The sequence below is a fragment of the Rana temporaria genome, chromosome 1 (genome assembly GCF_905171775.1).
Source record: "Rana temporaria chromosome 1, aRanTem1.1, whole genome shotgun sequence".
Taxonomy (NCBI): domain Eukaryota; kingdom Metazoa; phylum Chordata; class Amphibia; order Anura; family Ranidae; genus Rana; species Rana temporaria.
Genome location: NC_053489.1, coordinates 216,206,802 through 216,350,980, shown reverse-complemented (window position 1 = coordinate 216,350,980; position 144,179 = coordinate 216,206,802). Strand labels below are relative to the sequence as shown.

The 144,179-nt window shown below is 45.5% G+C and overlaps 3 protein-coding genes, 3 non-coding genes and 1 pseudogene across 6 annotated transcripts; 4 read left to right on the top strand and 3 right to left on the bottom strand.

Annotated features, from left to right (window-relative positions):
- Positions 1-6,488: 6,488 nt before the first annotated feature.
- Positions 6,489-6,659, bottom strand: LOC120925634. Its single transcript, XR_005746860.1, has one exon. It is a non-coding gene; the product is annotated as a U1 spliceosomal RNA (small nuclear RNA).
- Positions 6,660-12,151: 5,492 nt separating this feature from the next.
- On the top strand, positions 12,152-18,090 carry POP5 (POP5 homolog, ribonuclease P/MRP subunit). The gene is made up of 5 exons (XM_040350220.1): positions 12,152-12,257; positions 12,339-12,481; positions 16,033-16,182; positions 17,643-17,726; positions 17,812-18,090. Exons 1-5 carry the CDS (start codon positions 12,241-12,243, stop codon positions 17,892-17,894), a joined length of 477 nt encoding a protein of 158 aa, XP_040206154.1. The 5' UTR covers positions 12,152-12,240; the 3' UTR covers positions 17,895-18,090.
- A 9,815-nt stretch (positions 18,091-27,905) lies between these two features.
- Positions 27,906-54,475, bottom strand: RNF10 (ring finger protein 10). The gene is made up of 17 exons (XM_040350208.1): positions 53,949-54,475; positions 47,869-48,050; positions 47,584-47,780; positions 47,397-47,487; positions 44,628-44,812; positions 42,286-42,422; positions 40,430-40,590; positions 37,197-37,316; positions 35,972-36,182; positions 35,758-35,891; positions 31,920-32,037; positions 30,214-30,315; positions 29,944-30,105; positions 29,772-29,857; positions 28,726-28,783; positions 28,490-28,645; positions 27,906-28,399 (listed from the first exon to the last, which is right to left on the bottom strand). Exons 1-17 carry the CDS (start codon positions 54,055-54,057, stop codon positions 28,326-28,328), a joined length of 2,283 nt encoding a protein of 760 aa, XP_040206142.1. The 5' UTR covers positions 54,058-54,475; the 3' UTR covers positions 27,906-28,325.
- A 9,829-nt stretch (positions 54,476-64,304) lies between these two features.
- LOC120925329 lies at positions 64,305-64,445 on the top strand. The gene has a single exon (XR_005746614.1). It is a non-coding gene; the product is annotated as a U4 spliceosomal RNA (small nuclear RNA).
- Positions 64,446-78,990: 14,545 nt separating this feature from the next.
- COQ5 (coenzyme Q5, methyltransferase) lies at positions 78,991-117,692 on the top strand. The gene is made up of 7 exons (XM_040350196.1): positions 78,991-79,196; positions 86,996-87,145; positions 90,152-90,376; positions 96,496-96,602; positions 108,706-108,794; positions 111,029-111,140; positions 117,427-117,692. Exons 1-7 carry the CDS (start codon positions 79,043-79,045, stop codon positions 117,526-117,528), a joined length of 939 nt encoding a protein of 312 aa, XP_040206130.1. The 5' UTR covers positions 78,991-79,042; the 3' UTR covers positions 117,529-117,692.
- On the top strand, positions 90,688-90,846 carry LOC120925662. The gene has a single exon (XR_005746879.1). It is a non-coding gene; the product is annotated as a U1 spliceosomal RNA (small nuclear RNA).
- Positions 117,693-123,966: 6,274 nt separating the features above from the next.
- Positions 123,967-124,095, bottom strand: LOC120925167 (annotated as a pseudogene).
- Positions 124,096-144,179: the final 20,084 nt, after the last annotated feature.

Sequence of the window (144,179 nt, the reverse complement as noted above, 5' to 3'; positions counted from 1 at the left end):
TATCAACGTGCAACAGAACAGTGAACAGTAACAATTTGCATGTTGCATTTTAAAATGCAGCAAGAAATATGGGCAAGAGAAATTGGAAAGAGGCCTGTGACAGTATGTATTTTTTTTTTTTAGATTTGAGAGGTGACATCTAGTGGTGTACATAAGAACTGCCATAAACATGTATGCTCTGACCAAATATGTTAAAGTATATAAGATACAAATGTCAGGCGTTATCTGCAAAGTGAAGTCATTTTCTTTCATCCGACTTTACTTCATTTTCAAATCACCTCAGTTTTGTTTTTTGGGGTCATTTAAAAAAAAAGCAAAAGCAAAGCCTTTATAGCTAAAGTGGACCTGACCTTGAAGAGTGAAGATTTGCTTTTATATAGGGAACATATAGAAATGTTATTTGTGCCTAAGTATTAATCTGTAGAGGACACTAGATTTTTCTATGTACAGGCACAGCTGGAAGGTTGGAAACTATACAAAGCAGAAGGGGCACAGCGCCATCTAGTGGCTATGCCCCTTCATGTGCAGCACAAGCTCAGGAGAAGAAATAGTGAGCAAACAACTAAACCACTAAACTTCCAGGAAAAAAATCCTTAAAGGCTAAGCGATTTACTGTTTTTTTTTTTGGGGTGTTTTCAAAAAAAATAATTCAATTTTTTACAAGCTTTTTAAAAACGTTTTAGAAGTGTATTACAAGCGTTTTACAGCTTCAGGCGTTTTGCTTGTTGGCCGTTTTGGAGCTTCAGAGCAGAGCATTTTACAAGTTGAAAAACGCCAGATTCCACATAAGCCAACCACATAAGGGGAAAAAAATGTGTCCCTCAGTGAACTGCTAAAGAAAATGATTTTACAGTGAATTAAAAAAAAATCTTATTTTCTCCCAGCAACCACTGAGAGGCACATGGCTTCATACCTTTTTGTACGGGATCTGCAAAAGAATAGACTAGTGGTGTGACTGCTACACCACATAAAGGGGCAGATCCTCAAAGAAATTACACCGACGTATCTGTTGATACGCCGTGTAATTTCAAATTTTGCGCATCGTATCTTTGTTTTGGTATCCACCAAACAAGATACAACGGCATCTGTGTTAGATCCGACAGGCGTACGCCTTAGTACGCAGTCGGATCTAAGATGCAATTTTCCGGCGGCCGCTGGGTGGCGTTTCGGTCGTATTCCGCGTCGAGTATGCAAATTAGCTATTTCCGACGATCCACGAACGTACGAGCGGCCGTCGCATTAATTTACGTAGTTTCCGTTCGGCTTTTTCCGGCGTATAGTTAAAGCTGCTATCTGGTGGCGTACTGAATGTTAAGTATGGGCGTCGTTCCCGCGTATAATTTTGAAAATTTAAATTCGTTTGCGTAAGTCGTCCATGAATGGGGCTGGACGCCATTTACGTTCACATTGAAAACAATGACGTCCTTGCGACGTCATTTGGAGCAATGCACCCTGGGAGTTTTGACGGACGGGGCATGCACAGTTCGTTCGGTGCGGGGACGCACTTAATTTAAATGAAACACGCCCCCTACTCGCCGTATTTGAATTCCGCGCCCTTACGCCGCGAGAGATACACTACGCCGCCGTAACTTACGGCGCAAATTCTTTCAGGATTCAAACCAAAGCCAAGTAAGTTACGGCGGCGTAGCGTATCTCAGATACGCTGCGCCGGTGCAGATCTTTGTGGATCTGCCCCAATGTGTTTTACTAGCGTACATATATATAAACACTTTTTGGGAAGGTATCTCTATTACAGTAGGAATTATGGGAGTTGAATGGCGTTTGACTGTGGAAGTTCAGTTATAGGTCAAAAGCCCACGTCTTATAGATGTGTTTTCCTAAACTGCACACTGAACCATTTATGATGTGACATTTTACGACATTACCATTTATGACAGGGCCTCATAAGAAGTCCTTTAGAGACCCATGGCTAGTTAAGCTTTAGTTTATGATGCTTCTGCATGCCTTTCAAGTAGCTGATCTTTGTCAAATGTGTTGATTCCATGAATGCTTAAACACGGTGGCCCATATTCTGAGTAAATTTCCGCCAGCTGCGCTTAAGGCACTTACACTCCGCTGTCCCAACTTACAGGAGCAGGTGTTGTATTCCTCAAACACTTGCTCCATAAGTTGGGACAGCGGAGTGTAAGTGTCCCGGCGTAGCCTGGCGGATCTCCAAGGGGGCGGCTTCTATTCAAATGAAGCTCGCCCCCGATGCGAAAGAACTGGGCATGCGCCGGGCTTCAAAAAGCCCAGTGCGCATGCTCCAGTTCTCGGCGGAAAACGTCAATGACGCCGACGTGTGCGTCATTGACGTAAAGTCGTATTCAAGAACGACTTACGTAAACGACGTACCCGACGAAAAAACACGACGGGGACCCGACGCCATCCGTAACATGGCCTACGCGAGACTTGCGGAAACTTACCCCTCATATAGCAGGAGTAAGTTTCCGCTTACGCAAACGACGTTAGCGACGGTTACGCGACGCAAACTCGTTCGGGAATCGGCGTAGAAGGATCATTTGCATACGCAAATGACTCCTTCACTTAAATGCCATCTAGCGGCGGCCGGCGTCATTGCATTTAAGATCCGCCAGTGTAAGTGACTTACAGATGGCGGATCTTAAGTGTATCTATGCAAAAATGATTCTAAGAATCAGGAGCATAGATACACGAGCCAAAAAAGGGAGTTACGATGGAGTATCCTGAGTTACTCCATCGTAACTTCACTGAGAATATGGGCCAGTCAGAAGATCTCAATCTGATTGTCTTGTTCTGACTTCTAAAATGTTGAAAAATGAGGATGGCCTGGTATTAAACGCCACTTCTCCTTTCTCTCCATCAGGGCTTTTTTTCAGGGGGAACTTGGGGGAACTCAGGGGGTAATCCACAAAAAGGATACGCTGGCGTATCTACTGATACGCCGTCGTATCCCTGTTTCTATCTGTGCGGCTGATTCATAGAATCAGTTACGCATAGATATTCCTAAGAACCGGCAGGTGTAATAGTTTTACACTGTCGGATCTTAGGATGCAGTACCTCGGCCGCCGCTGGGGGCAATTCTCGTTGAAATGCCGCTTCGGGTATGCAAATTAGCACTTACGGAGATCCACGAAGCTTTTAAGCTTCGTTTTTTCTCCGTAAGTATTAGTTTGCCGTCGCAATATTAGGGCTGCTTTTACAAGGCCTAAACTGTTTACACTTTGTAAAAGTAGACCCTTCTATCCCGCGTCGCTGTCATTTTTTTTTTTTCCGCCGCAACTTGTTTTTTTTTTACGCCCGTCGCGATTCTCAAAACCCGGCGCAACGTAAAACCGTGCAAAGCACGTCGGGAAAATGACGTCGGGAGCATGCGCAGTACGTCCGGCGTGGGAGCGCGCCTAATTTAAATGGGACTCGCCCCATTAAATTAGGAACGCCTTGCGCCGGACGGATTTAAGTTACACCGCTCAAAATTTCTAGGTAAGTGCTTTGTGGATCGGGCACTTAGGTAGAGATTTTGCGGCGGTGTAACTTAAATGGCAAAAGTTACGTTGCGCCGGGTTTTTGAGGATTAGGCCCTCAGTTCCACCACCTCTGGCTCAGACCCTTTGGTGCCTGCTCTCCACAATCACTTGTAAACACAGAAGTCTGGTTTCTGTGTTTATAAGTGACAGCTCTGCACTCTGTGTGTAACCACCTGAACTCTGCATTCTGTATGTAATGCAATCCTGGTATTTAATGCCCCTTTAAGACCCTTCTACTGTTTGTGAAATCTGAACGGGGTCGTGGTTGAGTTCCTGCACCTATTTTCTGAGAAAAAAAGCTTTGCTCTCCATACTGTTTGGGGTTCATCAGACACAAGGCTTTTTTTTTCTCAAACAATAGGTGCTGGAACTCAACCCCCCAAAACCCCTCCACCCGCACACACCCTCCAAATCACATTAAATAGTGGGTGTGGTCAGTCAAATTTCACAAACAGTAGGAGGGGCTTAAAGGGGCATTAAATACCAGGATTGCATTATATACAGAGTGCAGAGTTCAGGGGGTTACACACAGAGGGCCATATTCTGAGTAAAGTTACGATGGAGTAACTCAGGATACTCCATCGTAACTCCCTTTTTTGACCCGTGTATCTATGCTCCTGATTCTCAGAATCAGTTTTGCATAGATACACTTAAGATCCGCCATCTGTAAGTCACTTACACTGGCGGATCTTAAATGCAATGACGCCGGCCGCCGCTAGATGGCATTTAAGTGAAGGAGTCATTTGCGTATGCAAATGATCCTTCTACGCCGATTCACGAACGAGTTCGCGTCGCGTAACCGTCGCTAACGTCGTTTGCGTAAGCGGAAACTTACCCCTGCTATATGAGGGGTAAGTTTCCGCAAGTCTCGCGTAGGCCATGTTACGGATGGCGTCGGGTCCCCGTCGTGTTTTTTCGTCGGATACGTCGTTTACGTAAGTCGTTCTTGAATACGACTTTACGTCAATGACGCACACGTCGGCGTCATTGACGTTTTCCGCCGAGAACTGGAGCATGCGCACTGGGCTTTTTGCAGCCCGGCGCATGCCCAGTTCTTTTGTATCGGGGGCGCGCTTCATTTGAATAGAAGCCGCCCCCTTGGAGATCCGCCAGGCTACGCCGGGACACTTACACTCCGCTGTCCCAACTTATGGAGCAAGTGGTTGGGGAATACAACACCTGCTCCAGTAAGTTGGGACAGCGGAGTGTAAGTGCCCTAAGCGAAGCTGGCGGAGATTTACTCAGAATATGGCCCAGAGTGCAGAGCTGTCACTTGTAAGCACAGAAACCAGACTTCTGTGTTTACAAGTGATTGTGGTGAGCAGGCACCAAAGGGTCTGAGCCAGAGGTGGTGGAACTGAGTTCCACCAAGTTCCCCTGAAAAAAAGCCCTGATCAGACATCTGTCAGTAGGTCCTAGTTCTGGAGATGAACCTTGTGTTGTGATAGGACTCCATTAGATCCAGTTCACTCCACAGACCACATATAGGGGAGAATCTGATCCTCCTCCAAGGAAAGCTGATTTTGGTAGTCAAATAAAATCAGTGTCAAAAATAAACTTAATAAATAAATAAGTGTCAAAATTAAACTTAACCACCTGCACAATCTGACCTATGTTTTTCTATGTGCTCTGGCATAAAGTGATATTAAACCCTCAGTTTTTGTAAGTACTTTCAGCAGATGATGTAATCACTTACTGAGCATGCAGCTTCTTTATCTTTTAATCCTTGCCTAAATTCCAGGTTTGTCTGGTGCCACGATCACTGCCCCGGGTTTCCTGTTTCCTCCACCCTCCAAGCTAGCATACTGGAGACTGCACTGTCCACTGTTAAAGCAGAATTTAAAGTAATTGTAAACGATCACCTTGTAAAATGATCCATTCAGTTTAAAATAAATGTTTTTTTTTAAAAGCCTATGGCGTGTGAACACCCAAAAAAACTCCACCCGGTGCAGAAAAAATGTGCACACACATAAAGAGTGTTCACAAAAACGTGCAGACGGGTGCAACGTCAAGTGGTCCTCCTGTGAAGAAAGGACCCAAAACCCTGATCCCCCGACACGGACACAACTTCCTCGGAGGGACTGCCGAAACAGAACCCTCCCAGTACTAGGTGGGGCTCCCCCGAAGGGAGACCCCATAAGAGCAAGTGAACTAAGCCAGAAGGCCATGTCCACCCACTCCCAAGACGTTCAGGGCTGGCCCGAGGACCGGCACCCTACTAATCACACAGTGACAAAACGTGCACAACAAAAAAAGACAAAAAAGTGACAAACACAGGCTTAAATAAAATAAAGTGGGGGAAGGGATAGTGGAGAGGAGAGTGAAAGAAGTGGCCATTGTGGTGAAACAATGACCAGGCCCTCCGGCCAGGAATAAAAAATTCTCCTCCCGGCCAAAAGGCCCGGCCCAGGAGGCAGGTGCTAAAAAAAGCGTGTATCTGGTGCAGTGACCGTGGTATCTTAAATCAAAGTGTCCCTCACACACAGTGATCTTCAGATACCCCTGGACTGCCACTCCAGGGGCACATGCACCATAGGCTTTTCGTTCCATATCCGACCCCCCGACCGGCCAGTGCAGCCCTCCACCCCTGCCAGCTAGAGAGCCCTTCAAGGTTTTCTTGGGGAGAACTGCCACTCAGATAACAGCCTCCACCAATACTAGCCTTTCCAGACCCCCCGTCAACCCGGCGGATTTGCATGGCCTTACCCCGTCTACTCTCAGGGCAGTACCAGCTTCTCCTACCGGATCGCCGACAGAGATAGCACTTACACCAGCCAGCCAGAAGGCCAGACTAAAACTCGGCAAAAAGACCAGACTAAGTGCAGCACCCATCCTCACCAAGAGCACCCTTCCAGATGGCTCAGACTCGACTAGTGGCCTTCCCCCAGTACTGTCGGGTAGCCCGGCATAGCCCCTGCTGAAACCACCCTTCCAGGTGCTATTACGTTATTGGATTGCATCCACCCTCCCAACGGAGGTGCTTCAGCGCTCCTCTAACAACTGATAAGAACAGATACTACACTTGATCTTAGCCAAAAGGCCGAAAAGCGGCAGGGAAGACACCACGATCAGCACGGCCAGAGTGCAATGGCCGAGCCTCGCCCTGGGAGAACCACCTTCATGATCATGGTGTCTCCCCTGCCAGGTAAGTTTAAAATAGAAATGAAAGGCAAAAAACATTTTGTATAGATATCAAAAATAAAATGTCCCCCTTTGTTATAAGTGATCACATCCCCTTTATTCTCAGTGGCTTATGAGCTGGGGGGAGAAGCAGCAGCACACTGAGCTTCCCAGTGAATTTCTGTGCAGTGGGGGCGTGTCAGGACAAGTCTGATCATTGGAGGAGAGCAGGCTGAGTTCCGAGCATAGCTAGAGAACTGACTATGATGTGCTCTCCTGCTCAGTGTGGTCAGGTTTTAATAGGAAAGCAAGGGGACTAGCAGGAACACCAGGGGTTTCACACAAAGGAAGTACTACAAAGAGAACAGGATACTTTCTCATATAGGTACATGGCACAGCAGGAACATACAAGGAATATAAAGTGTTGGGGTAACAATTGCTTTAACTGCTGCATTTGTTCCCTCCCCCGTCCCTCCCTCTGGGACCTGGGAGAGACTGGAATGCTGTCACTTCTAATGTATGGGAACCCTGCCAGTGTCCACAATGTTCAAACATTGGCATCCCCCGCGGCAGCACCCCCCCCCCCTCAACAACTTCAATGTTCGTTAACCCCCCCCGCTCAAGAACTTTAATGTCCCACCCACAGTACAATGTTGAAAAGTTGGGAGGTATGCTTTCAGTTTCTGCATGTGTTAGCAAAGGAAATAGTTTGTTTGGACCAGTGTTCTAAAAAAATCCTGGACTCATGAAAAGTCTCGACCACGTCACTTCCGGTGTGGCTACATCATGAAATGGCTGTTCTCGGGGCTTTACGCGCATGCGTGACTTCACCACTGCTTTATCGCGCAAATGCGTTGATGTAATTTTCGAGACCATAAAAATTATAGACTTGAACGGGTGGGCAGATCGGATCGGCAGATTTGTTTAAACTCGTCATCGGCAGCTCCGCCCCTGTCCCTAGGCTGTTCCTTACTAACCCGTACGGAAGGAAAGTGGGAGAGGGAGATAGAGCGGTGCTTGCATAGCACTGTGTGCGGCCCGCCCCCCTTTACAAGCACCGCTCTATCTCCCACTTTCCTTTCGTACGGGTTAGTAGAAAAAACAGCCTAGGGGCTGGGGGTGCGGCTGGACGCGGTGATGCCGATGACGAGTTTAAACAAACTCGCCGCTCCACCCACCCGCTCGGGTCTATAATTTTTCTGGACCTGAAAATTGCATCCGCTCATGCGCGATAAAACAGCAGTAAAGTCACGCATGCACGGTAAAGACCCGGGAACAACTGCTTGCTGACTTAGTCTCACTGGAAGTGACGCGATCAAGGAATTTTATAGGTCGAGATTTTTTTTTACACTGGCTTGGTCCACTTGGATCACTAAAATCTGCAGTTGGGGCCTGTTCACACCAGAACACAGTGTGGGAAACGTTTGCCTGCACTGGATCGCATGGTACCGCAGTACCATGTGATCTGTTTACAGTGTGTTTTTAAAAGTAGCACATGCACTACTTTTAGAGCAATCCAGTGTGATTTCAGCCCATTCAATTCACCCAGCTGACTGTGTTTCTGTGCGATTCCAGTGTGAACTGACCCTTAAGCCCTGTACACACGATCAGATATCTGATGGAATCTAGTCCGATGGATTTTTTCATCGGATATCCGATGAAGCTGACTTTGATCAGTCTTGCCTACACAACATTGGTCAAAAATCCGACCGTGTCCAAACGTGGTGATGTAAAACACTACAACGTACTGAGAAAAATGAAGTTCAATGCTTCCGAGCATGCGTCGACTTGATTCTGAGCATGCATGGATTTTTGACCGATGGACTTCCACACAGACGATCGTTTTTTTCTATCGTTTTTTTATCCATAGAAAAAAATGTTTTCACAGATTTTTTCATCATTGGACAAACTGATCGTGTGTACAGGGCTTCAGGCTTTAGGGTAGAACTAAAGGCAAAACTTTTTTTTTTCATTTTGGATAGAGTAAAGGAAGGTTATAGCTCCTGTCATGTTTTTTTTTTTATTATTGAGGAGATTTTCCTTCACTTCCTGCTCTATAGCCAATACAGGAAGTGAGAGGAAATCCCTCTGAAGTGAGGGAACCCCTGGTTTTCACCAAAACTAACGTCCCTATTGGAAGATTTCCCTTCTATTCCTTTTCTGGTAACAAATCAAAATTGGGAACTTTCTTTTACTTTCTCTCTCAGTGCTAAAGGTAAGCAGGACAAATTGATAGGGGGATCTCCCTAAGGCCTTGTATACGCTTACAGTATACATCACAGTACTGCCCACTGAACAAGACTCATTCACCTAAATAGGGCCGTGCCACAGCTGCAGTGGTGTGGGTATTTAGGGGCTAAAAAAGGCAGTGAGGAGGCAACATAACACCTCATTACTGCCTGTTAAATGCCCTCTTAAGAATATCTCCCAACTTTTTGAGATGGTAATGAGGGACACCTATTAGCAAGGGATGCAGGTATAGGACACACCCCCTGCCATGCCCCCTTAACCACTTAAGGACCGCCTCCTGCACATATACGTCGGCAGAATGGCATGGCTGGGCACAAGCACGTACCTGTACATCCTCTTTAAGTGCCCAGTCCGAAGCTCCGTGACCGCGGCTGCGGGACCCGCGGACCCGATCACCGCTGGAGTCCCGCGATAAGTCCCCAGATCTGAAGAACGAGGAGAGCTGTGTGTAAACACAGCTTCCCCATTCTTCAGTGTGGCGCTGTCATTGATCGTGAGTTCCCTGATATAGGGAAACACAATCAATGACGTCACATGTCCAGCCCCGCCCCCCTACAGTTAAAAACACATATGAGGTCACACTTAACCCCTTCAGCGCCCCCTAGTGGTTAACTCCCAAACTGCAATTGTCATTTTCACAGTAAACAATGCATTTATATTGCATTTTTTGCTGTGAAAATGACACTTGTCCCAAAAATGTGTCAAAATTGTCCGATGGGTCTGCCATAATGTCACGGTCACGAAAAAAATTGCTGATCGCCGCCATTAGTAGTAAAAAAAATTTTTTTTTAATAAAAAAGCAATAAAACTACCCACTATTTTGTAAACAGTATACATTTTGGGCAAACCAATTGATAAACGCTTATTGTGATTTTTTTTACAAAAATAGGTAGAAGAATACGTATCGGCCTAAACTGAGGAAAAAAAATCGTTTTTTTATATATTTTTGGGGGATATTTATTATAGCAAAAAGGAAAAAATATTGTTTTTATTTTTTTCAAAATTGTCGCTCTATTTTTGTTTATAGCGCAAAAAATAAAAACCGCAGAGGTGATCAAATACCACCAAAAGAAAGCTCTATTTGTGGGAAAAAAAGGACGCCAATTTTGTTTGGCAGCCACGTCGCACGACCGCGCAATTGTCAGTTAAAGCGACGCAGTGCCGAATCGCAAAAACTGGCCAGGTCCTTTACCTGCATTTTGGTCCGGGTCTTAAGTGGTTAAAAGAGAATTATACAAAAAAATGATTGATTAAACCCATAAATATATATATATATATATATATATATATATATATTGGCTTTTGACATTTACAAATGCAGCAATTTAGAAATTGGATGAAAGGTTTAGCACCGGGTAACAGTTTTTGAAAGATGAAAAGTGCATTTTATATACAACTATATAGATCAGACCAAATTAAGGGACAAATGAGGAGGAAAGAGGGACAGAGGGACTTTGTTTCTAATCAGGGACAGTCCCTCGAAATCAGGGACAGTTGGGATATCTTAAAGTGGTTGTAAACTCTCCAAAGCAACTTTAGCACGTTGCACTCTTCATAAACAAACCTATTGATTGCTGCCTGTGAAATTATTTTCAATTACTTGTTTCAATTGCTTGCAATCCATCCTGTGAAGTTTGATTAAGTCCCTGGCGCATGCGCTTTCCGTCCTGCGATTCACGGCACACTCAGTGTGCCATTACTTTATCCACAGCATAACGTTAACGAGTGTACCGCTGTCTGTGGCACAGCTTTGCAGACTCGCAAGACTGGCCGTTCACCTTCCTGATTCTTCCCTCGTGACTGTGTGACGTCATAGGGGGAGTAACTGCCATGGTAAACTGACTCCTATAGCGGCAATTATCTTGAGAAAGAGAATTGGATAATAAATGATCGCACATGCGCAAGATTATAGCAGGGGAATTAAGGAAGGGTGGAAATCACATTCAAAGATCAGTCAGAAACAATACTCAAGATGGCGCTTGCCGAATCCCTGAATTTAATTTTTTTTTACAAACTACTAAAAAACAGTAAGTAAACAGTGATTATATATACATTATACTATGCAATGATTGCAAATTTGTTTTCATATCACATGAGATGAAAATCGCAATAAGGAGTGCAGAGTTTACTTCCTTTTTAAGAGCAATCCATGAAGGATTGCTCTTCAGAGGGTTGGCGCCCTGAAGGTTGCCTCGAGTCTAACAGGACAGGTGTTCTAATCCCTTGCCACTCTATTTAAAAAACAAAAACAAAAAAAACACATCTTTGCCATTCTGAAGCTTCCCTCCAACCACTTTGCAGATTATTTTTTATATACTGTGATTCTGTACTTGCCAAATATGTTGCAGAAATGTCCCTCCACTGAGTCTGACTGCAACCATTTTAACTGTGGGCAGCTGAAGCTGCTGCATGTTCACTTCCTGGATTTACACAGAGGCACACCTCCAACTCTGCAGCTCTCATTGGCCCTCTTATGACTCTTCCCTCTCCCCTTCCTGGCAAACGTTGAGGAGAGTGAGAGCTGTTAATGGTGTCATAAGCCTAGGCTTTTTACTAGACAAGAAAGGAGAAGTGGGCTGTATAAGGTATTTACTGGCAGAAAGAAAATGTTTTACTATACAACGTTAAAACAACAAGGGCAGAAGATTTAATAAGATTTAAAGAGGAAGTTAACCTATAGCATAGCATACTATCTTATTATGAAGTACTTAACTGAGATAGATTGAAGCCCCCGCAGCCGACCACGTTCGCCTCCTCCATCACCACCATGTCTACTGGAGTAACTTTCGGGTATCGCGGCTCCAGAGCCGCGATGACGTCACTCCCGCGCATGCACCGCCACTTACAGCATGATAGCCGTTAGCAGGGGCACGCTCAGTGCGCCTGCGCGCCGTAGACATCGGTGCAGTCTTTTGCAAATATCTCCTAAACCATGTAGGTTTAGGAGATATTTCTTGTACCTACAGGTAAGCCTTAATCTAGGCTTATATGTAGGTAAACGTGGTCTGTAAGTGTTTACAACCACTTTAATAGATGGAATGTTGAAGAAATGACTGAAGGTCTGCTTTAAATCTTTCCAAATATAAAGCAAAAATTTTGCTTTTTTACACCCGCATTTTCAGCTCCTCGTTTATTCTTCTTAATTAGTTATTTTATTATTTAATTTAAAGTGTAACAAGCTAAATGTAAGCATAGTGTTTACAAGTGAAATTCTCTAGCAGAGCATCTAATGAATGGCAGAGTCTTATTTTTCCCACAAGCAGCATGGCCGCCTCTCACTGCTGCCACTTACCGGAAGTGACGTCCTTCCGACGTCTATATACAGCACGTCTATGGTAAACGGGCTTGTTTATAGGAGGTTGCCATGCGGTTTAAGTCTCGGTAAGTGAATGGTACCGGTAGTGCGCCCCAGCCTGCAGTAATAGTTTGTATTCGGTGCTCTGACTTCTGTGCTGTGTGCAGGTACTTCCTGTGTGAGCTGGTGCTGGAGGACCCCCGCCGGAGGCAGAACCTGTCGCAGGGCACGGTGCTGTACAATGTGAAGGAGGCAGTGGCTCGCCTGCATGGCGACTTCGGGGCTGCGGCTGCATCTATAGCCCTCACAGGTGAGCACACCATTTATCAATGGCATTAACATGGGCACAAGGCTGCTTCTATGTACTGGCAGTCTATACAGTAGAAGGTGGCTATATAGATTGTCCCCTGTAAATCACTGTCAGCATATCCTACTGACCATTCTGGTGCTACTGAATAAAGAGCTCAGATTAACCACTTGACCTCTGGAGGATTTACCTTATTGCGGGACTGCGCTTTTGCAACAGACTTTGACACTAACTGACACTTGACACTCTTTGGGGACAAGTGTCACTAATACAGTGCTAAAAAATATTCACTGACACTGGCTGAGAAGGGGTTATCGGGAGCGATCAAAGGGTTACCTGTGTGCCTAGTCAGTGTTTATGTATACTGTGGGAGCTGCTTTTACTAGTGGAAGAGATGGACTTTTATTCCCTTTGCAGCAACACAAATTCCATCCCTTCCCTCATGTCAACGGCGATCTGCCTTTTTTTTTTTTTACATAGGCAGATCACTGTTCTGCCTAATGATCAGTGGGTACAGTGTACCCCCTCTCTCCCTTTAACTTTAAAAAACTTGCAATAAAAGTAGACATACGGTATTTTTATGCCTACTTGCAGTTCTCAAATACATTAATTATTGTGATTCGCCGCTTGCTAGAACTATTGATTATTCTAGGAAGAGATGGTTCCCTACCACAGCCCCCTCCCCTCATTGCACATCATAAATGTCCCCCACTTTTGGGAGTGTTTTAAAGGGGTTATAAAGGTACTTTTTTTTTTTTCCTTTCCCTAAATAGCTTCCTTTACCTCAGTGCAGTCCTCCTTCACTTACCTCATCCTTCGATTTTTGCTTTTAAATGTCCTTATTTCTTCTGAGAAACCCTCACTTCCTGTTCTTCTGTCTGTAACTCCACACAGTAATGCGAGGCTTTCTCCCTGGTGTGGAGTGTCGTGCTCGCCCCTCCCTTGGACTACAGGATGCTCTACGTTGCAGATAAAGTAGCTGTGTGTTAGTGGGCGTCCTGACTCTCCTGTAACCCCCCCCCATCAACTCCCAGAACTGCTACAAGTCGCTCCCATAGCCTGCTCTAAAACTACAGAGGCTCAAAGGATCATGGTACATATCAGGGCTCAAAAAATCCAGGCGCCTGATCGCAACTGCGACCAAAAATTGGGCCGCAAAGCCGCGGGCTCAATTGCTGGCGGGGCCCGCCGCGATCGCGCGACAGGGGAGGTAATTGAGGCTACGGCTTTGCGGCCTTCTGTGATCTGGCACCATCTTGTGGTGGCCGTTGGCATTACAAGTAAAACAGCAGTTCTAGTGTGTTTTTCACTGCCATCTCCTTTCCTCTAATTGGAACACCCAAACATTATATATATTTTTTATTCTAACACCCTAGAGAATAAAATGGTGGTCGTTGCAATACTTTCTGTCACACCGTATTTGTGCAGCGGTCTTGCAAGCGCACTTTTTTGGGGGGGAAACACTTATTTAACCACTTCCCGCCCAAGGACGTCATATACGACATATGACGTCCTGGACTTTCAGTGGGGATATCTGAATGATGCCTGCAGCTACAGGCATCATTCAGATATCCATCTCTTCAGCCAGCGAATCCCTGCACCATAAGATCGATCGTTCTTATAGACGGCGGGAGGGGACGCCGCCCTCCCGCCGCCATCCGGTGCTTCTCCGGGCTCTCCTTTGCCATCGGAGACCCGGAGAAACGATCCGCCGGCGTCCAATGGAAACCATAGAGTAGACTGTGATCAGATGGTCACCAGTCATCTCTATGATCGTCGGAGGCCCGGGCGCGATGTTATGACATCACGCCCGGGTCCTGGAATGTAAACACAGCCGCAATCGCGGCTGAAAGCATTAGATCGGTGAATTTTTTTTCCACAATCTAATGCTTTCCAGCCTGGAGGAGAGATGTGGGGTCTTATTGACCCCGCATCTCTCCATAAAGAGTACCTGTCACAAACATTCCTATTGCAAGGGATGTTTACATTCCTTGTAATAGGAATAAAAGTGATAAAAAAAAAAAAAATGACAAAAAGTGTGAAAATAAAAGAAATCGAGTAAAATGAAAAATAACATAATACATTTTTTTTTTTTAACGCCCCTGTCCCCGGTAGCTTGCGTTTAGAAGCGAACACACACGTAAGTCCCGCCCACATATGTAAACGCCGTTCAAACCACACATGTGAGGTATCGCCGTGTGCGTTAGAGCGCCAGCAACACTTCTAGCACTAGACCTCCTCTGTAACTCTAAATTTGTAACTTGTAAAAAAAAAAATAAGCGACGCCTATGGAGATTTTTAAGTACTGACGTTTGGCGCCATTCCATGAGTGTGCGCAATTTTAAAGCGTGACATGTTAGATATCTATTTACTCGGCGTAACTTCATCTTTCACATTATACAAAACAATTGGGCTAACTTTACTGTTTTGTTATTTTTTAATTCACAAAACTGTTTTTTCCCCAAAAAAAGGCGTTTGAAAAATGATTGCGCAAATACTGTGCGAGATAAAAAGTTTCAATGGCCAGCATTTTATTCCCTAGGGTGTCTGCTAAAAAAACATATATAGTGTTTGGGGGTTCTGAGTAATTTTCTAACAAAAAAATTATGATTTATGCATGTAGGAGAGAAGTGCCAAAATAGGCCCGGTATGGGAGTGGTTAAAAAAATTAGCCCAATTTCTTTTTATATTGTGAAAGATAATGTTGCGCCGAGTAAATTGATACCCAACATGTCAAGCTTCAAAATTGCGTCCGCTCGTGGAATGGCTACAAACTTTTACCCTTTAAAATCTCCATAGGCGACGTTTAAAAAATTCTACAGGTTGCATGTTTAGAGTTACAGAGGAGGTCTAGGACTAGAATTATTGCTCTCACTCTACCAATCGCGGCGATACCTCACATGTGTGGTTTGAATACCGTTTACATATGCGGGCGCTGCTCACCTATGCGTTCGCTTTTGCGCACGAGCTTGGCGGGACGGGGTCCGTTTTCTGGCTCCTAACTTTTTTAGCTGGCTCCTAGATTCCAAGAAAATTTGTCAAACCCTGGGACATGTAGTATCAGGACCAAGGATGAGCTCCTGCGTGTTCGCACAGTCCACATGCAGAGCCCGCCAGGAAGTCGGCACCATGCTGCGCTAATTACAGGCAAGGAGACATCGTCCCGATGCATGGCTGTAGAGATCGGGAAATGTCTCCCTGCCTGTGATTAGCGCAGCGCGGTGCTGACTTCCTGGCGGGCTCTGCACGTGGACTGTGCGAACACACCTGAGCTCATCCCTAATCTGGACTGGCAAAGGAAGGAAACAGGAAGTCAGAACTTTGAAATTCAGCCAGGTGGAGGCGTGACAGACATAGAAACCTGCTTTATACAGCTAAAGTAGGTAAGTTGGACACGGGTTGTGATTCATTTACATTCACAATGCATCTGTTTTGGGGAGCAAAAGCTGGAGTTCTTCTTTAAAGTTGCTTTGGTAAACTTTCTGACTTTAGCACAGTATATTGATACTGATGTACTCTTATCATAAACTATTCTCCTATGATTTATGTTGTAGTGAAATACCTTAATGCATACACTGGCATAATCCTCCTTCGATGCCGGAAAGATTACCACCAGTTCCTATGGTCATCCCTTCCTTTTATCACCAGCCTAGAGAACAGAGGTCAGCGGTATCCTTGTTTAATAAACACATTACATGTTGCAGGTAAGAAAACTGTCCATTTCGTGCTGATCCACAAAGATAAAGGGGAGGGGGTGGATTTACTAAAATTGGAGCGTTCAGAATCTGGTGCCTCTGTGCATGGTAGCCAATCGGCTTTTATCTTTAGCTTGTTTAGGCTTTGACCATAAAACATGGACGCTGGTTTCTATGCAGAGTTGCACCAGCTTTTGCACTCTAGTTTTAGTAAATAACCCCCAATGTCTCAAGTATATTAAACTGTGAGAAGTCTCGGATGTAAGTTGTCAATTCTGTATTTGCAACCTGAGTGTTTGTTTAGGTCAGGGGTCTTCAAACTACGGCCCTCCAGTTGTTCAGGAACTACAATTCCCATCACGCCTAGTCATGTCTGTAAATGTCAGTGTGTTACAATGCCTCATGGGATGTATAGTTCTATAACAGCTGGGGGGCCGTAGTTTAAGGATCCCTGGTTTAGGGTATACAGCTTTAGGGCATTGTTACTGGCCATTGAGAAATGTGTAATGCAGGAATTGAAACAAGATGTGACTTTATCTTATTACCGTGTCAGTTGGAGACTCATTCTATGAGTTGCCTTCCTAATGATTACATTTAATGGCGCAATATTATAATTTTGACTGCCTCCATGCTGCTGTCGCCCTCTCTTCAAATACGGCAGCTGCTGACTTTTAAAAAATGGACACTTACCTGTCCAGCGTGCCCGCGATGTCAGCAGCCGAGGCTGAGCAATCGATAGGTCCTCGGCGACTTCCGCCGCCATCCTCGGTGAGGGAATCAGGAAGTGAAGCCTTGCGGCTTCACTGCCCGATTCCCTACTGCGCATGAGGGGACATTTTGCACCGGACATGTGTGAACCTAGTCTTAAAGGGTCTCCTTTTGAAATGTTGCCTTTTGCATATAGGCACTTACTGCTGTGGGGCTCAGTCATCTTGGTCTGCTTTTTATGCACTAACAATATAGCCTCACTGCGCTTCTGTAGTTCACCAGGCAGCACTATCTGCAGTAGGAGAGTGAGGTTTCAGATGCTTTTGGGATTTGCTCAGCACCACCATGACCCTTTCCACTGTTCAGTGCCCTGCTGCCTTGGAGCTCAGAATCGTAGAGAGGCTGTTCTCTGCCACATAGGACCACCACTGCCTGCATGTAGGTAGTTCATGGAATCTGAAGTGCAATAGGTTGTGCCTATCGGTCCAAAAAGACGCAGAGAGCCCTGCAAACGCCTTCAACTGGTGATGGCTCTTTTGAAGTGCCTGTGATGACATCATGGGGAACAAAGGTTTTACATTTTTTTGCTCCTAACCCAGGGAATAAAATAGAAAAAAAAAATAACCCCTTAAAACCTGATCAGATATATGCTAGTGGAAAGTGAGTTTATTTGTATGAAACGTGTTGCTCCATGATCAGATTTAACCCCACGTATACCTATAGTGTACAAGGATAGTACTGACTGCGTTCTATTTTTACAGGCACTATACGTTCATGTCAGAAATTCCTTATCCAATACAACAGACAACAGTTGAATAGATTATTAAAAAACTGTACCACTCCTAGTAAGTATACCTTGTCATTTTTTAAATGGCAGTTCGGAAATGTTTGCAACTGATTGACTTTTTTTTTTTCTTTCTCCCAAACCAGGTGAGAAGGAAGCGATCCGTAAGTCTATAGCCAGCTGTTCCTTACAAAATGTGGAAGAGCCAGAGTATGAAGAGATGGAGTAACTGATTGATTTGCCAAATGACAATGCAGGTGGATACTAAGGTTCAGTTAGGTTTTCTATGGTGTGTTAACAGGCTGCTTATTCACAGTACAAATGTTGGACATTAAGTTTATTGTAGCAAACAGATTACTTGTTTTATATACTTATGAAATATATTTTGTATACAAGAATAAACCTTTTGAATGGATCACTATTCATTAACATATCTGTGGAATTTCTATCGGATGCAATTTTCTGTGTAAAGTATGGAACAATGCCATGGACTGTGCTATAGAAACTAAAATCTACAAACGCTACTGCTCAAAAAAAAATGACCTCTGCTCAGCTATATGCCACATCCAGATTGCTGCATTGTACTAAACATAGAACAAAAAATAGGTGTGCTAAGAGGACCTTACCCCAATCGGGCTATAACCCCAGTATAGCCAGGATGTGTGTAAAGACGAAGAAAGCCACCTTTACCAAATACTCAGGCTTTTGTGCAGGGCTCAAAATGTCAAGTCCTGAGCTACTAGCCAAGCCTCAAGGGTTAGTTGCCACGCCCTTAAACCATGCTCTCATAAATTATCTCATGAAATGAGTTAAATATTTTATGCAGAATTAAGTTATAAAAATTAACAACTTTATCTGTGCCCTTCAGTGCGGCCTACCTGTACCAGTCAATGCAGCCTGCCCATGTCATCATGCTGGGGGAGAGGAAGTGGATGGATGAGGGTTCCGAGAACCATCACAGCTTTTGTTTCAATTGCAGTGTGTTGCCGCCTCTTGGCGTCGCATACAGCACTGGCCGGAGAACTTTGATACACGTCACTCGTGACTGGGATGGGTGATCTGTCAAAGTCATGGTACCAGGAGGCGGGGCTGTGGGGAGCACACGGCAATTGAAATTAAAGCTGCCAGTGATGTTCCCTGTGCTCTGATCCGGCTGCCTGCTCTCCTCTTCCCCTGAGTGCTGGGAGAAGGACTCCCATACAACCCTGCATGCCAGTAGTGTTGTCGCCCCCCCCTGCAGACAAAACTAATCTCTGAAAACCTCCAAGTGAAGGGCCCAGATTCAGCTGCTGACTGTTAAGGGCTGGAATGTGACTTTTTTTTGCCTGATAAAAATCTTTTTAAACACAACTTTTTGTTCCTCCTTGATGGCTACCGTATACCACAGCTGTGCACTGCCCCCCCAAAGGCAGACAGACTAGATCAGGAGCACCAGCTGAATCACCTGAAAATCCAAGATGTTGGTTGACCACTTTTGCTCCTTTGACAAGGTTCCCGGAACTGAGAGATTCTCTAGACTTTCTCCCCAGCCTAGTGGGCTGGCATCTACCATCAAGACCTTGAAAACGGAAGGAAGCCAACCTGCATGGATATCTGCCATTCCATAGCTGATCCCATCTGGAGAGTCGGATACATTGACAGATCAAATGACTCCTGCCGTTTGTCCTATAGAAATAGAATTCTGAGTTGAAGCGCTTTGGAATGAAACTGGATATAAGCACTGCAATGAATAGTAGCTATGATCTTGCACAGCATCTTCATGCAAGGATGAATCAAGATATGCCAACAGGGACTGCCCCTGGGATCAGAAATACAGGTATTTCTCATGCTAGAGCAAAATCTTCCTGAGCCGTATTGAAAACTAAGCCTAAGTACTTCAGGCATTGAGTATGAACCAAGGCTTGCTTCTAAAGGTTGAGCACCCAACCAACCATTTCCAGGACCTGTACTGTCTTGCTGGATTATCAATGCCACCTGAGTCAATCGATTTCCCAAGAAGCAGCTTGTTGAGGTACCCCACACAATGGGGAAATCACAGGATTCCCCATTCCAGAACCAAAGCCAGCAACCCTGGCCTGGCTGAACAGTAATGCGACATACTAAGTAACAATCGTCCACCGTGAATTGCAGAAACTGTTGGATCAGGATGTGTAGGTAGACATCCTTTTTATCCACCAATCAAGTGAACATCCACCTCAATTTCTGGTCTTTCAGGAACTTGAAAGCCTTGGGTTTCAGAATAGACCAGAAGTCTCCGTTTGGCTTGGGAACCTTAAACAAGTTAAAATACAAGCCATGGAATCCATTCTCCCTCTAGTATATATGTAATGACCCCTTGGAACAGCAGTTTTTTCATGGTGCAAAGAAAACTTTTTTTCTTTTAATCCAAAGATGCCCTTGAGCACAAAGCACAGAAGGAACTGCAGCTTGTAACCTATGGGCAAAATACCCAGTCATCTACAACTTGTTGAGTTCAGTCAGCCACCAAGGCGATGCACTTCTCCCAGAGTGGAAGGTCTGCCTCTGGGAACCTAAAGGCCTGAGGTCCAGCTCTTCTTACAATACTGGGATGTAGAATTTTGCTTAGAGCCCTTGGCTTGCTGCTTACAAAAGGAACCTTCTTGGGTTCTGAAGTATCACATTTTTGCTTTTTTCTTTAGGGGTATTAAAGGGGTTGTAAAGGTAAAGTTTTTTTCACCTTACTGCATTCTATGCATTAAGGTGAAAAAACATCTGACAGTACCGAACCCCCGTTTTACTTACCTGACCCCTCGAAAGTCCCGTGCGCGTCCACGTGATCCTCTTCGGTTCCCAGCCTGGATGTCGATTGGCTAGGCTGGACGGATTGATAGCAGCACAGCCATTGGCTGGCGCTGCTGTCAATCACAGCGGATGACGTGGCGCTCCGGGTCCGAGTGATACAGTCGGCAGCTATGCCCGCCGCTGTATCACGGGAGCGCGCTCGCAAAAGCTTTTCACCATGCAAGTTCGCTCGCATGAATGTGGAAAGCTTTTGCGAGGAGGAGCCCAGACAGCCGCCAAGGGACCCCAGAAGACAGGGTTAGGGGACACTGTGCAAAACGAGCTGCACAGTTGAGGTAAGTATAACATGTTTGTTATTTAAAAAAAAAAAAAAAAAAAAATTGCCTTTAGTGCTCCTTTAAACATACCTTTACCTATAATCACCTCTGGATGATTGTTACTTATGTGGACAGACATGGTGCCATCCTTGAAGGAAGCTGTATTGAATGTTCCAAGGCAGCCACCAAGAAAACTCGATGCTCAGGGAAAATATTCTAGGAACTGCCAGATGTCAGGATCCTCAGTGTCTAATTCTCTGGAATAGAGCATACGCTTCGCCTAGACTAAGGGCTTAGCAAACTCCCATCAGAGGGGAAAACACCTTATCTGGGGCCACATCTAGCAGGACCATATGGGTCTTATGCCAAATAGAAAATGGTCAGGTTACCAGCTGCAAACCCCCATTTATTGTAGAATTTCTCCCACAAACAAAATACTTCAATGAAATCACATTCTTCGCACTTTTTTGTGGCTTCCAGGACCCCCAAACCAGTGACTTTACTCATATCCAGGGGATCTGGACCCAAAGCACCCTGCCAGCAAGGTCTCTTGATACATTGTACCCTGGAGATTGGATCCTGCTGGCAACAGTGCAGATTGGCAACATTACAGGCAATACCCCCCCCCCCTCTTTGGGTACAGTCCCCTCTTGGCCATCAGGCTGTAGCAGCAGATCTAGATAAAGCATAGTCCAGGAAATCAAAAACTAAGCCCTTGATGAAAACAACCAAACACATCCATAACATAAAAGTACACTTAGATGAGCTAGGAGGGGTTATGCCTGGCTGGGGTTTCCTGCTTTTTGGCCACTGTTTATTCACCTGAAGGTGGCAGCATAACCCAAGTCGTCATGAATATGTAATCCTGTGTCATGTGATGTACAATTTAGACATTTTGTACGGTGGAACCTCAGATTGCGAGTAACGCGGTTAACAAGCTTTTCGCAAAACGAGCAGGATTCAAGCCTCTGCTGTGTTCAGTACCGCATTTGGACAGAGATGCGGGGGTGGCGATGACACTCTCTGAGCCGTTCAGAAATATTTGGAAATACTCCATTCCCAAGTGCAGCTGAGCTGTCTCCAAGCCCCCCGCCTCTGGCTACATGCGGTATTGCATGCCATAGAAGTCAATGTGGAACAAATTATTTTTGTTTCCATTGACTTCTATGGGGAAACTCGCTTTGATATGTGAATGCTTTGGAATGCAAGCATTCTCCTGGAATGGATTATCCTCATAATCCAAGGTTCCACTGTATTTTCTTTACACTAATGCCTTAATCTTAGTGTATGTCCAGAATTTTATGTGTGCTGGAGAGAGAATGAGCAAATGATTAAAACCAGTGGAGGTTTCTACTGCTATCACGGGTGCTTTTGTGCAATTTGTCCTCACATTGTCCCAGTAACCATGGTTTTAGACAAACAGATTTCTCTTCTGTTCATGGACGGACACAGCAGCATCTTGAACTTAGGGTATTATCCTCCTTTCTAGGAGATTGACTAGGCAGAAAAACAGTATGTTAAGTGTTAAACACTCCACACAGTACAGTACCTCCCAGGGGGGGTGGTTCCTCCGGGTACATCCCCCACTCTCTGCTCTGCAGCCCCAGTTTTTTTTTCTGCCTAGCAAGGAGAATGACATGGCTTCTATGGGCCCATGTGCTCTGGGGATTATTTTGCAATTTTCTTGCTTTTCTTTTTGTTTCCTGCATTTTTGGATCCTGAGATCTACAATCAACTGCCGACTGGGCTTCGATCCTTGTATCCTCCCCAAGTTCGGCCATCGAGAGTGTGCCGGCCTTTAGCTACGCGCTGGGCCGTCCACGACATGGCCCGTTGCTCCAGGGGTGGCCGGTGAGCTATACGCTCCAGGGCACACATATGACCGGGCTCTATGTCTGTGTCACAGTGTGCCGGGCCGACAGCCATGCAGTAACTGCGCGGACGTTGGTTCTGTCCGGGATGCCTCCAGCCGTTGGTTGCAGGATGTGTAAGTAGCAGTTCCCTTGCTTTGGCAGGGTGCTGCGGTTGGTGCAATCCTAGGGAGGTCAATTGGGTATCCGCCCTGCTTTCCTTTCCCCACGTTCTGAGTGGCGGGGTTGGCCGTGAGGTGGGGGGCTCCATCCAGTGGCTGGGGGCTGTGTCTGCTTAGGGGGTGCTGTCTTGTTTCCGTGTGTGCAGGGGGGGAGCCTGCCTGTTTTTGCTAGTGTGTATTTTTTTTCTTACAATCGCGGCCGCCATTTTGGCGGCACCGGGCGCCTTTATTGGAGATCAGCGGCCATTTTCTTGTAGCCCACATGCTCTTTTGCATGTCTGCGGCCATTTTGGAATGGGTTTTTACTTCTAGTGGCTGAAAAAACAGCGCGACGGGCTCCAGCACACTTCCTGAGGGACGGCACAGCACAGAGCAGCGTTCTGGGGCAAACGGCAGTACAGGCCTGGTCGGGTGGTGAGTCCTCTGGGGGGGGGGTCCCCTGTTCTCTGCTGCGGCCGGGAGGGTGGCCTGTAGGTCTTGCCTTGCATTCCAAGGGTGGGTCAGCATGCCGTCCGAACCGGATGCTTCTCCCCCAGACATGCCAGAGTTAACCCTTAGTGCCCCTGTACCTGCAGCCTTTTCTGTGGATGCTATGACGTCAGTCCTAGAGGCGTTTGTTGCCAGGATTGAAGCAGCGCGTGGCCGGGGGGGAGGGGTAAAAAGCGCTGCCTTCTTCTGGGGATGCTTCGGACATGGAATCGGGCCCAGCTACTGCTCCTGGCCCTGGTTCCGATGTGTCAGAGGATGCAGGCCTGGTCCACACGGACAGTAAGGATGACTCTGCATCAGGGTCAGCACACAATAAGGGCGCTAGTGGGAGCTCTTATCACTGCGGTGCAGGATACTCAGAAAATGGAGGATTCGGCGGAGACATCAAAGACGTCGGTCCCTTTTGGGTTCCGCAAGCCGGCCCACACTGCAAAAGTGTTTTCTTGTGTTCCTTATCTGGAAAAGTTTTTGTACAAGGAATGGGATCAGCCACAAAAGTTTTTTTCTGTTCCAAAATGCTTTGCGACCTGTTATCCTTTTGAGGAGGACTTCCTGAAGGAGTGGACCTCTTCTCTGTCAGTGGACCCCCCCTGTGTCCAGACTGAACAAAGCTACCACGTTGCCTGTGGAATGGGGCTCCTGCTTTCAGGGACCCCCGCAGATAGGAGCTGAGGCTGTGGCCCGCTCCATGTTCACAGTGGTGGGGTCGGCCTTGCTCTAATGTCACAGACACTTAAACGGGCAAAGTTGTTGCTTCAGGAGTTGGAGGAGCATCATGCCCCTCTGGACTGTGTGGCGCTGGCTGACCAGTTGGTGCAGGGCCTACAATTTGTCTGTGAGTCAGCCCTGGATACGCTTCCCTTGCTCTCCAGGGCCTCAGCGGTGGTGTTGCGCCACCTTGTCTGGCTGAAGTGTTGGTCTGCGGACCAGTCTTCTAAGAAGGCCTTGGTGGACTTGCCCTTTAAGGGTGAAAGGCTTTTTGGGGCTTCTCTAGATGACATCATAAAAGATGCCACGGGAGGCAAGAGCACTCTGCTCCCACAATCTGGTAAAGTAAGGAGCCTCGCCGTAGGCAGGGGCCTTCCTTTACCGCCCCCAAGCGTTTTTTTTGTGCGGTAGGTAAACATTCCCAGGGCGCTAAGGTGCCCGCTGAAGGGCAGAAGCGCCCCTGGTTCCACAAGCCTGCAGAAAAACCTGCTTCCGCATGAAGGTCTGCCCCGGCCCGTCTCTCGGGTGAGGGGCCAGCTTTGCGACTCGGTGGATGTCTCTTCTTTCCGACCAGTGGGTTTGCAAAGTCGTTTCCTCGGGGTGCAAGATAGAGTTTCTCTCTTGTCTGCCAAACAGATTTTTTTCCTTCCAACCTCCGGGTCATCGGGAGGCCCTGTTTGGGGCTGTTCAGGATCTGCTGGTCAGGGGGGTGATCGTGCCGGTTTCTTTACTGGAACGGTTTCAGGGGTTTTACTCTTGTTTGTAGTCCCCAAGAAGGAAGGGGTCCATCCAATCCTGGATCTCAAGGCCCACAACTGTTTTGTCAAAGTGCGAAAGTTCAGGATGGAGTCGGTTTGCTCTGTAATAGCAGCACTCCATCAAGGGGATTTCCTGGTGTCCTTGGATATCAAGGATGCGTACTTGCATATCCCCATATGCGAAAAGCACCAGAGATTTCTGCGATTTGCGGTCGGGGAGGACCACTTTCAATTTGTGCCCCTCCCTTTCGGCGCCAAGGATTTTCACCAAGGTACTCGCTCCGATTCTGGCCCTGCTGAGGCAGCGCGGGATCGCTATTGTAGGATACCTGGAGGATCTTCTGCAAGCTTCTTCAGCTCAGAGTTAGAGGTGGATGTGTCCATCACCTGCCAGACCCTCCGGGAATTCGGTTGGCTGCTAAATGTTCAGCAGTCGGTGTTGGTACAGTCTCAGCACCTGGAATACCTGGGGTTAGTTCTGGATTCCTCGGGAGGTGAGAGTTTTTCTTCCCACGGAGAAACTACAGACACTGCAAACTGCGGTGCGGAGGTTGGCGACCCAAAAGTCGCTTCGCTTTTGCATGCGAGTTTTGGGTCTGATGGTGGCCTTCTTCGAGGTTCCGTATGCTCAATATCACACTTGTGTGTTACAGAGAGAAATTCTGTCGCGTTGGGACAAGCACCCTTCGTCTCTGGATGTTCGGGTGAGTCGCCTGGTCAGGTCCTCCCTACTGTGGTGGCCGATGTGTCTAGTGCTTTGGGCCAGGAAGTCGTTCCTGCTGTGCCATTGGACGGTGGTCATGACGGATGCCAGTCTCTCCGGCTGGGGGGAGTCTGGGGTGTTTAGTCAGCCCAGGGGTGCTGGACTCGGGAAGAATCCCGCCTGCCAATCAATGTCCTGGAACTCCGGGCGATCAGGCTGTGCCTCTCCAAGTGGTCTCTGAGACTGCAGGGCCTGCCTGGTCAGAATTCAGTCGGACAACGCCACGGCTGTGGCGCATGTCAATCAAGGGGGCACAAAGAGCTCGGCTGCAGCGGCGGAAGTCGCTCACATCCTCCGGTGGGCCAAACAGAATGTTCCGGCTCTTTCGGCCGTTTACATTCCGCCGGGCGTAAAGAACTGGCAGGCGGACTACCTAAGTCGCCAAACGCTAGAACAAGGAGAATGGTCGCTACACCCGGATGTGTTTCAGAGTCTGTGTCTGAAATGGGGCATACCAGACGTGGATCTTCTGGCATCCCGACTCACTCAGGTGTCACGGTTCGTGGCCAGGTCAAGAGACCCGTGGGCAGATGAGTTGGTGGCACCGTGGGGGTCACTATCGCCTAATCTATGCCTTCCCTCCTCTAAAGCCTCTTCCTCGTCTGTTACGCAGAGTGGAAGTCGAGGGGATACCAACAATCCTAATTGATCCGGATTGGCCTTGCCGTCCTTGGTACGCAGATCTGGTGCGTCTGGTGGCAGATGTTCCGTGGTGCTTGCCACTGCGAGAGGATCTCCTTTTGAATGGTCCTATCTTTCATCCTGCTTTAATGGCGTGGCTATTGAAAGCCAGGTGCTGAGGGACCGAGGTCTGTCAGATTCGGTAATCTCTACCATGCTGCGGGCACGGAAGTCTACCTCCCGGAAGATTTAACATCGTACGTGGAAGGCTTACATCTCTGTGTGAGGAGATGAATTGGCACCACCGGGCATACGTGATGTCCCGGATTCTGCGGTTTTTACAGCGTGGAGTAGATCAGGCTCTCGCCTTAAGTACAATTTAAGGGGCAGATTTCGGCCTTGGCTGTTTTCTTTCAGTGACCCTTGGCGGCGCACTCTCAGGTGCATACGTTTGTGCAGGGGGTTCAGCATGTGGCCCCTCTTGTGCGTCTTCCACTGCCTCCGTGGGACTTGAATTTAGTTTTCTCTGTGCTTCAAAAGTCTCAGTTTCAGGACATTAGGGGTGTCTGAGTTGGCGGCCTTGTCTTGCAAGGTTCCTTACTTGGTCATCCACAGAGATAAGGTGGTGCTGCAGCCGTTGTTCCTTCCTAAGGTTGTTTCAGCCTTTTTTCATTAATGAGGACATTGTTCTTCCATCTCGGTGTGTTCTTCCATCTCTGTGTCCTTGGCCGGCGAACCCAAAAGAGGCTGCGTTGCATTCCTTGGACGTGGTTCGAGCCCTACGGGTGTACCTATCTGCTACGGCTCAGTTTCGGAAGTCGGATTCACTGTGCGTGTCGGTGACTGGTCCTAAGAAGGGTTTGGCGATCTCGTCGGCCACCATTTCTAGGTGGATCGTGCTTCAGGCCTATGCCCTAAAGGGGTGGTCACCGGCGCATTCGACCAGGGCAAAATGGTGCCTCTTGGGCTTTCCGCTGTCTGTTTTACAGGTGTGTAAGGCAGCGACCTGGTCGTCAGTTCACACCTTCTCAAAGTTTTACAAGGTGGATGGGAGGTACTGTACTGTGGAGTGTTTAACACTTAACATGCTGTTTTTCTGCCTAGTCAATCTCCTAGAAAGGAGGATAATACCCTAAGGTCAAGATGCTGCTGTGTTCGTCCATGAACTCAGAAAAATTGATTTTTACGGTGAGTACAAAAATCCAATTTTTTTGAACGGGGGGAAAATAAAAATCCCACATGAACACTGCAGAGGTTACAATCCCTCCCCCTCCCTTTCAGAAACGAAAGATCACAAAGTGTAATTTTAAGCCTAAAACTCTTTAAAATCAGAACTCCTAGGCAACGAGAGTAAATACATTTCCAACAGTGGTCTTGCTAGTACAACTTCCGTTTCCCTAAACCAGAAACCCGACATGTACTTTGTTTAGATATTGCACCATCTTGTAAGCCACAGGTTTTTAATCACTGGTAGCCTTAGTGGACATCAACTGGCAGCACACATAAAAAATCTCACTATTAATATTTATTGAAGGCGCTGATGTGAGCTACAATTGAAAGGATTGTGGTGTCATGAGAGAGAATGCATTCATATTCATGAATATTTTGTAGGCAAATCACATATGTTTAACTGTATTTTGAGTACTGCTTTAACTAGAACCTAGGTTTTTGAAGTTGACCTTAGCTTTGAACTGTTCGTGCAGTACGAGACCCCACAATACAGAAATGAAAAATGAACAAAACCCAGACTTAATTTACAAGAAATTTATTGTTTAAATCTACAATTTGAGAAAAAAAAAAAAACTCCTTCGACATGATAGCCACAACCAGAGTAATGATGCCTGTCTTCAAAGAAAAAGCTTACTACAGAACATGGGCCTCCATTTAATACACAGGCCTACAGCCATTAGTTTCATATCATACTTTTCCAATGGCAAGAAGCCCTTCAGGTCTGCCAAGCATTGCAACTTGCTCGTCCTCAATTGCTCCATAGCAACACATGCTACTCTAGAGTTATACACTGCATCCAGCACCATATTCTGCCCTACAACCCTGGAGCTTTAAATTCGCATTGTGTAAGCAAATTATGGCTCACACACCCATCCAACCAGTGGAAAATAAAAGAAGGAAAATATTAATCAAATACTGCAGATAGTGATACCAAGCAATGAGTGCAGAGAAGATGAAGATCAGAGCAAATGTGCTCCGTTTATTTTGTGTGAACCATAGAGGTACTAAACAGAAGTTTCTTTTGCTTCTTCTTTCTCTTCCCTCCTTTCTCAACTGAAAAAAAATAAACAAAAAAATGTTAAAAAACATAAGGGTCTTGAAGCAGAATTACTTTTAATACCATTTTCAGAAGCACGCTCTTACTTGAAAGAGGAGGAGTAGGAAGCGCAGAGTCCAGCTTCAGAAAAGCTGCTTCCATGGCCTCACTAAATGAATTCTGGAAGCTTGGTACTGGGACTCTCTCAGAGCAGTCACTCTCCCCATCACTGTCTGCAGGTCCTGTGCTCACCGCTGGACTTTCTAAACATGAACAAGGGACAAAATCGGTAAGATGCTTGTTTAAAATAATTGGGGGGGGGGGGGTTGGTAGACATGCTGACCTTTCTTTATTGCAGCTTTGGGCCATGATTCTGATTTTGCTTTTCCAACCCTTAACATCTACAAGAAATTAACACAGTTAAGATACAAAAAAATAATAATTCCATAAATTAGAAAGTATTTTTGGCCTATTTAACAGGACCTCTAACAAAAAAAATATATATATTTATATTTATAAAAAAAAAAAAAGATTGCAGGGAAGGTCAATGACAGCTTAATATACAACATTAGAGAAAAATAAAAGCGGTAGTTCACCTTTAAATTACATTAAAAGGGCAGAAGTTATTAGTTTTAAATGGAGTGGGGGATACAGGCAAGTTTTTTTTGGTCATCTGTGTCCTCACTGGGGAGATTAACTCTCCATTTGTCCATGTCCACCATTATCAAGATGAACATTTTTGAGTTGGTACCAGAAGAGAATAGAGGGGAAATCTTGTAATGGGGACACTTGTTTCTGTCATAGCTAAAAGGAGGCAAATTCCTTCCCCCCCCATTTTGCAAGTAGTACAGGAAAAGCTGAAAAAAAAAATTGGCCGTAGATATGCTTTCTCCCAGTAAAACCCACTTCACTACAGAGTTCAACATAGAATACAGTTTTGAGAAATTCAGTCCATGCCAAGCTTTGCTTCAATACAGGGGAAACCGTGTAACAAAGCAAGGTGACAAAAGTCTATTAAAACTCAAGCTATTGTGAATTACAATGCCTTTGTTTCATAGAAAAAAATTATTCAATGAGGCTACTGAACATGTATCTTTACAATAAGGGAATAGCAACCTGACCCCAAGACTGGCAGCTAGATTAATAGCCTAGTTTAATCAACAGCCAGCTACAACAACTAACTAGACATGGAATTTCCAAGACAAATGGTAACCAGGGTATTAACCTTTATTTTTACTACATAAAGAGCCTTGCAGCAAAGAAGCCCATCTAAGCTTTGCATGGACGATTAACAAGACATTCCTGCACTTTAAAATGACCTGAGAAAAAGAAAAGCCTTTAAAAAGTTTTAGTATTTTCTAGTCCAAGCAATGAAAGCCTATGACTTACCTGAGCAAAGGAAGGACACTGGGCACTGTCCTCTGGGATTACAGGATAATCAATGGGACTTTCAGCACCTTGGCAAAACATATGACCTACAAAAATAAATGTATTAGCCCAGAAGTAATTTAACATTTTCAAGTCAAAAACATTACTTGTCTTAAGGTTAACAAATACTCACCACTCTGTGAAGCTGGGCTGCAGCTTAGAGGTGAGAGCGACATAGAGCTTTGTGAATCTGCAGTGGACAGTGCAGAAAATGAACCAGGGAATGTGAACTCGGCAGAGGAACTCACTGCAGGAAACTGTTGCAAGTTTTCCAGGGCAATATGCATTTCAGGATCTGAACAATAAAAAAAGAATGTAGCATGAAAATATTGCAGAGTGGTTAATGGAGTAGCATAGACTAGCAAACTGACCAGTCCTGACCCAAGTCTGTGTGGGGGCTTACATTTTCCTTGCTTCTGGTTTTCTTCAATCTCAATTCTTTTCTCTCTGCGACGTTCATCACGTGCCTTTCTCTGACGCTGCTTTTTTCTCTTCTCTACTTCATCTAAAAGGAGAAATGTTAAAGCATTAAGCATTTTTACAGATATTATGTTGAGCATGCTAGACACTTTGCTTTACATACTGAAGTATACTTGCATCCAAAAACAGTTGGTGCTGATCCAGAGGGTACTAGAGAATGGATTTACACAAACACTGTCACTTATGACATTTCTGCATCACAGATTAGAAGACTAAAGGACACATTAATTAGGGTGCTATGTACTTGTGACGGTATCGGTATGATATCCCCGTCAAGCATTCCCTCCTCTCCATACAAGAACATCACAGGATTCCCCACACATGAGTCAAGACTGGATGCTGGAACCAAGACACTTTATTGACACAAAAACTCAGCTTATATGTGGTTACAGCCTGTTAGGAACGCCCCCCTCACACAGTGGGGTTTCCCATACAGATTATAGGAGACAAGTCGGAGCCGACCATGCAGACACGTTTCTTTAGATAAAGACATCAGGGGAGTTAATTAATACACTGAAGCAATCAGAATAATTAACATACTACTTCTCTAATCATTTAGCCTGATGATACAATACACATCTTTTAAAGGGTAAACACAGATCTTCTTTACACAACACAATAGATCAATTAACCTTTAGAATAGTGAGGGGACATTAGCACGTCAATAACCGGTCAGAGGAATGAATCACACATGAAATTCCATTCTACCTCTACCCATGGCTAGCAGGGAGCAGTATACTGAGACATATAGGCAAATGTATCACAGTACTCTTCCAATACTGGGTCTAAAGGGGTGTACCTAGCTGATAAAAGCACAAAATGATGTCAGACCACACAGACCTGTTAAACTTTGCTTCCCAGATGGGCTGCCCCTTAGAAGAATGCAGCCAAGAATATAGCAACAGCTATAGGTCTAACAGAGGAGGAGGAAAAACGTTCTCTCCACAGACCAATGGTCAGCAACTACAGACATGGTTTAACTGATCAAATGCTTAAAATCTATTTACAAGTGGTATGTCACAATCCTATACCATAGGTATAGGATTCCATGATTCATTCTTTGATTTTTCACATCTGCAGGCATATATTCAAAATTGTATTTATTAATTTAGTCAATCTACATAGGAGTTAGGTCCGATTTCCTTAGTCCACTTTGCTTTTAGCACAGAAATCTCAAAAGATATAAGTTACACCTTTTCACCATCTATATACAAAACTTGTTTTACCAATAAAAACATCTTAACTATCATTTTAAAGTGAACTTCTAAGGACAAGTTGATGGGATTGAAAATTCTTGGCATCATTTTTAAAAACTGGACTTGAACTACCAGTTATAGCAATGACTACAGCAAGCATGCAGGGTAGCAGTTCAGAGGTTACAGGTTGCATTCTTGCTTCACATCTGGCCCTTGGCAGTGAAGTCAAGGAAGAGGATGACAGCTCCTAAACCTGACAAAATAAAATATACACACACTTTTTTCTAAATATAGAATATATGTGAATTAACACCATACAAACTGAAACATATCCTGTATTGGCAAATACAAGTGCTCAGTGGGTAAGAAAAGCTAAAAAAGTATGACATGTTATTTACATTTCCCATAGAATATCAAGCAGTTTTCCACTCACCAGCGAAGTAAGCCAAAGTTTGCTCTGAAACAGCAGGTGGCCCAAGTGCCATCTCGCAAATACTGAATTCACAGGTAAGAGGTAGATGGCAGAGATAACGGTGACGTCTTCGCACCTCCTGAAAGTAACAGACAAAATATGCCAGGATCTTAATTCATGCATTTGTACTTTTTGCAGCCGAATTACTGTAATGATTTGTACAGAACCACAGAATGACCTGCGATTACTGCATTTAAAGTGACTACAAAGAAGCATCATGCAGATTCTTAAACAAGAAGCTGAGACCAGTAAACCCACAGTAAATATATACATTTGGTGGAACACCGACTAGGACAGAGGCGGCTTGCAGAGTATTCCTGGCAATTAAATCTCCAGGTTTGGCAACTTAGTGTTATGCTGCTGAGAGCCAGAAGAAGCACTCCAAAGATGGGCCAGAAGGCACAGAAGCTCCAAATTGAAAGTGAAAATAAAATTTCCTGAAGGCGGAAAAAATCTTTTACTCTCTTCTATGATACCAACCTCAAACTGAGCTCTCACTCACTCTGCAGTCATACAACCTCCCCTGCGGTCAGGATACAGTCATCAGAGCTGCAGCCAATTGGCTGCATGTGCCAATTGAAACAACATTTTCCAACAAGCCGGTTTATCAGACTTCTTATGAATGAGAAAGTCATAGATGGATAAAAATTGAGCTGTCTCCTTGAACGTCGACCCTGCTTTGCCCAGCTTTACTCGCCCCCTACAATCAAAACTACTTCATAATCCTGGAAAAATTAACAGATTAGTGGACCTGCGCGTTTATTAAATCCTATAGTTCTCACTAAACTTTCACAGTATTCTTCGCCATTTCCAGCACACTTTGAAATCATGCACCGCTTCCTCAAAATCAGGTCACTCAATAATACGAAGTCAAAGCTCTGGCCTTTTGAGAAGTTAGGTCTTGTGTTAATGTTCATGTTCAGGGAGCATAAAGACTGCCTTTTACTGCCATTCTTTGTTGAGCACCCATGGTTTTAGGGTTTCTGGGACACATGTAAAAGGTACATGGGGGTTTTACCCCCACCAGTAGTTTATAACTTTTAAACTTTAGCACAACTTCACCTAAAGTGATACTAAATATCCTTATTCTCCAAAAGTAATCCATAAGCATCCACCACCTAAAAAGATCCTGTAATCCATTTTACATGAAATGGTTACCATGTTTTTCTGCCTCCTTGCAACATTCCCCACAAGCTCCCACCCACTTCCATTTGTTTGGAATAAGCAGTGCATGCTAGTTGTGGTCATGTGCACTGTAACATAAATGTAAGCGTAGGATAGTTTTGCCTTAATGAGATGTGATCTGTAGAAGTAGTGCAATTGTAGATATAGTTTAATTCTGGGTTAATAAAGATATAGTATTCAATATCAGTCATGCACATATGTTTCATTAGCATTTGAAAAGGACAGAGACAGTTTCTAGGATCAAAGTGACACCTAGATGCCAATAAAAGTAAACAGATTGCCACCTTCCTGAGGCCTCAAAGAAAACTGCTAGTCATCTTGGCTACACTGATCCGCAGGGGGCATTCGCAAGGCCCCGGCCGGTCTGCAAACTTTGAATATCAACAGATCTAAGGAACCTATTTTATCTCTCATAAAAGCTAAAATATTAGCAGCAGAGAGATGAAAATAATTCCTTTTGATCTTACACATGATGTTATAAATAAAACTGTTATAAGGCGCCTGATTGCAGCACACAGGCAGTGATTGGTACTGTCGCGATCGGACTGATGCGCGGTATTGGAAATCCTATCCGTGACCCAGCAATCAGCGCCGTTCTGGGCCAATTAGACTCTGGTAATTTCAGAACACAAAACATCCACGCCAGTGACGTCACCACGCTCGGGAGGAGGGCTCCTGCATGCCGGCCGGCATTTACATTTTAACACACGCTGTTTTTTACTTCTACTTGCTGTAAGTACATTACTTTAATAAAATCTGTTACCCAGCGGTATTACGCTATATGCGTCCTTTCTTTTATATACTCCCTGCATTGGAACGATCGATTCAGAAACGGTCGTGACGCTGTTAGTCTTGTCCTGTGACTTCTGGGGAACCCAAAGGCCGTGGCTGGGCTATAGCCAATTGCTCTGGTTACTTGCCATCTGGTAAGAGGCTCATTATTCTCGGTGGAGGGACCTCACGATTTGTATAATATGTCACCGGGTGATTGAAAGATCCATTATTACAGCACGAGCAACTTTCTAAGGAATTATATTTTTTTGAACATCATATTAGAAGCTTCTGCTTATAAGTACAAGGACTCTCTTTGGACTTTCTGTTAACCTCTCTTCCTAAAGGAGAGTTTTTTTCACTTATACTAACTTGGCGCGGCTTTTTGTTTATTTACAAAACATCCTGTGGGCAGAGACAGAAACACCAGCCAGTGTTGATTGGCCAAGGGCTAAAGTCCAGCCCACATCCATATTTCAATAAATTGTGTAGCCTGCAATATGTACATCGTTCTTCCACAAAGCCAGTTCGAAACTGGGGAGTTCCCACATGTTCCAGTATGCTTCTACTAAACGGATAGACTTCGGTAAAGTTTATTTACTTTTTTTCCCCTTTTTTTTCCACAGCAAATTGTGTGTTTTTGTATCTTTTTTGACAACTCTTTTCTTTGTATATCTTTTAAGCACTGCCCACTTTCAGGGTATTAAAAAGGGGTTGTAAAAAAGGTAACAATTCCCTAAATAGCTTCCTTTACCTTATAGTGCAGTCCTCCTTCACTTACCACATCCTTCCATTTTGCTTTTAAAATGTCCTCATTTCTTCTGAGAAATCCTTACTTCCTGTTCTTCTGTCTGTAACTCCACACAGTAATGTGAGGCTTTCTCCCTGGTGTGGAGTGTCCCTTGAGGGGGCGAACAGGACGCCCACTAACACACAGCTCAGGTAAAGCAAGCCATTTAGGGGAAAAACATTTTTTGTACCTTTACAACCCCTTTAAATTTTAAAATAAGCGACTTCTGTGTACTAAGCTAGGACTCATATTTCTGGAGAGATTGTTGTATGTTAGTGCCCAAGTACTCTGTCTAAGTTACGTGCCAATCTGTATGCAATTGCACTGCGTGTTGGCAGATTGTAAGCCAACAGATCTGCCAGACGGAGATCTGTGTGTGTGGTGGCTCAGCAGACCAGTCTGCAGACAAACTGATGGTGGCAAGCTATTGTTTGTGTGTCTCGTGTGTGGGGACAGTGGGAAGAGTGATCAATACCAGGGTTCAAGCTTGCAGGATAGCTGGAGGAACCCTAGAAGTGTGCCAATTGCTCCAACCCGTAGAGCGCACCAGATTGTAAGATTTGTATCTGCCTGTGTGTGGTCAGCTAGCTGGAGTGGAGTTTCCCTCTAGCGGTGGCCAAAGGTAGTACGGGCTGTAAATCATAGCCAGTCTTGCTTGGTATAAGTTCCCTCTTTATTCCCCATATACCCCAGTCACAGAACGCACGTCGCGGTTAGCTAGTCGCCATGGCCATGTGTATCCGTGACATGCGCTGCTTTATGTGAACAAGAGGGCGACTACATTTCTGTAGACCATGGAGAATGTAGCCACCCTCAAAAGAGAAATTAGCTTTTTTTGGGTGTCCCGATAGCAAACTGCTTGCTATGGGAGCACTAGGCATGAGGGAGGAACCTGAAGCAGATACCAGAGAAGAGAAGGATTGGGCTGCTCTGTGCAAAACAATTACACAAAGAAATGTTTATTTTTTTTTATTTTTTTTAACAAAATCACAAAAAAAAAAAAACAGAACAGAAACAGCAATCACCAGATTGTCCTGCAAATAAATATCTTACCTCTGTCACAGTGAAGCCATCAATTTCTACCACTGTAGCAGTGATTGTTTCAGGGCATTGCTCCAGGCTTCCATATTGATGGACAAGGCAGCGCACGTTCACTGGATGCAGATATATGTGCTGACCATCTACAGCTGTAGAGCAAAGGCTATGTTATTAGTTAGAAATATAAACCGTTGAACTCAGATGGCAGTAACTTGCTACACACACACACCTTGATAAAAGTAATAGTGGTGAGGTGGTCCAGAGCAGGATGGAACAGCTGCCGGCTTATTCTTTTGAGCAAAAGTATTTTCATGTGTGGGTACCAGATCACTGCCCTCAGCAGAGACCGGTTCCAAGCTTGCAGACGCTAAAGACTCACACAAGTCTTCACATAATGGATCCTGAACCTCCTCATCAAAAGCAGATGCATAATGCGCTACCTGTTAGGAAAAGAAGAAAAGCATGCTAAGCGGACAGCGACACCTCCCATCTGTGTTTATTTTCATGTTAACATACTAGTTAAGCGTTTCCTATACTATGCGCATGCCTATTTTTATCAGTTAAAAAAAATTAAAAATAAATGGCCGGAGCATGCGCGCGGGAGTCGCAGTAATGGCACAGTAACTTTTTTTTTGAAAAGCCTATGGCGTGTGTAACACACCCAAAAACTCCACCCGGTGCAGAAAAAAATGTGCACACACATAAAGAGTGGTCACAAAAACATGCAGACGGGTGCAACGTCAAGTGGTCCTCCTGTGTAGAAGGGACCCAAACCCTGATCCCCCAGGGCGTTAGGCTCCAGACAGGGACTGAGGTACTGTGGTCCGAGCAACCGAAGCCGACACGGACCCAACTTCCTTGGAGGGACTGCCGAAACAGAACCCTCCCAGTACTAGGTGGGGCTCCCCCAAAGGGAGACCCCATGAGAGCAAGTGAACTAAGCCAGAAGGCCATGTCCACCCACTCCCAAGACGTTCAGGGCTGGCCCGAGGACCGGCACCCTAATAATCACACAGTGAACAAATAACGTGCAATGGCACGGCATTGCTTCAGTGCACATGTGCCGATGACTTTGGCACATGCAGATACAGGGGGATATCTCCTAAACCGTGCAGGTTAAGGAGATATGCAGGCTAGCTACAGGTAAGCCTTATTATAGGCTTACCTGTAGCAAAAAGTGGTTTGTAAGGGTTTACAACCACTTTAAGCATTAGCAATGTAGTAATGGAATAAAAAATTTCCTTATTAAACCACTGCATTATGCAAATTCCACAAGTTGCAAGAGCTAAATATACATCTCAAGTTTGATTGTTTAGCTGAATGAGAGAGAGAGATTGTATTCAACAGCTGCCATTTTACCATTCTAAAAGAACAAAACCTCTTAATGGCTTTGCTTACATTTATAGATGACCTAGTTTCTGTGTAAGATGGATATAAAGGGTTTTGGTACTAACACTATAGTCAGAGTCAGACTTTTTCTCTTGAGTGTGTGTCTCCACCTCCAAAACCTCTGCATGAGCTTCAGTGGACCCAACATCCTGTTTATAGAGTGCCTGAAGGAGGTCCTGACGATCCTGTAAAGGAATATCAAAAGTACACCTATCAGTGATGCAGAAGGTGAAAAACACACACACACAAACGGAAGTTAAATACAGTGTAAAAGGAAAAATAAATAACTATTTTGTATAAAAGATACACATATTAAACACCTACATGTCTCAAGATACAATATCCAGTGGTGTTATAACAATATCCAGTGTTATTATAATAAAGATTAAGGACTAATATATATGGGATATATAAAGAAAAATTGATTATTAAGAGTCTTTTCCCAGGGAGCGCGACATTGTGGCTTTTAGGCTTAGAGCACGATGTTACAAATCTCGGGATATAGAGAGCCACTGACATGATCTCTACGAGATAGGAGTGATCTTTTGGTAAATGCCCAACGAGGGAAAAATAAATATAAAAAAAGGGGATGGAATTTACAACTTTTGTGACCACTTATTCACAGGAATTCAATCAGATCAAAGACATCTTTGCAAGTAAATACTGGTAAGTATTTTATTAGATAGAGAACTTAATAAGGTCATGAAAACCAGTTGCTGTTTTTTTTTTTTTCAGTCAGGCTACTAACTCTGGGGAGGTACACTTTCCCCTAGTCTGTTTCATTCAAGCACTAACATCAGGACATGGCTTCATACTAGGGATCGACCGATATAGTATTTTTGGTGCCGATACAATACTGATATTTTTACACTGTCCTTTTACATTTTTTCTTCTATTTAATCAATGTTATTGCTGTCACAAGGGAGGTTAACATCCCTTGCAACAGTAATACGAAGTGACAGGTACTTTTATGGAGGGATCGGGGGCTTATAAGACCCCAAACCTCTCCACTGCACTTCAAAGTATTTAAAGCGGTTGTAAACCCGCATCAAAAAAAAAAAAAAATTGCAAGGCAAAAGTCATAATGAGCTAATATACACCGCATATTAGCTCATTATGAAATACTTACCTCGGAACGAGGTGAGTAGAACTTACCTGGTCCACGCAGAGCGAGATATCATCTCGACTCGGCGTGTCTTCCGGGTATTGCCGCTCCAGTGCTGTGATTGGCTGGAGCGGCGATGACGTCACTCCCACGCATGCGCGCGGGAGATTTAAATTCAGCAAGGTCCGGCTATGACTAAGCATTGAAATCCAATGCGAAACGCATCAGCTGTTTTCCCCACTGTATGCTGATTGTATGCTGTGCATTTTTCCTATATGAATAAAGAGCACGTCTTTAAGACTTTTTTGGAGTGCGGCTGTCCATCAATTTCCCTATCTGCATAAGGTCCGGCGGCGGCGGCGGGTCCTTTCGCCGTAGATCCCCCCTGCGCATGCGCCGCTGCAATCAGCGGCGCATTGCGAGGGGAATATCTCCTAAACCGTGCAGGTTTAGGAGATATTCTTTATACCTACAGGTAAGCCTTATTATAGGCTTACCTGTAGGTAAAAGTCAAAAAGGTGGGTTTACAACCACTTTAAAAATGTCAAGATCTGAATAATTTCAATTATTTTTTTTTTTTAATCTGGCACCTTTAAGATGCCATTAATCTGGGAAGAGATGTCATAACATCACATCCAGGTTACCAAATTCAAGACCAGAACGAAGCATTTGCTTTGGTTTGGGTCTTCAGCATGCCGGCGGACGTGCTGGCTGGTTGCTCGGGCCACCCGGTGGGACGGGCAAACGTGGAGGGGAATGTCCCCCACCCACTGCTTGTAATAACAAATGAGCAGCTGCTGAGCTGCATCAGGTATTACAATAAAGCCGACTGTCCGCTCTAAAGAATGGTACCGGTGTTATGCATGCATCACCCCAGTAAAACCACTTGACGCAATATCAGTAATATCGGGTACTTTTGTGACGATACTTCCAAAAAAAAAGTGAATATCGGCCACCAATAATCGGTCAATCCCCACAGTATCATAAGCGTGGGGGGTAATACCTACAGATTTTGTACTAAAATATTCCATGTGGTAAAATCATGCTCTAATGGTAAGATTTGAGATCTTAATAACTGGAGCCAATGTAATTTATGCCGTGGAATGCACTTTTTGTAAACTTCAGTATATAGGTTGCACTATGCGACCACTTGGAAAACGCAATAGTGAGCCTTACCATGGATGTCCTATTCAAATGAGGAACGACTCTCCATTGTATGAAAGCATTTCAAGCATGTACATTCGGGTGACATATCTGCATTTGTTTTCTACGGCTTGGAGAAAATTAAGACCCCCCCCCCCCCCCTCCTAGAGAGGGAAGTCTGGTGCATATTTATTCTCCAAACCAGGATACCATCAGGAATGAATTTTAGATACGCTGTGGATCTGTTTCTTCATTAAATCTATTTACTCATCTATTGAATATATAATCCTTTTTTCTTTATATATCCTACTGATTTTTAAACTATTGTGATATATTCAGAGAAAAACTTCCCACCCAGAATCTACACATTCACAGCAGTGTTTCCAATTTACTTTAATGGAATGATGTCAATTGAGTAATGGGAGGGGAACTCTCTGATCACTTGCATTCTCTCTCTCAAAATATATATATTATATATATATATATATATATATATATATATTATACACACACATGGTTTTTCTGTCTTAAATGTGCTGTGAGCAAGGCTAGAGTTGCCAAAACACGTTAGCCGTTTGCTTTAACTGAACAATATTTCAATAAGCTTCTGAAGGTATTCCAGAGTGGCCGGCTCTGTTTGCTTTAGCTATGCTACATGGATGTGTGGGAGGACATCTGAGCACCTGGGAAGAAACAGCCAACTTTTACTGAATATCATTTTGCCTCATTGATCAGAGCGGTGTTTTTTTCGTGTTGTATCTCATTTTATAAACTGCTGTATTTATTGGCGTATAACACTCACTTTTTTACTCTGAAAATAGAGGATAAACTGTGTCTGCGTGTTATACGCAGGGGGCTGTGGAAAGTTATTTTCCTGAAACGTTCCTCTTAAAGTTAGGGTGCGTGTTATACGTTTGTGCGCGTTATACGCCGGTATATGCTTTATGTACTCAATCTTTGTCACCTTAGGCCACAATCACTACACAACATCAATTATCACCCAATAAGTATTTCCCGTGTGTTAGGCAAACCTCCCAACATGGAACTAACCTTTAAATCCTGAATGGCAGCTTCTATAAAACAGGCTTCAGGGGTTTCCCCCTCAACGCTGTACTGTTCCAGGAGTGCTGCCTTCTCTTCATTTATGACCTGCTTCAAGATCTGTTCTTGGGAAGCCAAAAGAAGCTTGGAGAACAAACTATGTTCCTCATCTGGAAAAGAATGGCCATTGTAATCCAGAACAAACAAAACATTCCAAACTTCATATAAGATTAATGGAAACCTATTACTTTCATCCCAGCAGCCACCTTTAAAAGGAGAAGTTCACCTGTTGTAGCATGTTACCCCAATATTCAGGGTGTAACATATGTACCAGCTCCTGCACCCCCCGCTGTGAGAGAAAATGGGGTTCTCACCCTGCTCGCTCTCACAATCTAAAGAAAAACTCGGCCGTGCGGGCTCCACCCACTCACGCCATCCATTCACAGAGCTCCGTGAATGGGAAAACAAGTCTGGACAGCCTAGGGTACCATTGAGTGCTCTAGTAGTTCATGGAATCTTCCTTGTCACAGGGTATGAGGTACAGGCAGACAGCTACACAGACAGTTTTTGTAGGAGCTGGCATAACACCCACAATCTGCTGATCATGAGTGCAATGCTTTAAAAGGATCCTTATAAAAAATAAAATACATGCTTTAACTGCAAAAAAAAAAAAAAAAAAAAAAAAAAAAAATTGCATTTATTGTTATTTATTTTTTTCAAAGTGAACATATCCTTTAACCACTTAAGACCCGGACCAAAATGCAGGTAAAACACCAGGCCCCTTTTTGCGATTAGGCACTGCGTCGCTTTAACTGACAATTGCGCGGTCGTGCGACATGGCTCCCAAACAAAATTGGCGTCCTTTTTTTCACACAAATAGAGCTTTCTTTTGGTGGTATTTGATCACCTCTGCCGTTTTTATTTTTTGCGCTATAAACAAAAATAGGAGCAACAATTTTGAAAAAAATGCAATATTTTTTACTTTATGCTATAATAAATATCCCCAAAAAACACATATAAAAAAAAAAAAATGTTCTCAGTTTAGGCCGATACGTATTCTTCTACCTATTTTTGGTAAAAAAAAATATAACGCAATAAGCGTTTATCGATTGGTTTGCGCAAAATTTATAGCGTTTACAAAATAGGGGATAGTTTTATTGCATTTTTATTAAAACATTTTTTTTTGTACTACTAATGGCGGCGATCAGCGATTTTTTTCGTGACTGCGACATTATGGCGGACATTTCAGGCAATTTTGACACATTTTTGGGACCATTGTCATTTTCACAGCAAAAAATGCATTTAAAATGCATTGTTTATTGTGAAAATTACAGTTTGGGAGTTAACCACAGGGGGGGCTGAAGGGGTTATGTGTTCCCTGAAGTGTGTTTACAACTGTAGGGGGGTGTGGCTGTAGGTCTGACGTCATTGTGTGTTCCCCAATATAGGGATGCACAATCAATCGATGACAGCGCCACAGTGAAGAATGGGGAAGTCGTGTTTACACACGGCTCTCCCCGTTCTTCAGCTCCGGGGACCGTTTGCGGGACTGTAGCGGCGATCAAGTCCGCGAGTCCCGCGGCCGAGGTCACGGAGCTTCAGACCGGGTCGCGGGCGCGCGCCCGACCGCTGGGCTTTATACAATCACGTACAGGTACGTGATTGTGCCCAGCGGTGCCATTCTGCCGACGTATATCGTCGTTAGGCGGTCCTTAAGTGGTTAAGATATTGTATGCATTTGTTTCAGTGCTAGACATTTTATTAAAAAAAATAGCCCTCAGTACAATTTGTTTTCAATGCTCAAAATGTGTTACTTTCATAAACTTAATTCCTACATGTGCACCCCATTTTCTATCACATTTTACCTCCCAGATGAATAGGCTCATCCAGCGTCATCCACTTTGATTTGGGCATTGCAACAAGGACACCCTTTTCTCTCCTCATTAGCTGCATCGTGATGGGATCACCCACACTATAAAGACGAGTTTCTGTGGCAGCAACACTGAAAGCAGAGGAGTAGAAACAGTTTAACTCATTTCGTATCCCCCAATTTAATTGGTAGTCAAGTAAACCATTTCTGGATTGTGGGAGAAACACCACAAATATTCTTAAGCCCAGTACACACGAGCCAAATGTCAGACAGCATCAGCCGGTTCAATAGAAACTGTCTGACATTCGACCCGTGTGTACTGAGGCAGGTCAGACAGAAGCCAGCTGTTGAGTTGGCTTCTGTCGAAGGGGCATGACCAAAAGAGGCTTGCTGATCGGCTCCCGATCAGCGATCTTAGCCAATGGCTGAGAGCGCTGACCAGAGTGTTTTGGCCAGAAGCCGTCCCCCCTGTCAGAACACAATAGAACAGCAGGGGAGATCACTGTACCAACATCGGATTTTAAAAACTAGCAGGGCGTACGAGTCTTTAATGTGTTACAAAAGGAAATATCCCCCCAATTAAAAAAAAGGTACACATACTCACATGCTCTGTGCAATAGTTTTGCGCAGAGCAGCACATGTTCTTCTAGGGTCCCCTACTGGCGATCTTGACTACTCTTTTCGTTCTGCGGATTACTCCGCTTCCCCTTGTCTGCCTTAGCCCCTGGTCTGCAGGCTCAGGCATAACGCACTGACCCCCAGCCCTGGCTGGTGGGTCGGTGTCAGTTTATAATCTGCACCCTTAAAATATATATTATATCATGTACTTTTGCGCGAGCTCCTTTATGTTTCATGTCCATATTCCCCTGCGTGGGAATTGGTTATCGGTTTCCCTTTTCATACCTCAAAAAGACACCGAATCAGAAAATAAAATCGTCTGGGATGTGCCCCCACCCGTCCACAGTTTGTTCCCAGTAGGGGTGGTTGGGTGGACCAGAGGCAACGTTTCCTATGAACTATCCAAGTCCCTCTGTACTAGTCTTTTTGAGATCCAACTGTATCATCCTATTGATTGTTTTGTTCAAGTTCAACCAATTGTACTTGATCTTTCTTTTACGGATGTTCATAATGTACTTATCTCATTTGAATGTTTGGATCCATACTATTATATTCCTGGAAAATTTCAATAAAAAATATTGAAGAAAGAAAGACCACACTACTTTTAATGCATTTCCTGCATCAATGTAAAAACATTTTGGCTTTAGAGCCAAGCCCAAATAACACAAGTCCTCGGTCTCAAGCGCCACACCAGATGCAGCGAAATTGCTTTCGGCATCTCAGTTCACATGCTCAGTGTTTACATTAGAGATTATAAGACTGGGAAATAGAAGCAACATGAGCCGAGCTGCAGGAAAAAAAAAAAACAATGCTTTCATTGTTAAAATGGAGGATAAAATGATCCCAAGCTACAGAAGTCAATGAATTTACTGCCTGTTAATATGTAAATCAAAAAATGCTCACAAGTTCACGGTAACCTTTTGCCAATGCATGTGTGGCGGCAGAGAGGGTGCACCTCAATGGCCACATGTCTATATTGGCTGAGGTTTTGGTGCCGACAGTATGCTCACAGCAGAGATGCCAAAGCCATTACAGACAGCTCCTGGTCTATGATTGGGAGTTGGCAGGACGGACTTCAGGTCATGACCACTGTGAAAGCTAATCGTGATCAGGAAGGCCACCCAACCTATGGTGCCAAGACCAAGTTAAAGGGCCACAGGGAGGGGCGGGAAGGAGTTCAGAACGGCATTAAAAGGAGTACAAAAAAGTGGCATTGATAAAACTATTGTTAGAAGAACTTTCACATGCATAACCAAATCATTTTTATTTAAATGCTACCTATAGGCAATAGCAAGTGTCACAAAAAATCTATGGAACCGATTAACAACTTACCACCACACCTACCACAGAGGTATAAATGTAAACGTATACATTGCTGGGGATGAGTTGTCTTATCACCTTTTGTTGTTTCTGCTAGCAGAATCTTAACAATTTACAGGAAATTTGCAGTGTGTATGGCACACAATAGGGTGAAGTGTTTGGCGATGGTATCGCCATGTATAAGCTTGAAGCCGTTTAACACTTTGATCATTTTGCTTTCACCACAAGCCCCACACTAAAAACAAACTTAAAGTGCCCCCCGATACGGATGGCCAATGTATCCCAGAATATGCAAGGTTGACATTGTTCCATGCTATGAAGGAAACATTCTTGCAGAGCTGTAACTGTATTGTGCTCGACAGTCATTACCTAAAGTTTGAGGGTCTTCATATACCTTACCTTTTAAGGTCTTTCTTTATAACGGAGCTATAACAAATTGGACACCTACTCCATTCCTTTTCACTCAGTGACAAGTAATGCAAGATGCAAGCCCAGCAGAAAATATGCCCACAGCGGGTAATCTTGGCTGCAACCGGAGGATAAAGACAAATGGGACAGGAGGGCACCTCATGGCTGCAAATGCGCTGTAGAAGTAAAGAAGACATTTAGCAAAAAGGTATTATAGTGCCCATACCACAAAGATTTTGCAACGCTTGCACATTAGCTGCAAAACACGAAACTGCCTTACAGTTTACATTTATTAGGCAAGGAAAAAAAAAAAAAAAACACCACACAACCAACCACAAGACTTCATGAACTACTGAGTAAAGCTTCTTTTTTTATATAAAACACACACCACTCTTTTTAAGCACTTGCCTACTGGGCATTTGAATGAAGTTTGCGTCGTCATGCAACACTACCCAAATAAAAAACATTTTTTTTCACACAAATATTGATTTCTATTGGTGGTAATCACTTTTTTTTGTTTGCTAAACGAAAACAAGACTGAAAATTTTGAAAAAAACTAATTTTTCTTAGCTTCTGTTATAAAAATTTGCATACAAGTAATTTTTTTTCTTCACCGATGAGACTGCACTGACGGGCAGTGTGAACGATGTCCTGACAGCCTTGCCAGTTAATAGTTCCTCCCACTCTGTCTGGAGGACAGGAGAAAAGACTGGCGATAACCGACAAGGCTGATTACATGTGATTGGACACAGCTGATCACATAGTAAAGGGCCACAGTGATTGGCCCTTTACCCCAATCTGATCAGCGGTCACAGAGTGCACCCCAGGAGGCGGCAGGTGGGGGTTAGGTTTCTGAGAGGTTGTCTATTGACGTTGTCCTAGAACTGTGCTGTAGCCATCATTCGGCTATAGCTTGGTCGGCAAGTGGTTAATGTACCCCGTCAGGGGGAATATGGAGGCTGCGATTGCTGAACTCCTACTAAAGATACTAGCTGCCTGGCATTACATTTCCTAATCTCTAAACTTCCAGATCAGGGACTCAATGTATTGAATCCAAAACATCAGCATGAAAGCCAAACAGCTTCAAAAAAAGAATAGATCTGCAAAAGCAGGCCACATTTGTATCCCGACAGGTGTACAAGCTCCCAGTCTACAATCATTTTCTCAACAATCTTTGAGCCCTGGTTCACACTGGGTACGATTTGGAGCGATTTGAGATGCGATTTGACATGTCAAATCGCATCTCAAATCGGCGGCAATTGTCGGCAATGGCACTGTCCTAATCAGTGCGACGCCGCATCTGCGATTTCAAAAAGTAGTTCCTGTACTACTTTTTGCGATTTCGGGCCGCGATTTACATTAAATTGCGGCCGAAATCGCGGCAAAATCGCGGTAAAAATCGCACATTTTACCGCGATTTTTAATTCGCAGCAGTGTGAACCTAGGCTCAAAGGCAGAAGAGAATGCAGTGAAGCCAGAACCCAAAAAAGCCTTGTGGCACCTGCACAAACCTGCAGTAATAGCCTTGAAGCCCCCTCACTACTGCTTAGCTGCAAAGCTCCAACACTTCCTGCCACCGTGGAACTTTGCCTACCCTATGCCATCTATTGGCCAGTGACATTCAATCATAGCGATGAGCCAAAAATAGAATGTCGGCGCTTTCCCTGATCAGAACAGCCTATCATTCAGGGGTAGTGGAGTTATGGGAGTGGGTAAGGAAGCCAACAGCCATGGCATAAATCCATACCCAGGACCTATGGGAACTTTACAAAGCAAACCCACTGCAGTAGATAGTTAGCAAACACAATATCCTACAACAGGGTTTGACAAATTTGCTTGGAATCTAGGAGCCAGCTAAAAAAGTTAGGAGCCAGAAAACGCGCCCCGTCCCGACGAGCTCACGCGCAGAAGCGAACACATACGTGAGTAGCGCCCGCATATGTAAACGGTATTCAAACCACACATGTGAGGTATCTCCGCGATCGTTAGAGCGAGAGCAATAATTGTAGCCCTAGACCTCCTTCTTTAACTCAAAACATGCAACCTGTAGATTTTTTTAAACATCGCCTATGGAGATTTTAAAGGGTAAAAGTTTGTCGGCATTCCACGAGCGGACGCAATTTTGAAGCGCGACATGTTGGGTATCAATTTACTCGGCGTAACATTATCTTTCACAATATTAAAAAAAATGGGGATAACTTTACTGTTGTCTTATTTTTTTTATTAAAAAAAATAATTATTTTCCCAAAAAAGTGCGATTGTAAGACCGCTGCGCAAATACGGCGTGACAGAAAGTATTGCAACGATCGCCATTTTATTCTCTAGGGTGTTAGAATAAAAAATATATATAATGTTTGGGGGTTCTAATTAGAGGGAAGGAGATGGCAGTGAAAAATGACATTAGAATTGCTGTTTAACTTGTGATGCCAACGGCCACCACCAGATGCTGACAGAAGGAAGAGCTTGGGACTTCACAAAGCCGCGGCCTCAAATACCGGCCATCATGGGCCCGCCGCAATCACGCGGCGGGGGAGGTGGGGGCGCACGGAAACACTGGATCCTGTGCCTTCATGCGCCCCAACCGCGGCATCGCAGCGGGCTCGCGGCGGCCGGTAATTGAGGCCGCAAAGCCGCGGCCTTAATTACCGGCGGGCGCCAGGTCACAATTTCATGTCGCAATTGCGACCTGGCGCCCGGATATTGTCGACCCCTGTCCTACAAGGTCATTTACTTTAACACACAAAAGATAGGAATACTGACCACTTGTTCCACTAGGTCCCAGCTGACCAAAGTGTCTGGATCCGTGAAGTGGACACTGTAATCGTGATCATCCGATACCACAAATTGGCAACTACAGAGAAAAAAAAAATCACAAGAAAAAGATTAGTTGAGTCTACAGTACAGAACACACTTACATAATATACAAAGAAACACATCACACACTCACTTTGCTTGCAGAAATAACTCCTTGTTAAACGGTTTGTTGCCCCACTTGTTGCGTCTGCTCCAGTTTCCATGGCCGTCTCTATGTGCACCAGGATGACCTCGAGGCTCATACGTGAAGTTCAGTAAGTGGTTCAAGTTTATTTTCCTAGGTCCTGAATACTGGGCTGGGCTGAGCTCTGCCCATTGAGTCTCTGCTACCTGTAAACAAAAAGTGGCATCTGTTACCATCTACTGAATACTTCGCACTGTGCAGCTCACAGATAGACCTTGCTTACACAGCCCTTACCTCTTCTCGTCTTCCATACGTAAACGGTTTAGGGACCCCTCTCTGAGGAGGAACCTTGTTAAAAGTTTTGCTTTTCTGTGGACCGGAGCGGCGGGTCGAGCCGGCAAAACCCTCATTTTTGGGGTAAGAATTTTCACGTTTGCGGCTGTAGCGTTGCTTTGAACTGCTGCTACTTTTCCCGTCTACAAGACAAAAAAAAGGAAGTTCCAAATAAGATTGTAAGACAAAGCCATGTACTATTTCCATAGGCAGAGAAAATGGTCGTCCATGCAAACTGCTTCCTTCCACTGTAAATATTCTGTAAACAGATATGACACCAAATACCCCTTAGACAGGGCGGGACGTTATCTGTAAAAGCACAGCTGGGTGGAGCAAGGTTTAGGCAGACGCTTTCATGCAAGATCAGATTGTGAAGAGTAAATCAGGTAACAATTTTTTCCTTTTAACCATTTCTGCGCAAAATAACATTTATATATATTAATTTTGTGTCTGCAGTCAGTGTTAAAATATAAAATATTTAAAAGGAGGGTTATATATATATACACTTCATGAAGGAATCTGCAGCAAGCTTTTTGGTGATGCATAAACTCCAGGCTGGTATTTCAGCCAGTGTTACTTATGCAATCCTGCAATAAACAACTGTTTTAGGCCCTGTGCACACCAAATGATGTGCTCCCAGCAATTTCCAGCCCCAATGCACAGCTACTACACAGTGGCCCAGATTCAAAGAGATTTGCGCATTATTTGCGGAGGCGCAGGGCAACGATTTTGCTCTGCTGCCAATGATTCACGGAGCAGAATCTCCGTGAATTGCGCGGGCGCGCCGGCAAAATTGCCCGGCGCTAGAGCACGCAATTTAAATGATCCCGTAGGGGGCGGGAATCATTTAAATTAGGCGCGCTCCCGCGCCGAGCGCATGCTCCGTCGGGAAACTTTCCTGACGTGCATTGCGGCAAATGACGTCGCAAGGACATCATTTGCTTCCAAGTGAACGTGAATGGCGTTCAGCGCCATTCACGAATCACTTACGCAAACGACGTGCAATTCAAATTTCGCGACGCGGGAACGACGGGTATCCTTTAGCATTGGCTGCCCCTACTATTAGAAGGGGCAGCCTTACGCTAAACACGCCGCACAGAAACGACGTAACTTGCGTACGCAGGGCTCGCGCAACATTGTGAATCGGTGTTAGTATGCAATTTGCATACTATACACTGAGCACAATGGGAGCGCCCCCTAGCGGTCATCGCAAGAATGCAGCCTAAAATATGCGTGGCATAAGAGCCTTATGCCACGCAGATTTTAGGCTGCAGTCGGCGTTACGATGTTCCTGAATCAGGAGCATTCGTAACGCCGGAGCAAGTAAGCAATTGCGCTGTGTAACCTATGGTTACACAGGCGCAATTGCTACTTGAATCTGGGCCAGTGTCAATTAGTGTGGTTTGCACTGAAAACAGGACAGTATGCAGTACATTTTCAGCTCCGCGGGTTGTAAAGCGAACCACCACATTACAATGGCACTGCGGTAATAAAACTATTGAATTGTCACTCATGACATTCCAATAAAGTTCTGTGAGGGGGAAAAAAGTAAACGGGATAAGCAAAGCATGCTGATGAGAAGGGGCTCTTAAAGCGACCCTGTCCAAAAGTATACCTACTAAATAAATCAAACAAAATATACTTGTCTTTCTGGCAGCCTGTGTTTTAGTCTAAACCCTTTCCCGCTGATGCCTCCCGGGCCTTTAAGAGCTTCTAAATGCCAGGAGACGGGCATTCAGGTTATGTGACCACTGTAATTGGCTGTCACATGGATTGGAAAGCTCCCAATCAAAAGCATGCATCGGGAGCTTCCAGCCCCCACTGGTGACTGTACAGGAAGCGCACTTTCAGCACAGAAAACCGTTCACATAAGGCCGCATAGTGTTAAAGTGATTGTACACCACTTTTACCTACAGGTAAGCCTAGATTAAGGCTTACCTGTAGGTTCGGTTCTGGAAAGATCTCCTAAACCTCCACGGTTTAGGAGATATTTACAATAGAGCTGTACGCCAAAGATAACAGCGTAGGCGCACTTTAAAAATGGCGATCGTACCGTTTCTAAAGGGGGGTCATGCCGTGACTGGCAGCTCCCGCGCATGCATCACGTGAACATGGAGTCGCATTATGACATCACGTGACTCCGGCCAGTCACAGATGCTGAGTTTGCGGCCCCAGAAGGAAAAGGGGTAAAGATGGATGCTCGCTGCTAGTAGGGACAGCGGTGACCTTGCAGGCTTCGGTTTTAGGTAAGTGACACATAATGGGCTACTATGCTTTACCTTTGCAGGGTAATAAAGAGGAAGTAAAACCCATTAGGGTTTACTTCCTCTTTAAAGCCCGCCCACCGAGAGGCTGTATACATGCTCCTTGTCAGCGAGAAGTGGTTATAATGCTGCTTTGTCGCTCCTTGGCCACTACATGTATTCCACCATTCTGGGTGTTTGGAATACCTTATTCTCCGCCGCACACTGTCGTTCCTCCCCACAGTCTGTACATTACTCCATGAAACAGTTATTCAATTCATCCAACTGGTTGAATACTTGCAGCAGCTAGAAAACAGCAATGTTCCAAGACAGAAGCCACCAGAAAGGCAAGAATATGCACTCTTTGGGCCCATTCATACCAGAATGCAGTGCGGGGAAACCCACGTTCCATGTGCATTTCCCACACCACGCTCAAAATGCAGCGGGTGCCCATATTAAGTTAATGACACCCCAAACGCAGGTCGAAGTACCATGCAATTTCGGTTGGATTTTCCAAAAAGGTAAAGCATGCACTACTTTTGGTGTAATTTGGACTGAAATCGCAACACACAGAGTTGCATGTAAATTGCACAAGAATGCGCTGTGCGATTTTTTGTTAAATTAGCCCTTAGCAGGTATGCTTTTGAATACAAATGACCACATTGACCACTTGTTGGGTAGATTAGCTATGAGTGAAACCTATAATGGGTAATTTAGCTAGTCACCAATAAGGTAACTAATGTGTGATCCACCAGTACCTGCCGCTTCTCTCTTTAAAGCTGAACTCCCCGTGTAGTGGGGCTGTTCCCGCACTGCATGGGTTAACTGATAGTTATTGCCTAGGGCATTGGAGAGTCAAGATGTACTCACCTAATCCTCTGATCTCCAGCCGTCTAGTGCAGTGGGGTGTTCCAGACGTCATGGCCATAGACCGGCTCTGGACGTGAAGATGTCAGGAACAATCCACCGCTAGACATAGGGAAGCGCTGGAGGATCAGGTGAGTATAGACCAGGGGTGTCAAACTGGCGGCCCTCCAGCTGTTCCGAAACTACAAGTTCCATCATGCCTCTGCCTGCGAGAGTCATGCTTGTAACTGTTAGCCTTGCAATGCCTCATGGGACTTGTAGTTTTTCAACAGCTGGAGGGCCGCCAGTTTGACACCCCTGGTATAGACTGTGTTCATAAACCCCCCCCCCCCCCCCAAGACAAAATTAGCAGATAACCCATGCAGTGCGATCACAGCCCCACCGGGCTTTAAATATGTAACTTACATGCAAGCCTCTAAGGGTGACGTCACCACTGAAGCAACAACAATCAGGGATGGAGCACAGCTATCAACAATGATCATTCGCTGTGTAGCTCCTCTAATCAGAAAACTTATTGTATACTTTTCAAAGAATACAACACATTCTGTGATTGGTCGATGGCCCCTTGTCCAATCACAGACCCACTGTGATTGCTGTACCTCAGACTCTAATATCAGTTTTACTGCCGGAACTTCAGTGGGACACGTGCGCCAAATAATTGCTTCTTTCTTAGGCTGGATTCACACCCATGCATTTTTCAGATTTGCACTGCAGAACGTGTTCCATATGAACATATGTTAAATGGGCTGTAGTGCAAACCTGCAAAAAGCACTAAAACTACATTGGCGTGAATCAGGCCTTAAACAGAATCTGTTTGTGGCAAAGCATCAGAGAGAAAGGAAGGCCAGCCACGACAGGGAGCCGGATTAGTATCTCTGGGCTGTAAATGTTTTCATTATGGCAGCGACAAACCTGTCATGAATTAAAAACAAGGAAGCTGCCTTTGACCCTTTCACATGGGGTGGACTGCGCCTGCTCAGTGGGGAATCCATTTGCAGATTTCTCGCTGATCAGGTGAATGGTGTGCCCATTCCGCTTATGCAGAGCAGACACAACCTGCTGTCCTCTGAGAACGGTCCGACGGGGAACAGTTCCCCGATCCCTTTTTTAGCGGATGGGATTGGATGTTGGTGGGTGTAAACGGACACCCATCGCTTCATAGAGGGCAAAGGATGGTCCGAATAAGATCTGACAGGCAGACCCAATCGGTCAGCCCATGTAAAAAGGGGCTTTTAAACCAAGCAGAAAATGCCAGCTGCTGGCAGACCCACTGACTCTGTATAACTTTGTGTCACTCACCCAACAAGTACCCAGATAAAGATTCCTGACTTCATTCCAACATTCCCTATCTTCATCCCCATTGTGGGTCACCAACCCAAAGCACGGAAGTCACACGATCAGCATGATGACCAGGCAATTAGCACTGAGGCTCCATTCACACTTGTGTGACTTTGGATAGCAAAGTGCATCCAGCCATGGCCACTGCAGATAATCGCAGGTTGTGCAGGGAGCGGCGCATAGCTACGGCCGCCAGCAACATTATAGTGAACAGGGCTGTCCACTGATATCCGATAAATTCAGATGGATGGAAACCCTATTTTCAGATCGGATGAAAATGGACAGGCGGTCCGTTTTCATCTGATCCCCTATAGAGTAGAGCGGAGATCTGACAGGTCCGTCTCTGCACAGTGAGCTGAGACAGACCCGTCATCTGCCGGTGCTGTGATGAGAAATGCCCCCTTCGAATAATGCCCGCCCTGTACTGCGCAGGCCTTGCGTAGTACGGAGCCGCCAAAAGTGTCCAAACATCGTAATTTAGGATCAGCTGTTCACGTCGCCTGCGCACAAAAAACGACATTGTGCCACACGCTCCCGATGCTTGTGCAACTCTGCAAGGGGTGGATGTATTCATGGTGGGAGCATGTGATGGGCGGATGGCAACAGAAGGGGGCATATTTTGTAATGATCGGCGGTGCTGTTAAGATGGGGGCGGAATTTGTCACAAAACCAACATATCTCTTCTATTCTTCCTACACGGTTTGCCCTTAACTCGTGTAGGAAGAATAACAGATATATTTGTTTAGATGTGTTTGAGTTTCGTATCAACTTCTGCCCCTATTTGAACAGCACTGCCCATCATTACTGAATACGCCCCCTTCCGTTGCCATCCGCCCCTCACATACTCCCATTAAGAAAAGGTCTGCCCCTTGCACGAGCATTGGGATCGTATTCCAATGTTCGGCGGCTTTCGGCTGCTCCGTAGTACACATGCACGGTATAGGGCGGGCATTATTCGACAAGGGGCATTTTTCTCGCCGGCACACAGGCTCAACAGATCAATCCCTGCTGAGCAAGCGGAGTCTGTCAAAGATGGACATGTGTGAAAGCGCCCTTAGGCTGCAAAGCGCAGGATGCGTTTAAAATGCCATTACTTCTAATGGCACCCCAATCTTGTCAAGCAGCAAATCGCAACGCTGTAGCCCAAAATAAGCTCACGTTCCTTTTTGACATTGCAGCACGATTGGGGTGCCATTTGAAGTAACAGCATCGCAAACGTGTCTCGCTTTTTTCGTCTGTTCTGTTTTTTTAAACTGAAAAAAACAGGGCTTTAATCCGTTTAAATGTATTTTATTTTTTTAAGACGGATGCGGATCTAAATGGATGATCATTGATTTTTCCATTGAGATGCAGTTTTACCACATATCTGCGATAGCCACATATAGAAAACACTGCCAGTGGTTCAAGCCTTCCTTTACCACACTTAAAAAATAATATATAGTACAAAAAATAAAATAAACGTCAGTGTGTGTTGAAGATTTGCCCCGACTTCCTGTTGGGTATAACAGGAAGTGAATACAATGTGTGGGCATACACATGCAGTATGACAGATCATAACAAAGGTGATTGGTGTCGGCCCCGCCCCCTCCTTACCACTTTTAGGCTTAGAGTCCCCGGCAGGCCCGGTGGAGGCCGATCGGTTCTGGGTCTTGCTGGGATTGTTGGATCCGGGATCCATGTCTGTGGCCGAGCTGAGCGGCATAGACCGCGGGAAGGGCGGGGGCAGCACCGTGCAGGGGGCGGCTGCCAGCCAAGAGCATGGCGTTCAGAAGAGCTGGGGGACGAGGAGCGCGATTCATGGCGACATCTTGCTGTGTGCCCAGACAGAAAGAGAAATAGTCAGGATACCGGAGGAAGGGAGGGCGGAGGAGTGTACGGGATCGGGGAGCGGAGGGCCCCACGGGACGGCGAGCGAGGACCGGGCCCTGTTGGCCTACGTCACAGATCCGGCAGGAAGGCCGCCGGTCCCGAGCGGGGAGCGGACCCGGGGTGCTTGGAGTCCCGCGGGGACTCTCAGGGGGTGAGAAAAGGATCAGGAGCTGCCCCCTCCAGGAAGGAGTAGAGCAACGACACCACTTCTGTAATGGCGACTGACCGCCTGACGGTGCCAGAGACCCGGATGACGAGATTATATAGAGGGGGCGTGTCCGGGCCGAGAGGGCTGACGGGAGTTGTAGTTTGTGAGGGGTGACAACAGAGCCAGGCCTCATTCCTGGCCTGTGTGTCTAGAATAGAGTGGGGAATGTAGCTGGCTATATATAGAACAAGATTTATTGGAGGGGCCTTTTTGTGCAGCTCTTGGGGCCCCTGTAGATACTGATTATTATTATACAGGATTTATATAGCGCCAACAGTTTACGCATGTCTCCCAACTGTCCCTGATTTTGAGAGACTCCCTGGTTGTCCCTCTTTCCTCCTCATTTTGGTCTGATCTATATAGTTGTATATAAAATGCACTTTTTATCTTTCAAAAACAGTTTCCCAGTGCTAAACCTCTCATCCAATTTCTAAATCGCTGCCTTTGTAAATTCCAAAAGTCAGTATAAAAGAATAGGGGGGAAAAGGGGAATTAGGCTGTTTCAAGGCCCCCCTTTTCCTCATGGGATTCATGGCAGGGGGCAGTTTTAAGGTTCCCTTGGGTTTTTAGGCGGGAATCCTGGGGATTGGTTAGAGCAGTGTGTTGCTAGGGGTAAAACTTGAGGCTGTGATAGGTCAAAGGTGTTTTGAGCGGGAAAGGTCAGGGTTGGCTTAGGCATTTCGGTTGCTGGGGTAAATTTGAAAGTTTAGGGGCTCAGGATAGGTCAGTTAGGGTCATCTGACTTTCCAGAACATTCCAGCTCTTAAAAAATCCCTATTTAAAGTGGGAGTTCACCCAATTCGTTTTTTTTTTCTCTTTTCCCCTTAGATGCATGCTCGTTTTGTCTAGGGGAATCGGCTAGTTGTTTTAAAATATGAGCTGTACTTACCGTTTACAAGATGCATCTTCTCCGTCGCTTCCGGGTATGGGTCTTCGGGAGCAGGCGTTCCTTCTTGATTGACAGTCTTCCGAGAGGCTTCCGACGGTCGCATCCATCGCATCACTCGTAGCCGAAAGAAGCCGAACGTCGGTGCGGCTCTATACTGCGCCTGCGCACAGACGTTCGGCTTCTTTCGGAAAATCGTGACGCGATGGATGCGACCGTCGGAAGCCTCTCGGAAGACTGTCAATCAAGAAGCAACGCCCAGTCCATACCCGGAAGCGGCGGAGAAGATGCATCTCGTAAACGGTAAGTACAGCTCATATTTTAAAACAAATAGCCGATTCCCCTAGACAAAATGAGCATCCATCTAAGGGGAAAAAGTGTTCTCTATGGGTGAACCTCCGCTTTAAGGAGCTGGTTCCGTTGGATCAGGGCCAGCCGTTTCCAGGGGAGAACCAACAGCGGATCTCCCCACCCCCCCTTTCCTTGTCGCGGTATAGCTATATGGTAAATCCATGGAATCGAATAATTTAAGGCAATTCATGCAGCTTGAGTCTTAGTGGCTGAGCTGTAATTTTTTTTTTTGGTACAGTTGATTATCTAAGGTGTAATATGTAATGGTAATATTTTAATGATTATTTAAAGAAACCAATAGTTATGCCGCGGCCTTAATTTATCCAAAAAAAAAAATGTTTGGTAAGTCTATTTTAATAAAGTTGGTTGTGTGTATATATATATAATTAATAAATTATTTTATTTAAAAAATCTTTTAAAATTCGTGTGGTCTCAAGTTATTGGTATGTCCAGGCATCCTGCATATAATCCCATAGTAGTGGTAAAAAAAAGCACTTGTGCATTTAATTAACCTTTTGTTTTTATTAATTCTCCTTTAAGGGGGTGTAACGGGGGCGTGTCCTATGCCTACATACATTTGTTAGTAGGTGTCCCTGAGTCCCATCTCAAAACGTTGGGAGGTATGTTTACACAGCGCTTTTCAATATAAAAGGAATACAATAAAATATAAGAGAGAACTGCTCAGAAGAGCTTACAATCTAATACGATGGGGCAGGTAGTACAAAAGTTTGTAACTGTGGGGAATGATCTAATAGAAGAGGTAAAAGATTAGATGGAAGCGTGATAGGCTTCCCTGAAGAGATGTATTTTTAGGTCATCTAGAGCAGGAGATAGCCAGACAGGTTGAGGTAGCGAGTTCCAAAGTATGGCAGAGGCTCTAGAGAAGTCCTGGAGACGAGCATGGGAGGAGGAGACGAGGGAGCTTGAGAGGAGCGTAGAGGATGGTTTGGGTGATATTTGGAGACGAGATTGGTGATGTAGCTCGGGGCAGAGTTGTGAATAGCTTTGTTTTTTTTTGTGGTTAGTATTTTGAATTTAAAGCGGGGGTTCACCTGAAATGTTTTTTTTAAAAAGCCAGCAGCTACAAATAAAAAATTAACACTTACCTGTCCAAGTCGCCCACAACGTCGGCAGCCGAAGCCTAGCGGTAGCTCGGCACTCAGCTTCCCCCGCCGCCATCCTCGGTAAGGGATTTGTGAAGTGAAGCGCTGCGGCTTCACTGCCCGGTTCCCTACTGCGCATGCGCGAGTCACGCTGTGAAGTTCCCACTGGTCCCTGTTGTGTTCTGGGAGCCGAGTATTTCCCAGAACACAACGGGGAGGGGGACTCGGAGGGGCCGGACTCCCGCGGGAGTCTATACCCGGAAGTGGTGCAAATACCTGTTTTATACAGGTATCTGCACCCCCACCCCCCCTGAAAGGTGTCAAATGTGACACTGGAGGGGGGGAGGGTTCCGAAAAGCGGAGGTTCACTTTTGGGTGAACCTCCGCTTTAATTCGCTGGGAGATTGGGGGCCAGTGTAGGGATTGGAGGAGAGGGTTGGCGGACGCTAAACGGTGGATAAGCCTGGCAGCAGCATTCATGATAGACTGGAGAGGGGATAGCCTATGAGTCAGGCCAATGAGACGGGGGTTGCAATAGTCAAGGCGAGAGGAAACAAGGGAGTGAATGAGGAGTTTGGTGGTTTCATTTGTTAATAAGGGGCAAATTTTAGAGATGTTACGGAGGTGAATTCCACAAACTTTTGACAACGATTGGATTTGGGGCTGATCAGTGTTTTCTTATTGCTCTGATAAAGCATATGTAATATGTTTTCAGTTTCTGACCATCTCATGAGGTATGTCCCCATTCTCCAACAACTACTATAGCATGTCATCTTCACAGTCTCTGACAGTCTGCTGCAGCATGTCCACTGTCTTTGAACATTTCTTATATCATGTCCACAGTCTCTGACCATCTCTTATATCATGTCCGCAGTCTCTGACCATCTCTTATATCATGTCCGCAGTCTCTGACCATCTCTTATATCATGTCCGCAGTCTCTGACCATCTCTTATATAATGTCCGCAGTCTCTGACCATCTCTTATATCATGTCCGCAGTCTCTGACCATCTCTTATATCATGTCTGCAGTCTCTGACCATCTCTTATATCATGTCCGCAGTCTCTGACCATCTCTTATATCATGTCTGCAGTCTCTGACCATCTCTTATATCGTGTGCGCAGTCTCTGACCATCTCTTATATCATGTCTGCAGTCTCTGACCATCTCTTATATCGTGTGCGCAGTCTCTGAGCATCTCTTGTATCATGTGCGCAGTCTCTGACCATCTCTTGTATCATGTCCTCAGGCTCTGACTACCCCTTGTATCATGTCTGCAATATCTGACCATCTCTTGTATCATGGCTGTAATCTCTGAGCATCTCTTGTATCTTGCCTGCAGCCTCAGGCCATCTCTTGTACCATGTCCGCATTCTCTGACCATATCTTCTTGTATTATGTCAGCATTCTCTGACCATCTCTTGTATTATGTTCACAGTCTCTGACTATGTCTTGTATAATGTCAGGAATTGCACAAAAATCCTACTGCAAGGGTTAAAGTGGATGTAAACCCACTCTCATCCTTTCTAAACTACTGCCATAGTGCTGATCTATAAGGATATAGATGCCTCCTGCATGTATCCTCACCTGTCAAATGTCTGTTAGGCCTCATTCACACTTGGCCGTTCGGGTCCGTCTGTCGGCGGACCTGAACGGCCGCTCCATGCATCGCTATGGAGCGTCGGATGTCAGCGGAGACATGTCCGCTGACATCCGACCCGCTAAAAACAGACGTATGGGGCCACGTCCCCATCCGTCCATGCGGATCAGATCGGGTAAGATCTGATGAAAACGGACATGCTGTCCGTTTTCATCAGATCGCTCCATAGGGACACAGCGGTGCCCGACAAGCCCCTCCCCGCTCAGTGAGCAGAGAGGAGCTTGTCATTGTCGGCTCAGCGGAGATCTGCGGACTGATCTCCCGCTGAGCCGACGGGAGCAGGCGGACTATTATTTATTTTTTATCAATTTTTTTTCACTTAACTTTTTTGCTATCACACAGGAGAAAACAATTTCCTGTGTGGTAGCAATTTGAGGTGACATGTTCTCTTTATTGACCCTGTCACCTCCAAAACAGGAGTCCTAGCACTGTGCTAGAACTCCTGTCACAGCTGAGATGGGAAGAGCACAGCTCTCCCCTCTCACTGTGTACATTGGCAGCAGGGACAGGAGACAGACTGGGTGGCCGGGGGGAGGACGGAGTCCCGAAGACAGAGCCAGCAGTGAGAGGTATGTGGGGTGGGGGGGGAGAGGGGAAAACGCACGGGAGCACATATTTTACAAGTGATTTTGGCAACATCGCCGCAATCACTTGTAAACGAGCGAGCGGATTCCCCCACAACTTACCACCCTTAACTGTATGTTCCGGGCGTCGGGGGACTCCATGCCACTGCCGCCCCTTGGAGCCCTGCCGCCCCAAGGCCTGGCCTCAGTGGCCTTGTGGGAAATCCGGGCCTGCCTATTCTGGAAACTGCAGTCTGACTCTTCCTTCTACCAATTGCTGCCGTTGTGACTCCTCTCCCCCATACATAACACACTTCAATCTGTGATCCCCCCCGTTCCCCTCAGTACACAGCACCCTGCAATCTGTGATTCCCCCTTTAGCCCCACCTTTACTCTTCACCCTGCAATCTGTGATTACATTAAGCTTGTGTATTACAGGGGTATTTATATTTAAAAAGTGAAATTGTGGCCGGAACTCCGCTTTAAATCACAAAATGCAACTTCCCTTACAAAGTGAACACCCTATTTGCCTTTAGTAAATCAACCCCCATGCATATCAGCTTGGGTAGTATAGGATCTGTTAAAGGTGCCTATTGCTGCAGTCCTTGCACCCACTCCATCTTAGCATGTTGAGTGATCTAGACCAGTGTTTCTCAACTCCAGTCCTCAAGGTGCCCCAAACAGGTCATGTTTTCCGGCTTTACATTATTTTGCACAGGTGATTTGATCAGTTTCACTGCCTTAGTAACTACCACAGCCGTTTCATCTGAAGAAATCCTGAAAACATAACCTGTTGGGGTACCTTGAGAACTGGAGTTGAGAAACACTGATCTATAGCTCAATAGGTAAAAAGATGCTGACACAGTTGCACTCACTGGGGGTAAAAACAATGTACTGTCTTAACACACGATCGGATATATAAAGCGTCTGACGCCGAAGGGCGTGTGCCTGGATTTGGTCTTGCATACAAACGGCACACAATTGTCGGCCAACAAACACGAACTTAGTGACGTACTAGACGGACTACATGGTTTTTCAGCTCTTGAGCGCCACCCTTTGGCCACCTTCTGCTAATGTAGTGTTTGGTGAGCATTGATTCTGAGCATGCTTGTACTTTTGACTGACACACTTGTGTACACACGATAGGAAAATCTGACAGACCATTGTCCGTGGAAACATTTTAAAGCCTGCCATCCAACATTTGTCCTCGGAAAATCTGACAATTGTCCGATGAAACGTGCAAACGGTCGATTTTTATCTTTTATACTCTGTAAAATAATTGCTTTGATATACAAGTGCTTTGGATTACAAGCATGTTTCTGGAACAAATTATGCTTGCAAATCAAGGTTTTATTGTATCTCGTTTTAGCAGGCTTTGGTGCCCCCCACTTCTCCCTGAAGCTCCGAGCTGCCCCTTGTTGTCCTCATTTATACTACTATTGGCCTTGCATTGTACTTTATAATATCATTGTACAATTGCCAGTCAGAGCGCCCTATAAAAGATGTTTAAGGAGGTCAGTTGCACAGATGAAGAGAGCCTGCTGGAGTGAGATACAAGGTAAGTGTTACACCTTATTCCTCTACTTATCTGGCATTTAGGGCCAGATTCACGTAGCTCAGCGGATCTATAGATCCGCTCGATCTACGTGAATTAAGATCTGCTCCCGCAAGTTTAGGAGGCAAGTGGCTAATTCACAAACCACTTACCTCCAAACTTGCGACGGCGGATCCTAAATCCCCCGGCGGAATTCAAATTCCGCGGCTAGGCGAGTGTACTATTTAAATCAGGCGCGTTCCCGCCCCGATTTAAATGCGCATGCGCCGTCCGGGGAATTTCCCGGCGTGCATTGCTCCCACTGACGTCACTAGGACGTCAGTGGTTTCGACGTGAGCGGGACTTGCGACGCGCGTGTTCGTGAATCGGCGTACGCAAACGACGTTGGAAAATTCAAATTCGACGCGGGAACGCCAGCTATACTTAACATTGGCTGCGCCTGCTAAAAACAGGGGTAAGTATACGACGGGAAAACCGCTAAGGAAACGACGTAAGAACACTGCGACGGGTCCGCGTACGTTCGTGAATTTGCGTATCTCGCTGATTTACATATTATTTATCGTAAATCAGCGGGAACGCCCCCTGGCGCCATTTTTAAATAGAAAAAAAGATCCGACAGTGTAACACAGTGTAACACTGTCAGATCTTAGCCCTGTCTATGCGTATCTGATTCTATGAATCAGGCGCATAGATAGGACCAGTGTAAGTCAGAGATACGATGGTGTATCAGGAGATACACCGTCGTATCTCTTTGTGAATCTGGCCCTTAAACTGCAAAGTGGTTTATAAATTGCACCATCTTTATCAAATCCAGCAGGTGGCAATCTTGCCCCGAGGGGTTATAATATTAAAACAAATTCATTGTATAGCCAGAAAAAACAAACATACCCATGTTAAAATGCTTTAATAAAGTGTTTACACAGGCAAAAAACATTTTCCATATAACATTGGGGGGAAAATGTTATTTTGGTGCCTGGAAGCCACAGGTGTGCCATACAATCGCCTGTAAAAATGAATAGCAAAATATGGTTGTATGCGAGTGTATGTAGCTTCGAGAGTCAACGTGTGTACCTGTATGGATGCAGGGCTTTTTTTTTCAGGGGGAACTTTGTTCCACCACCTCTGGCTCAGACCCTTGGTCTTGGCCTGCTCACAACAATCACTTGTAAACACAGAGGTCCGGTTTCTGTGTTTACAAGTGACAGCTCTGCACTCTGTGTGTAACCCCCTTGAACTTTGCACTCTGTATGTAATGCAATCCTGGTATTTAATGCCCCTTTAAGACTTTCCTACTGTTCGTGAAATTTGACTGACCACATCCACTATTTGATGTGATTTGAAAGGGTGTTTGCGGGTGGAGGGGTTTTGGGGGGTCGTGGTTGAGTTCCAGCACCTATTGTTTGAGGAAAAAAAGCCCTGTATGGATGAATACCGCTGGGCACAGCATACGTTGAGCACTGCATATATTCAAGCACAACTATATCCTGCCTTCCCCCTCCCAGGCTTTTATGACTGGATTAGGCACAGGTGAGTCAATCAACGACTATACTGCAGAGCTGTTCCCGGCAGGTCCTGCGCATACGCTTTCCACACCCCACTTATTCCTGTGTATTTCTGTGATAGGAAGTAATCATAAAAGCAAAAAATTGTCAGGTCCTGGATTTTAACCCTGGAACCTCTGCTTTGTCAAGCAATGCTCCAACCATGAACTTCCTGTTTGCCAGATTATTGTGCTCTCTCAGCCAGTATCTTTCTCCTGTCTTCCATATTTTGCTACCACTCATTATCAACCCTTGGCTTGTTCCTTGACCAGGCCCGTCGGACCAAGACAGGCAAAACAAGTAACTGCTTGGGGGTATGGGGTGTTTTTTTTTTTGTTCTCTTCTCTTGGTGTTTTTCTTTTTTTCCTTCTCTTCTCTTCTTATGTTAACCTTAGATGGATGCTCATTTTGTCTAGGGGAATCAGGTGTTTTTTTAAAATCGAAGCAGTACTTACCGTTTTAGAGAGCGATCTTCTCCGCCGCTTCCGTGTATGGTCTTCGGGACTGGGCGTTCCTATTTCATTGACAGGCTTCCGAAAGGCTTCCGACGGTCGCATACATCGCGTCACGAGTAGCCGAAAGAAGCCGAACGTCGGTGCGGCTCTATACGGCGCCTGCGCACCGACGCTCGGCTACTTTGGGAAAATCGTGACGCGATGTATGCGATCGTCGGAAGCCTGTCAATCAAATAGGAACGCCCAGTCCCGCAGCCCAAACCCGGAAGCGGCGGAGAAGATCGCTCTCTAAAACGGTAAGTACTGCTTCGATTTTGAAAAAACTACCCGATTACCCTCGACAAAATGAGCGTCAATCTAATGTTAAAAATTAAGTTTTCGGGTGAACCTCCACTTTAATAAAAATGGAATTAACAAAGATAAAGGTATCAAAAGTAAAAAGGATACAATTATCGGAGATGGTTATATTTGTGGAGAAAGAGGAAATTGGGAGGTGGAGTGACCAATTGTATACATTTAGGCCGGGATTCAGAAAGAAATGCCTATCTTTAGGCGGGCGTAGCGTATCTCATATACACTACGCCGCCGTAACTTTGAGAGGCAAGTCCCGTATTCAGAAAGAACTTGCGCCCGAAGTTACGGCGGCGTAGCGTATATGGGCCAGCGTAAGCCCGCCTAATTCAAAATAGGCTGGTAGGGGGCGTGTTGTATGCTAATTAATCGTGATCTCACGTAATTGACGCTCCTAACGAACGGCGCATGCGCCGTCCGTGAAAGTATCCCAGTGCGCATGCTCCAAATTACGCCGCAAATATGAATGCTTTAGACGTGAATGTAACTTACGCACAGCCCTATTCGCGTACGACTTGCGCAAACGACGCTGTCCCGACGTCCATACTTAACATTGGCTACACCTCATATAGCAAGGGTAACTTTACGCCCAAAAAAGCCTTACGTAAACGACGTAACTCAATGCGCCGGTCGCACGTACGTTTGTGAATCGGCGTATCTAGCTCATTTGCATATTCTACGCGTAAATCTACGGAAGCGCCCCTAGCAGCCAGCGTAAATATGCACACCAAGATACGACGGCGTAGGAGACTTACGCCGCTCTTATCTAGGCAACAGTGAGGCGTATCTGATTCTATGAATCAGGCGCAGAGATGCGACGCCTCACACTCAGAGTTACGACGGCGTATCTGGAGATACGCCGTTGTAACTCCTTTCTGAATCCAGGCCATATTTTTTTTCTTCTTTGTCTTTTTTATTACTGTCACAATAGATGTGATTCTGTTGACTGGTTCAGAGTAAGCTAGGTAAATAAAGAGATGTTATGAGTAAAATAATAGAACTATTGTATAGCGGTACTATATGAAACGTTGTTTTTGCTATCTTTGTGAAAGAAAAGATTTAAAAATAAAGAATTTATAAAAAAGAATTGCCAGGAGCCCTTTCCTGGAACCAATAGAAAGGAAAAAACTACGGGAAGCTTGTTCCTAGAACTTATAGGAGGCGGAGCTGTGTGATAACTCATTTGAATACAATACCCACAATGCAGCAGTAACTCAAACAGCCTCTCTTACATATAGAGTTATAGATGATTAGTGTGTAAGAAATGTGTACATGTGGTATTTGTACTATGGAATTTTTTAGGACACTTAAGATCTAGAATAAAAAGAAAACAAAGCGTTCCAGTGTGACTCGCCCTCAGCTGAATGTGATGTTCCTGTGGTAGGGTGCTCACTGTGGCCATCTAAAGGTAGCTTTGCGCAGTGGCAGTATCGTAGCCAATGAGGTCAAACCGAGGCGCGATTATTGCTAATTGAAAACTTTTACCAATACCCAGTCATGACGGCTTGCAATATAGCCGGCAATGACAATTTTTGACAGTCTCTGAGGAGACTGAACTATCTGGTACAAAAATAGAAATAAAAATGCTGATAGAACTTCTGTAAATTTCACCAGAGAGGCTCGGGTGAACTTGGGAAACTTCGGAAAGGCTCGGGAATGGAGTATTTCCAAATGGCTGGTGCCCCCCTCAGGCCAAATGTGGTACTGCACACCACTGTGGCTTGAATCCTGCTCATTTTGTGAGACAACACTCGCAAACTGAGTCAGGATTTAAAAAAAAAAAAACTGCTCGTATTGCGAAACTCTTGGTAACCGCGTTACTCGCAATCCAAAGTTTCTGTAGTTGCGTTTAAAAAATGAATTGTTCAGAATAATGTAATCGAGGGTTCAGTTCAGTACCGGCAGTTCTTTTATTATTACATGTGTTCCTTTTCCAAATGCTGTTCTGGAGTCTATGACTCTCGGGCAGTTGTGGACCTGAACCTCCTATGTTAGACAGCTGATTAAAAAGGATCTCTCTGAATTTTGCTGCAAAAACCCCCATATTGTATGAATGGTGTCTATACCCTAAATCATGAGGAGAGATCCCACAAAGAAATATGTACCTACAAAGGCTGCCAATTCAATAGAAATTGTAGTTTATTGGACATACATTTATCATAATTTCTTCACTCATGGTTAGTGTTCGGCTGGAGCCATTTATTATGAATCAACTTTGTTTTACTCTTTTTAAATCATAATCACAACAGAAACTACCCAAATGACCCTGATCAAAAGTTTACACACCCCCGTTCTTAATACCATGTATTGCCCTCTTTAACATCAATGACAGCTTGAAGTCTTTTGTGGATGAGGCTCTTTATCTTCTCAGATGGTAACGCTGCCCATTCCTCTTGGCAAAAAGCCTCCAGTTCCTGTAAATTCTTGGGTTGTCTTGCATGAACTGCACGTCTTGCGATCTCCCCAGAGAGGCTCAATGATATTGAGGTCAGGAGACTGAGATGGCGACTGCAGAACCTTCACTTTATTCTGTTGTAGCCAATGACAGGTTGACTTGTGTTTAGAATCATTGTCATGTTGGAATGTCCAAGGACGTCCCTTGCGCAGCTACCTGGCTGATGGATGCAAATGTTCCTCCAATATTTTTGATAAAATACTGCATTCATCTTGCCATCAATTTTGACCAAATTTCCTGTGCCTTTTGTAGCTCACACATCCCCAAAACATCAGCGATCCACCTCCATACCTTTCATCATAGGCCTTGTTGACTCCTTTCCAAATGTAGCGTTTATGGTTGTGGCCAAAAAGCTAAATTTTGGTCTCATCACTCCAAATTACTTTGTGCCAGAAGGTTTGAGGCTTGTCTCTGTGCTGTTTGGCGTATTATAAGTGGGCTACTTTGTAGCATTTGCATATCGCTTCTCGGCCTTTTGGCTAAGATTTAAAAGTCTAAACAAAGAGGTATCAGAAGGCACTAACCTTGCTCGGCCTGGGGGTGTTTCCTTTATTGGTACACCCCCTGCTGCTATTGGGTAAGGAACTGCCAGACGTTTACGAGCTGGGATCCAGTCTAAACCAGTCGGGTTTGGACTTTCTTTTTGGAGATGGCGAATCAGGGGCTTCGTGATTCCCTGCGATTTCTGGTGCGACCAGTTTTGAAAGAGAAGATCAACTTGAAGACGATCGTTGTGGATGTCCTGATCGATACTTTCAACCTAACGGTGAGTCAGATATTATGTCTGCAGGATTTCCCGGGACAAGGAATTTATGACGTTACCTTTCTCTCTACCGAGGTATGTTGGAACGTGTTCGAGTTGGCTAAGGAGAAAGCAGATACCGGAATTCTGAAAGGTATAGGAGTTATCCCTCTATTTATGGAGAAGGATAAGATGATCATCGTTCACATGTACAGTCCATTTTCTGACATCTTGAAGGTAAGAGCCTTTTTAAAGAACTATTGCGAGGAGTTGAAGGGAGGAGAAAAGGTTCTGAATAAGTTTAAGATCTGGACTGGGAAATATCGTTTTTTTGGGAAATTTAAGTTGGACAAAAGTTGTGTTGGGGGAGTTAAATGCCCACCTGCGGTGTTTTCTATTGGTGGTGAAAGAGGTTATTTATACTATCAAGGGCAACCCAGATACTGACGTAAATGCTTCTCATACGGACATATCGCAACAGAATGCGAGATGACAGAGAAGTGTCGTTTCTGTAAACAGATCGGACATAAGGCCAAAGATTGCACTGCCGCTAGGACATGTGACATTTGTCAGGAAGCAGGCCATCTGGCCAACCAATGCCCGCTCTACACGTCCCAGAAGAGGCAATTTTGGGGTACTAACTCGAAGGCGGGGGGTGAGCAACAGGAAGCTGGTACCAGCAGTACACGGGAGGGGGCTGGAGGACCCCCTGGAAAGGGACGTTCAGACAGCGTGCTTCCCACTGCAGTGGTATTTGGCGACCAGCCCAAGGACGCAGATGGGAAGAGTGATAGTGTATGGGACATCAGTAGGAAGGCGGCGGAAGCTGCTATCTTTGGTGACCATGATGCTGTTACCCCCGGACCTGCAGAGGGCGAGAAGGCAGATCACGCGGGTGGTCTTGACGTGGTTGCAAGTCCCAGAGGAGTTTCCAGATTCTGCAGGAGAGGCGGAGAACGAGGAAGAGGGTAGGCACAAGATGGGCGTTGTGGAGGCCGACCCCAGCCAGTACTCAGTGCAGGCCCAGATTGGTAATTTGTCGTCAAGTGACGAAGAGGAGGAGGAGGAAATGGACAGCGTGGATAGCATAGGCAGTATAGAAGATGGACAACAGCTGCTCCTGTCACCAGAGGCAGCTGTGAAACGACCTTGCATCGAAGGGGATGACGAGGAAGGAGTCTTACAAATCGATATACCTGGGGATTCTGAGGAATCTGCCAGTTCACCAGTAACCTGGAGGAAACAGAAGATGCTAGAGGAGGCTGAGCTGAAGGCAAATACCAACTAAAAATTATGATGGCAGTTTATTTCTATTTTTTTATGGCGCTGATCATCAGCTCAATTAATGTGAGAAGTATGAAATCAGGACACAGGAATGCAGTAATTATGGAACACATGTGTTCTGTTAAAGCAGACATTATATGTCTACAGGAATGTGGCATTGAAAACTTGAGTGGTATCAAAGAATGGCAGAAGGGAGTTGCAGTGTGGGCCCCAAGTAGCACCTCCAGATCTGAGGGGGTGGGGGTACTCATCAATAACCCCAATTTGAAAGTGATGTCCTATAAGGAAGTAGTACCCGGGAGATGTTTGTCGGTGATACTTGACTATCTGGGAGTGCAATTAAGAATTATTAATTGTTACGCACCTGCAGACAAAAATGCAAGAAAGGAATTCCTTAATGTATTGAGGTTGTACTTACCTGGGAGGATGGCGACGGTGGTCTCAGGTGACTTCAATTGTGTGAGGAGGAGAAATGAAAGACAAGGGGCTGTAGGTGAGGGTAGTGTGGACGTGACGTCAAAAATACTTAATGATTTGGTGGGTGACTTTAGAATGAAGGATGCCGCTATGGAGAAAGAAAAAAGTAAGGTTACACACACCTTTTTTTCAGACAAAGGAACTGTCTCGTCAAGGATTGACTTTTTATTTTTATCAGAGTTTTTGGAGGTGAAGGAGTATGTGGTGACCCCAGTTCTTTTTTCTGACCACAAGTTGATTTCCTGTAAACTGGATTTAGGGGTAGGGGTAAAGTTTGGCCCAGGGGTGTGGAAACTAAATGTATCTGTGCTGGAGGAGGTGACTCAACAACTGTATATATATTGGGATGAGGTGGTGGCAAAAAAGTTCCCCAATGTATTATTATGGTGGGACTGGGCAAAGAAACAAATAGCTGCTTTCTTTCAAAGAGTTTGCAGAGTCAGAGCAGCGGAAAAAAAACGGAGCGATGAAAGGCTTATACAAAGACTGCACTTTCTTCATAAGTGTCAGAGGTGTGGAGTGGAGGTGTCAAAAGAATTGGAGGAGGTAAAAGAAGAGAGAACTAAAATGCTAAAAGAGAAAAGGAAAAGCATAATATTCAATGCAAAAGTACGTGAGATGGAGGAGGGGGAACAGTGTACCAGGTTTTTTTTCAAGAAAGTTTTTTCTAATGACAAAGTAATGAGATCTGTGATGTCAGATGATGAGGAGGTGGAAGGTGAAAAAATGATGGAGGAGGTGGTAAATTTCTATAAAAATGTATATGGTGCACAGAAGGAGGTGCCAAAGAAAGAGTTGACAGAATATTGTGCGGTGGTGGGTAAGGGTGTGAGTGAAGAAGAGATGCAATGCTTACTTGACCCAGTGTCTGAGAAAGAAATTTAAGATGTCCTTGGGTGTATGCAGAAAGATAAAACACCTGGAAGGGATGGTCTCCCGGTGGAGGTGTACGTTAAGTTTTGGCCTTTATTCAAGGAGCACTTGGTGGAGGTGGTGAAATATTGTGTCAATGAAGGGACGGTCTCCCCTTCTATGAGAGAGGGGGTGATAACTCTGATTTTCAAGAAGGGAGACCGAAAGGACGTCAAGAACTGGCGCCCCATTACCCTGCTGAACGCAGATTATAAACTGGTGGCAAAATTGTTGGCCAGCAGGTTGAGCAGGGTGGTTGGTAAAATGATAGGGGACTCGCAGGTTTGTGCGGTACCAGGACGAAGAATATCTGAAATTTTGGTATTACTCAGAGATAGGGGTGCAACGGATTGTCACCGATCCGTGATCCGAACGGGTCACCCCGTTCGGACCGGCACACCCCGCGATCCGCGGAGCGCTCCGGAGCCTAGGAAAGTCCCCGGCTTCGGCCTAGCTCCGGAGCGGCGGCCATCTTGCTCCACCCAGTGTGCTTGCCAGAGCCCAGAGCACAGCGTGACACGCCTCCCCGCCTCAGCGCGTTGACTTCTGTAGTCAGTGCGCTGAGGCGGGGAGCCATGTCACGCTGTGCTCTGGGCTCTGGCAAGCACACTGGATGGAGCAAGATGGGACTCAACTACATTCTAATTATAAAAAGGCAAGTAAGTTGGCAACACTTAGCACAGTGTCATGATCATTTAGGTAAATACAAGCACATAATTCAAAGCACATCCCTGCCTTTCTTCCACAGGCTTGCACTAGATCAACAAATGGTATGATTTTGGAAGATAATAGTGCACCTTTCCTCCTTCAATCTTTTGTAGGCAAACTTTTTTTTTTTAATATCCTTTTATTTAATTTGCCACCGTTTTTGGCAATAAGTGCAGGGAATGTTGATACCATTTATGGAGATCAAAGCTTATACGGTGTGGTCATTTTAAGGAGATTACTTTTTTATCTGTACATTTGAAAATTTATCTTTATTGCTGATCCGAAAAACGATCCAATCCGTGACTCCTGATCCGAGGATCGATCCGATCCGTGAATTTTTTGATCCGTTGCACCCCTACTCAGAGACCTTGTTTGTTATGCCCAAATGAACAATATGCTGTTAGCCCTGATGGGCATAGATCTTGAGAAGGCCTACCACAAGGTCTCCCACATATATTTGTTCAGGGTATTGACCGAGATGGGTCTGCGGAATCCTTTTTGAAAACCCTAAAGGGACTGTATTGTGGGATTAAGAGCCAGGTGTTGGTGAATGGCAACTTATCTGAAACCTTTTCTGTTTTGTCGGGGGTAAGGCACGGATGCCCTCTATCCCCTTTGATGTTTATTTTTGCAATTGAGCCTCTGATAAGGCATGTACAGAATTATAAATGCTTTAAAGGGATATTTGTGCCTGGAAGTGATGGGAGTCATGCAAAATCGGTGGGTTATATGGATGACGTAACCTTCATGTGCTCCTCAGTAAGAGACGCAAAAAGGGCGGAATTACAACTGAGCCTATTTGGAAGCATGTCGGGGCTCAATGTCAATTGGCAGAAGAGCCAAATCTGTGTGATGAGCGGGACATGTGAATTGGCAGAGGTGAAGGTGAAACAAACAGAGACCTTAGTTATTTTGGGTACCCATTTTGAGAGGAACTTGCTGAACCAGAAGAATGCAGTAAAGATGGTGGAAAAAATATCTAAAAAGGTGGAGTTTTGGAAACTCAGACGTTTAACCTTGACAGGAAAAGTCCTTATTGTAAAATCAGTTATTTTGCCGTTATTATTATACTTTGGATCAGTGTTCCCCCCTGGTATAAAATGGACCCAGAGGATCACACGTGTCCTCTTTGTCTTCTTCTGGGGCTCAAGATGGAGAGATTGCAGCGGAAGACAGTGCTGATGAGCCCTGAACATGGTGGCTACGGATTCCCAGATGTAGGGACTTTCATGTCCATGCACTTGTGGTTGACACACTACAAGGTGTTTGTAGGTGGGGGCATGAAGGCGCATCTTATGCGGTACTTGGCTGGATGGTCTTTGGTGAAGTGGGGATGGTGTGGGCGAGATCTCTTGAAACCCACGGCCCTAGTACCCCCCTTGTTTTACCGCCAATTGAATGAGTTCTTTAAAAAATGTAAGTTGATAGAGTTGGGTGTTGGTGCGGTTGGGAAAGTAAATTTGGTCAAGTGGATACGGAAACATCTTCGGTCTGGGACCAAGACACACAGATAATTGCTGGAAGACGTTTTTTATAAAAGGTGTGTCAAATACACAAAAAGAAGTAACATGGATGGCATTTCATGGGGTGTTGTTGACCAAAAACTTTCTGAAAGCAAGGGACTTGGCAAGAGATGAAATGTGTCCCAGAGAAGGATGCGAAGAAATAGAATTGGCCCAACATGCCCTGTTTAGTTGTTTCTTTGCCAAGAGAGTTCGGCTGAAATTGATACCGTTTATGGAGAATGTGGTGGAAGTAAAAGGTGTTAACATTTTGATTTGGTATTTTGGTTTGGTGGAGGGCGATAAAACCAAGGAAAGAAAACTTTGGATAATGGTTAGCATCCTGAAAGAGGTGTTGTGGGATGCCAGATGTTGGGAGGTGCGAAGGAAATGCACCTTGTCAGAGGAGGACTGTACCAATTTGTTTTTTTCTAGACTCTATGTGGTTTTGTTGGTGGATAGGAGGTGGATGGGGAAAGAGGAGGCAGATATGTACTGGGGTTGGGGGAGATGGTAGGGTGGGGTTGAAATGTATTTTATGATGTGTATATGTATTTGTGATTTTTTGCAAAAAAAAATAAAAAATGCCTAGATGATGTGTGAAGCATGATGCACGAGAGAATCTTGGTGCGGTTCTTTTTGAAAGAAAAGTAACATGCAAGTAAACTGATAGGTATGGAAAAAAAAAAAAATCTGTTCTTATCAGTTGTTAGAGGAGTGCTAAAGCACCTCCGTTGGGAGGGTGGATGCACTCCAATAACGTAATAGCACCTGGAAGGGTGGTTTCAGCAGGGGCTATGCCGGGCTACCCGACAGTATCTGAAGATCACTTCTTTCACTCTCCTCTTCACTATCCCTTTCCCCCACTTTATTTAATTTAAGCCTATGTTTGTCACGTTTTTGTCTTATTTTTGTTTGTGCACGTTTTGTTCACTGTGAGATTATTAGGGTGACGGTCCTCGGGCCAGCCCTGAACGTCTTGGGAGTGGGTGGACATGGCCTTCTGGCTTAGTCTGCCTGCTCTCACAGGGTCTCCCTTCGGGGGAGCCCCACCTAGTACTGGGAGGGTTCTGTTTCGGCAGTCCCTCCGAGGAAGTTGGGTCCGTGTCGGCTTCGGTTGCTCGGACCACAGTACCTCAGTCCCCGTCTGGAGCCTAACGCCCCGGGGGATCAGGGTTTGGGTCCCTCTTCACAGGAGGACCACTTGACGTTGCACCCGTCTGCACGTTTTTGTGAACACTCTTTATGTGTGTGCACATTTTTTCTGCACCAGATGGAGTTTTTGGGTGTGTTCACACGCCATAGGCTTTTCAAAAAAAATAAACAATAAGGGAGGGTTGGTTGTTGTCCTGAATGCGGTGGATTATAGAAGCGTTACGTCAATTGAACGATGCTTCAACATATTGCGTTTTACCAAATAATCCTACACCTACATTGAGGCAGCAACTGTCTCATCTCTTGGATACAGGGTGTGATATGGGTATTTTGTCTTCCAAAATGGTTGAATATATCTTTTTGTAGACAACCCAGTGGTCCCGGCCTTTCATCATTTGCCCAAGTTACATAAACATACTGTACCCATTCAAGGTCGCTCCATAGTTGTGGGCATTGGGTCACTTTTTGAAAGACTGGGCCACTGGGTTGATCAATATTTATACCCCTAGTTACTAGGCTTCTGGCAGGGGTCAAGTCCTTGGAAAAAAAAGTGTGTGAACTCCCTACCAAGATCCACTCCCCCACCAAAAAAAAAATGATACGCTCATATGCATAATTACTAAACCGCATGTTTTTTCTAAAGCAAGTTCTTTCTAAATCGCGCGATAACTCGCGACAGACCTCCGCAATGTCTCCTGGGAACAATGACAAAAGCTCCCAGGAGACATTGCGGCATCGAGGAAGTGACAGAATACCCGCACACTACCCGATGAATCCATATACAGGAAGCGGCCAGTAACATAAAGGATTACTAAGGTTCGCCTGCCCCTGACAGTGACTCGAGCTGGGCATCGCCGCTTAGTGAAGGATTGGCTCGGGCGGCTCTCGTCCTGCAAAGGAAACTGCGTTCCTGCTGTGAAAAAAGTGCAGGAACTCCGTTCCCACAGGGCTTGAGCCCTGCTTCTGGGCTATATTTAAGATAGCTTGGGCATCTTGGCCAGTACACAAGACATTAAATGGACTGACACCTCCAATATGCTCACCGTGGATGTCAAATCCCTCTATTTCTGTATCCCCCATGATCTAGCTTTGGAAGCATTGAAATTTCATTTGCAGCAATACTTTTTACAATAAGGAATTTATTGTAATAGTAATTATGTTACTTTTGACAATGTGTACTACCTTCAGTGTAAAGGTGCCTCTATGCGGGCAACATTTTCGCCTTCATTGGCTAACCTATATATGTGGTGGTGGGAGAAAAGGTTTCTCTTTTCTCCCTCCAATCCCTTTATGGGTCACATCTAATGGTATGGTCATTATATAGACAACCTACTCCTTGTATGGGTTGGAGCCCCAGCAGATATTTTGCCTTTTGTCACTTATTTTAATAATCTCCTCAATTAAGAATTTAGTTTTGACAATGACCATAAAATGTATACATTTTTTGGATATCACCTTGGAGGGTTCTAATGGGACTGTCCATAGTCGGATTACCGTAATGACTGTGTTGGAAATTCACTGTTATTGGCTACTGGTTGTCATCCAGCACACACAATATGGTCAGCCCCAGTGGGTGAGTGCATTAGGTCTAGGTGTAATTACTCTCGTCAGAAACCATTTCTGAGGCGTACAAAGTAGTGTCCTCTAGACTCTTGGCACCTCAGTACAAACAAACGGAAATGAATAGCGCCATGTGTGTGGCTAAGGACAGGGATAGATCTACCCTTCTAAAAAATCCCCAAAGTAAGAACGTAGTTGGGGAGGCCAATCCCATTACATTTGTAACAACGTATTCACAAGAATAAAATTTGTTTAAAAATACAATTTTGAAAAATTTACCTATTCTGTCAAATGACAGAGATTTAGCATCTGTTATAAAGGCCAGTTGTAGATTTAGCAGCCGGCGGGCTAATACTCTAGGTCAGTGATGGCGAACCTTGGCACCCCAGATGTTTTGGAACTACATTTCCCATGATGCTCAGCTACCCTGCAGAATGCATGAGCTTCATGGGAAATGTAGTTCCAAAACATCTGGGGTGCCAAGGTTCACTATCACTGCTTTAGGTGGTATTCTCTCTCCCCCAGTTAGTATCAATCAAGTTTCTGGAGGCACATGGTTCCAGGATCTTATGCCTATGGTACCAGTAGTTGTGGTTTCTGTCAGAAACATTCCAAAAAACCTAAAGTAGTTAGGTTGTGCTCCACCGGTAAGGAGTTCACAGTTCGTGATTACATTAACTGTGAAACCAACTGAATAAGTGGAGTGCACCCTCTGTAACTTACAATATGTAGGGTGCACTACGAGACCTTTGAGGACACGGATAAGTGAACATTACCACTGGGCATCTTTTCCCTCAGATAAGGGATTATCCAAACTTTAAAAACATCTTCATGCAGGGAATAAGTCTGCTTTTTCCTTCTATGGTCAGGAAAGGGGTTAAGAACTTACCTTTGGGGGGGGGGGGTCTGGCTTCTCCAATAGGAGGCTTCTGGTGGATCTTTAAACTACAGACCAAAGTACCTTCAGGAATGAATTTCCGTTATTGTTTTGATCTTTTTCTCTATTAGGTTTTGTGATATACTTCTTGATTTTCATACTATATTTATTGTAAATGATCTTGTTTTTTCATATCGATCCATGTTTCCTTCCCAGTGATTTATGTCATGATGAGTTTTGTAGGTTACCACTCCCTGAGAAATACACACCTGCAGCAGTGTTTTTTGTCTATCCCAATTACTGACATCATTCAATTAGTGGGAGTGACTTACATTATCTTTTTTGTGGTTATATGTTGTGTTTATCTATGGTGACTGTGCTGTGAATGAAAGGCAGGAGAAGCTCAATAGTGACCCCTGCCTTTGGGAACAGGGACTGAAACAAAAAGATAAAGCAGTTAATTTAAATTAATATAATTGATCACCTACCTGTTAAAGGGGTTGTAAAGGTACAATGTTTCCCTAAATAGCTTCCTTTACCTTAGTGCAGTCCTCCTTCACTTACCTCATCCTTCCATTTTGCTTTTAAATGTCCTTATTTCTTCTGAGAAATCCTCACTTCCTGTTCTTCTGTCTAACTCCACACAGTAATGCAAGGCTTTCTCCCTGGTGTGGAGTGTCGTGCTCGCCCCCTCCCTTGGACTACAGGAGAGTCAGGACGCTCTCTACGTTGCAGATAAAGGAGCTGTGTGTTAGTGGGCGTCCTGACTCTCCTGTAGTCCAAGGGAGGGGGCGAGCATGATAGGGACACAACGATAGGGCTCCCAATCATATGTTATAACATCCAAGGGAAGGATTACTGATGCCACTGTTTTTATCGATTTTAATAGCGCTTTTAGAGTATTGATTTCCTAAAGTTTGATTGACCCAGCGAGTCTACGATTTTCTGGGTTAAATTCTTCTGGTAAGCCTTATGATATACGGTGGTGGATCTTCTATCAACTTTTTTTTTTTTTTTTTTTATGTCACAATGTAGAGAATAAGATTTCCTATCATCTGTGCCTAGCTTTGCCACACAGAGTTAATCCAGCTCTGAGCAATCCTCTTTTATTGTTCAGTGAAATAAAACGGACTTACAGATAAAAACCTGTCTAAATAAAAAGTCCTTTCCGTCCCCTAGCTTCGAGTGACATACATTACCTCTCACAATGAACTGTGGATCACCCCCATATTATGATAAACATCCAGGAATGTGCATGTGTCCAAGCTAGTGCACGAGATATGTAAAAACCCTGTCACTCGAAGCAAGGGGATGGAAAGGACTTTTTATTTAGACAGATTTTTATCTGGAAGTCTGTTAATTTCCACTGAACAATAAAAGAGGATTGCTCAGCGCTGGATTAACTCTGTGTAGCAAGACTTGGCACAGATGATAGGAAATCGTATTCTCTACATTGTGACATAAAAAAAAAATGGGTTTACATCCATTTTAATAATTGGATTGCCTTATGGAATTTTGTTTGCACATTTAGTTTGCGTATGAGTTTCTTTTCTCATCACGGTGGACACATGTGGTATTGTTTATTTTTGTTATCTGTCATTAGATATTTTGTTATACACTAGCGCTGCACATTTTTCTATGTTCTTTTACTGCAACTTTTTGATCTATTTTGCTGTGTTAGCTTTTATTTAAAGAGACAGCGCGGTATTGTTCCATATTTTTCATTTTGCTCCCCCACAGTTCCCTACACACCACTGCTCCCCACAGTGTGTTCCGTACATGCCACTGCTCCCCCACAGTGTGTTCCGTACATGCCGCTGCTCCCCCACAGTGTGTTCCGTACATGCCACTGCTCCCCCACAGTGTGTTCCGTACATGCCACTGCTCCCCCACAGTGTGTTCCGTACATGCCACTGCTCCCCCACAGTGTGTTCCGTACATGCCACTGCTCCCCCACAGTGTGTTCCGTACATGCCACTGCTCCCCCACAGTGTGTTCCGTACATGCCACTGCTCCCCCACAGTGTGTTCCGTACATGCCACTGCTCCCCCACAGTGTGTTCCGTACATGCCACTGCTCCCCCACAGTGTGTTCCGTACATGCCACTGCTCCCCACAGTGTGTTCCGTACATGCCACTGCTCCCCCACAGTGTGTTCCGTACATGCCACTGCTCCCCCACAGTGTGTTCCGTACATGCCACTGCTCCCTCAGTGTGTTCCGTACATGCCACTGCTCCCCCACAGTGCCTTCCCTACACCCCACTGCTCCCCCACAGTGTGTTCCGTACATGCCACTGCTCCCCACAGTGCCTTCCCTACACACCACTGCTCCCCCAGTGTGTTTCGTACATGCCACTGCTCCCCCACAGTGCATTCTGTACACACCACTGCTCCCCACAGTGCCTTCCCTACACGCCACTTCTCCCCCACAGTGCCTTCCCTACACACCAATGCTCCCCCAGTGTGTTGCGTACATGCCACTGCTCCCCAACAGTGCATTCTGTACACACCGCTGCTCCCCACATACCACTGCACCCCACAGTGCGCTCCCTACACATCACTGCTCCCCCACAGTGCCTTCCCTACACCCCACAGTGTGTTCCGTACATGCTACTGCTCCCCCACAGTGCATTCTGTACACACCACTGCTCCCCACATACCACTGCACCCCACAGTGCGCTCCCTACACATCACTACACCCCACAGTGCCTTCCCTACACACCACTGCTCCCCCAGTGTGTTTCGTACATGCCACTGCTCCCCCACAGTGCATTCTGTACACACCACTGCTCCCCACAGTGCCTTCCCTACACGCCACTGCTTCCTTACAGTGCCTTCCCTACACCCCACTGCTCCCCCACAGTGCCTTCCCTACACCCCACAGTGTGTTCCGTACATGCCACTGCTCCCCCACAGTGCATTCTGTACACACCACTGCTCCCCACATACCACTAATCCCCCACAGTGCCTTCCCTACACGCCACTTCTCCCCCACAGTGCCTTCCCTACACACCAATGCTCCTCCAGTGTGTTGCGTACATGCCACTGCTCCCCGACAGTGCATTCTGTACACACCGCTGCTCCCCACATACCACTGCACCCCACAGTGCGCTCCCTACACATCACTGCACCCCACAGTGCCTTCCCTACACCCCACAGTGTGTTCCGTACATGCTACTGCTCCCCCACAGTGCATTCTGTACACACCACTGCTCCCCACATACCACTGCACCCCACAGTGCGCTCCCTACACATCACTACACCCCACAGTGCCTTCCCTACACGCCACTGCTCCCCCACAGCGCCTTCCCTACATGCCACTGCTCCCCCACAGCGTGTTCCGTACATGCCACTTCTCCCCACATACCACTGCACCCAACAGTGCGTTCCCTACACATCACTGCACCCCACAGTGCCTTCCCTACATGCCACTGCTCCCCCACAGTGCCTTCCCTACACGCCACTGCTCCCCCACAGTGCCTCCCCTACACGCCACTGCTCCCCCACAGTGTCTCCCCTACACGCCACTGCTCCCCCACAGTGCCTCCCCTACATGTCACTGCTCCCCCACAGTGCGTTCCGTACACGCCACTGCTCCCCCACAGTGCGTTCCCTACACGCCACTGCTCCCCACAGTGCCTCCCCTACACGCCACTGCTCCCCACAGTGCCTCCCCTACACGCCACTGCTCCCCACAGTGCCTTCCCTACACGCCACTGCTCCCCCACAGTGCCTTACACGCCACTGCTCCCCCACAGTGCCTTACACGCCACTGCTCCCCCACAGTGCCTTACACGCCACTGCTCCCCCACAGTGTGTTCCGTTCACGCCACTGCTCCCCCACAGTGCCTTTCTTACACGCCACTGCTCCCCCACAGTGCCTTCCTTACACGCCACTGCTCCCCCACAGTGCCTTCCTAACACGCCACTGCTCCCCCACAGTGCCTTCCTAACACGCCACTGCTCCCCCACAGTGCCTTCCTAACACGCCACTGCTCCCCCACAGTGTGTTCCGTACATGCCACCGCTTCCCCACAGTGCATTCCCTATACACCACTGCTCCCTACACACTACAGTGCGTTCCCTACACACCACTGCTCTCCACAGTGCGTTCCCTACACGCCACTGCTTCCCACACACTTCCCTACACACCACTGCTCCCCACAGTGCATTCTGTGAATCCCACAATGCATGTGATGTGGTTTTTCTCCTGCATCACACACTGCATTCCGTGCGCTCCCATGTCATCTCCTATACTCCATACACTCAGCTATCCCCACAGTGCATACTACATTCCCCATGTTTGGTCACACGCCGCTCTTCCTGTGTACTCCCCCGATACACAAACATCTCATACCTTCTTACTAACAAGACAGACTACACCATCATGAAGTAGCCCCTCCCTCCCATGTGACATCTGACGCCCCGCCCCTCGGAACCTGGGACGGAGGTCAGTGTGTGGGACGCACATAGAACATGGCGGCGCCCATGAGAGCAGTGAGCCGGTGTTGGCGGCCATGGTGGAGGAGGGGGACAGGTGTCTGTCTGTTCTCTCAGGACACACACAGCTCGGGGAGGGACACTCACTTCGGCTTCCAGACCGTGTCTGAGGAGGAGAAGGGGGAGAAAGGTAATCCCCTCCCAGACTTTATCCTCCTGTGTACAGGCTGCCCCCATCTCTTCACTGTCACCAGACAAGTCCTGGAATGGCTCATTATATGGCTGACATTGTCCTAGTTTGGGAGATTTAACCATTTAAGGACCGAGCCTCTTTCTGAGATTTGTTGTTTACAAGTTAAAAACAAACATTATACATTTTTTTTTCTAACAGACCTAGAGAATAAAATGACACCCGTCGCAATACTTTCTGTCACACCGTTTTTGCGCAGCGGTCTTACAAGGGCGCTTTTTTTGGAAAAAATACACTTTTTTGAATACAAAAATAAGACAACAGTAAAGTTAGACCAATTTGTTTTTATATTGTGAAAGGTAACGCCAAGTAAATTGTTACCCAACATGTCACGCTTCAAAATTGCGCCAATGGCGACAAACTTTTACCCTTAATCTCCATAGGCGACATTTAAAAAAATTCCACAGGTTGCATGTTTCGAGTTTCCGAGGAGGTCAAGGGCTAGAATTATTGCGCTCGCTCCAACGATCGAGGCGATACCTCACATGTGCGGTTTGAACACCGTTTTCATATTCGGGCGCTGCTCACGGATGCGTTCGCTTCTGCGCGCAAGCTCGGCTATTAATATGCACCGATTACTGTATAAATGTGACTGGCAGTGAAGGGGTTAACCACTAGGGGGCTAGGAAGGGGTTAATTGTGTCCTAGGGAGTGATTTAAACTGTTGGGGGGGTGTGGCTATGAGTGACACGTCACTGAACGCTGCTTCCGATGAGAGGGAGCAGACAATCCGTGTCACTAGGCAGAACGGGGAGATGCCTTGTTTACACTTGCATCGAGTCCGCGGGGGCACGGTCACAGAGCTCGCGGCAGGGGTGGGAATTTCAAAGTGACGTAAATATACGTTACTTTGCCCAGCCCTGCCATTCTGCCGACATATATGTACAGGAGCCTGTCGTTAGACGTTTAGACCCATTTCACACTGAGGCACTATAACACTAAAAATAGCGCCTGCCAAGCGCCCTGAAAGAGCCTCTGCTGTCTCTCTGAGGGCTTTCACACTGGAGCGGTGCGCTAGCAGGACGGTATCAGTCCTGCTAGCAGCAAGGGGCCTTAAGAGCTATGGGCGGAAGTTACGTTTTGACGTCTCTTCTGCCCTGCTATGGTATAGAGATGGGTGGGGGCCATCTTCCCCTCACTCGTCTCGATACCCAGCCACAGGAAGAAGGGACCCGTTCGCCTCCGTCGCTGCCGACGGTTTTGGTAAGGCGGAGGGCACAGGGGGGGGGGGGGTCCTCTTCCGCCGCCGACAACGGTGATCTCGCTGCGAATCCGCCGCAGAGACCACCATTATCGGAAACCGCACCGACAGCTGAAGAAGAGGATACCTGGGTTATGGCAGCTAGTTGGTGCCATAACAGAGACATCCCTCTTCAAACAGACGATCTATAATGGCGTGCGGCAGTCCGGAAGTGTGGTTAATATGGATTTATTTATTATATATATAATATTATTATTGTATTTATTTTTTTTCTCTTTACAAAATGGATCTTTCTTATGGTGGTCTTTGATTACCTCCTGTGTTTTTTTTTTTTATTATTATATAAACCAAAAAAGACTGACAATTTTGAGAAAAAAACAAGTACTTTTTACTATCTGATATAAAACATAGCCAATTAAAAATGAAACCTCTTAATACAATTTGGCCATAATGTATTCTGCTACATGTATATATTGATTCTGAGATGCCGATGCGCGTGCCTGACGGCCGCGATGTCCGCCAGGCACCGCGATCGGCGGTTACACAGACAAGGACGTGGATCTGTGTGTGTAAACACAGAGCTCCACGTCCTGTCAGGGAGAGAGGCGACCGATGCTACATAGGGACACAGATCGGTCACCTCCCCCAGTCACCCCCCTTCCCCCACAGTTAGAAACACTATGCAGGGTACACATTTAACCCCTCCCTCGCCCCCCTAGTGTTAACCCCTTCCCTGCCAGTCACATTTATAGAGTAATTAGTGCATATTTATAGCACTGATCGCAGTATAAATGTGAATGGTGCCAAAAATGTGTCAAAAGTGTCCGCCATAATGTCGCAGTCCCAATAAAAATCGCAGATCGCCGCCATTACTAGTAAAAAAAAAAAAAAAAATAGTGTCCCCTATTTTGTAGGCGCTATAACTTTTGCGCAAACCAGTCGCTTATTGCGATTTTTTTTTTTTTTTTTACCAAAAATATGTAGAAGAATACGTATCGGCCTAGACTGAGAACATTTTTTTTTTTTTTTTTTTTTAATTGGGCTATTTATTATACAAGTTTTTTTTTTTTTTTTCAAAATTGTCGCTCTTTTTTTGTTTTTATAGCGCAAAAAATAAAAACCGCAGAGATGATCAAATATCACCAAAAGAAAGCTCTACTTGTGGGGAAAAAAGGACATCATTTTTGTTTGGAAGCCACGTCGCACGACTGCGCAATTGTCAGTTAAAGCGGCGCAGTGCCGGAAGCTGAAATTTCACCTGGGCAGGAGGGGGGTATATGTGCCCAGTAAGCAAGTGGTTAAGGTCTGGACACTGGCTAGGTCACTCCAGGACCTTAATGTTCTTCTTCTTGAGCCACCCCTTTGTTGCCTTAGGGTCATTGTAACATAGGTTGAAAAAAGACAAGTCCATCCAGTTCAACTAAACAAAAAACAACCCCATATATACAATCCTTCACTCACAGTTGATCCAGAGGAAGTCCAAAAACCCCAGCAAAGCATGATCCAATTTGCTACAGCCGGGGAAAAAAATCCTTCCTGATCCCCCGAGAGGCAATCAGATTTTCCCTGGATCAACTTTACCTATAAATGTCAGTACCCAGTTATATTATGTACATTTAGGAAAGAATCCGGGTCTTTTTTTAAAGAAATCTACAGAGCTGGCCAGAACCACCTCTGGAGAAAGTCTATTTCACATTTTTACAGCTCTTACTGTGAAGAAAACTTTCCATATATTGAGATGAAATCTTTTTTTTCTAGATGTAGAGCATGCCCCCTTGCCTTATTTATGCATGTTGATCGTCACCTCTTCGCAAGAGAGAATAAATTCAGTTCCTCTAATCTTTCCTCATAGCTGAGCTCCTCCATGCCTCTTATCAGTTTGGTTGTCATGCTGGAATACCCATCCACGACCCATTTTCAATGCCCTGGCTGAGGAAAGGAGGTTCTTACCCAAGATTTGACGTACATGGCCCCTTCCATCGTCCCTTTGATGCGCTGAAATTGTCCTGCCCCCTTAGCAGAAAAACACCGCCAAAGCATAATGGCCCAGATTCACAGAGACTTACGCCGACGTATCAGTAGATACGCCGTCGTAAGTCTGAAAATGCGCGGTCATATCAATGCGCTCATTATTAAAATGAGCTACGCCTGAATGTTGCCAAGATACGACCGACGTAAGTCTCCTACGCCATCGTATCTTTGGTGCATATTTTTGCTGGCCGCTAGGGGCGTTTACGTTGATTTACGCGTCAAATATGTAAATGAGCAAGATACGTTGATTCACGAACGTACGTACGCCCGTCGCAGTAAGCTACGCCGTTTACGTAAGGTGTATTTCCGGCGTAAAGATAAACCACCAAAAAGATGGCGCAGCCCATGCAAAGCTATGGACGTCGGAAGTGCCGTCGGATTTTACGTCGTTTACGTAAGTCGTACGTGAATGGGGCTGGGCGTAAGTTGGGTTCACGTCGTACGCATTGAGCCGTCGTATCGTAGGGAGTATTTGCGACGTGATTCTGAGCATGTGCGCGCATGCGCCATACGAACGGCCCTTCATTTACATGGGGTCACGGTTAATTTAAATGTAGCACGCCCACTACCTGCCTACTTTGAATTAGGCGGGGTTACGCCGGCCCATTTTCGCTAGGCCGACGTAACTTACGGAGCAAGTGCTTTTTGAATACTGGCCTTGCCTCACTATGTTACGTCGGCGTAGTGCAAATGGGAGGCGCTACGCCGGCCAAAAGATACGCCGATCTCTCTGAATCTGGCTAAATGTTTCCACCTCCATGTTTGACAGTGGGGATGGTGTTCTTAGGGTCATATGCACCATTCCTCCTTCTCCAAACATGACGAGTTGAGTTGATGCCAAAGCACTCAATTTTGGTCTCATCTGACCACAACGCCTTCACCCAGTTCTCCTTTGAATCATTCAGATGTTCATTAGAAAACTTCAGACGGCCTGTACATGTGCTTTCTTGAGCAAAGGGACCTTGTGGACGTTGCAGGATTTCAGGCCTTCACGGTGTAGTGTGTTACCAACTGTTTTCTTGGTGACTCTGGTCCCAGCTGCCTTGAGATCATTGACAAGATTCTCCCGTGTAGTTCTGGGCTCATCCCTCACTGTTCTCATGATCTTTTGTGTTTCTTCCATTTGTGAATAATCATACCAACTAGAGTTGCACCAATTCCAAGCATTTTCAGGAGGACTTGTACTTCTGCAAATGCTCCCTGTGCATAGTCCGATACCTAGACACTCAGGGATGATGGTGGGGGAAGTTATAATCGCCAATCTTGCTGTGTGGCTTTCAATAAAACAGCCACTTCTCCTCTTCCCTCCATGGCTTTCAGCTGCTTTATTGATTTTTATTAATATTTTTTTTTTTTACTAGTAATGGCGGCGATCTACGATATTTTTTTTTTTTTATCGTGACTGCGACATTATGTCGGACACTTTTGACACATTTTTGGGACCATTGTCATTTTTACAGCGATCAGTGCTATAAAAATGCACTGGTTACTGTGAAAATGACACTGGCAGTGAAGTGGTTAACCACTAGGTGGCGCTGTAGGGGTTAAGTGTTCTCTAAGGCATGATTCTTACTGTAGGGGGGCGTGGCTTGCTGTGACACGTCACTGATCGTGTTCCCGATGACGGTGTCACTAGGCAGAACGGGGAGATGTTGTGTTTACACTAACATCTCCCCGTTCTATCTCTCCGTGAGACGGTCGCGGGTATGCCTGCGGCGATCGAGTCCGATTATTTGCTCTTTTTGTACTTATTTTAGTTTTTTTAACCCCATTATGTTACTAAACATCTCAGGCCGGGCTCACACCTCTGTTTTGGTGCTTTTTGCAGAAACACACTACAGTTCAGTTACATGTTTTCCTATGGGACACGTTCACATCCATTTTTTTTTTTCAGCTGCTGAAAGGGCAAGGACTTTTTAACGCAAAACGGTGCTATTTTGTTTTTTTTTTGTTCAATATACTTCAATGGAGAAGCTGCAGAAAAGCATGTAATGTGTTTTTGCGGCAATTTGTGTTTTGTAATCTGCCCAACAACAAATTGGCCCAAAAATGCAAAATGTAAAAAAAATGTTTTTTTTTTTTTAAGGCTATTATCCGATTAATCCAAATAATAAATCGGCCAACTAATCGATTATGGAAATAATCGTTAGTTGCAGCCCTAATCACTTATTATGTTATGAAGGATGTGCAGGCTGCTGGATCTTGGAATAAATCTTCGCTGCAGGGATGCCTGTCCTCCTCCTGTCTGTAAAATTCCGGTGCTGCAATGATTAATAATTTCTGGTCTTCAGGCAGAACAGCAGTACATAGGGTCCAACATGTACATGCCCCATCATTCCTCCTCCCCAATTGAGAAACGTTCTTTCCTTGATCACGCTGCTTGTACCATAATCTGTGAATGTGGAAGAGAATCCTGTGACTGATCAGATTCCTCACATTCACAGATCATGTTACTGCATTACAGGTAAGTGACGTGACTAAAGCTGTAGGGATTTTTTTTTTATAGCTAAAGGTGGGAGAAGCTGGAACATGTTGCACCCTAAATACAGTTGTAACATGTTCTAAAGGATGAACGTAAAGCATAACTTCACCCAGAAGGGGAAGTTGCACTCTCCCTTCTTCACATCCCCCCCCCCCCTTACATTTGGCACCTTTTTTTGTGAGGGAGCGGGTACCTAGTTTTGACAGGTACCCGCTTCCCTACTTCTGGTCAGATCGCCACCCTGAGGAACAATCACTAAGGTCTCCCTTAGTGATGATGCAGATGCCTGCAGCCAAAGCAGATTCAAGAATCGGCTCGGGTGAGGACATCACTGAATCCAGGGGCCCTCATTTTAAAAGTCAGAAGCTACAGTATTTGTAGCTGCTAACTTTACATTTTTTGGGGGGAGACTGGAGCTCCTATTTCAGCTAGCCATAGAAAAGATGATTTTCTTTTTTGCATACATGGGCTACAGGAAAGAAAATGGCAATCCCTCTCGTGAAGTTCTTCCAGGAGAGAAAGCCGTCACTGCTGTGATAACGGTGATTATTGCTAGCTGCTAGCAATAATCGCATCCTAAAAATCCGACATGCTGGTTGTTCCCAAGTAAATCAATGGATCGACTTGGGTATAATCTCAACAAGTCCCTCTTGAACTGGCCGAGATTCAAACCTTCTATGGCTGGCTTTAGGCTTTACCTAAACACTTGTAAATGCACATCCCAGTGGTTATATGCAACCCTTGATTCCAAGCATGTCATAACGGACAATAGTGATAGCGGGTACATATGCAGTGATACTCCCAGTGATCGTGGTAAGGATGGGCCTAGATAACAACATTTTCAGGTTATCTGGTTTAAAAAATGGACTAATTTGACTAATAAATGTCAGCAGCCCTTTGCGTTTCTCAGATACAATTGTTGAGGTTATTTTTAAAACATTTCTTGAATCTAGAGCACTGCAAATACAAGTTATTAAAATGTCTTTAAATTTAGTTTGATAAAAAAAAAAACTATGACTCCCAAAATGAGGCAAAATGCCATTCTGTGATTTGTCAGCATTTTCTGACATTAGATCTCAAAACGAAACCTTAACAAAAACGGTGACCTTGCGGCCTCATTTAAACGCGTACTGACACCTGTAGTCCGTGAATGGGCTGTGTGTTTATGCAGCTTGAGCCATCAGGTGCTGATTGCAGGCTGCACAGACTCAGCCACTTGTCCCAATTTGACATTTTTGCAGGCTTTGGTGAGTGTCCCCTAAAGTACACTGTGTGAGTGGCTGATCGCCTGCACAGCTCACAATTTGGGATAAGCAGCTGTATCTGTGCAGCCCCGACATCCCCTTAAATATGAATGGACTGCTTGCACATTGCATCTGGCAACCCAAACTGCATAATCATGCAGCCCAATCACAGACTATGGATATGGGGGCCCATGTGAACAAGGCCTTGTATCTGCTTCTATTAAAGTCTAATGGATGCACATAAACACTAAAAGCAAACCTGCATCTGTGGGCTTATTTTTTATTGAAACTTCTTATCCGAGCAAACCAACATTCTAAGTACATACCAGGTACATCAAAGCAACTTGGAAGCATAGGAAAACATACTGCATTTGACTTTCTCCTAAGGACAATGGCACACTAGCAATCATCTTACTAGCGGCAATAAGGATTGCTATGCAGAGCAGAGAAAATATTGTCCTATCATCCACATGTTGATCCCGCTTTGTACATAAGATGGACATGTCCCATGGGTTTAAGAGGACCTCACTCCAAAGGTCTGTTTGGCTCTTTCAACTTAATGAGTATTTCTGAATAGAGGGTATAAGCACCCTGCAGAAGTCCTCCATCGCCATTGGAGAGTGGTAAGTGGGCACTTGAGTGGGGCAGAGGTTAGCTTAGAGTAAGGTAGAGGCAAAGGGAGTGTGGGCAGGGCACTTTTTATTTAAACTCTGCCCTTTAAGGGGCCCTGTATGAGAAACCTTTAATGTATGATATTTGTTTTAACCTCTTATCTTTTCAGTTTATCATGTATTTGAGAGTGTTGCTCAGAAATACGACATTATGAATGATTCAATGAGCCTGGGAATTCATCGATTGTGGAAAGACTGGCTGATACGTCATATGAATCCCACTCCTGGCACTCAGCTGCTAGACGTGGCAGGAGGGACAGGTAACAATTTGAATAAATAATTAACTCAAAAAGGCTTTGTTTACAAGCAGACCTATGCCAGTGCTATTTTTTTCACTTAGATTGGCTACAGGCTGTAAATAAATTCTGGGCACACTTACATACTGGTTCAGTCTTAGGGTGGGGTGGGGGGCTAAACTATCGGGGGACCTTGCCACTTCAAGGTCACCTGGAAGTGGGGTGACCTTGACCCCCCACCCCCGAAATGTGGCAGTGGGGGGGAAGCAAACAAGTGGAGCTTCCTCTTGTGGGTAAAATTTCCGCTTTAAAGACATTAAATACAGTTCTTGGGATCGCAGTGGAGTGGATGGAATGAGGGCCATATGAAGTAGTGACATATATGTGCTGCAGTAACTTTATACATACATGCATACAATATTTAAAGGCATTTGAAAAATGTACAACCGTAAACATGGGCAAAAAGTATGATTAACCTCTTAAGGCCACCTACCAAAAACCCTTTAAGAGAGGTGGTGCAGCTTATTCATCATGTTTTTTGATTGAAAATGTATACTTTATTTTTCAAAGAAAATATACAAAAAACAAATACTTCAACAGGGTACATTCAGTTCCAAGCGTACAAATAAATTACATTCATTCCTTTATTCTGCGGTATGATGCCCGATGTGTTGTGCAGAGTAATATACCCTAAAACCTCACATGATGCCATATTTTAAGTCATTATACTGTCGAAATAGCGTTCAACTGGGCAACGGATGTGATGGGGGCGGAGGAGGAGGTGGGGTGGGGTCGGGAGGAAAGAGTTCACAGGCCCGAAGCTTTATTGAACTACCAGTGGATACACACAGGTGGGAGGGGGAATCTTCAGACGTCCTCTTCCTCCGTAAAGTCCATCAGGTAATAGTCTCTGAGCAGACTGAAGGTCAGTCTGCGACAGTCCACAATGGACATCCTCTCCCGCTGGTGGATGAGGCGTTTTCTGGCACACCATATGGCGTCCTTGAAGCAGCATAGCACCCGCCAAGCACTGTCAATGTCCTCCTGTGAGTGTGTCCCAGAAGAGTCCGTTTAACACCCCAAAGTGTGCAATAGCAGTCTGTGGTACAAAGTCTTTAAGTTCAGGTTCCAAGGCCCTCAAAAGACCCTGTGCAAAGGGGCACTCCCAGAAAACATGGTAAGCAGTTTCCTCCTGGATGATACAAAAGGGGCAGTGCCTGTATCTGCACAGGTTTCTGGTATGCATGAATGTCCTCAGCGGCAAACCCCCTTGGATTGCCATCCATGCCAGATCTTGGTGCCTGTTAGTGAGTCTTATTCATCATGTGGCCCCTGTGATTGGCTCTCAGAACTTGTCCTGCTGGCTGCTAATCAGAAGCTGTGACAGAGAGCTGTCAGTAATTGGTCGATCAGTGTGTTGGGAGGGCGCAGTAAGTGGCTCTCGGCACACAACCTCAAGCAGCTGTGGATACATATGTGTGGTGACAAGCCCACTTTACATGCTTGTGGTTTTTTTTTTATTTGAGGGGGTTCCTGTATGTCTTACTGCAGGTAATTCTGGTGCTGTTCTTGACCAGAAGCATCCATTTATTTTCAATAAGATGTTTTCTGTGAGTGTCTGTGCCTCAAAAATATCCTGCTAAGAAAACGGTCATCTAATGTTTTTGGGTACCTTAAAGGTACACCCCAGTGAAACGAATAACATTTAGCATTAATTCTTGCTGTAGATGCCTACCTGCTGAATGGCTCTAATTTATCATATTGGTGTTGTCCTCTGCAGCCTGACTATCCTTGCTAGCCTGACCACTATATATTCTAATGTTCATCTGAAACTTTCAATATTGTTTACTGGTTCAAACTCCTGCATCTCTCTGAACCTACTGCAGAGAAGAGCAGTCATGGCGATGGTGTGCAATTCTCTTCAGGAGCAGCGTTTGAATCCTCATTTATCGGGCTTATTTACACTTAATTTTGTTAGGTTCAGATCAAAGCTCAACTCCAGGAAGGTATGGAAATACAAATAAATGCAGTCCTGTATTTATTAAAAATATAATTAAAAGTATATTTTAAATGTATCTAGTGTAAATACCTGAATATGATTTGATATTGGCTTTGTTTAAATACCCTGTGCAACATCATCAAAACTGGGATGAGGATGAGCAGCATTTAAGGGGTCAGTCTGGTATCCTGCATGTATGGTTGCTTAGGGCAGGTGGAGAGATGACATCATCAGTCTGTTTCTGCTCTGTCCCTATCAAGTCACAGGCTGTTAAAGCGGGGGTTCACCCTTAGAGGGCACTTTTTCCCCTTAGATTCCTGCTCGTTTTCTCTAGGGGAATCGGCTATTTGTTTTAAAATATGTGCAGTACTTACCCGAAAAGAAAAAATCCCTAAATAGCTTCCTTTACCTTAGTGCAGTCCTCCTTCACTTACCTCATCCTTTCATTTTGCTTTTAAATGTCCTTATTTCTTCTGAGAAATCCTCACTTCCTGTTCTTCTGTCTGTAACTCCACACAGTAATGCAAGGCTTTCTCCCTGGTGTGGAGAAAGCCTTTTGAGGGTGGAGGGGGCGAGCAGGAGTGTCAGAACACCCACTAACACACAGTTCCTTTCTCTATCTGCAAAGTAGAGAGTGTCCTGACCCTCCTGCTCACCCACTCCCCCCTCAAGAGGTTTTCTCCACACCAGGAAGGAAGCCTTGCATTACGGTGGTGAGTTACAGACAGAAGAACAGGAAGTGAGGATTTCTCAGAAGAAATAAGGACATTTAAAAGCAAAATGGAAGGATGAGGTAAGTGAAGGAGGACTGCACTAAGGTAAAGGAAGCTATTTAGGGAATTTTTTATTTTTACCTTTACATCCCCTTTAACTTGGATGGATTTGATGAGTTCTGCAGAGCTGCTGTGTTAAATAGTGTTCACAATTCTTCAATCTGTTTTTTCTTATCTGACCAATTTCATACTATCTTTACATAGAGGTGGCTGTTGGCACAATATTATTTTCTATATAATATATTTTTTGCCTTGCAGGAGATATTGCATTTCGCTTTATCAATTACATACGTGCACAAAGGGAGAAGCTGATTCGCAACCAGTTAAAATCTCAGCAGAATCTGTCCTGGTCAGATATCTCAAAATCATACAGCCATGATCAGCTAGGGTCATTGATGGGATCCCAGGCTGTTATCTGTGATATAAATAAGGAGATGTTGAAAGTTGGAAAAGAGAAGTTACTGCAATTGGGTTACTCTGAAGGTAAGCTTGAGTACAAAGTACAGAGTACAAAGAAAACAACCTTTAAAGTGAGACTAGCAATTTTAGTGCATTTTTGTGTGTGTGTGTGTGTATAATGCACACACTCTATAGAGAGGGGTGAAATACACTTGTATGTAACAAATTGATCTTTCACATTAAAGCAGGCTACCACCAATCTGCAAAAAAACATTAAAAGAGGGATGTGCTCTCCATATACTCTCAAAATCAGCAGATCATGGGTGCAATACAAGGCTCCTCTGCTCATATCTCGAAAGGGCAGGCAGTTACACAATGGCAGGAATTGTCAATGGATACTTACCTGGCAGGGGAGACACCATGATCATGAAGGTGGTTCTCCCAGGGCGAGGCACGGCTATTGCACACTCTAGGCCGTGCTGATCGTGGTTCTCTTCCCTGCCGCTTCTCAGCCTTTTGGCTGGGACTGGGTGTGGTATCTGTCCTTATCAGTTGTCAGCGGAGCGCTGAAGCACCTCCTACATGGGGAGGGTGGATGCAATCCAATGACGTCATTGCACCTGGAAGGATGGTTTCAGCAGGAACTACGCTGTGCTGCCCGACAGAATACTGGGGGCCGGCCCATGGTTGAGTCTGAGCCATCTGGAAGGGTGCTTCTGGTGAGGATGGGTACTGCGCTTGGTCTTGGTCTTTTTGCCGAGTTCTAGTCTGGCCTTCTGGCTGGCTGGTGTAAGTGCTATCTCTGTCAGCGATCCGGTTGGAGAAGCTGGTAATGCCCTGGGATAAGACTGGGTAGAACCATGCAAATCCGCTGCGTTGACGGAGGGTCTGGAGGGGCTAGTATTGGTGGAGGCTGTTACCTGAGCGGCAGTTCTCCCCAAGAAAACCTTGAAGGGCTCTCCAGCTGGCAGGGGTGGAGGGCTGCACTGGCCGGTCGGGGGGTCGGATATGGAACGAAAAGCCTATGGTGCATGTGCCCCTGGAGTGGCAGTCCAGGGGTATCTGAAGATCACTGTGTGTGAGGGACACATTGATTGAAGGATACCACGGTCACTGCACCAGATACACGCTTTTTTAAGCACCTGCCTCCTGGGCCGGGCCTTTTGGCTAGGACCGGAGGAATTTTTTATTCCTGGCCGGAGGGCCTGGTCATTGTTTCACCACAATGGCCACTTCTTTCACTCTCCTCTTCACTATCCCTTCCCCCACTATATTTTATTTAAGCCTGTGTTTGTCACTTTTTTGTCTTTTTTTTTGTTGTGCACGTTTTGTCACTGTGTGATTAGTAGGGTGCGGGTCCTCGGGCCAGCCCTGAACGTCTTGGGAGTGGGTGGACATGGCCTTCTGGCTTAGTTCGCCTGCTCTCATGGGGTCTCCCTTCGGGGGAGCCCCACCTAGTACTGGGAGGGTTCTGTTTCGGCAGTCCCTCCGAGGAAGTTGGGTCCGTGTCGGCTTCGGTTGCTCGGACCACAGTACCTCAGTCCCCGTCTGGAGCCTAACGCCCCGGGGGATCAGGGTTTGGGTCCCTCTTCACAGGAGGACCACTTGACGTTGCACCCGTCTGCACGTTTTTGTGAACACTCTTTATGTGTGTGCACATTTTTTCTGCACCGGGTGGAGTTTTTTGGGTGTGTTCACACGCCATAGGCTTTTCAAAAAAAAAAAAAAAAAAAAAAAAGGAATTGTCAATGGATAACCTTGAGTGCTCATTGGCGCCCTGGTAGCTCATTGAGAACTACAAGCTGATAGCTGCAAAGGCTGTTGTTACTTGTAGTTCTCCCATTAACAGAACACTGTGAATCAATGATGCAGCCAGGTGGGTGGAGCCCCGCACAGCCATGTGTGATTTTTTTTTTTTTTTATTGTGATAGTGGGTGCAGGAAGAAGATCCACATCCTTGCTGTCATAACAGGGGTGTGGGGGCTGCTGCAACAGTAACCTGTTACATGTTAAACCCTGAATATGGGTGTAACATGTTACAAAAGGTGAACTTATTTTTTTAAATGTCATTTAACCATGGTTTATCTAGGGTGACAGCACACAAATGATACTTCCCTATTACACATGATGTCTTTTATTATAGACTGTAAAGGAGACATGCAATAAAGGATCATTTGCTGCTATGAACTGTTGCATGTATAAATTGCAGCTGAACATCGTATATCACAGGGCCTTTACAACAAGTAAGCTTTAAAGCTAAAACTGTTTTTCCCATTTAGCATAGAGTATGTAATAGGTAATATTATTATAGAGGGTTTGTGTATTGCCAACAGTTTGATTTCCTTTCACTTGTCCTGAACAGGTGACATGGTATGGTGTGAGTCCCTGTGCAATTGGGGACCCACACCCACATGCTTGTCAAATTGGGATAAGTGGCTGTGTCCGTGAAGCCGTTGTGTCACAATTGACATTCATGGGACTGCCTGCATGTGGATGCATGGAACATCTGTGCATCCCATTCAGGCAAAACAGGCCCTCGGACAGGTGTATGTTTAAGTATGCCCATGTGAATGAGGCTGACTTACTGGATCCAATACTTGGCCTCCATGTTACTCCTTTTTATAAGTTTTTTCTTTTAATTAATTTGTATTAAATCCTACTTCCCTAGGTGGATGCAGCATCAGTTCCCCCCGCTGGTTCTTAGACTGAGAACTGAGCAATCAAACACCACTGATAACTTAGTCCCGCAGAGAGCTGGAGTCATCGGCTCTCTGCTCTGCCCCCTCCTTCTTTACCGGAGTGCTTTGTTGTGGAGGGGGAGGGAGTGGCTGCCTTGGGCTCTTAGCGGCTCGCAGAGAGGCTGAGCCTGGCTCCTTGACATCGGCTCACAGTGGGCCTCAGCCCACTGTTGGATGAAATCAGATCACAGGAGAAGTACAGTCAAACGAGCTTTGGCTGTACTTCTGCTTCAAAGTGTTTTTAACCCACAAAAAGAAAAAAAGATTTTCTGGTACCTTTTTAGCAGATAAAACAGTGCTTGTGCTGTGTAATCTGCCCCCCTCTAAACTACAACCCCCTTCCCCCGAATCTGGCACTTCCTGTATCCCCTCTCTAAACAGACCACAAAAATCAGGGCAGCTCTGCCCTGATTACTGTGGTCCAATTGTGGTAAAATGTTTTTTTGCTCACTGCCAGCAACTCTTTTATATCCTGGCAGAGCACACTGTATTTTTCTTTTAGAAAAATGAGCGATGTCTTCCGGCCAGTCACGTGACTCTATATGTCGTCTACTGCTTACCTGTAAATTTTATTTTATTTGTTTTTGGCTGAAGTAGAGAAGTTCAGACAAATATGATGACATTGTGGTAATCTACATTAGGATACTTAAGATATAATAATTTCTAACATTTATTTTTATTTTTTTCCCCATGCTAGTCCTTTTTTATTGTATGGGTGGTCATATATATTTTTCCCCCTATGCATTCGTTGCTGGCATGACCCCATTGGCATACTTCTTTGAATGGTGTGGATCCCATCTGTTGTATGTGAAGACGTAGACATTCACGTATAACAATTGTTAGTACGTTCTTTAAGCAGGCCTGTGCTGTCATGGAAACCAAGGCTGTAGAATTAAATATAACCAGAGATGTCCTAGATTGTGAAGAAATGGCATGCTGCAGTTGTACATATTAATAAAATCTAGAACACTTTTGGTGCAAAAAGAGGCAGAATAGTCTTGAAACTCTTCAGTTTCTGAATATCATGCAAGTTGACAAATTACATAATTTGGCCTTTAAGGCTGATTGAATCCTTTGTAACATTTAGTCAAGACTAAATAGGGGGATTTATATGTATCCCTTGCCTACTTGTAGGCAGCTGTTATAAGAGGTACCTATAATACTGTAGGAGGTACAGGTGTCCGAGAATGGAGATGACCGAGTGCCTCAACAGGTGCATAGTCAAAGGCCATGTGGCAGTAGGTGGACCAGAAGATACCACCTGGTATGGTGTAGTTGCATAATGTGCACAGAGGTCAGTCCAGGCAGCAGACAGAATCGGTAGGCTGGCAAGGTAAGTCCAGGCGGCAGGCAAAGACCTGGTCGGTAAACGGGCAAGGGTCGGCTAAAAGTGTTTAAGCACATGGAATTAGTCCGGACAGGTAAGGTCCTTGCCCATGGAAGTAAGCCAAAGAGTTTAGGGTAATATAGCACATTGTGGAGTGAAAGTGTAGTTTGATTGTTGCTGTGTACTGAGCCATCCAAATGTGTACAACTTAAGCAGTAAATCTGTCATGGTAGCATTATGAAGGCTGCAATTGTTGACCCTCTTCTAAAAACACTAAATTATTTTTTGCTTTTCAAGCCTATATATCTTGGCTTTAGTACATTTTTGAGTCGCAGGTATACAGATAGTCGGAGAAAAGTCAGTGAAGCCAGTGCATCATCATGACAACTACAACCCCTGGTAAAACGTATAGAATCGCCACTCTTGAAAAATGTTCATTCAGTTGTTTAATTGTGTAGAAAGATAACTAATCACAGACATGCCTCAAAACTATTTTCATTTAACATCCCAACCTTCTGGCTTTTAGAAACATTTAAAAAAAAGAAAGAAAACTGTAGTCAATTGCAACTGTTTTTGCAGATCAAGCAGAGGAATATTTTTTTGGAATCGCTCAATTCTGAGGAAAATATTATGGAAACGCCATGTACTTTGTAGTTCTAAAACAAACATTTGCATCAGATTACATCTGCTACTTAGTCTGCAGTTAGAGTGCTTGCGCATCTTGGTAAACTTTGGCACCAACCTAAATGACATGAATCATGGCCCCAAGATGAGATGTCAGTTGAAACAAAGGATTATAAAACTTCTTTTAAAAAGGTAAATCATAAAAAAATGTTGGCAAAAGATGTTAGTTGTCAGCGGTGTTTAAATTTGGACCAAGTACAAATCAAATGCGAAGGTTGTTAAATGAAAGCGTACTGGTCGACCAAGGAAGACATTTATAGAAAACTTAAAGCAATATGCCGTAAAAACAGAAAATGCACAACAAAATAAGTCAATGTCTGTGACCGAACTGTAAGACCTCACCTAAAGGAAATGGGATTTACATACAGAAAAGCCAAACGAAAACCATCATTAACGCCTACACAGAAAAAAACAAGGTTACCATGGGCTAAAGAAAAGCAACCATGGGCTGGATAAAAAAGATATTCAATGATGAATTACAAATCAACATTGGGCAGGGTGATGATGCTGGAACTTTTGTTCGGTGGTGTTCCAATAAAATGTATAAAGACTACCTTAAAATAAATGCAAATTTTCCACAATCATTGATGATATAGGGTTGCATGTCCGATAAAGGTACAGGGAAGATGACCACCAATAAATGCGCATTTTATATTAAGATTTTGGACACTTTTCTTCTTCCATCAATTGAAAGGACGTTTGGTGATGATGACCTCATTCAGGATGATAATGCATCTTGCCATAGGGCAAAAGCCGTGAAAACTTTCCTTCATGAAAGACCTATAATGTCAATGGCATGTCCTGCAAATAGTCCAGACCTCAATCCAAATGAAAATCTATGGTGGAAATGAAAGAAAATGGTCCATGACAAGGCTCCAGTCTGCAAAGCTTATCTGGCAACTGCAATAAAAGAAAGTTGGAGCTGGATTTATGAAGAATACTGTTTGCCGATTGGTTAAATCCATGCCTTGGAGAATTCAAGCTGTTATAAAAGCCAGAGGTGGGGCAACAAAGTGCTAGTGGTGTAATGTAGTGTGGTATTTATTTTTTTCATGATTCCCTAATCTTTTTTTTTTTTTTTTTTTTTTAATTTAGTGATTCCATCTTTTTTTTCCTTCTGCTTGATCTGCAAAAATTGTTGCAATTGACTACAGTTTTCTTTCTTCTCCTTTTTATTTTATTTGCGCTTCTTCAAGCCAGAAGGTTTGAATGTTGTTGAATACATTTCTGTTCTGATTCTGGAGCTGATTTTAGACAGTTACCAATTCTGTTTTATTAATTTTATAATGTTGATAAAGGGTAGCTTGCTTTTGAAATACTGGCAATTCTAGATCCGAATCTAAACTTATAACAAACCCAGAAGGAAATGTGAAACCTTCAGAACACTGTATTCATAGTAAAACCACATCTATTGATTGGTGTCAAAACAAGTGCTGTGTTTTTTCCTTTTCCAGGTTTGTCTTGGGTAGCTGGTGATGCTGAGGAACTGCCCTTTGCTGATGAGAAGTTTGATGTTTATACCATTGCCTTTGGGATTCGAAATGTGACCCATATAGAGAAAGTGAGTGAAAACAAGCAAAAATTACCCAGCATGTGTTTGCAAAGTGTAACCCTTTTGATTTTAAAGGCCAGGAAGGTTTTTTCACCCAGGCATAACCCCTTCCAACTCATCAAGTCTTAGTTTTGAGCTAGTGTCAGTAGGTGATGGCTGCATCCAGACTGTTCACCTCAAGGCCCCTTTCACACTTATACGACTTGTCCCACGATTTGTGATGGCAAAGTAGCATGACAAGTAGTTTCCCATGATTTCCAATGACAACCATTCATATTGGTATGACTTCAAGTTGTTCCAACTTCAAAGTAGTCCCTGCACTACTTTGGTCCGATTTTGATGCCACTTACACAGGTATTCCCTGAAATCACGGTAAAATCGCGACTTTGAATTTACAGTAATGTGAAAGGGGCCTTAGCCCTGGAATTTAGGAGGATGATACCTGTATCACCTATGGAAGATCGTAGATATTCAGTAAGGTTGTCTTTTAGCACTGCACCCCGCAGACAGCCATTAACCACTTAACCCCCGGACCATATTGCTGGTTAAAGACCAGGCCACTTTTTGCGATTCGGCACTGCGTCGCTTTAACTGACAATTGCGCGGTCGTGCGACGTGGCTCCCAAACAAAATTGGCGTCCTTTTTTTCCCCACAAATAGCTTTCTTTTGGTGGTATTTGATCATCTCTGCGGTTTTTAGTTTTTGTGCTGTAAACAAAAATAGAGCGACAATTTTGAAAAAAATGAATATTTTTTGCTATAATAAATATCCCCCAAAAATATATATATATAAAAAAAAAAATTTCCTCAGTTTAGGCCGATACGTATTCATCTACATATTTTTCGTAAAAAAAAAATTGCGATAAGCGTTTGGTTTGTGCACAAGTTAGAGCGTTTACAAAATAGGGGATAGTTTTATGGCATTTTTCCTAATATTTTTTTTTACTAGTAATGGCGGCGATCAGCGATTTTTTTATCGGTAATGCGACATTATGGCGGACACTTTTGACACATTTTTAGGACCATTGGCATTTTTTAGCGATCAGTGCTATAGAAATGCATTGATTACTATAAAAATGCGCGTGCGCCCCTATTGGCTGCTCGGCGAGGTGACATATAGCTACGTGCTGTCGCCCAGCAGAGCCGACCTGCCGCCGTATAACTGCGGCGGCTGGTCGGCAAGCAGTTAACAAAGGGATTGCATATTTATTAATCTCACTAGCAGGGTGCTGTACATCAGGGGTCTCCAACCGCCGGTCTGCGGCCCACTACCGGGCCGCAGCCTGTTTGCTGGTGGGCCGCGAAGCCTGCGCTATCTGAGGTGCGGCGGTGGCGGGCGAACAGAGAGAACGCCGCCATCACCGCACTTCCGCCCACACAGCCCCGCCGCACTTCCGCCCACACAGTTAGGGGTGAAGCAGGCGAGCAGAGAGATGACATTTTCTCCCACTGCTCGCCCGCATCACTTCTGTTCAGCCCGGCGCCCCCCCCCCCTCGGCGAGTGAAGCCAGGCAGCAGCGCTCGGACAACAGCGGCAGCGCTCGGCTATGACATCCAGGGCAGGGAGAGCGAGAGGTGAGCTGGGGGGGCAATCTGCAGCTGGTGGCATGTGGCTGGCAATCTGCAGCTGGTGGCATGTGGCTGGCAATCTGCAGCTGGTGGCATGTGGCTGGCAATCTGCAGCTGGTGGCATGTGGCTGGCAATCTGCAGCTGGTGGCATGTGGCTGGCAATCTGCATCTGGTGGCAGATTCTGCATTATGGTGAGTTTAACTATTTAATTTTATATTACAATATAATAATAAAAATAATGTGCTTCAATCATCCTGATTAACCATGGTATTGTGATGATTGAAGTGCTAACACCAGCCATTTCCTGTCATATTGGCCGCGAAAAACCGCATCGTCGGCCCGCATCATCGGGCCTTGGCACAATTTTCATCCACAATGCCGGTCCCCGGTGCCAAAAAGGTTGGGGACCACTGCTGTACATGACCAAGGTGATGATTTTCTGTGGGGGGGGAGTACTGTCCCTGAAGGCCTGCCATAATGGGTGAAGTTTTGGTCTTTTATGGCCCTGCAGTTAGATGCCAGGTGTCCCTATTGATGGTGTAACGATGGCAAAAACCCTGTGTGTGCCACCAGTGTGCTGGCTAATGTGTGCTATACTATTTGTTGCTGCTATATTGAGCTAGTAATTTTTGAAAAAGGCATGACTGCATTACATGTGCATGACACTGATGTCGGGCATGTGCAGGGGCCGTCTTGAGTGCAGCAAACTGGAACACACATATATCCAGCATGTCTTGCAACATCATCTTCTCCTGAAGCTGTGTCATGGTTACTCCAACATGCAGGCACACTAATAAGAAACTCTTTAAGTATGCCTGGGACACCTATTGTGGAGAATTTTTTTTTTTTTTTTTTTATTCCCATCAGAGGTCTTGGATCTTATCAGACACTTTTCTCAGTTGGGGGTTGCTAACATATTGCCTCCTGTGTAAATCCAGGAAGTGAACAGGCAGCAGCTTCAGCTGCCCACAGTTAAAATGGTTGTATCCAGACTCACTCGAGGGAGATTTCTGCAGCATATTTTGGCAAGTACAGAATCGCAGTATATATAAAATATGCAAAGTTGTTGGAGGGAAGCTTCAGAATGGCAATGATGTTTTTATTACAAATTATGTGAGCAGACTGCTGTTCCTCTTTAAGCAGTTTTTCCCTCTGGTTGGTGCAGTACTGTAACTCGCTATAGTGGGCATGTGCTAAGCACTTCAAGTTTGGACCAAGTGTTTGCTTCTCTCCAAAGAAGCAGATCCAGGGCACCCTGCCATTTTGTAGTAGCTGGAGGATTTCCCCAGGGCGTTGAGTCTCTCGTTTAAAGCCTTGGGGGGCTCCATATGGCAACTGTGTAAGCTTGTGAGGAGGATCCTGTGGTGTAAGTACTGGCAAGTGGAAGAAGCAACTTGGGAGGCTGTCCTTTGAGAGTGACCATTTATTTGGGCCGTTCTTGGATGGGTGCTTTAATTCAGAGGGTGTGTGACGAACGCGAGTGTCAGATCTCCGCCCTCCGCGCCAACTTGCGACGAAGGACAGGCCGACCTCACACCACGCTGTCACTTACGTAACAATGCCACTCTCAGCTGCGCCCAGCACAAAGATTTCCCAGCTTGCGGGACCACAATCTAAGTGCTAGTAGCCTGAGAGCGATTGTCACTGGGCTAATGACACAATTAACCCTTTAACTGCCACCACCAACATTGATAAGGAAGCGTTGGTACTCCCGTCAATTAGCAATACCAATTAGGATTTTAGAATAAGCGTCTGCTCAGAGGCCTTACTCTACACCAGTAGCGCTCTTCAAAAGGCAGAGGTTCGTTCATAGCTTGCATTAAGAGTTTTAGAGACAAGGTTAACACTTTTCAACATAAAAGGTTTATTACGAAAAGGGCAAACTTGGTGCAATAAAGTGTTACAGAAAAATATGTTTTAAAGAGATAGCGACAATATACAGCGACAAAGTAATAGGGTAGAATTGAAGAAGAAGAATACTTGCAATTAATGTCCAAGGTTGATCAGAGTTCGATCGATGAACTGGGTAATCGGTTCTCAAACTTGGCAGATGCTCTTGCTTGGATGGTAAAAGGAGAACTCCCTTGACTTGGCATCTCCTCTTTTCTGTCCCATCAAAAAGGGGTGTTGACACGACCAGTAACCAATTGTCTGGTCATCTGATTTAGGGGCTGGTTACTGGGAGGGTCCACATTCACGCCCATAACCCAGGTACACTTCGTGATACATATTCATATCTCTGCAGTTCTAATAGTTACAGACTACCAACATCCGTGTTATTGTAGAGCGTGATATTTGCTTTAAGAAAAGTCCAAACGTGACAAGTCTACCATGGTTAATCTACCTATGATGAATAAATGGGGCCAGGGTGCCTTCCGTATGATTGATCATATTCATGTCTGGGCTCGAAACGTTACAAATTATCTGAGGAAACTAAATATGTCTGTTGTTGGGCTGTGCTATGAGTTAGCTGGAAGTTATGAAACATGTGTAACGTTCATACTTATTCCTTAGTCTTCAGCGTTTATGAGTCTAAGGCATTTACGACAGGGGTCTGTGGACTCTCTGAGGTGAGAGGACGACAGTTTTACGACAGGCCAGGAACCCTGCCAGGAGACATTAAGAAACCTGGGTTGCTCTGTTTCTCGGAGGAGATAACAGATCTTTTGAAGTAGAATGCCTATGAATTCCTGAGAATAAGGGAGGGAGGGAGTGAGTTTCTTTCCACTGCTTATACTGTTTTAAAACAACATGGCTGCTGTATGGTTCTTACACAACAGCTAGTCGCGTGTCCAGCGCGCAATATCGTTACACCTCCCCCCTTAGGTGGTTGCATGGGAGGGAACTACAATTTCCCTCCTGACGCAACCGACTCCGGCGGGCTCGGCTTGTCGTGACAGCCCATCAGCATTTCCATGGGCACTGCCTTTCTTATGCTGGATGGTGAAATCGTATTGCTGCAGAATTAAGCTCCACCGAAGTAGTTTGCCATTCTCCCCAGCAACACGATTTAGCCAGCTCAAGGGATTGTGATCGGTGATCACAGTGAAATGCCGTCCATAAAGATACGTTTGTAACTTCTGGAGAGACCACACGATCGCAAGACACTCCTTTTCGATCGTGGCATAAGCTACTTCCCTGGGAAGCAGCTTCCGGCTCAGGTAGAGGATGGGATGCTCCTCTCCGGCATCATCCACTTGGCTCAGGACTGCACCCAATCCATAGGCAGAGGCATCCGTCTGCACTAGAAAACGGCGGGTGAAGTCGGGAGCCTGTAGCACAGGGGCGCTGGCCAGCGCCTCCTTCAAGGCCTGAAATGCCTGCTCACATTCTGGTGTCCAAGACACCACCTTGGGCAGTTTCTTTTTGGTTAGGTCAGTCAGAGGTTTGGCCAGGCTGCTATAGTTACCTACAAACTTCCTATAGTAGCCAGCGGTCCCCAAGAAAGACATAACCTGTTTTTTGGTTTGGGGGATAGGCCAGGCCAGGATGGCCTCAACCTTTCCTGTCTCGGGTTTCAGGGTGCCTCCTCCTACCTGGTGTCCCAGGTAATGCACATCATTCATGCCGATCTGACACTTACTGGGTTTGACAGTCAGGTTGGCATCGGTCAATCGGTCCAGGACCTGTGACAGGTGCATCAGGTGTTCTTCCCAGGTAGGGCTGAACACAGCGATGTCATCCAGGTAGGCTACGGCAAAGGGTTCCAGCCCCTCCAGTAAATCATTCATGACTCTCTGGAAGGTAGCTGGGGCATTCTTCATCCCAAACGGCATGACGGTAAATTCGAACAAGCCGAATGGGGTGATGAAAGCCGACTTTTCCCGAGCCTCAGGGGCCAGAGGAATTTGCCAGTACCCCCTGCTCAGATCCATGATTGTTATATAGTGGGCGGCCGCCAGCCTATCTAACAACTCATCAATCCGGGGCATGGGGTAGGCATCTGCAGTGGTGATGGCATTCAGCTTCCGGTAGTCCACACAGAACCTGGTCGTCCGATCCTTTTTGGGGACCAGGACTACTGGGGATGCCCAGGCACTGTGGGACTTCTGAATCACCCCCAGCTGCAGCATTTCCTCCACCTCCCTTTTCATGTCAGCCAGCACCTCCAAGGAGACACGATAGGCCGACTGTTTAATGGGTGGATGTGTCCCGGTGTCCACCTGGTGGATAGCGAGGTGCGTCCTCCCAGGTTTCCCTGTAAACCTGCTACCATGTACTGCCAGCACTCTCTTTAGCCCAGGTACCTGGGTGGGGGTTAGTTTGGAGTTAATCAGGAGTTCTGAGTCTACCTCCCTGCTGTCAGCTAGCAGGTCTAAAAGTGGATCAGCCTCCTCAGGCTCCGGCCTGCTGCAGACTGGCATGACATAGGCCGTGCGCTCATGATGGGCTTTGAGCATGTTCACATGGATGGCCCTCTGCCGTCTACTCCCTTCCCCCAACCTTACCAAGTAGGTGACATCATTCAGGCGCTGGGTGATGGTGTACGGGCCTTCCCATGCAGCTTGGAGTTTGTTCTTCCGCAGGGGAAGCAGAGCATACACCTGCTGACCAACATTGAAGGTCCGCTCTCTAGCATTACGGTCATACCACTGTTTCTGGTTGGTCTGGGCCTTGGTCATGTTTTCCCGTACAATTCCCACCAGCGTCTCCATTTTATCTCTGAATTTTAGAACGTAATCCACAACTGAGACCTCTGGGTCGGCAATCTTGCCCTCCCAGGTCTCACGGATTAGGTCCAGGGGCCCTCTTACCCTCCGTCCATACAGAAGTTCAAACGGCGAAAAGCCTGTGGACTCCTGAGGCACCTCTCTGTAAGCAAACAGCAGATGAGGCAGATATCGTTCCCAGTCCTTGCCCTGGGAGTGCACAAAGGTGCACAACATTTGTTTCAGGGTGCCATTGAAACGCTCACACAAACCGTTGGTTTGTGGATGATAAGCACTGGCCACGATATGCGTCATCTGTATTTTCAGACAGAGAGCTTGCATCAAGTCAGACATAAACTGAGGTCCTTGATCGCTAATGAGTTCGGCTGGGAACCCCACTCTTGTGAAGATTCCCAGCAGAGCATCAGCAACCTTGTCTGTCCGGAGGCAGGAGAGAGCCACTGCCTCTGGATACCGTGTGGCATAGTCGACAACTGTCAGGATAAAACGTTTGCCTGAACTGCTAGGGATGGCCAAAGGCCCAATGATATCCACCGCCACCCTCTTAAAAGGTTCGTCAATCACAGGCAAAGGTTTTAGCGGAGCCCGCTGTACATCCCCTACCTTGCCAACTCGCTGGCAGGTAACACAGGACCGACAGTAGTCAGCTATGTCAGTGCGCATCGTAGGCCAATAAAAGTTATGCATCAACCGCCCTCGGGTCTTAGTGATTCCCAAGTGCCCTGCTAGGGGAATCTCATGAGCCACTTTTAGCAGCTGTCCCCTAAATTGACTGGGTACAACTAGCTGCCTGCTTCTTGTGTCAGATTCATTCCCCTCTGCAGGCAAACCTTCTCTGTACAGTTTCCCTTTCTCCCAGTAGAGCTTTTGTTTGCAATTCTCTGCAGGGGGGCGATCAGCTGAACTCCTGAGCTGTGCTAGTGTTTGGTCTGTCTGCAGTGCTGTTTCAAAGGCGGTACCACAAGTCCCAGCCAGCAGTCCTGTGGCAAACAAGGACGGCTGCTGAGGCTCAACAGAGGTGGAGTCCGCTGGGTCAGAACAGGGAGAGGGCCCAGAGACCTCCTCCTGCTGTTCTGCGATCAGGGCCTGCACCTCGGCCGCCTTGGCAGCACTGCGAGTGACCACTAAAACTGGCAATGCATTATCATCAACATCAACATCAGCATCATCACATTTAACATTTATCATTGCAGCATCATTGGAACCTGTATCAGTTACCTTCCCAAGCAAGGGGGTCTCCTCTCCTGTTTCTGAATAAGGAGGACCTTGCACTTCAACTTCACCCTCCCCCTCCCTCTGTCCATCCACAGGTTGCCCAGATATTACCCCAACATCTGTACACAGTACCTTGGTAGGTCCAGAGAGTTCCGTGGGAGCATCCTGGGTGCTCTTAGCAGGGACGTAGTAAGAAACAAGGGTACCTAAATCAGCACCCAACAACACAGCAGTAGGGATCTCCTCTGAGACGCCCACCTCTCTCATCCCACTCCCAGCACCCCAATCGATGAAAACATAGGCACGGGGCACACAGGAAAGGGTTCCCCCCACTCCAGTGAGGGTAAGAAACTTCTCTGGGATGATGTCTGTTTCTTCTATCACCTCTGGTCTGACCAACGTAACTTCTGCTCCAGTGTCACGCAACCCTATTACAGTCCGGTGGCCTACGGTGACAGGCTGCAAGTTGGCATTGGTTCCTGGAGGTTTCCCACTGACGCACAGTACAGCAGAAGGGTTGCTGGCCGGATGGCCAGGTGATGTCAGCTTCTTCTGCTCAGGGCACTGTGCCTTGAGATGTCCGGCTTTCCCGCAGGTGTAGCATGTGCGATTATTAGTCAGGAATGCCTTGGCACCAGGAACTGCAGGTTCCATCTGCTGAGGGACTTGGTTGGCAGGTGGAGGAGGGGTTGCCATGTGAGATTTCCCTCCTTTCCAGCCGTTCGGAGGAGCCTTGCGATGGTCAGATACCCGAGAGTGGATATAGGTATCTGCCAGTTCTGCTGCTACTTTAGCCGAGTTTGGCTTTCGCTCCAGCACAAACTGTCTGACGTCTGTAGGACAGATGTGCAAAAGTTGATCTTCAATCATAAGATCTTCCAGGGACTCAAAAGAATCAGCTTTCAAGCCTTTAGTCCACTGCCGGAATGTGGTGCGTAAGCGACTTTCCACATCCAGGTATGAGTCCCCAGGCCCTTTTTGCAAGGACCTAAAACGCTTCCGGTAAACTTCCGGGGTTAGCTGAAACTTTTGGATGATCGCAGCCTTTAGGGCCTCATAATCATTGCCCTGCTCTTCAGACAGTTCAACATAAGCATCCAGGGCCTTGCCTCGTAGCCCTGGCGTCAGGTACCGGGCCCATTGTGCTGGGGGCAGATGGTACTGACGGCAAGTTTTTTCAAACGACAGTAGATACACGTCAATGTCACTGTCCTTTTCCATAACAGGAAATTTGGCTGCCGGAGCTACTGGCAGAGCGGCATCCCTGTGCTCTAGGGATCCGGGGTTCTGAACCTGTCGCTGCTGCTGGAGCCTAGTCATCTCCAGTTCGTGTCGACGATCAGCTTCCCTCTGCGCAGCCTCCCTCTCAGCCCTGCGCTCCTCTCTCTCAGCCTGACGCTCGAGAAACTGCAGGTACATCACAGGATCCGTTTCCCTGAGGCGTTGTAGCATTTCCTGCATTTGAGGAGAGTCCATGCTGGTTGCAAGCAATGGGGTGTTGGCCTGCTCATGCGGTGGCTTGGGGATAACAATCCGTGGTATTCCAGTGTCAGTCTCTGCTGGCCTATCCGGTGAGGCCGCCTCTGAACCACTGGGCTCTGGAGTAGCGGAACCCCTTTCTGGTCCGGTTCCCTCCAGGTTCTGGTTTGCCTGGATATCAAACTCCTGTAGGGCATGTATCAAGCCTTCACGATTTTTGCCATTAATGTCAATTCCTCTTCCTGCGCACTCAGCAGTTAGGTCATTTTTGTTCATCTTTTTATATGCTGATAACCCAGACATGTTGCAAGCAGAAAAGATAGAACAGAAAGCAGAGGTAGGAAAAAGGGGTAGGAAGGAGCTGTTGCTGTATGTCTCTCTTTAACACAAAAAAAAAAAAAAAATATATGCACCAGCTTGTCTCTAAGGACTGTTTCCAAAAAGGTTACAATCCTTCAGTGCAGATCTAATTCCTTACAATGCACTGAATGCTCTTAATGCAAAGCTATCCCGCTACGCTGCCAGCCAATATGTGACGAACGCGAGTGTCAGATCTCCGCCCTCCGCGCCAACTTGCGACGAAGGACAGGCCGACCTCACACCACGCTGTCACTTACGTAACAATGCCACTCTCAGCTGCGCCCAGCACAAAGATTTCCCAGCTTGCGGGACCACAATCTAAGTGCTAGTAGCCTGAGAGCGATTGTCACTGGGCTAATGACACAATTAACCCTTTAACTGCCACCACCAACATTGATAAGGAAGCGTTGGTACTCCCGTCAATTAGCAATACCAATTAGGATTTTAGAATAAGCGTCTGCTCAGAGGCCTTACTCTACACCAGTAGCGCTCTTCAAAAGGCAGAGGTTCGTTCATAGCTTGCATTAAGAGTTTTAGAGACAAGGTTAACACTTTTCAACATAAAAGGTTTATTACGAAAAGGGCAAACTTGGTGCAATAAAGTGTTACAGAAAAATATGTTTTAAAGAGATAGCGACAATATACAGCGACAAAGTAATAGGGTAGAATTGAAGAAGAAGAATACTTGCAATTAATGTCCAAGGTTGATCAGAGTTCGATCGATGAACTGGGTAATCGGTTCTCAAACTTGGCAGATGCTCTTGCTTGGATGGTAAAAGGAGAACTCCCTTGACTTGGCATCTCCTCTTTTCTGTCCCATCAAAAAGGGGTGTTGACACGACCAGTAACCAATTGTCTGGTCATCTGATTTAGGGGCTGGTTACTGGGAGGGTCCACATTCACGCCCATAACCCAGGTACACTTCGTGATACATATTCATATCTCTGCAGTTCTAATAGTTACAGACTACCAACATCCGTGTTATTGTAGAGCGTGATATTTGCTTTAAGAAAAGTCCAAACGTGACAAGTCTACCATGGTTAATCTACCTATGATGAATAAATGGGGCCAGGGTGCCTTCCGTATGATTGATCATATTCATGTCTGGGCTCGAAACGTTACAAATTATCTGAGGAAACTAAATATGTCTGTTGTTGGGCTGTGCTATGAGTTAGCTGGAAGTTATGAAACATGTGTAACGTTCATACTTATTCCTTAGTCTTCAGCGTTTATGAGTCTAAGGCATTTACGACAGGGGTCTGTGGACTCTCTGAGGTGAGAGGACGACAGTTTTACGACAGGCCAGGAACCCTGCCAGGAGACATTAAGAAACCTGGGTTGCTCTGTTTCTCGGAGGAGATAACAGATCTTTTGAAGTAGAATGCCTATGAATTCCTGAGAATAAGGGAGGGAGGGAGTGAGTTTCTTTCCACTGCTTATACTGTTTTAAAACAACATGGCTGCTGTATGGTTCTTACACAACAGCTAGTCGCGTGTCCAGCGCGCAATATCGTTACAGGGTGACTGTGGGTAAATGCACAATCTTGCCCCTAAAAAAGATGGTGAAAAAAAGAGGTAAAAAACTGGTGCAGCCTTCAGAGGCCAAGAAGCATTCCTTCAGTAAGCAGCAACCCTCTGGGCTCAAGCAGAAGCCTACCACCCAGTTTTATAATAACTGGGCACCTATAAACAGGTCTTCCCAGTCATGGGGTTCCCCCTTTCACAAATCCTGTGAATTCTTCCCCTCCGTCACAAATGGTGCTCCACTTTGACCTTGCATTCTCATGTGGGTACAATCTATCTGGTGGAAGTGGAGCACTATTTGTGAAGGAGGGGAGGAATGCACACGATTTGGTGGAGATATTAGTATTGGCTGGACATTATGTATTATATGTTTCATATGCTCCAGGTGAAAAAAAAAATGTTTTTGTTATATAAGCGCTACACCGTTATTTATTCAAATTTTGTGGTTGTCTTTGTGGTTGCCATTACTTTAGCTGGTAGTGTTTCGGAGTTGGCTACGCTCTCCTGCAAGGAACCTTTCCTAATTCCTCGCCAGGATAAGGTGACGTTGAGGCCTCTGTTCTTTAAAATTGAAGTCTCTTGACAGCCTGATTACATTTGTTCTACCTGAGGGTCTACGCAAGGGTCAGACTGCTTCTCGATCCACAGTTTCTAGGTGGGTTTGTCTTCTCATTTCATAGCCCTATGGTACCAAGGGTTTCTGGGTCAAGGCCCATTCCACCAGAAGTGTCAGTGCTTCCTGTTCAGCAACAAGTGTCCAAGTTTGTAAAGCTGCTACCTGGTCTTCTCACACGTTTAGTAAGTTTTACTAGGGTGGTGATCATGCATCTGCGGACACCAATTTTTACAAAGGGTTTTGCTATTGGCTTTGTAGTGGGGTTTTCCCCTATTCTGTTTCAGGCATGTAGGCTCGTTGCAATGTTGCCCACCCCTCAGGTTCAGTGCTTTTGGGATATACCAAGTAGTCATGACTGAAGAAGTCCTGTGATGCAAGATTAAGAAATTCTGATTTTTGATTCACCTGCAAAATGCTTTTCTTGTAGTACATTACAGGACATGGGATCCCTTACCTTTTTTGTCTGTGTTCCTCATTGCTTGCTACAGAACTGTCTGGCTTGGTGAGCTGGTAGAAGTTATGCCTGGGGAAAGGGGGGGAGCCTGAATTTTATTGGCCAGTGTCCTTTTAAGGTGGCAGCATAGCCTAAACAGTTATGAATATGAATAAGTCCTGTGATCTAAGCTAAGAAAAGTGTTTTACTGCTAAACCAAAAATCCTAATTTTATTTTTTAAAGGCTCTTGAAGAAGCATATCGTGTGTTAAAACCAGGAGGAAGGTTCTTATGTCTGGAATTCAGCCAAGTCAATAATCCATTACTAGCAAGGTAACTGTTACGTTTACTTGCAGCACTGCTCAGTTTAAATGGAAAGTAAACACCTTTTGGACTTTGAATTTACCTTTGTTTTGATGCAACACTCACAATTTATGCGCCTTCACTATCTTATTTCATTATTGTTTTGTGTATATAAAGATTTATATATATTCCATCTAGTGGCTATCTGTATTTCACTGAAATCAGTTTCCCTCACCAATAGATACAATCTTGGCCACATGGAAGTATTGTTTTCGGTCAGACTTGACTGAGGTACATTGAGCAAGATCAATATCGTGCATTTCTAAGCAAAACTTGCATGTATAATGAGCAAATGTGACTGCTCTATGCGCATTTGTAATTTTTATACTTATGTGATACACAAAGTGTAAATCGCTAAAACTTTTTTATTTTTTTAAGCAAACTGGTATGCTTAACCACTTAAGACCCGGACCTTTAGGCAGGTAAAGGACCTGGCCAGTTTTTGCGATTCGGCACTGCGTCACTTTAACTGACAATTGCGCGGTCTTGCGAAGTGGCTCCCAAACAAAATTGGTGTCCTTTTTTTCCCCACAAATAGAGCTTTCTTTTGGTGGTATTTGATCACCTCTGCGGTTTTTATTTTTTGCGCTATAAACAAAAATAGAGTGACAATTTTGAAAAAAATGCAATATTTTTTACTTTTTGCTATAATAAATATCCCCCAAAAACATATAAATACATATTTTTTTTCCTCAGTTTAGGCCGATACGTATTCTTCTACCTATTCTTGTTTAAAAAAAATCGCAATAAGCTTTTTTTTCGATTGGTTTGCGCAAAATTTATAGCGTTTACAAATAGGGGATTACTACTAATGGCGGCGATCAGCGATTTTTTTTTTTTTTTTTTTCATGACTGTGACATTATGGCGGACACTTCGAACAATTTTGACACATTTTTGGGACCATTGTCATTTTCACAGCAAAAAATGCATTAAAAATGCATTGTTTACTGTGAAAATGACAATTGCAGTTTGGGAGTTAACTACAAGGGGCCGCTGAAGGGGTTAAGTGTGACCTCATCTGTGTTTCTAACTGTAGGGGGTGTGACGTCATTGATTGTGGTTCCCTATATTAGGGAACACACGATTGATGACGGCGCCACAGTGAAGAACGGGGAAGCTGTGTTTACACACAGCTCTCCCCGTTCTTCAGCTCCGGGGACCGATCGCGGGACTTCAGCGGCGATCGGGTCCCGCGGTCACGGAGCTTCGGACCGGGGCACGCGCCCGCGACCCACGGCTTGGCACTTAAAGAGGACGTACCTGTACGTGCTTGTGCCCAGCCGTACCATTCTGCCGACGTATATGTGCAGGAGGCGGTTAAAGGGGTTGTAAAGGTACAATTCTTTTCCTAAATAGCTTCCTTTACCTTAGCGCAGTCCTCCTTCACTTACTTCATCCTTCGATTTTGCTTTTAAATGTCCTTATTTCTTCTGAGAAATCCTCACTTCCTGTTCTTCTGTCTGTAACTCCACACAGTAATGCAAGGCTTTCTCCCTGGTGTGGAGTGTCATGCTCGCCCCCTCCCTTGGACTACAGGAGAGTCAGGACGCTCTCTATGATGCAGATAGAGAAAGGAGCTGTGTGTTAGTGGGCGTTCTGACTCTCCTGCTCGCCCCCTCCCCCTCAAGGGAGGGGGCGAGCACGACACTTCACACCAGGGAGAAAGCCTTGCATTACTGTGTGGAGTTACAGACAGAAGAACAGGAAGTGAGGATTTCTCAGAAGAAATAAGGACATTAAAAAGCAAAATGGAAGGATGAGGTAAGTGAAGGAGGACTGCACTAAGGTAAAGGAAGCTATTTAAAAATTACAACCCTTTTAAGTTGCCCATTCATGGCCTAGTCTTTGTAGGCAATGTGCTTTTATGTGATCATCACTTGCAACGATTAGACCATGTTTGGATCAGTGAATAACAAGAGACTTTCTTGCTGTAAGAACAGTATCCTTTATTTTTTAAAGAATCCACTTTTAAAACAAAATGATCACAACCCAACACGCTTTCTCAGTGCTCTACCAATAAAGTACAGCTAAATCATATATATCGAAAGTGAATGGCCACATTGGTGTTGTAACAGTTTCGGAAAAAAAACGCAGACAGTAGAAAAAAAGTCTAAAGTTCTTTAGTGTGTATTTCTGCATGAAAACAGCCTTTACAATAGCATGTAAAATCTCAATGAAATATTGCCTATTTTCTCCTTGGCAGGCTTTATGATCTGTATAGTTTCCAGGTTATACCGGTGCTGGGAGAAGTCATAGCCGGAGACTGGAAATCTTATCAATATTTAGTAGAGAGTATCCGACGCTTCCCTCCGCAGGTAATATTCATGACTGATTGGTGTCACACATGCCTTATGTCTGTTCCAATTTTAAGAAATGGTTCCAATTTCTTGTGATCTTGCATTAAAATCACCAGATGTTTGTAGGTAGTGGGATTTAGGCTTCATCTTACCCTTAGTGTAAGGTTTGTAAGATGCCAGATCTATATACTGTAGTCTTAGAACAAATCTTCCACACTAAACAAAAACCAGTATGCTTTAAGGTAGATGAAATGTAAGCGAGCATTAATTGAGATTATACTGAAATATAAAGTTGTTGGGTCATTTTAAAGCATATGTTAACCCTCTCTTTGTAAAACAACCCATTCAGTTTAAAATAGAAATTAAAGGCAAAACATTTGTGTATAGATCTAAAAAATAGAAAAAAAGTATGTTTATATATATTTTTTATTTTTTTTATAAGTGATCACATGCCCTCTGCTATCAGTTGCATAGGAGCCCGGGGAGGAGAAACGGCAGAACACTGATCTTCAGAGTGAAAGGCTGTGCAGGGTGGGTGTGTCAGGACAAGTCTGATCATTGGAGGAGAAGCAGGCTGAGTTCCCAACATAGCTAGAAAACTGACCACAGGACAGTTAAAGGGGTTGTAAAGGTAAAAAAAAAATCCCTAAATAGCTTCCTTTTACCTTAGTGCAGTCCTCCTTAACTTACCTCATCCTTCCATTTTGCTTTTAAATGTCCTTATTTCTTCTGAGAAATGCTCACTTCCTGTTCTGTCTGTAACTCCACACAGTAATGCGAGGCTTTCTCCCTGGTGTGGAGAACGCCTCTTGAGGGGGGAGGGGGCGAGCAGGCAAGTCAGGACACTCTCTACTTTGCAGATAGAGAAAGGAGCTGTGTGTTAGTGGGCGTCCTGACACTCCTGCTCGCCCCCTCCCCCTTCAAGAGGCTTTCTCCACACCAGGGAGAAAGCCTCGCATTACGGTGTGTAGTTACAGACAGAAGAACAGGAAGTGAGGATTTCTCCGAAGAAATAAGGAAATTTAAAAGCAAAATGGAAGGATGAGGTAAGTGAAGGAGGACTGCACTAAGGTAAAGGAAGCTATTTAGGGGAAATTATTTTTTACCTTTACAACCAAGGGGTTGTAAAGGTTCGTCTTTTATTTTCTAAATAGGTTCCTTTAAGCTAGTGCATTGTTGGTTCACTTACCTTTTCCTTCGATTTCCCTTTTAAATGTTTTTTTTACTTTGTTTGAATTTCTCACTTCCTGTTTCTCCTCAGTAAGCTTTCCACCATCATCCGAGCGGTGGAAAGTCATTTAGAACAGCTTACTGAGGAGGAACAGGAAGAGAGAAATTCAGACAAAGAAAACAAAGAAAAAAAACATATAGAAGGGAAATGGAAGGAAAAGGTAAGTGAACCAACAATGCACTAGCTTAAAGGAACCTGTTTATGAGAAAAAAAAAAGGAACCTTTTCAACCCCTTTAAGCAAGGAGTCAAACAATCTGTTAAAATGTTTCTGGATTATGGGAGAAGATTTACCTAAACATACAATGGACATTTTCCATTCACCTAGACATGGATGTCCAATTCTGAATGCTGTCTTTCAGAAAAAGGTGTTGGCAATGTCTGGATGGGATTTGTAAAGGATGCAAGTGGAAGGAACTTATAGGTAAAGTGAAGATTGTGGCCCATGTGCAGGGCCGGATTAACAATGGGGCTGATGGAGCTGCAGCTCCAGGCCCCTTTCTCAAGATAGGCCCATTTGCCCAAAAAAAAAAAAAAAAAAAAATGTTTTCTTTTTTTTTTTAAGATCGAATTTGGGGGGTTGTAGCTCGATGACCAGAGGTCACAGAAACCCCACATTTGGGGGTAGGCATGGGAAGAGCTACCCCACAACTGGTTAAAATATGGGACGGCTATCATTTATGGTTCCGGAGATACGGGCCTGCTTGCACAGCCTGTCAGAAGCTACATTCAGAGCGGCCAATATACTGTATTTATTGGCGTATAACACTCACTTTTTTACCCTGAAAATAGAGGGTAAACTGTGCCTGCGTGTTATACCCAGGGGGCAGTGGAAAGTTTTTTTCCTGAAACTTCCCTCTTAAAGTTAGGGTGCGTGTTATATGCCTGTGCGTGTTATACGCCGATAAATACGGTAAATACAAGCTGACACACTACAGCAGACTGATAGGATCACAGGGCTTATAATAATTATTTGTATATTACTCATGGTAATTAACCCCTTGCCACCCAGGCCAATTCTGACACTTCTCTACTACATGTAAAAATCATCATTTGTTTTTTGCTAGAAAATGACTCTATGGTGGTCTTTGCACTTTTTATGTTGCAGGGTACAGAGCTGCACGATTCTGGCTAAAATGAGAATTGCAATTTTTTTGCTTAGAAGATAGATCACGATTCTCTCACGATTGTTGCGGCGTAACATCATCTTTCACATTAAAACAAAAAAAATGGGCTTACTTCACTGTTTTGTTTTTATGGTTTTTATTATTCATTGAAGTGGGAAAATGCAGTGTGACATAACATATTGCAGCAATAGCCATTGTATTCCCTAGAGTCTCTGCTAAAATATATATAATGTTTGGCAGTTCCAAGTAATTTTCTAGCAAATAATATTGCTTTCTAACTTAAAGGGTCACTAAAGGAATTTTTTTTTTAATCTAAATAGCTTCCTTTACCTTGCTGCAGTCCTGGTTTCATGTCCTCATTGTTCGTTTTTGCTTTCATGTTGCTGTAAATCCTCTCTGTTCTGGACACTTCCTGGTTGCCTGTTTCCTGATAACCACAGTACTGGGAGATTTCTCACGGTGGTCACTAATCAAGGAGCTGTGTGTAAAACGAAACTGGATTGGTGCTGAGGAGTTTTAGACAAAGTATCACTGCTCTCTATTGGCTGACTGCCCTCTAGTGGCTCTCTGTACATCAGAGAACCAGGAAACAACAGCAAAAACGAAACTACACTGCAGGCACATTATATGATTGTTTTTTATCAATTTTTAATCATTTTTAAAAGGAATCAGTTAACTATTATGTCTCTATGCCCTGTAAACAGTCATTTCAGCTAAAAAAAAATTTTCCTTTAGTGACCCTTTAAGAAACAAGTGTTGGACTTTAAGTGGTTAAATTTTGTTACAATGTTAGTTAGTTACAATGTTTCATTTTGTTTACAAACTTGGCAGATTTGTTCTTTACACACAGAGAAGTTTATCCCTTTGATCTAAGAAGGAAGTGTCAGTTACAATGTTTCCTGTTAAAAACTTGGCAGACTGCCCAGATATTTTCTTTTGATAGCTGAAAGTCTCTCCACTTGTTATATGAAAGAATCAGCAAACTCTGCATTGGAGATCGTCAGGGGGGTTGAATCGAGATCACGATTTTGTTAACGATTAATTGTGCAGCTCTAGCGCGGTATTTGCGCAGCAATTTTTCAAACATGTTTTTTTGGAAAATAATGTTTCATTCATTAAAAAAACACTAGTTGGTTAAGTTAGCACGATTTTTTTTGGTATCCTAAGCGATGCTTTACATTTTTTTAGGTTACATGTTTAGAGTTACAGAGGAGGTCTAGTACTAGAATTATTGTTCTCGCTCTAACGATCGTGGCGTATGTAACCTGTGTGTATCTTGCTCTGATACTACCGGTGCCTACCCAGCCACTGACTAGTATCTCTCCCCAGCCTGTCCCCGAACACCCCCTCATCTGTCCCCCACACACCCCCTCATCTGTCCCCCACACACCCCTCACCTGTCCCCACACACCCTCTCACCTGTCCCCACACACCCCCTCACCTGTCCCCACACACCCCCTCACCTGTCCCCACACACCCCCTCACCTGTCCCCACACACCCCCTCACCTGTCCCCCACACACCCTCTCACCTGTCCCCCACACACCCTCTCACCTGTCCCCACACACCCTCTCACCTGCTGACCTGTGAATGGGGGAATCACTCCTGCAGTGTTATTGTGTTCTGCCAGTGCATACAATGATCAGTGTTGCTAACTTTAGCTGGCAGCACTGATTGTTTTAAGAAAAAAAAAACAGGCTGGTTGTACTCAAGTTGATTAATAGATTGACTTGTGTAAAACCAGCTAGCCCATACATAGATTGACTATGGCTGGTCTCTGCATAATTGGCGTAATTTCAATCCATGTATGACCCGCTTAACCACTACTCAGTCCCTAAATATCCTTCCATTCCTGTACATAGTGCTCACTGTCATACTCTCCACACTCCTCTCCTGTACATAGTGCTCACTGTCATACTCTCCACACTTCTCTCCTATACATAGTACCCACTGTCATACTCTCCACACTCCTCTCCTGTACATAGTGCCCACTGTCATACTCTCCACACTTCTCTCCTATACATAGTACCCACTGTCATACCCTACACACTCCTCTCCTGTACATAGTGCCCACTGTCATACCCTCCACACTCCTCTCCTATACATAGCGCCCACTGTCATACCCTTCACACTCCTCTCCTGTACATAGTGCCTGCTGTCATACACTTCTCTCCTGTACTTAGTGCCCACTGTCGCACCCTCCACACTCCTCTCCTGTACATACTGCTCACTGTCATACCCTCCACACTCCTCTCCTATACATAGTGCCCACTGTCATACCCTCCACACTCCTCTCCTATACATAGTGTTCACTGTCATACCCTCCACACTCCTCTCCTATACATAGAGCCCACTATCATACCATCTACATTCCTCTCCTGTACATACTGCCCACTGTCATACCCTCCACACTCCTCTCCTGTACATACTGCCCCATCATACCCTCCACACTTCTCTCTGGTACGTACTACCCTCTGTCATACCCCCTCACTCTTCCTGTACATACTGCCCATTGTCATACCCTTCACACTCCTCTCCTGTACATACTGCTTTTTTCCGTACCCTTTGTACTCCTCTCCTGTACATAGTGCCCACTGTTAGACCCTCCACATTCCTCTCCCTCACCTGCACATACTTCCCACTTATATACTGTCCATACTCCTCCCCTATGTCGCTTACCCACAAAAACAGTTCTTTAAAATTATACTGAATATCCTCAATGTTACCAGCTCTAGAATGGACACACTTTTGTTAGTTCAACTAAAGGAAATCTCAGTTCTCATATTTGTTCTGCCCCATTATTAGTACTCCTTTAATTTTGTGATTACTACTATGATGTATAGAGGAACATCGGGGATCTCAGCTACTCTAAATATAGCACTTATATAAAAAAGTGGCCCTGAAAATATTTTTTAAATGTTGGCAACTGTGCACTTAGGCACTGCCCAAGGGCCACCGTCCACCGGGTCAGTAGGGGGCCCCATGAGAGGCTCCTGGGATCCTGTGATAATAATACGGTAGTAAACTTTCCTGACATTACTACTTTTTAGAGGCCCTGGGGTAGGTTATGCCACAATGTACAAGTATGCACAGCATATTAGCACATTAGGGTACACTTACCTGTCAGACTGAGCCCTCCAGTGCTGCGATGAATCAGGCGGGGCCCGGGCGCTTCCATCTTCACCCGGTCTTCCTTCTGGGTTCTGTGCCTTTGGTCACTTGCCTTGGCTGGGCTGCGTTCATGTCATTCCCACGCATTTATTTATTATGTATTACACCCCATTCAAATCTCCGCGACAAAACGCCCGACGCCGGCCGCTCGTGCCGCTGGAGGGGAGAATTCCCATTGCTGTCTATGAGATGGTTCACATCTCATAGACGCCGTACACCTGCGGCATGAAAAAAAGTCCCGGATCCTTTTTTTCAGGCGGCATTGGCGTTCGGCCATACAAAGCAATAGGAAGGATTTGTAAAAAAAAAGTTACACTATTCGCGGCAAAATACGCCGCGTACGCGGCGTTACTTGTCGCGGAGGTGTGAATGCAGCCTAAAAGGCCCCACCAAAATCCTCAGCACCAGGCCCATGATGTTCTTAATCTGGCCCTGCCCATGTGCCATGGTTGAGATGGCTAAACATCCCGTTAAAGCTCAAATAAAAAAACGCTTTAGATGCTTCCCTTACATGCAGTCCAAAGCTGGCCCCTGCAGTAATACCTTTTTGCCACCAGATGTCCTCTATGTTCTCAGCTAAATGGCAATAGTCATTCAGCCCACTTTCTTTGCGCCTATTCTCCTGGGGTGGCATCATCACACCCCACAGGCTCAGCAATATTGCACTGAAATAGCTGAATTTCTATTATTTATTTTAATGTTTAAAAAACTATAGACAGAAAATGCAGAGTTTTCATTGGTGACCAGTGATTGATATGTAACTGTCTTTTTACTTTAGGAGGAATTTAAAGAGATGATTGAAGATACTGGCTTTTTCAAGGTGAACTATCACAACCTAACATCAGGTGTCGTTGCTGTTCACTCAGGTTTTAAATTATGATCCAAAATGCAGGAAACAAAAAGGAACAGAACCACAACACTGTGCAAACACAAATACTGATGGAAATTTATGCAGATATATTTGCTGAATATAACCCGTAACTTATTTTTGTATTAAATATTTACTGTAAAAATTTGTACTTTAATAAAATATATGGACACATAGCATGTTATTCCTATGAGCAGTATAATGGGAAATGAAAGAAAAACGTCTGTGGTCATGGTGTGAAGACCAGCTATATGTGTGGTAGCCATCTGTACTCTGTAAAAATTTTAATGGTTGAATGTAGGAATGATGCAGGATCCAGTTTGATTGCAGACCTCTGACATGAAGGATGCATAGCCCTCTTTGTAATTGTCTCAATCAAGAGCACTAAGTTGCATTCTGTCTGCTGCTTCCATTCTCTGCTATCTGCATAAGTCACTTCTAAAAAGTTTTCTTGAAACCAAGAAAAAAAAGATGACCGGAAAGGAGCTCCAGCACACAGCCTGTGATTGACAGCCTCAGCTCTATTCTTATGTGCTGCCTGAAAGGGGGGGGGGGGGTTGTGTCTTCCCTCCAATCCACTTTAGAGCTCTTCTCGCTGACCTCTGCCGTGTGTAAATTCAGTTCCCCGCCCCCTGTATTCTGAGGCTCAGACAAGCTGTACACAAGCTGGGTACATATGTGTGAATTGGATGTGGTTTTCTCCGCATCCAATTCGCATGACATGGGAGTGTTCACCGCTCGCAATAGAGCCGGTTCACATATGTCCAGGGCAGCCACGTACTGCAATCCAAAAGGGTCCTGTGCATCATTGGGACCGATTAAGGTGTGAATTCATGCAAAAAATCAGACCTGATTCGCACCTGAACCAGTAAACCGGAACGCATCGAACCCTACGCTGGGAACCGCAGCCGGATATATGTGAACCCGGCCAAAATTCTGCACTTTGAACAGCTGAAGAGAAGACTGCAGACAGGGCTGGACTGAGACAAAAATTTGGCCCTGGACTTCATCCAGACTGGCCCACTTTGACAGGTCTCTCCCATGGTGGCCGACAACTCCTGCACCCCCCTGGCCACCCAAGCCCCCTCTCCCCCTTCACTAGCCACTAGCCGTTCTACTTTATTAGAGTAGAACGGCTGGTACTGGTACTCTTATAGGCAGTACCAGTGGGGAAGCTAGACATTATTTCACCCAGGGAAAAGAATCAGTTTGGTGCCCCCCTTATGGGACAAGATTAGGCAGAAGTGAGAAACTCCCAGGCCATAGCTGTTGAGTCAGCTGTCTGTCCCCTCCCCCATGCTCCTCTGGTCTTCCCCCTGCTTCTTTGTTCCCCCAGGTGAGTGCCGTGCGGGAAGGGAGAGACAGAGGAGCAGTGGGGGGCGGCAGTCCACTGTCACTGAAGCCAGCCCACTGAGCCATCGGCCCACCGGGAAACTCCCTGTAGTCCCAATGGCAGATAAACAGGAAGACTTTATGTAGGAGGATTTGTTTCATCTGTGTGTATTAACTTAGACCAGTCACTTAATTGAGTAGATGTGAGTTTACAACCACTTTATAGCCTAATTTCAGTTTGGACAACAACTAGACTCGTGCATCACCCAGCAGTTACTAAAAACAAAAAAGTAGCTCTGTCTGCTATACTCCTCTCCTCACTGATGTTGTCCAGTGCACTACTTCTGTCTGGAATTTTGTTTTTGATTTTGTTTTAATCTTGCACAGAGTTCTGTGTTTACAAAAACCCAGAACTCTGTGTACTGTACCGTGAACTGACCGTAAAGTAAATCTACACACATTACACATTGCTAGGCACACCGTTAACCCTTTGACCTAGATGTTAACTCCTTCCCAGCCAGTGACATTATTAAAGCGGTAGTTCACCCTCCTTTCCATCATTAGACCATTAAATTCGGCATCGTAGCGCGAGCTACGGTATGCCGGTCTTAAATTTTTAATCCCCGTACTCACTGTGGTATCGCTGATTGAAGAAATCGACTCCCGCGGGGAATGGGCGTGCCTATGGAGAGGGAGGATGATTGACGGCCGGCTCTGGCACGTCACGCTCCCCGAAGACAGCCGGAGTAGGTCTCGGCTATTCACGACGCCTGCGCACAGGCTATGCGCAGGCGCCGTGAATAGCCAAGCCTATTTCGGCTATTTCCGGAGAAGCGTGACGTGCCAGGGCCGGCCGTCAATCACCTTCTCTCACCATAGGAACGCCCATTCCCCGGATTCTTCAATCAGCGATACCGCAGTGAGTACGGGCATAAAAAATGTAAGACCGGCATACCGTAGCTCGCGCTACGATGCCGAATTTAATGGTCTAATAAAAAAAAACTTTTTTTTTTTTTTTTAACAGGGCGAACCCCCGCTTTAAGTGATCACTGTATTATTGTCACTATTGACGTCAGTGTACCTCCCAGCTAGTGGAACCAGATTGCCCGCCACACTAGCAGTATAGTGGCATAGCTGCGTAAATTACAGTATTAAGCCCCCGTTCACACCTAGGCGTATATACGCCTGTAGTGCGACGCCGCTGCAGCCCCGAGACGCCAGAGGGATGATTTAACATGCACCTCTATGGAGATGGTTCACATCTCCACGCCGAACGCCGTACGCCTGCCGCCTGAAAAAAAGTCCCGGACCTTTTTTTCAGGCGGCTTTCGGCGTTCGGCATAGGAGATGTGAACCATCTCCATAGAGGGGGTGAAGGCTGCATTCACAATCGCGGCGTTTTGTCGCCGCAAATCACGGTACAAAATGCCGCTATTTGTCGCCGCAATTCGCGGGACAAAACGCCGCGATTTTGTACGCCGAGGTGTGAATGCAGCCTTATACACCACAGTTTGTAGACTGTATAATTTTCGCACAAACCAATTAATATACAGAAATTCAAAAATTTGTTTTACATGTTTATTGAATATTGTTATAGCAGAAAGTAAAATGTTATTTTTAATTCAGTTATATATATATTTTTTTCCATTTACATAATAAATAACCATTGGTGATCAAATACCATCAAAAGAAAGCTCTATTTGTGTGAAAAAATGTATACATTTCATTTGGGTACAGTGTTGCATGACAGTGCAATTGCCAGTGCCAAATAGCAAAAAATGGCCTGGTTTTGAAGGGGGTAAAATCTTCCGGAGCTCAAAGTGGTTAATGACAAATTATAAGGCCCCCCTTTTTCTTTTTTATGCCACCAATGCGCTACAAAACTTTCAATGTCTTGTAAAAATAAGGACATTATGAGCAAAGTAATGTTTTGAGTAATGATTCAGAAGGTCTAATAATTAGTAGGTAGTCAGCAGGTCAGATAATATATAAATCTAGCACTTCATTTTCAACCTTGCAGTGTCACACGGCGTCTCGTCAATTGCGAATCCATTTCTGCATTTATTACAACTGCACATGTTTAGAAATTAGTAATTTGAGACATTAACTACTTGCCGACCTGCCGCCGTCATTTTACGGCGGCAGGTTGGCTCTCCTGCGCAAGAGCCTGTAGCTCTACGTCGGCTCTCTCGCAGGGAACTAGGGGCGCGCGTGATCGCCGCCGGGCACACGCGATCGCTCGTTGCAGAGCGGGAACCCGGGAGCTGTGTGTGTAAACACACAGCTCCCGGTCCTGTCAGGGGGGGAAATGCTGATCCCCTGTTCATACAATGTATGAACAGAAGATAAGTGATTTCCCCTAGTGAGGCCACCCCCCCCCCACAGTAAGAACACACCCAGGGACATACTTAACCCCTTCCCCGCCCCCTAGTGTTAACCCCTTCACTGCCAGTGGCATTTTTATAGTAATCTAATGCATTTTTATAGCACTGATCGCTATAAAAATGCCAATGGTCTCAAAAATGTGTCAAAAGTGTCCGCCATAATGTCGCAGTACCGAAAAAAATCGCTGATCGCCGCCATTACTAGTAAAAAAAAAATATTAATAAAAATACCCCCTATTTTGTAAACGCTATAACTTTTGCGCAAACCAATCAAACGCTTATTGCGATTTTTTTTTTTTTTTACGAAAAATATGTAGAAGAATACGTATCGGCCTAAACTGAGGCAAAAAAAGGTTTTTTATATATATTTTTGGGGGATATTTATTACAGCAAAAAGTAAAAAATATTATTTTTTTTCAAAAATTTCGCTCTATTTTTGTTTATAGCGCAAAAACTAAAAACCGCAGAGGTGATCAAATACCACCAAAAGAAAGCTCTATTTGTGGGAAAAAAAGGACGCCAATTTTGTTTGGGAGCCACGTCGCACGACCGCGCAATTGTCAGTTAAAACAACGCAGTGCCGAATCGCAAAAAGTACTCTGGTCTTTGACCAGCAATATGGTCCGGGGGTTAAGTGGTTAGAGAATCATAAAGATTAATCAATCTCTAAATATATATTTTTATCTCTTTGATTGTACAAAACATTAGTAAGCAGTTCTGCTTAATGACACAAACATACCCATAAAGTGGCTGCTGAAGTGTCATCAATGTTTTATAACCTTTTGGAGCTTCTCTTGCCAGAAAATACTCCACAAGGTCACAGGGGAACTAAACCACACCGAATGGAGTGTAATGCGGACACATAGATGCAACAATAGTATCTGCAATACTTGTGGTGTTGTAAGAGATTAAACGAAAGGTATCCCCATTGTGGGAGGCTGTAAAGTGTGTTTTAAAGCTGAACTCAACTAGATACACAGATTAAATACATACAGTATGTGAACGTGGTTGTACCTGCAAAGTACTGCTGTCAATCCAGTCCTGAAATTTACACAGCACAGCCCCATCTGGTACTTTTACACTGCTTACATTAAACAAAATACATTTGATGTGTTTATTGTGTTAATGATTACAGAGCTGCACTAATTTTGTTCCCGTAGTTTACTATTAATGCAAAAATATTTTGTTGTAAGTCAGGGTTAAAATATAACTGAGAAGTTTGCTTTGAAGGGACTTTATCTTATTGGCCAGCAGTCTCCAAACTATTGTCTGTGAGTCATGACCAGCTTGCAACAAGATTTCTCTGGTCCACAGCAACTGTCTGTGAAAATACCCGGTCTGGCTGGCAGTGATCTATGTATCGTAAAATAGAGACTGGTTCATCCACTGCCAGCCAGCCAGGGGGATATCTGATGGGCACTCTTGGATGTAGGTGGGAGACCCTATGGGCATTCCTGGATGTAAAGGTGATCCTTTTATAAAACTTTTTTTTTTGGCCTGCAAAGATTTATAAAATCCACTGTGTAGCCCTCTTACTGAAAATGTGGAGACCCCAGCTATAGGCAGAGTGTAGACATGTCATCAACACCCAAGGATTCCTCAAAAGGGTCCAAAGCTTTATTCACATAGTCACACGGTACATATACGGCAATGTTTCAGAGCCACATAGGGCCCCTTTTTCGGGCAAGTGACTAGGTAACTTGCCTGACGAAGGTGCCCTGTGTGACTGAAATGTTTTTTTTGTTCTATTGAAAAGCCTGTGGCGTGCAAAACACAACCCAAAAACTCCACCCGGTGCAGGAAAAAAATGTGCACACACATAGAGTGAAACAAAAAATTGTGACGGGTGCCTCGTCAAATGGTCCTCCGAAAAGGACCCAGCGCTGATCCCCCAGGGCGTTAGGCTCCTGACAGGGAAAAGAGTAATCTGTGGCCCATACAGCCAAAGCCATATGGACCCACCTTGGCCGAAGCCACAAGGACCCAACATCCTCGGAGGGACTGCCGAAACAGAACCCTCCTCGGTGAGGCTCCCCCGAAGGGAGACCCCATAAGAGCCGGCGAACTAAGCCAGAAGGCCATGTCCACCGACTCCCAAGACTTTCAGAGCAGGCCCGAGGGTCAGCACCCTACTCGCCACACATAAAGTGCACGCACCAAACAATAAAAAAACAAAAAAGTGACAAACACGGGGGGAAATAAAAAAAAGAAAGTGTGGAATAAGGAAGATGGGAGAGTGAGGAAAAGTGACCAATGTGCAATACGTTGGCCGGCCCTCCGGCCAGGAAACAAAAATTCCTCTGGTCCTAGCCAAAAGGCCCGACCCAAGAGGCAAGTGTGAATGTGGAGATGAGTGCCCCTTTCAAACACTCGTGCAATGTATGGCACCCCTGGACTGCCATTCCAGGGGCACTATCTCCACAGGCTTTTCAACGGTCCCTGACCCCAGGTCCGGACTGGCAGCGCCCTTCCCAGCCAGGAAGGTAGGAGAAGAGGTCGGGGAGAGCCCACCTAAGCAGGCTACTACCCACAACCTCCAACTCTCCCACCTAATTACATTTGGGAAATACTACCCGCCCCTCCCGGTAAAAGGAGGAGCAAGGGTTCTCTCCCGAATAACTGACTGGGGCAGACACCACCAAATCCAGGCCAAAGGCCAGGGACCCGGCCCTTCAGCTTCGACCTCATGCCTCTCTGTCCCGATCAGAAGGCTTTCACCTCCACGCCAACAGGCTTAGCGTCCGCCGACTGCCATCCCTTTCCCTCTGCCCAGGTACTGGGGACAGTCAGCTTAGCACCACCTATTGGCAACTGATAAGAACAGATACTACACTTGATCTTAGCCAAAAGGCCGAGAAGGATTCCTCAAAAGGGTCCAAAGCTTTATTCACATAGTCACACGGTACATATACGGCAATGTTTCAGAGCCACATAGGGCCCTTTTTCCGGGCAAGTGACTAGGTAACTTGCCTGACGAAGGTGCCCTGTGTGACTCTGAAATGATGCCATATGCGTACCGTGTGACCCTTTTGAAGAATCCTCGGTGTGTTGATGACATTTCTACACTCTGATTATCTATGGTTTCCAGCTGCTGGTCATTTCAGCACCCATCATTACTACAGCTATGTTCAGGAACATGTGTGTGGGGAATATAAGGTTTGGCCCTGCTATAGGCAATCCTACTACAGAGAATTGCTATGCTCATAAAGAATAAAGCACAACATTCAAATTGCTATAATGATAGACTGACAGAGACCTGTATATACAAACATTGTAATCTTTTTGCAACCTGAATAAATTATTATGTAGTGGGACACCACTGGCTCTACCTATGCCAATGAACTCTGTACAGTGGGCAAGGTCTGCCATTGCTTTGTTTACACCATTTTATAAAATCCATAGGAGTTGCTCCCACCATACGGATGGGTCACTTCCTTCCAAGCATTCATTGGAAAACCAAGAGATGCAATTGATGATTCTTGCTTAAGCCCCCTTCACACCGGTGGGACTTGTATATTTTATAGGTCAAATCCCACCCTATTGTCGACAATGGAAGTGACTTTGCGGTGCCGCACCAATTTGAAAAAGCAGTTCCTGCACCGCAGGTGTGACTTGCATAGACATCTGTGCACAAAGCCACGCAGATGTCAGCCAAGTGACACCTGAAGTCGCGCTGACATTCGGCTTTGAAATTTTGCGATTTTAACAAGTTGCATGATTTTAAAGCCACATTCCGTGTTAACCAGTAATCTGTGCCATCACTTGCCCCCACAGTGTCATCACTTTCCCCCCCACAGTGCCATCACTAACGTTTTGCAGCTTCTGGCTTCCAGGCCGGGGGCAGTCTCCGTCTGCTGCGAGCGTCCATGATTTGAAAGCCGTGCCTTCTAAAACTGTCCTGCGATAGGTGGAACACAAATTTTCCCAGCAGCGCCTCTGTTCTGTGTTCCGCCTATCACGGATGTCCTCTCGTCCGAGGATGAGAAGGCATCCGTGATAGGAGGAACACAGAACAGAGGCGCTGCTGGGAAAATTTGTGTTCCGCCTATCACAGGACAGTCTGAGAAGAAGGCGCGGCTTTCAAATCATGGATGCCCGCAGCAGACGGAGACTGTCACCGGCGTATAAGACCACCCCCGACTTTGGATGCATTTTTTTGCATCCAAAAAGTCGACTTATACGCCGGAAAATACGGTAAACACTAATTGCACCCATGTCAAGATGTATGTACCATGTGTATCTGAGCCCTGTAACGATCCAGCGATGTGCCCGGCTTCAGTTCTTCGCTTCTCTCTTTCTTCTTTCACAAGCTTCACTGTTAGCAGTGGGGGCTGGTGTTTTTTTGTTTAACCACTTGACCACTGGGCACTTAAACCCCCTTCCTAACCAGACCAATTTTCAGCTTTTGGTGCTCTCACAATTTGAATGACAATTACTCAGTCATACAACATTGTACCCATTTGAAATTTTTGTCCTTTTTTTTACACAAATAGAGCTTTCTTTTGGTGGTATTAGATCACCTCTGGGTTTTTTATTTTTTGCGCTATAAAAGAAAAACGACAGAAAATTCTGTAAAAATAAATAAATAAAAACTTGTTTCTGTCATATTCGCAGGTTATTTCTCACACACAGCATATGCATACCACGAATGACACCCCAAAACACATTCTGCTATTCCTCCCGAGTATGGCGATACCCCAAGTGTGCGACTTTTACACAGCGTGGCCACATACAGAGGCCCAACATGCAGGGAGCACCATCAGGCGTCCTGGAGCACCGAGGCCAATTCTGACATTTCTCTCCTACATGGAAAAAATCACCATTTATTTGCTAGAAAATTACATAGAACCCCAAAACATTATATATGCAGAGTATTGGGGTATTGCGGAGTATTGGGGTATTGCGGAGTATTGGGGGCATTGCAGAGTATTTGGGTATTGCAGAGTATTTGGGTATTGCAGAGTATCGCGCAGGGTATTGGGGTATTGCAGAGTATTGGGGTATTGCAGAGTATTGCGCAGGGTATTGCAGAGTATCGGGGTATTGCAGAGTATCGAGGTATGGCAGAGTATGGGGTATGGCAGGCAGAGTATGGGGTATGGCAGGCAGAGTATGGGGTATGGCAGGCAGAGTATGGGGTATGGCAGGCAGAGTATGGGGTATTGCAGGCAGAGTATTGGGGTATTGCAGAGTATTGGGGTATTGCAGAGTATTGGGGTATTGCAGAGTATTGGGGTATTGCAGGCAGAGTATGGGGTATGGCAGGCAGAGTATGGGGTATGGCAGGCAGAGTATGGGGGTATTGCAGGCAGAGTATTGGGGTATTGCAGGCAGAGTATTGGGGTATTGCAGGCAGAGTAATGGGGTATTGCAGGCAGAGTATTGGGGTATTGCAGGCAGAGTAATGGGGTATTGCAGGCAGAGTATTGGGGTATTGCAGGCAGAGTATTGGGGTATTGCAGGCAGAGTAATGGGGTATTGCAGGCAGAGTAATGGGGTATTGCAGGCAGAGTATTGGGGTATTGCAGGCAGAGTATTGGGGTATTGCAGGCAGAGTATGGGTTATTGCAGAGTATTGCGCAGGGAAGGATGGCTGGATCTGTGACTGCAGTTGTCACAGATCCAGCCACAGCAGCTGCTGACACCCCGCGCTCCCCCCCCCCTCTCTGTACCGAACGGTACAGAGAGGAGAGGGAGGAACCGGCGTCATCAAATGACGCCGATTTGTTTACAAGTGATCGCTCCGTCATTTGACGGAGCGATCACGTGGTAAATGGCCGCGATCAGCGGCTATTTACCGTCATCCGTGATGCGCCGGGTCTTCTAGACCCGGCGAGCACGGACACTTCCGCGAGCGCGCCCCAGGGGACGCGCAAACGCGGAAGTGCACGAGGACGTCCCAGGGACGTCCTGTCAGGGTAACTCGACCGCGCTGTAGCAGTATTTTTGCTATAGCGCGGTCGGCAAGTGGTTAAGGGGGTAAAAAACAAACACTCAGTGCTTATTCAGCCAAGAATAAGCACTGAAGCCAGTGCGAAACGTCGGTATTCTCCTGTTCCTATTGCTGTGATCTGCTGTGTTCTTGCTGTTGATTTGAATAAAGACAATCTGTTTGGTTTGGAGTGCGGCTGTCCATCCCTCATCTTTTTACCAATATTTGCCTTAGTGCATTGCCTGCACCCTTGGAGTCCTATATTTTTGAAACGACCCTACAATAGACCTACCTTGAGCGGTGATCTTCTCTCTCTATAATATCACTTTAAAGTAGGCAAAACTTTATTTTTCATTTTGGATAGAGTAAGGGAGGCCTGACGAAGGGGCCCTGTGTGACTCTGAAACTTTGCCATATAGTATAACCCCTATCAGATTTTTATTTTATTTTTTTGCCATCTATGTCCCATTGCAGAGATTTCCCTTCACTTCCTGTGCCATAGTCAAACAGGAAGTGAGAGGAAATCCCTGTAAATTAAGGGAATTTCTTGGGGACCCTCAGGTCACCAGAATTAGTGTCCCCATTGGAAGAGTTGCTCCCTTTTATTTTTCTGGGGACAATTTTTTACTTCCACTTTCAATGATAATGGTAAACAGGACAAATAGGGTGATTCTCATTAATGGGGGCACAGACAGCACTAAAAACCTGACAGAGGTTCTAATCCCTCTCCACTCTCCAAAACAGATAAAAAAGTTTTGACTTTACAGTAGTTATACTTTGTCATAATAAATAAAGACAGTCTTATTTAACAAACACAGCAGTTTGAACTGCCATATTTTTTTAACAAGAGAGAACTGCCATATTTTTAATTAACAAATTCTTGAAACAATGAACATAACTGACGGAAAACCTCTCCATTCCCTCTGAGATGAGCTTGTGATCAGGCCGTACTGCCTTTCTTTTGGGAATAGTCAATAACCACAATTATTGACTTTCCAGAGGTTATTCTCCTAGAAGGTCACATACATTTTCTATCACTGACCTTGGGAGTTTTAATTGTTTGTTCAGATGTGTAAAATTCTGGATGTATTCTTTGCTAACCTGCAGGTTCACAGACTTTTTCTCAAAACTCCATGTAGGGTGGCTAAATCAATAAAAATTATGCGTAGCTGATCCTATACACCTACATATTAAGCGAACTGCAGTCATTTGTCAAGAACACCAAATAGTTTATTTTCCCACAGCCCCAGCCAAAATGCAGCATTGCTTTTGGAGATGTATATGACAGAATTCATCTCAGGATTTTGGCATCAAAAAACTGTTATTAAGAAGTAAATGTTTTATCTCTGACTTTAAAATGCCATAATGCTCTAATTTTGAGCAGTTAATTTTTATTTTATAACCAAAGGCCCTTCTAATCAAACGATTTATCACTTTAGCTTTAAACATTTGTTTATTAATATTGGTCTTAGCAAATGATTATGAAATATGTCAAATGTGATAATCAGAAGGATCCAGTTATTTGTATTAAATCATGTTCCTTTGACCACCTGCTGTGTGGGAACATTGGACACTGACCAAGGCAGAATTGGCCAACATGTACTGTTAACTGGCAGACAAGCAACAAATAACCCAAATCATTTTCCTATGATGAAATGTTTCCCTGCTCCAAATCTCAGCACATAAATCATTTTCTCTAGATGTCTAAGGCTACTGTCATTTGTATGTTTTGTTTTGCAGTTTAGCTGCTTTTAGGCAGGTGCAGTCTACCTTTTCCACTGCAGGTGGCATTGCACAGGGAGTGAAAGTAAAGAGGAAAATGGTTCCTCTATTGTTTCCTGGGTCACTGGGGGAGCTATTTGGATTGGATGCTGGTGCCCCATCTTGGGTTGGGCAGAGTCTATTTAAAAGTGGAACTTCTCTCCCAATCAACATTAATTTTTTTGAATCCTTATGCTGCTAGCATTAGTGAATAGATAAGAAATGCAGATCACAACGTCTGATGGTTCGGTCATCTGGGATTCTAATTATAGCTATGTGCTGTTCGAATCCAGTTTTGATAGCTCAGAACAAACACCAGACAGGCTCTATGTAAGTTCAACCAGGAACTCTTGTTTATTGGACATACACAACACACTTTTATACATAGCAGTTTGAAAACCCTGCCCAAACAACCACTTTCTTATTGGTCAACTGTAAAGTACACTCTAGTCCTCACTTATGTCCTCTTGGTCATGCAAATGAGGACTTGAAACAGGGTCAGCAGGGATTGGTCCGATAGCTTGAATAGGAGGGCTGATATGTGTAATGACACAGAGAAGTCCCAGGAGATAAAGTACATAAACAAATGGTCAAACACAGAACAATTCCTTCCTTCCAGACCACAGAGCCGCCTGGAGGGGGTTAGCCTTAAGACAGAGTGGAGGACCCACCACTGTGTAGTCGAATCAAAGGAGAAATACTTCAGTATTCCAAGGATCATGACAAGTGGTATTTTTTGTTTGTGGTTCTTTAGATGCAGTGAAGATCCACTTTAAGACCCTGGCGTAGTAGTGCAGGTCACCCGTCTGTCAGGGACAGTAATTAGCGGCAGGAAGAGGTTCCAGGCAAATAGGGAAAGAGCAAGGACTTGCCACCCTTCCTGGAAGCCTCCTCGTTTGGGTACGGACTGGCCAGGCCGCATTCGGCCCCTTGAGACAGACGCTATAGGTGCACCTGAGACCTACTGCTATACACTTCACTGCAACATTCTGTTTTCAAGAGCCATGCCGTTAAAGCTAGCGACAGTAAAGCAGGATGAAGAATGGGACCTTGTGACAGAAGGTCCTCCCGCATTGGAAAATGCCAGGGAGCGACCACCACCAGGCGCACAAGGTCGGTGTACCAGGGGCGCCGGGGCCAGTCTGGGGCGATTAGGCTCACCGGAATCCCCTCGGCCTCAGACGAGGAAGCAACATTGGAGGAAAGGCATAAATTAGCCGCTACTGACCCCATGGAGCCACCGACGCGTCTGACACGTCTGCCCAGGGATCTCTGGACCTGGCCACAAACCACGACACCTTGCAATTAAGTCGAGAAGCCAGGAGATCCACATCTGGCGTGCCCCATCTCCGGCAAGGAGTTGAAACACCTCCGGGTGTAGCGACCATTCCCCTTGTCCAGCATCTGGCGACTTAGTCCTCCTGCCAGTCTTCTACGCCCGGAATATAAACAGCCGTTAGAGGATGTGAGCAACCCCCGATGCTGTAGCCAAGCTTCTTGTTCCTTCTTGATGTTTGACATACGCCACCACTGTGACATTGTCCGACTGGGTCCTGACTGGACACCCTCATAGCCTCTGTGGCCACGTGGAGAGGCACAGCCTGATTGCCGAAGTTCGAGGACATTGATCGGTAGAAGGGATTCTTCCGGAGTCCAGGGACCCTGGGCCAACTGAATCCCCCTGACTCCCCTCCAACCGCCGTAATCACAGTCCAGTAAAAAGGAAGGAACGACTTCCTGGACTGAAGGGCCACCTTCAGCCACCAACTCAGAGAGGCCCTGACTCACCCGAATCTGATGATCCAGAGACAATGGAGATTTGTTCCCTTTGGACAGAATCTCCTTCTGCAAGACTCGAGTGTGGAATTGGGCATACGGCACTGCCTCAAAGGAGGCTACCATGAGGCCTAGGACTCGCATGCAGAAACGGAGAGACGACCAATTACGGGATGTTGACAACCTTGCCGCGGTCTGGAGCATCTGCAACTTCTCCAGAGGAAAAAAAACTCTCGCCTCAGAGGAATTCAGAATCAACCCCAGGTATTCCAGGTGCTGAGTCGGTACTAACACCGACTTCTGGAGATTCAGCACCCAACCAAATTCTCAGAGAGACTGACTGGTTATAGACACGTCCTCTAATTCTGAGCTTGAAACGCCTCTCAGAAGAAGATCGCCTAAGTAGCCCACGATAGCAATGCCTCGGAGTCTCAGCAAAGCCAGAATCAGGGCGAGCACCTTGGTGAAAACTCTTGGTGCCGGCGCTAGACCAAAGGGGAGAGCCACAAATTGATAGTGGTATTCCCTGACCGCAAGACGCAGGAACCTCTGATGTCTGACGCAGATGGGGACATGCAAGTATGATGTCCAAGGACGCCAGAAAGTCCCCCGGGTGGAGCACAGCGATTACCAAGCGAACCCATTCCATCCTGAATTTCCGAACCTTCACAAGGCATTGAGGTCTAGGATTGGACGAACTCCATCCTCCTTTGGGACCATGAACAGATTCAAGTGGAATCCCTGAAACCTTTCCAGCAGCGGTACAGGTATGATTACCCCGCACCTCACTAAGACCTGTACTGCCCCCGTTAGGACATTCCGACGAGCCGGAATGAGAGGAAGGTTTGAGGGAAATAATCAGTTTGGTGGACAAGAAAGAAACTCGATCTTGTACTCTGAGGTGACCACTTCGCAAACCTATCGGTCGGAAGACAGGGAAGTCCACCGAGCTGCAAAATCGCGAGGACCTCCCCCCCCACACCGAAGAATCGGGTGAGGGCAAAACAATATGCGGTAGCAGACTTGGTTTGCTTGCGAATCCAGGGATGCTTCCGTCCCCCAGCTGGACCTTTGTCGGCTCGGGAGGGTCTGCCAGCGGGCCCTGACTGACAAAAATACTGCTTTTGTGCGGAAAAGGAGGGCCCCGGCTTACGGCGCGGCTCCTTATATTTAGTGGACTGAGGTAGAAGTGTGCTCTTACCTCAATATGTCCTCCAGCGAGGCACAAAAGAGTCTCCCACTTTTGAAAGGTAAATCCGTCAGAGCCTTCCTGGAAGCTCGGTCCGTGGACCAGCATTTTAGCCATATCAGGCTGGCCCAAAACCACCGCAGATACAGAGGCCCTGGAGATTAAAGGGGCCGCATCCAGGGTTGCATCACAGACGTACACAAGGCCCTGCACCAGCTTGTCAGCCAGTGTCACGCATTCTGGGGGGAGCTGATGCTCCTCCACTGCCTGGTGCAACATTTTACCCCATTTAGTAAGTGTCTGAGACACCAAAGTCGCAGCCATTATTGGCCGCAATGCTGACCCCAGCATGGTGAACATGGAACGACCCACCGATTCGGACCTCCTATCAGCAGGGCGCCTCAGAGAAAAAGGGCGCAGGCTTCAAGAAAATGGCCGCCCGCAACGAAGACCTGCGCAACAGCGCGGCCACGACAAAATGGCCGCCAATAGGAATTTCAATGCTGAAAAAAAAACAAGAAAATGGCGCCTGTGCTACCCAAAATGGCGCCCAAGCACACTGAGGTGGACGAGAAGGCCACAGAGACACAGAGCGGAGGCTTCTAAGTGACATACCACCCCCCCACAGAGAGCGGACCCGGACACCCCCACAGCCCCTAAACGGGATACGGAGTCCCCCTACAGGTATATCCCCTGGCCTACGCAGCAGGCCCCGCAAGTGGAGGAGGAAGGAGGGGGGACAAAGGGAGAGGAAAGGGAGGACAGGAGACCCCCCTAAGCGACCCCCAGGAATGCCCAGCTGTCTAAACAGGAGGAACATTACTTACCCGTCCATGCGCGGACTTGCTGGTGCGTTCCAGACAGACCCACAGCCGAGCAGTTCGGAGTGGCTGTCGGCCCACTGTGACTGAGACAATAGCAGCCCAGTCACATGTGAACACCGGAGCATAGAGCTCACCCGCCACCCCTGGAGCAAATGGAGCATGTCGTGGCCAACCCAGCACATAGCTAAGGTCTGCTCACGCTCGATGGCCAGACTGGGGAGACTACAAGGATCTACATTATCCAGCCTGTCACCCAGCTGGCAGTTGATAATAGATATCAGGATTCAAAAATAAAATAATAAACAATAAAAAGTAAACATTTCTAACATTTCTTTAGGACTGAGCTGCTGGCTGCAGGGTGAGGGGTTATGACCAGAGGGACCGCCCCCTGGGCAGGGGGTGTTCAACTCTGTTAAAGTTACATGTATTTAAATATATAACATGTCTGCCTAGTCCTCTCCTAATAGACTGAACCTAACCCACAAGTCAATATTTAAGGAAACTGTGTCCATCCATGGACGAAAAGAGAAATAGGGTATATTTTTATGGCTTTTTTATTTTTTACTTGTAATGGTGGTTGTGACTGACTCACCCGGGACATCCCTGAACAATCTTCTGTCTAAAATCATCCTATGTCCAATAGGGACATAGGATGACTGAGAAATGATATCTTGGACTACTTGAGATGGGATTATTATGTATTTATTATCCACAATATATCCCAGGATATCTGTAGGACTATTTAATGTTTGTTGATTCTGAACTCAAAGGGTTAATTGTAGAGTGATGCTAATGTCCTCACCTCCAGCCATCTGTCTGTTCTCTGTGCTAATTGACCCTGCTATTGTGTGTGAAGATGCCCTGTGTTTACACTTAAAGGGGTTGTAAAGGTAAATGTTTTTTCACCTTAATGCATCCTATGCATTAAGGTGAAAAAACATCCGATGGTACCACCCCCCCCCCCCGAGCCCCCCGTTTTACTTACCTGACCCTTCGAAAGTCCCAGGCACGTCCATGTGATCCTCTTCGGGTTCCCAGCCTGGCCGTTGATTGGCTAGGCTGGATGGATTGATAGCAGCGCAGCCATTGGCTGGCGCTGCTGTCAATCACAGCGGATGACGCGGCGCGCCGGGGGGCAGGGCCGAGTGATACAGTCGGCGGCTATGCCAGCCGCTGTATTACGGGAGCGCGCTCGCAAAAGCTTTCTACCATGCAAGCTCGCTCGCATGAAGGTAGAAAGCTTTAGCGAGGAGGAGCCAAGACAGCCGCCGAGGGACCCCAGAAGACAGGGTTAGGGGACACTGTGCAAAACGAGCTGCACAGTGGAGGTAAGTATAACATGTTTGTTATTTAAAAAATAAAGGCCCAGATTCAGGTAGAATCGCGCAATATTTGCTTGGGCAAAGAGCAAAAATTTTTCTCTGCGCCCACGCAAATATTGCGCTTTGCCCGCGATTCACGGAGCAATTGCTCCGTAAATTGCGCGGGCGATATGTTAATCAGCCGTGCGTAAGGCTGCCTAATGTAAATGATCCCGCCGGGGGCGGGAATCATTTAAATTAGGCGCGCTCCCGCGCCGAGCGAACAGCGCATGCTCCGTCGGGAAACTTTCCCGACGTGCATTGCGGCAAATGACGTCGCAAGGACGTCATTTGCTTCTAAGTGAACGTGAATGGCGTCCACGACGTAAAATTTGAACGTCGCGAGCGGGAAGCGCAGCTATACTTTAGCATTGGTTGCGCCTGCTATTAGCAGGAGCAGCCTTATGCTAAAGTGGCCGTACGGAAACTCCGTACCTTGCGTGCGCAGGGCCCGCGCAACTTTTGTGAATCGGTGGTAGTATGCAATTTGCATACTATACGCCGATCACAAAGGCCGCGCCCCCTAGCGGCCAACGCAAGAATGCAGCCTGGGATGTGAAGGCATAAGGAGGCTTATGTCTGTCACATCCTAGGCTGCAGTCGGTGTAACGAGGTTCCTGAATCAGGAGCACTCGTTACACCGGAGCAAGTAAGCCCTTGCGCCGCGCAACCTATGGTTGCGCGGGCGCAAGTGCTTCTTGAATCTGGGCCAAAATGTTTTGCCTTTAGTGACCCTTTAAGATAATGTGTATTGTATAGCAGGTGAATGAGTCGTCTGGGTAAATGATTAGTTAATTAACTCATGTTAATTTATGTTCTGGTTACCTCCTTTTTACTGTATCTAAGGCTGTATTCTTGGTTCTATTACTTAGCACACAGACAAGTCTCGTCTCGTTGTGTGTTGAGGGCAGCTGGAATATCTGATATCTATATCCAGACTGATAGGAAGCGGTATATGACGGAAGCACTCAATCGGAGTGTGGGACGTTCCGTTACAGTGGTGATCAGCGATTTTTTAGTGGGATTGCGGCATTGTGGTGGACAGATCAGACACCTAGCTGAAATATGCACTGACACAATATAAATGACACTGGCAGGGAAGGGTTTAACAGCATGGCGGTCTGCTTGTTTACATCGGCAGATCGATATTCTGTCTCTCCGGGGAGCAATTGCGTCCACCGGGCCCGCTGATTGGCTCCCCCTGTGGCCAATCAGCATGCAATCGCAGCTCCAACAGTGCGCGCCCCCCCTAGTGGCTATTGACAAAATCATGTACAGGTATGTGATTTTGTGCAATAGAGCCTCCAGTATATGTACGACAGGCGGTCGGGAATAGAGATGGTCTGCCGGTTCGCCAGGAGGTCGTTTCGCGGCAAACTTTTGTTGTTCGCGGTCCGCCAAATGTTACAAGGGTTGGAGCTTTGACCTATGACACATCCATCAGGTGGTGCAGGACAGCCAATTGAGACATTTCAGCACATGGACATACCCCCTACCTTATAAATAGACCTGATCTGGCGGCCATCTTACATTCTGCTGTTTGTCAATGTAGGGAGAGGCTGCTGTTTGGAGCAGGGACAGGCTGTATTCATTCAAATAGCTATCTAAAAGGTCCACAAAAGTCCTTTTAAGGACTGGTATAGGTGTGCTACTTGCTCTAGTATATAGGTGTCTAATACATTCATATATTTTTTGTCAGTGTAGGGAGAGGCTGCTGTTTGGAGCAGGGACAGAGTTTAGTGACACAAATCATTACCTAACAGGTCCACAACAGTCCTTTCAAGCACTGGTATAGGTGTGCTACTTGCTCTGCAGTACATGATAGTGTGTAACACATTCATATACATTTTGTCAGTGTAGGGAGAGGGTGCTGTTTGGGGCAGGGACAGAGTTTAGCGACACAAATCGCTACCTAACAGGTCCACAAAAGTCCTTCCAAGCACTGGTATAGGTGTGCTACTTGCTGTGCACTGCAGTATATAGGTGTAATATACACTTATAATATACTTTCGAATATAGAAAGCATATTATAGTGGATTTGTATTGTGCAGCATTGTGACTGGCGGTGTATTTGGTTACTGCTGGATTTTTGCCTCTTTCGCTGCGTTTCCTCTGCTACACACATAAAAAAAAATTCCTGAAAAAAAAGTTTCATAACTGGTGAAATAAACCAGTGTCCCCCCAAAACGACAGATTTTGATATATACCTTCTTCCACATATACTGCGCTTCTCTAGAGACTTTTGTCACATGGTCATTTAAAAAATGACAGGCAGAGGAAGAGGCAGGCCCTTCCGCAGGGGTGGGGGTAGGGCAGGAGCACCAGGCCGGAGCCAAAGTGGGAAGTGGCACAATGTTCGTTCGATTACATCAAAGGACGCACCAGACTTGGTTGAGTGGCTCGCCACCAACACCACCACCACCATATACCGCTTGAGTCACAGGAATTATTTTCCGATCCATCAGAAGACATTTCGGATGCGCAGCCATTCTTGGCATTGGATCAGGAAGAGGAGGTAGCAACAGCCGGCACTCAGCAGTCTGACGACAGTACTCAGATCAGCCCAAGGAGGTTGGTGCCCGCTGTTGCTGCCTACTCCGAGATCTCTACTGTTAGTGATGGGGAAGGTGACGTCGATGATGACGTGTCTACAGACGTCACGTGGGTGCCCACAAGAGAGGAAGAGGAGGGGAGTTCAGAGGGAGAGATGGATCAACAGATAGGGAGGAGAAGCAGGCCGAACTTACATTGCACAGGAGGGACAAAGCAGACTCCTAATGTATCAGGAGCGATGTACCGTCACATCTGGCGCTCCCAGGACCCTGGCCCATGGCTCCGCAGTGTGGGCTTTTTTTAGCGTGTCCGCTGCAGACAATAGTGTTGCCATCTGCAGCCTTTGCAGTCAACGCATAAGTCGCAGTAAGCCCAACACTCACCTAGGGACGACCGCTTTAAGAAGGCACCTGGCCTCCCATCACCGAGCCCAGTGGGAGCAACGCCATCAGAACCCACAAAGCCACACTCCAGACTCTCACCGTCCAGCCTCTTCGCCTTCTCCTTCCCCTCTATGCTCACAATTGTCCTCCACTCCACCTTCCATCATGCCTTCCTCACGTTTTTCTGCAAAAAGGCAGGCTTCCGTGGCCCAAATGTTCGATCGTAAAAAAAAGATGACGCCCGATAACCCTCTTGCCCAACGGTTGACCGCTGGCTTGTCGGAACTGATAGCCCGCCAACTACTGTCATATAAACTGGTGGAGTCAGAGGCCTTTCGAAAATTTGTGGCCATTGGAACACCACAATGGACCCAGGAAGGAAAATGTTTTCACAGAAGGGCTTCCCAGAGCTATATGGCCATGTTCAGCGGCAAGTGAATGTATCTCTGGCACACAGTGTCGGTGCCAAGATACATCTGACCAGACACGTGGTCTAGCAAACACGGGCAGGGAAGGTATATAACTGCCCACTGGGTAAACCTTCTGACGGCCGTCAAGCATGTAACCCGTGGCACCCATGTAGATTTGGTTTTACCGCCACGGATTACATGCAGGCCTGCCTCTTCTTCTCCTCCTCCTCCATCCTCCTTCTCTTCCTCGGCTGACTCCTCATTTTCCGATGCTACCGTCTCTTCCGCTGCGCCGCCCAAGATCCCCAGAACCTATTCGACATGCCAGGTGAGACATTGCCGTGCTGTGCTGCGTCTGTTGTGCCTGGAAGACAAGAGCCACACTGGTCCTGCACTTCTTTCAGCTTTGCGTTCACAGGCAGATCAGTGGCTAACACCGCTCAATTTGACAGTTGGTAAAGTGGCATGCGAGAACGGTGCCAATCTGCTGAGCGCACTGAAACAGGGCAAAACTACACACATGCCATGCATGGGACCAGACAATCCATACTATACCCGATCAACAGGTCCCTCCACATATGTGTCCTTGCTGGCCACCGTGGGGGTTTTGTTGTCTGGTCCCGCTCGTTGTACCCCTCTGGCGGACCTTCTTAGGTGAGCAATGTAACCTCTTTTTTCCCCTTGTCTATTTATGTTGTTGTTTTTTAAATCACTGATGTATTGTTGAATTACTTCTAGATCCTCTCCTGATGAAGCGGTTTTCAGTCCGCGAAACTAGTTGAGAACTGTTACAACCCCCTACCCATCGTTATGTCTTCCCACCTTGGGGACCTCAACTTTGGTGCTGTTGGATGGTTGTCACATTTTTTATCCTGTAACTGTCTGTATATGTCTTTTAATAAAAATTATGAATTTTTATTTTTTCTTATTTCTTTCTGTAACTGTTTATTGGTACCGCTAATAGTCCTATTGGCCCCTCATTCCCTTCTTGACTCTTTGGTTCGGGGACCTTAGACTCAAGTACTCCATATATTGATCTTAAGGATGAAGGTACCCCTCATTATAATATTAACTAAATTTACCCTTGAGGCTTCTTTTCATATAGCTCACAACAGTGTTGACTACCTTACATTTACAAAAATGAATGAAGCATGGATCTCAGAGGAATTCAACACATGTGACCAGTAGACCATGTTTCATTCAAATACTGGTGAACGCCTGTGGACACTTTATTCTGTATCCGGTGAATGCCTAATGTACCACCAGCCACAGAATAAAAAGTTGTTTGCTGTCCGGTGAACGCCTGTGGCCATGGGCTAATTTTTGGGGCCTGTAATGGCCGACACTTACTTCTGTATCCGTTGAATGCCTAAAGTACCACCAGCCACAGAAAACAAAGTTGTTTGCTGTCCGGTGAACGCCTGTGGCCGTGCGCTAATTTTTGGGGCCTGTAATGGCCGACATTTACTTCTGAATGCCCAATGTACCACCAGCCACAGAATGCAAGGTTGTTTGCTGTCAGGTGAATGCCTGTGGGATAATTTTTAGGGCCTGTAATGGCCGACACTTCTGTATCCGGTGAATGGCTTAATGTACCTCCAGCCACAGAATTTTTGTGTTTGTATTTTGTGGCTGCAAATATGACCTGAAGGTTTATATTTTAGCCTGCCAATTAAAGTCAATGGGGCCCGCCGCGAACTTGCGGTTCGCGGACATTTGCGATCGTTCGCGGTTAGCGTTCGCGAACCGTCGGATGTTCGTCCATCACTAGTCGGGAAGTGGTTAAATCATTTGTAACTTTTAAATATGTGATAATGTATGGGAGGACATGTTGCTTTTAAATTCTTATATTTTATTTATAGTTATGACTGGATAGATAGCCTAGCTTCATCTAGATGGGGCAGCGGGTGACAAGACTTCATAAGTGTCACTTTCGGTGATGTCACTCTGCTCTGGAGTTCATTACCTTCCCTTTTTCAGGCTTTTGGCCATAGCACATGTCTGTACACCAGCCTGAAGAAGTGCATTGGAAGCACACGTTACAGGGTGACAATTTAATGCTTTGTAAGGCGTCGGTGGGCATTGTAACCCTGAAAAAAAAATGCCAAGAATGAAAAAGTTGAGGTATTTTATTTCATAAAGCGATTACGGTTACAGATTACAAGTGCAGCAATATATACAGTACATAAATCACTCCTCCTCTTAGGGTGGTGCAAAATGACCCCATTACATAATGCAGCAGGCTAAAACTTCAATCTTAGGGTCTGTTTCTTGGTGTAAGGTGGGGCAGAAGGCCAGTCATTTTACTCTTCAACTTTTTTTTTGTTGAACATTTCTGGGAGAGAGGGTTAAGGGGTTCACCCAAAATATGACAGCCAAGGCAGATCTTTAACCCTGTAAAAGCAGTCTTTAAAGAAGAACTTTACCTTAAAAAGGGAAGTTACACTTATCCTCCTCTCCCCCACCACTATTAGAGCATTTTTTTTTTTCTTGGACTGGATACCTATTTTTGACAGGTACCCACTCCCACAGTGAGCAAAGCAGAAGTTAGGCCCCCCTCCCTGCCCGCAAACGGGACCATTGGGAAAGCAGTGAGTCAGCCGGCTCTTAAACACCAAGAAGTAACAGCTGGCTTTCCACAAACCAGATGGCAGCACCATGGCACTGTGGGAAACTGACCTTCTAGTGCTTATTGGAGCCTTCTTCCCAGTAACAAGTGAAATCAATCAACTCAATGGGCCAGATTCACAAAGAGATACAACGGTGTATCTCCTGATACATCGTCGTATCTCTGATTTCCGTCGGTCGTATCTATGCGACTGATTCATAGAATCAGTTACGCATAGATATCCTTAAGATCCTTCAGGTGTAACTGTGTTACACCGTCGGATCTTAGGCTGCAATTCCAGGCCGGCCGCTAGGTGGTGTTTTGGTTTATTTACGCGACGAACATGCAAATGAGGAGATACGCCGATTCAGAAATGAACGACCGCCCGGCGCTTTTTTTTTACGTCGTTTGCATTCGGCTTTTTCCGGCGGATAGTTACCCCTGGGTCTATGAGGCGCAGCCAATGTTAAGTATGGCCGTCTTTCCCGCGTCGCGATTTAAAAATTTTATGTCGTTTGCGTAACTCGTCCGTGAATGGGGCTGGACGCTATTTACGTTCACGTCGAAACCAATGACGTCCTTGTGACGTCATTTAGCGCAATGCACGCTGGGTAAATTTGCGGACGGCGCATGCGCTGTTCGATCGGCGCGGGAACGCGCCTGATTTGAATAGTACACTCCCCCTAGCCGCGGAATTTGAATTCCGCCGGGGGATTTACGATACGCCGCCGCAAGTTTTGAGGTAAGTGCTTTGTGAATTACCCACTTGCGGCGGATCTTAAATCAGTTCGGTTACCTATGTGAATCTGGCCCAATGACTTTAGACAAAGGGTACAGAGCGCAAAGGTAAATACCAGCCCAAGCTACTGTAGTTACGGTCTAGTAGTATGTTTGACTATTCTTTATACTCGCCTTGACTATTGCAACTCCCTTCTCATTGGCCTACCTCTCCATAGGCTATCCCCTCTTCAGTCTATCATGAATAATGCTTCCAGACTGCCAACCCCCTCTCCGCCAATCCCTACACTGGCTCCCGATCGCCCTGCAAATTAAATTTAAAATACTAAACCACAACATACAAAGCCATTCACAACTCTGCCCTGAGCTATATCACCAATTGTGTCTCCAAATATCACCCAAACCATCCTCTATGCCAGGGATATGCAATTAGCGGACCTCCAGCTGTTGCCAAACTACAAGTCCCATCATGCCTCTGGGTATCATGCTTGATGCTGTCAGAGTCTCGCTATGCCTCATGGGACTTGTAGTTTGGCAACAGCTGGAGGTCCGCTAATTGCATATCCCTGCTCTATGCTCCTCTCAAGACCTCCTACTCTCATGTCTCCTATGCTCATCTCCAGAGCCTCTCCCATCCTCTGGGACTCTCTACCTCAACCTGTCCAGCCATCTCCTACTCTAGCCGCACTGAAAACTGATCTCTTTAGGGAAGCCTATCACGCCTCCAACTAATCTTAAACCACTTCCATCAGCTCATGCCACACAGTTACAACCTTTTTTTACCACCTGCCTCACCCTATTATATTGTAAACTTTTCTGAGCATGGCCTGCTTGTATTTTATTTTATTGTAAAGCGCTGCGTAAAACTGTTGGTACTATATAATAATGTTTAGTTAGGGACACAATTGCATGGACACTGTTTGCCACACTCTGCTAGTTTAAACATTAGTAATTACACCATTGCGGCACAACATAAATGCATTTCCAATGAGATGATATTGAAGGGTTTAAAGTTTGGGTTTGGCAGACTGTAATAAGCACAAGGCCCGAAGCCCTAGCTCCATCTGAATAGATCCTTCTATTCCCCACTAACTAGATCTTTTACCTGTGACCTTAAATTTCTGGGTCAAGAGATTATCAGATAGGTGTCGCCAGAGCTCCAGTATAAGCCTTCTTTAAACCCATATGTATGGATTCTTTGGCTCAGACCCTGGTCAAGTGAACTCCCATGCAAGAAATGCATAGTGCATCTGCCCTTTGAAGGCAACCGCCTGTTTGGATAAGCACATCAAACTGATTACAGGAGAGAAGAGTACTCTCCTCCCCCAGCAAAAGGCAGCTTACTCTTCTGTGGATAAACCTACTTGTGAGGCCAGAATTTTTTTTTTTTTTTTTTTTTTTTTTTTATTTGTCCCTTTATGCCTCCAGCTTTAAACGGAAATCTGGAACAAGCTTTTGTCAGATGACATAGTCCTTTTCTTAGTGATGGGGCGCCCCATGTCAGAGTTCAGTCTATTGCCCATACAGAAAAGCCATTTATATGGCAGGTTTGCCAAGGATATGGAGGTGGACAGGCCAAATAGCTCTAGTGTGCAGGAGACTTGAGACACATGTAAAACAACCCTGATCTCAGCAAGTATGGATCTGTTAGATAAGGAGTAGGGGGATGTATTCAAAAAGACTAGGTGCACATTATAAGTGTACTTCTTTAAAGCGTTTTTTTTTTTTTTTTTTTTTTGAGGTAACAAAGGATTCTGTTCCTTTAAAGCATGTTATACAGCACTGTGCTTGTGCAGTGTAATTTGCCCCCAGCCAAAAACACCTGTCCGATTCTGCCTGGCTATACCCTTTGCCCTCGTAAACGGACCACAGTATATCATGGCTGCTGAGCCCTGACACCGTGGTCAGTTTACATGCCTCTGTCCCATCTCCCCCCTCCCCGTCAGCTGTCTCACTGCTGAAACTAATGTTGATTACACCATCCTGTTTATTAAATGTCAAGTGCTCCAGTGTGTTTTATTTAAAAAAAAAAAAAAAAAAAAAACTATGCAGCTATATACCTAGACCGGCCAGCTCTTCAGACATCAGCAGGGAATCCCCGCCCACTGCAGAGTCAGTCACATCGCCGCACTGTAAACAGGTATATAGCTGCGGTTTTTACCTTTTTATAAGACACACTGGAGCATTTTATATTTGAGAGGATGGTGTGAATTGCGCAGTGGATTAACCACTTTAGCTTCTCTTATTCACCATTTTAGCTGCAAAATATATCATGAAAACAAATGAACTAGCAGAAGCCCTGTGCTCTGACATTAATTAACAGTGTTTCCAGTTCTCAGTGTACCACACACACACACCTTTCCCCTATGTTTTATGCATGGGGGGGGGCAGCGTTTGATAATCCTAAAATACTTCCTGTCCTAGGGGGAAACACCACTACTCCAAAAGATGGAACACTGCAAGTGTTGTCACTCTAAAACCCCATTCACATCTGGGTGTAGCAGAACTGCGCATGTCCCTAAACATAGGAAAACCCATGCTAAAATACTCATGGAAGAGGAACTTTTTTTTTTTTTTAAATAGGCTGTATTTGTCATACAACTCCTTAAGCCCTGGTTAACACTTATGTGATGCAGGAAACGCAGCGAATCCGGTGCGTTTCCCACACTGCATTGCACAGCCTCCATGCACTCTGCTGCAGGGGTCAATGTCATCTTAACGCCCCAAAAAGATTGCAAAACAGTGAGATTAGGGTGCGGTGGTAAAAAAAAAAAAAAAGGGTCCCGCTGCCTGCACCATTTTGGTGTAGATGCGATTTCAGGCATACAAAATGTATTGCTAAAATCACTGCAATTGAATGGGATGTGCACGATCACAGGAATGTAGTGCGATTCCTGTGCGCATCACACGTGGTGTCTACATTGCACAAGTGTGAACCCAGGTTCAAAGCACACTGCTCACCTGTGCTGTGTGGGCAGCCATTTTATGCAAGGGGAGGTAAAATAAGTGTCTGTTTCTTCCAGGATATGCATAACAAACACCAATTACAGTTCTGATCATACAGTGATAGCAGCAATCTTCCATGCTGCAACTGAACTGACCATATTTCTGGAGTCATCTCATGCAGGCAGCAATGTGCTGGTCCCCAGATTGTACCCCCCCATTGAATCTTGGCACTCGCATCAGAGGATCATCCCTCTGCCCTCAAGGACTAGACACTCCCCTCAGACTGAGCTATATACAAGTCATGGATACACCTCCATTTCACACACCCTCAACCATGGAGATATATTAAAAAAAAAAAAAAAAAAAACACACCACACACACACTTCTGGGATTTGTGTAGATATCCCAGGAGTCAACAGAACACACTACGCAATTCACCTAGCAGGAAGGGGGGGGGGGGGAGAGG

Coding starts and splice junctions, on each gene's coding strand:
- POP5 (XM_040350220.1), top strand. Junction 12,482..16,032: donor TGCATCTATAGCCCTCACAG/GTGAGCACACCA, acceptor TTTATGTTGTAG/TGAAATACCTTAATGCATAC. Junction 17,727..17,811: donor AAAAAACTGTACCACTCCTA/GTAAGTATACCT, acceptor CTCCCAAACCAG/GTGAGAAGGAAGCGATCCGT.
- RNF10 (XM_040350208.1), bottom strand. CDS start 54,057: ATGCCGCTCAGCTCGGCCACAGACATGGATCCCGGATCCAACAATCCC. Junction 37,317..40,429: donor CTGCCATTCAGGATTTAAAG/GTTAGTTCCATG, acceptor ATTCCTTTACAG/GATCGTCAGGACCTCCTTCA. Junction 30,106..30,213: donor AAACCAGAAGCAAGGAAAAT/GTAAGCCCCCAC, acceptor TTTATTGTTCAG/ATCCTGAAATGCATATTGCC.
- COQ5 (XM_040350196.1), top strand. CDS start 79,043: ATGGCGGCGCCCATGAGAGCAGTGAGCCGGTGTTGGCGGCCATGGTGG. Junction 79,197..86,995: donor GGAGGAGAAGGGGGAGAAAG/GTAATCCCCTCC, acceptor TTATCTTTTCAG/TTTATCATGTATTTGAGAGT. Junction 108,795..111,028: donor AATAATCCATTACTAGCAAG/GTAACTGTTACG, acceptor TCTCCTTGGCAG/GCTTTATGATCTGTATAGTT.